The sequence below is a fragment of the Candoia aspera genome, chromosome 2 (genome assembly GCF_035149785.1).
Source record: "Candoia aspera isolate rCanAsp1 chromosome 2, rCanAsp1.hap2, whole genome shotgun sequence".
In the NCBI taxonomy this organism is placed as follows: Eukaryota; Metazoa; Chordata; class Lepidosauria; order Squamata; family Boidae; genus Candoia; species Candoia aspera.
The window spans coordinates 6,110,239-6,252,307 of NC_086154.1; the positions used below are offsets into that span (position 1 = coordinate 6,110,239).

The window sequence follows — 142,069 nt, forward strand, 5'->3', positions numbered from 1 at the left end:
ATGTCACTGTCAACATCTACAGTCAAGAGACGGCTTTATGAATGTAAATACAGAGGCTTCACAACAAGGTGCAAACCACTGGTAACGCTCAAGAACAGAAGGGCCAGATTAGACTTTGCCAGCGAACACCTAAAAAAGCCTGTCTGGTTCTGGAATAAGATTCTTTGGACTGATGAAACCAAAATTAACTTGCACCAGAATGATGTGAAGAGAAAAGTATGGAGAAGGAAAGGAACAGCTCATGATCCAAAGCATACCACATCATCTGTCAACGTGGTGGAGGCAGTGTTATGGCATGGGCATGTATGGCTGCCGATGGAACTGGGTCACTGGTGTTTATTGATGACCTGACTGCTGATAAAAGCAGCAGGACGAATTCTGAAGCATACAGGGCTATACTTTCTGCTCAGATTGAGCCACATGCTGCCAAACTGATAGGACGCCGCTTCATATTGCAGATGGATAATGACTCAAAACATACAGCAAAAGCTACCCAAGAGTTTCTCAAGGCAAAGAAGCAGGATGTTCTTCAATGGCCAAGTCAGTCACCTGATCTCAGCCCAACAGAGCATGCTTTTCACTTACTGAAGACAAGACTGAAGGCAGAAAGACCCACAAACACGCAGCAGCTGAAGGCAGCTGCAGTAAAGGCCTGGCAAAGCATCTCAAGGGAGAAAACTCAGCATTTGGTCACGTCCATGGGTTCCAGACTTCAGGCAGTCACTGACTGCAAAGGATTGCCATCCAGGTATTAAAGGCAATCCTTATGTCTGTAATGATGTTGGTTTGCTCCATTACTTATGAGCTGCCAATGGTGGGTGTGTGTGTATGCCACTGGCTGTACTTCCTGAATGGTTAGTGCCCCACTTTTGTCAAACCCCTTGAATGACAGCTGAAAGTCCCGACTTCGCTCCCATCTGGGTGTGTTTCCTTTCACCTTCATTGTGGTGGTGTACAGAGGCCAAACGCCAAAACCGTTATCCTTGTTCCAGTATTTCTGGTCCTGACTATTTATTTGCTAAACTGATCCCTCCCTTGGGGGTTGATGAACATGCTGGGTATTGTTTTCAGGCTAACTTACGGAGTCACATAGCATGTCTATTATCCAGGCCACACTGAACAAGATTGCAAATCAGAACATTATGTAGTTCTTTGTCAAAGGCTTTGCTAAGAGGAAGACATTGTATGTCCACATCATTCCATAATCTGCTAAAATGTTGTAGTACCCAGCCCTATGTTCCTCAGTTTCTTATGTTTCAAATCTGTGAGACTATTTTGTTGGAGTCCTATTTCCACTGAAAGTCTCAAAACAGTGTGTTGCTTCGAGGGATTCGTGCCAAGAAGTTGCTTCATAATACAATGGATCTACAATGCAGTGTCTTCTGCTTACTTGGATGAAGCCACAGAAGTATGGTGACCTGCCTCAATTAATCTCATCTCTCTATTCCCTGCTTGGTCTCCAAAACACACTGACCTACAGATTTCCATTCAGAGAAGGAAGGGGTAGTTATTAAGGAGCCTAATTAATGTTGCCATTTGGTCTACTTTTCTAATCCATGCACATTACATGCGCAAACCTGTTGAGTCTGAAGCGCAAAACGGGAAGCTATCAGAACCCTACAAGAACCGCAGTATGAAGGTTCAACCCTTGGTCCCTTGCATAAAATGTGGATTCTACTGAAATGGACATAGAAACATTTCCCTACTAACTACCCATCTGTATGACAATACAAGGCTCTCCTTGTTGAACTCAGAAGCTGGGAAGGGTCAGATCTATTAGATCCTGGATAAGAGACCTTTAGATAATCCCAGAGCTACAGGTCAGACTGGATTAAAAAAAAAAAGCTTTCTGGAGAAAGCAATGACAAACACTTCTACAATGCTGTCAAGAAAACAATACAGATGCATCCATGAAGCCACCAGGAGCTGAGCTCAATCTGAAAGAGATTTGATTTTTTTTATGCAATGCCACAATGTGCAGTTTTGTCAGCTTTAAAGTTGCCATCTGAGTGGGAAGCCTTTTCTATATCCCTGGTAGGGATTTAGTGATTCCTGATTGTTATCCTTTATCCTCTTTCCCCACTCTCAGCATGCACTAGGCCTCTCTTTTATGTGAGTTCTTTCATGCCTGCGAAGGTGTGTGTTTGAACTGAAGCACTTGCCACATTCCAAACATTTGTAAGGCTTCTCCCCTGTGTGAATCCTGTGGTGGGTCACAAGAGAACTGCTCACGCTGAAACTCTTTCCGCACACCAAGCATTTGTAAGGCCTCTCCCCTGTGTGAGTTCTTTGGTGGGTACTGAGGTGCGCATTCCAGTTGAAACACTTTCCACACTCAAGGCATTTGTAAGATTTCTCCCCCGTGTGATTTTTTTCATGGGTGCTAAGGTTTATCTTCGTGATGAAGCACTTTCCACACTCCAAGCATTTATACGGCTTCTCTCCCCGGTGAATTCTTTCGTGTATGATAAGGTGAGAGCTGCGGAGGAAGCACTTCCCACACTCTGAACATTTGTAGCGCCGCTCCCCTGTGTGAATCCTCTGATGAGAAGTGAGGTTGCTGCTCACATTGAAACTCTTCCCGCATTTCAAGCACTTGTATGGCCTCTCCCTTGTGTGAGTTCTCTCATGGCGGCAGAGGTGTGCATTGGAAGTGAAGCACTTTCCACATTCTGCGCATTTATAGGGTCTCTCCCCTGTATGTGTTCTCTGATGCCTGCGCAAGTGTGTGTTTGAATTGAAGGACTTTCCACATTCCAAACACTTATAGGGCTTCTCTCCTGTGTGAGTGATTTGATGGGTAATAAGAGAAGAACTCTGCGTGAAGCTTTTCCCGCATTCCAAGCATTTATACGGCTTCTTCCCGGTGTGAGTTCTCTGATGTCGACTTAGTTCCGCACGCTCGCTGTAGCACTTTCCACATTCCGAGCACTGATGTGGCCTCTCCCCCGTGTGCGTTCTTTCGTGCCTACGTAAGTGGGTGCTCGAGCTGAAGCACTTTTCACATTCCAAGCATTTATACGGTTTCTCCCCTGTGTGCGTTATCTGGTGTGTAGTAAGAGAAGAACTCTGTGTGAAACTTTGCCCACATTCTAAACATTTATACGGTCTCTCTCCTGTGTGAGTTCTTTGGTGCCTGTTTAGCTGGGCTACTTGAATAAAACACTTTCCACACTCCAGACATGGAAATGGTCTCTCCCCCGTGTGGTTTCTTTTGTGCAGGCTGAGTTTGGTCCTCGTGATGAAGCCCTTTCCACATTCCAAACATTTATGCGGCTTCTCTCCCGTGTGAATTTTTTTATGCTTTATCAGGTCAGAACTGCGAGCAAAGGCTATTCCACATTCAGGGCATTTATGTGGCTTCTCCCCGGTGTGAATTTTTTTGTGCTTCATGAGGTCAGAGCTGCAAGTGAAACATTTTTCACACTCGGAGCATTTATGTGGCTTCTCCCCCGTGTGAATTTTTTTATGTTTAATAAGATCAGAACTGCGAGCAAAGCATTTTCCGCACTCTGCACATTCATAGGGTTTCTCACCAGTATGAATTCGGTGATGGGAAGCAAGATTACTGCTCACGCTGAAACTCTTTCCACACTTCAGACATTTATAGGGTTTCTCGCCTGTGTGAGTTCTTTGATGGACGCTTAGATGTCTCTTTGAACTGAAGCACTTTCCGCATTCCAGGCATTTGGAGGGTTTCTCCCCAGTATGTGTTCTGCGGTGGGAAGTGAGATTACTGCTCTCACTGAAGCTCTTTCCACACTCCAAACATGTATATGGTTTCTCCCCTGTATGAGTTCTCTGATGCACACTCAGGTGTGTATTTGAAGTGAAGCACTTTCCACATTCCAAGCATTTGTACGGCTTCTCCTCCATATGAATGATTTGATGTGTAATCAGGGCTGAACTCTCAATGAACCTTTTCCCACATTCCAAGCATTTAAAGGGCTTCTCCCCCGTGTGAGTCCTCTGGTGCCTCTCTAAGTTTGTCTTCCAAATGAAGCTTTTTGCACATTCCAGGCATTTATATGGTTTTTCCCACGTGTGAGTGTTTTGATGCCTACTTAGTTGTGCACTTTGGGTGAAACACTTTCCACACTCCAAGCATTTATACAGGTTGTCAGCTGTGTGAGTTGTTTTATGTGTGCTAAGATTCATCTTCGTCATGAAGCCCTTTCCACACTCCAAGCACTTATATGGCTTCCCTTCTGTGTGAAATCTTTGGTTTGAACTTGGTTTTCTTTTACCCATGATTTTCCACTCATCACCTTAAGAGAAGAAGACAGAAAACTGGTAAGGGTCTGAATTTGAAAACTGCCCCCAAATCACTATTTTACATAAGAAGCTGCAGTAATGAGAGGGACTAAAAACATTTCTGCACAGATGGACAAAATTGCTCTATTTTAACTACAAGGTGACATTGATTAGAAGCAGCATCTATAAAATTCATCCTTCCCCAGCTGTATTGGCCAGAGGAAGATGGGACACCTGGATATCTCACAGCTAAACTGGAACAAAAGGAAATGCTCACATTAAACTCTGGAGGACATTTTGGTTCCTTCTATGTTCAGCTTGCCCGACTGCTGAGCTACCCCAGTGCAGTGGCTGAAGAATGCAGAACACACTGCAGGGCCTCTTCAGGAGTGGGTCCAGTACTGCACAACCCTCCCCACCCCTGGACTTAACTTCTTCTTTTCCGTATAACAGGCAGTGCAATGCACTGGCTGGTAGTTTCTCTGCTTTCACCACACTCTCAGGATCCCAAAGATAGGATCTGGGTCTTCCTTCAGGCAAGGTGTGTCCTCTATATCTGCACTGGGCAATCTTTTGACAGTCAAAGAAAAGACTTACTTAATATTGGGAAGGAAAAGGGCGGTCAGTTTTGACAGCCATGTTCAGAGATGGCTCTGAGGGCAAAGGCAGTCATTTGGGTCTACAAGTGGATTAGGAGTGCAGATAGAATGGGATAGTTGGAAGCAACATCAGAGGTCATCTACTACCACTCCTTGGTCAGCATAGGACATCCCCAAGCTATCACTTTTTCCAAACTGGTCTGGGCGGATGATATTGTTTCTAAAGACGTTTCGTTATACCGTATGAAAAGTAAAAACAGCGTAAGGCAGCCTAAGGATGAAATTGGACAACGTATCTTAATGCTTACACCACGTGAAAACTTAGACTAGGAAAAAAAACAATTTCTCAGCTACTGCTCCTGCCTCGGAAACGCTGGAAAACCTCAACAGATGCAGTGAAAAGGACACGACGACTTGAAATGTCTGCAAATGCATTTTAAAACAGAAATTAAATAAATAAATAAATAAATGCAATCCTACAATAGCGTACAGATATTTGTTTCTCAGAAAGAAGCTGCCTTACCAAGGGAGGCCAAAACCCCGCTGATCTCCTCCATGACCTCCCTGTGCAGAGCTTTCTGGTCAGGCTCCAGCAGCGCCCACTCCTCCTCGGAGAAATGCACAGCCACCTCCTCCAAGGTGAACAGCCTCTGAAAGAAGAAGAAAAAATTTCCTTGCTCACAGATCACTTTGAGGTTTCTCCTCTCTGCATGCAAAGCAAGGAGGGTCTTACCCTGCGTGACCATCAGCGCTTTGGTAGCAGGGAGTTTTGGCAAAAGCAAAGAGAAATGAGAGAGAGACTCATTCAGACACATGGATGCACATGAGAGGGTTCCTCTTGTCCTTCCCAGCCCAATCCCCTCTTCTTTCCCCTACCTGATCCCACTGAACAGCAGCAATTTTTCCTCCATCAAAAAGATCAGGAGGCTGAAGCTGTCTTTCCAAAATCACTCCATCCCCTGTGACAGAAAGAGGGCATCAAGATCCTTAACATTTGCTTCAGTAATGCTTATTTCATAGCTCACTTAGGCAAAAGCACATTTATTCATTCATTTACACAGATTCTTTTTTAAAACACCCTAGGCACCTCTCTCCCCACTGAGCCAGGAACAAAAGGGCTGATTCTCATGCATAAAATGTTGGGGGTGTTAAATACACATGTTTATGTTAATAATAATGAAGCTTTGGGACCACGGTCTTTCCCTCTTCATTAAAACCCTCTACATCTAAATATGCCCCATAGTTCCTTACCTAGTGAAACAGAGCCTCCTCCTTCCTCCTGCAAAAACCTCACCCTGTCGTCAGTTGAATCTTTCTGTGCTTCACAGAATTCAGGGCCTGCTTCTGTAACTCCTTCCTTTTCCTAAAAAAAGCAAGTTGGGGATGGAAGATTAGCAAAGGAAGGATGCAGGTTTTAACCTCATGGTTTTTACACAACACTGCTTGGATCATTTTTTGAAGAAAAAAAAAAGGCAAGCAGTAAAGAATTACTAGCATTCTTATTACAAGAATCAATGGTAATATAAAACTCAGCAGGTCTGGGCTGGATATCTGATTCTGACCATAATCATAATCATAATAAAACTTGTATGCCACCCGATTCCCAAAGACTCTGGGAGGCTCACCACAAACAAAGACATTACAATAAAACATAAAAGATGCCAAGTACGACAGCTTAACAACTGTCTTTTTGCTGTTAGGGTTGGGGGAAATGAGTGTGAATAATGTTTTTTAAAATAAGGGAAAACCTGGAGCTAAGAAAGAGGAACTATCAGTATTGCTATGAGGATAGAAATAGGAACAGTTTAGAAACTCCTACAAAGGAAGGCCTCATCCTTAGCAGCGGTGACAATAAAAGGGAAGCCTAATCTAAGAAAGGACACTGAGTTCCTGGTATGTGTTGAAATTATTATTATTATTATTATTATTATTATTATTATTATATAATCACCCCCAATTATCACCCCCAATCTCCCCCAAAAAAGGGGACTCTGGGCAGTTCACAATAAAATCCATAATTAAAACCATAAAAATATAATTACAATAACAACAGCCAGTATAAATAAAAATAAAATAAATACAGAATCCAAGAAGCAAAGACGTCATTCTTGGGGAGGGTTCTGTGATGCTAGCCAACCCCAGGGGGAACTATTGCCTCTCCCACCCCAAGAGAGGTGGCAGAACCAGGTCTTCAAGTCCTTCCGGAAGGCCGGGAGCAAAGGGGCCTGCCTCACCTCGGGGGCAGAATGTTCCAGAGGGTGGGCGCCACTGCAGAGAAGGCCCGCCTCCTGGACCCTGCCAAGTGGAATCCCCTCACCAGCGGGGTTTGTAGCATGCCCTCCCTGCATGACCGAGTGGGACGGGTCAATGTTATGGGGATGAGACAGTCCCTCAGGTAACCATAAATAACAGACAACCAATTAGAGTGAGAAGATTTGTGTGCACGTGAGGTAAATACTGCATGCCTGGAAGAAAATGTTCCATTGTGACATTTTGGGGAAACCTTCCATCATGGACACCTCCTGCCAGGGATTGGTCCTTGGGCCACATTCACTCACCCAGCTCTGCATTGGTGGTGGAAAGACATTCAGGAATGACTCCAGAAGCTCCACGTCCTGGATCGATGTATTTGTGTATTGCTCTGGCTTCTGTTCCTGATGATCCAGAGTGCAGGTTCGGTTGCAGAAACTTTGAAGGAAGCCATCTTGGAAGCACTGCTGTACATCTGTGCCAATCCTCTCTGTGCACGTCTGAACTCCACTTTCTGAGAATTCCCTGCTGCTTCCAGCCTGGATGGGGTCAAGATGTTGTCCTACTCGATGGCCTGCTAAGTTTTGTTGGTCCATGGCTGATGCCTCTCCGAGGAAGCTTCTGAGAAAAATGTTGGGGATTCTCCCTCTTTTGGCAAACTACCAAGAGCCAGATTTTTCTGCTTGGAGCTCTTCCCAGGCCATGCACAACTAAGGCATTTTCCTATTAAGGGTATGGATTGTCAGAAGAGAGGGCAAAACTGTGCCTTCAGTTTTGCTGCCCCTTAGGAGGCAAATGAAGAGCGCTAACCCACCCCACCGCTTTGGCCTGCTTTGCTACTTGAAGGACATAAACGACAGATTCAAACCATGGTTGCAGGGGGTGCATCCATGTTCGTGTGGAGAAGGACTTGTATGCGTGTACCCAGGACCCTTTCCACGTGCAAAGGCCTAACACGCGTGTGCCCTTGAGAGCCAGAAGAGTCCCGCCCTGCAGGGCTCCATCAGCGCCTGGAGAAGCCCCGGGAAGAAAGGCGGGGGAACCCGGAGGGTCCCCGGGGGTGGCGGCTGGGGAGGGTCCGGAAGCGGGGGGTCATCCCAGGGAGCTCCCTCCGCCTCTCCCGGCCTCTCCTCCGCCTCCCGGGACTCCACCCGCCGCCCAGACCCGCTGCCAGGAGGGCGCCCACCGGGTCCCCGCGGAGGCACCGAGGCAGCGACAGGAGTAAGAGCGGCCGTCCCCACGAGAAAAAAGCCCTGATGCCGGAGGACCTTGTCTTTCCGCTCTAGGAATTCCTTTCGGTGCTTTTAACCCTTTCCAGGTGTGCAGCGGCCCCGCACCCTGCCTGGTGCCGGCGGGTGGGAGTCCCTCGGCGGAATGCTGCGCGCTGTTCCTCCTGGCGTGCGTATGCAGGGAATCCTGCGGGGACGCCGGGAACTGACGGCGCGAGGGAATCCCCGGGGCGCGTCATGCCTGCCGAGGGGGATGGGAGCCGCTTATCGACCCTGGAAGGGCTCGAAGTCACGCCGAAGACGGCAGAGGCTGACGGCCACCCCACTGCGTGATGATGATGGTGATGATGGTGATGATGATCCATCAAGTCGTTTTTGACAGGTCATGGCCGTGATGCTATAAATTTTTATAGCCACTTGGATTCTATATTTATTTATATTATATTTTTCTATTTGTAACGTTCTAACTTGTTTTTACTTTTTAGGGGGATTTTAATGTTTATTGTTACAGTATTAATTTTACTGTAAACCGCCCAGAGTCCCTCTTCTGGGGGAGATGGGCGGTAACAAAATTTGAATAATAAAAATAAATAAATAAATACCCCCCACCCCGAACTCTTTAAGGAACCACATTCCTTCCACGCCACATTCCTTCCAGGGAGCCCAGGGCGGGGACAGAGCCTGGGTCTCCCCATTCCCGGTCCAGCCCTTCCCCACGACCTCACCCTGGCTCTGGGGCTGAGAGGGAGGGACTGGCCTAGTGTCCCCCAGGGAACCTCCGTGGCCGAAGGGAGACCAGAAGCTGGCTCTTCCTACTCCTAATTCAACACCTTTCCCACTATTATGGGAATCAAGCCTGTCAAATTCACTTGTCATGAAGAATGAGAGGACCTTGATGTGCAAAGATCCCAGAGTGCCACAGTGACCCAAGGGTTTTTTGGGGGGGGGGGGTCCTTCATTTTTAGATCTGTGTTCAACCTGTTTTTGGCTTATACTACATTTGTTACGCAGAAATTGTGGGAATTTGCTTCTCTGATTTTCAACAATTGTTGTAAAGGGCGTAGGAAAAAAAGAGAGGATTTGGGGGGGGGTTTACGTCACTGAACTGTAAGATAAATATCAGAAACCAAAGCTCAACTAAAAGACACACAGATTAAATTTAGACCAGCTCTTTGCTAGCTATGCTCTATTCCCTGAGAGCAAACATTTTCAGACAAGAATCTGTTAGAACGCTCTATATGGGGCTGCCCTTGAAGACCGCCCAGAAGTTACAACTGGTACAGAAAGTGGTGGTATGTGCACTGTTGGGCACCCCTCAATTTGCCCATGTCACACCACTGTTGTGCAAGCTACACTGGATCCCAGTTTCTTTCTGGCTGCGATCAAGGTACTGGTTAAAGTCCTACATGGCATGGGACCAGGTTATTGCAGAACTGCCTCTCCCTGAGGGTATCCGGCCACACCAGAAGGTTGGACAGGGTGGGGCATGCTTCAGGTCCTTTCCCTGAAATATTGCTGTCCAGTGGCAAAGAGCAGCGTCAGCAGTCTCAAATGAAAGCGATGAAAGAATTTTATTACAGGACAAAGATCTTTATTTAGCATGAAAGGAGAAAGTGTTAAAAGTGTCAAAATGACTCAGAGATACCAAGCTAAATGCTAAATAGTACATACATGCCTACCATTTCTTGTTGGGGTCAACATCATGCAAAGGACCCAAAAGGAGTAAAAACAGCCAAAGAAATTAGCCACGAGAGAAGAAAAGGAAAGCATGGTTAAAACTGCCTTACACAAATGCCTTCCTCTATTCCTTCCCTTACCTCTCTACCCTTCCACAGCATCCTTGCTTCTACCCCAAGCCACCGGCTGCTTCATGTAATGCCTCTTGTTCTGGCTTGGAAAACTTTGGAGGCAATAACCACACTTAATGATTTGGGGTGGGGAAGGCGCACTTGCTAGTGCGTAACCCGAATTGGCAGGACAATCAATCACATACAGTACATGGAAAGAGGACTTTTTAACAGTTAATTTTTACCTCGTGAAAGATCATCAGTCTTCCCTAGAACAACTCACAATATTCCCAACAGAAGTGGTGGGTGTGGTGGTAGCTAACCTTGGTGCAAAATGTGATCTAAGCAGAAAAGAAATGGTCCTGGAGAAGTTATTAATCAAATTCGTCTTCTGTACTCTTATATCTCCCACTGGCTAAAAAGACAAGGAAGGGATTTGGACAAAACATTCTGGAGAAATCGATCATATCATGGGCACAGCCTATGCAATACCAAGTAAAAAAACACATACTTTCATATGCTCCAAAAATACAAATAACTAAGCCTTTATGGCTCTGTAAACATTTGCAAATGTCATGCTTTACCAAACTATTAACTGATCAGATCAATTATTTGGGTACCTGTACAGTTTTTAAATTTAAAACAAAATGTACTACATTATCAATACAGAGAAACCAAGTTGTTTCAATTTCTTAGAGAACACAGTATAATTAACAGATCATTAGATCTGTTCGCTTTCAAATCCTCACGGTCCAGGGAACTTCTAATATTTTGGCAAAAACCTGCTAAGCAGAGGTATGATGAATTACTGAAAATGTACCTAATAAAATTGGTGGACTAACAATGAATTACTTCTCCTTCCTCACAAGAATCCGTTAAGTCCGTAGTGTAGTGTGGTGTAGTGATTCACATTCCTGCTGTACGCAACTGGATCCAACTGGGATATATTCCCATAACATCCAAATGCTCCTCTCCCCTCTTCACTTTCTCTTGATTTGCAAACGTCATGTTTAATCAATCTTGGAGAAAAAAAAATCTTGCATGTTATTTTGGAAACCTTTGGTAATTTAATGAAGGCAACAGTTTAATATGGATGCCATATTAATTTGTTCTGCTGAAATCTTAAAATCAAAACATTGATTCAAAGATTTTCATTTAATTCTTATCCCAACTATCAATTGAACTCCATGACAACAAAAACTTCTACCTTAACTGAGGATATGATTCATCTATAGGAATTTAGGTGCTAGAAATTCAAACACATTGAACTGCGCTTACTCTCTACCTTCCCCTACTATTATTCCATCTCCTGAGATCCACTCTGGTCTAGTGGTTAAGGTGCTGGGCTAGAAACCAGGAGTCTGTGAGTTCTAGTCCCGCCTGAGGCATGAAAGCCGGCTGGGTGACCTTGGGCCAGTCTCTCCCTCTCAGCCCAAGAGCCAATCAGGCGTGGTAGGAGAGTTCTAGTCCCGCCTGAGGCACGAAAGCCGGCTGGGTGACTGTGGGCCAGTCCCCCTCTCTCAGCCCAAGAGCCAATCAGGCGTGGTAAGAGAGTTCTAGTTCCGCCTTAGGCATGAAAGCCGGCTGGGTGCCCTTGGGCCAGTCCCCCTCTCTCAGCCCAAGAGCCAATCAGGCGTGGTAAGAGAGTTCTAGTTCCGCCTTAGGCATGAAAGCCGGCTGGGTGCCCTTGGGCCAGTCCCCCTCTCTCAGCCCAACTTTGTGCCGTGTAGACTAGCCTCCTCATGGTGCACCCCGGGCAACGTGGCTTGTCACGGCTAAATAGTCTACACATCTGGCTGCTGGACCTCACAAGGATTTCCCAGCACGGAAAAAAAAGGAGCATGAACACCGAACTGGTATGTCATAGGATTAAAAAAAAATTCCGTCTGCTCTATTCTAGGATGCAAGACAAGTTGTGACATTTTCCTGAGTGCTTTCGCTTTGAATAATGGAAGATTAATATATTCCCCCTTGGTCTTCCACTTCCAAAAGGTAATCAGCGACTTCCTTGGATCTCTCCTTGTAGAACTAAGTTCTCAATCAACTTTCCTCTCAATCTGTCAACCTAATTTGATACATCTTTTCAAAATACAACACAACTGGACCTAGGACTTAAGATGGTGTGGACCAACACAGAATCTAGTGGAACTAACCTATCTTTGATGTAGAAACCATACTTCTCCTGCCACAACATAGAATTACATCTGCCTTTTCCCCAGACAGTTGACGCTGCTGATTCACATTTAGACTGAGAATCTTAAAGCATGCTGCTGCAACTACAATTGAAGATCAATATCACCTTCAGTTTGGGGAAGATCTGTTGAGGAACACTCCAAATATACTTTTTAACCAGCCACAGATTCAGATCACAGTTCTGTCCTCCACCATCACTGAAGTCTTGCTGAACCAAACTGAAGCTTGATGTTCAAAGCTTTGCTCAGATCAAGATAGCTTATGGTTAACAGCATTCCAACTACCCACTAAACATACACTACTACTTTACACAAAGGTGTTAAAGCCTGTCCTAGACCTTCACTCTCTCATGGGATACAGCTATAGCTGCTTTCAGCAGTACCTCTTATCCTCACATGGAAGAATCATTGGGATCCATGCGGATAACTGGTAGATGTTCTTCTGTATTTCTAATGCATACGTACAGTGCACAGTTAACGAGTCAACTTGTCTAGCTTACACAGACGTGTTTCTGTTTCTTTAAGGAAATCGTCAACTACCACAAACTTTCCCCTTCCAAGAATTCAATGGCCGCATGAATAATTAAACTTCCTTTTCCTTGGGCAGGGCATGGATTCTAATCAAACACAGATGTGGATATTTGTCACGTTGCTAAATGTATGTTTTCTTCCAAACACTTTCTCAAAATAGCTTTCCAACTATGAGATTGTCAATACAGAAATACTTTATTCAGTCCTACACAAGAGACTCCATCTACAATTATGTATTATTAGGGTTACTTCATTTATTCAGGTTAAAAGTTAATACCTGACTCAGGAGCCTTTTCTGTACTCCTAGCATGCACATTTTCCCCTGCGTGAGTTTTCTGATGAGAAATGAGATTTATCCTCTGACTAAAACTCTTTCCACACTCCAAGCATTCGAACGGTCTTTCCCCTGTGTGGATTCTTTTATGGGTGCTAAGATTTGCCTTTGTGATGAAGCGTTTTCCACACTCCAAGCATTTAAATGGTCTCTCTCCTGTGTGAGTTCTTTTATGTATGCTAAGATTTGTTCCAGTAATGAAGCCCTTTCCACATTCCAAGCACTTATGTGGCTTCTCTCCTGTGTGAATTTTTTTATGGGTGATCAGGTCAGAACTGTGAGCAAAGCATTTCCCGCACGCTAAGCATTCGTAGGGTTTCTCCCCCGTGTGGATCCTGTAATGAGAAGTCAGGGAGCTGCTCACATTGAATCGCATTCCGCATTCTGAGCACTGGTAAGGTCTCTCCCCAGTGTGAGTTCTCTGATGTCTTCTGAGGTGCGTGTTAGAACTGAAGGACTTTCCACACTCCAAGCACTTATAGGGTCTCTCTCCTGTGTGAGTCCTTTCGTGTGTGTTGAGGTTCGCCTTTGAACTAAAGGACTTTCCACACTCCAGACATTTGTAGGGTCTCTCCCCTGTGTGAATTCGTTCATGTATGCTGAGTTGGGTATTACAAATGAAGCACTTCCCGCACTCTAAGCATTTGTAGGGTTTTTCCCCTGTGTGATTCCTTTTATGCACCATGAGGGCGGAATTGCAAAGGAAGCTTTTCCCACACTCTAGGCAGGCATGCGGCGCCCCTCTGACGTGAGCTCTTTGATGCCTACTTAGGTGTGGCTTTGAAGTGAAGTATTTCCCACATTCTGAGCATTCGTGTGGTCCATCCTGTGTGTGAGTTCTTTCGTGCCTGCCTAGGTGTGAGTTGGAACTGAAGCCTTTCCCACATTCCACGCATTTATACGGTCTCTCTCCTGTGTGACTTCGTTGATGGATCCCTAAATGTGAGTTGGAACTGAAGCACTTTCCACATTCCAAACACTTATATGGCCGCTCCCCTGTATGTGTTCTTTGATGGGTATTTAGGTGGGTCTTGGAGCTGAAGCACTTTCCACACTCCAAGCATTTATATGGCCGCTCCCCTGTGTGAATTCTTTGATGGATACCTAAGTTGGAATTTGAACTGAAGCCTTTTCCACATTCCGAACATTTGTAAGGTCTCTCCCCTCTGTGAATCTTTTGATGCATAGCTAGGTTTCCCTTCCGATTGAAGCATTTTCCGCAATCCAAGCATTTATACGGTCGCTCCCCTGTGTGAGTTATTTGATGTCTGTTTAGTTCTGCCCTCTGGCTGAAACTGTTTCCACATACTAAACACTTGTGTGCCTTTTTCCTTAAGTGAAATCTCTGATAAACATGTGGTTCTTTTTTATCCTTGGTTCTTCTTTCAGTGCCTTCTGAAATAAAGACAGAAAACTGGTAAGAGCTTCATTTTGAAGATGATCCCAAATCAGTGAATACAGGTAGTCCTTGTTTAATTATCATTTAACGATGGTCCAAAGTCACAACAGCCTTGGAAAAAGTGCTTTACAACCTGTACTCACACTTACGACTGTCGCAAAATGTCGCACCACCTCCACAGTCATGTGATCGCAATTTGTGACCTTTTGTGCCAGTTTCCGGCAAAAAAGTCTATTGGGGAAGCTGGATTCACTTAATGACATCATAAAAATGGTCATAAAATACAGTCTGGTCACATGGTGACTCACTTAACAACCAGTTTTCCAGTCCCTATAGTGGTCATTAGGTGAAGACTACATGTACTCAAAATTAATACTTGTAAAAACAAAAACAAAATTAATAGTTGTAGTAAGCAAATGAATTTAAAGTAGCAGCAGTCATGCTTTCAGAGACATTAACAGAAAGTTGGCATGAGGAGGAATAGTGTACTGGCACTGAAAGGAATTGGGCTGAACGGCTCTCAAACATGATTATAGGTATACTTAGCCATTCAGCACACCTGGAGGTTGCAGAAGGAAGGAAGCATCTGGTATAACCTCTATACTGGAACCGAATCCCCATGTAGAAACTTGAGATGATGTTCCTATTAAGCTCTGAATTCCCAAATAATCTGTGGTCCTACTATACAACAAATGCCACCATCTTCTTTGACCCTACTCATACAAATAAAGGAATTTTCAGAAGCCTGGTTCAATTAATCAGTAAGATATATTACAACTAAAAATCAGATTATCCATCCCAGCATTGATAGCATGTTAATTGTACCACTGATAACTACAGCAGTTAGAAAGATTTCCAATGCTAAAATGACTTGCTGCTGATTGTCTGCGAACTAGTCAGTTAATCAACACTGAAAAATCTCAATAAACGTGATGAAAGATTTGAAGGGTTGAAATGCTGCTTCTGGATAAACATTGTAGGAAGAGAGCCATGCTAGTCTATGGGGGCAAAAAATCCAAAGGATAGGACCTTTTCTGACTAAAAGAATAAATTAAAAGGCACAAGCTTTCATGAGCTTCAGATACCTTCTGATTTTTTGCTTAGGGGTAAGAAATCCTAAACAAATAAATCAACATTTGTTTCTAGCGAAAGAAGCTGCCTTACCAAGAGAGGCCAAAATCCCGCTGATCTCCTCCATGACCTCTCTGTGCAGAGCTTTCTGGTCAGGCTCCAGCAGCGCCCACTCTTCCTTGGTGAAATGCACAGCCACCTCCTCCAAGCTGAGGGACATCTAAACAAAGAAAAAACGATTCATTTTTTATAGGTAACACAGAGATTTCTACTACCCCGATGCAAGTTTGGCCAGAAGCAAAGACAAAGGAGACCCATTCAGGTTCAAGGAGTCAAGGCTCTTTCCACCCTATTTCCCAGGTGAGTCCTCCTTCATTACCCCTACCTGATCCAGGTGCACAGCAGCTGTTTTCCCTCCTTTGAAAAGAGCGGTTGGCTGAGTATGCACTTCCAGTTTCATTCTGCTGGCTACATGAGAAAGGATGGGTGCTAGTCAGTCACATTTGCTAGTTCATTTATTTTACAGTTCATTTGGGGAAAAGCAAATCTCTACCTGTTGATCACCATGTACGAAAATGTGCACAGTCTTCAGCAAGAATATAAATATCTTAAGTTATCTATATTCAATAGCTAAATCAAAAATGTTATTTGTACAGCTTGATATAACCCATTAGGAATCTCTGCAAATGTTAGGTTTTTAAATATAGCCATTTATATATTTTATATAGATATAGAAATATTTATAAGTATACCTGAAGACATGTTCCCCAATTCCCTCAAAGATCCAGCAGAACATAATGCTTCACAAAATCACTTGCAAACCAAAGAGAGGGAGACTAAACTCAAAGATGTCCTATTACTCCTCACCCTGTGAGCCGACAGCTCCTTCTTCCTCCCTGACAATTCTTCTTTGCAAAAGCTTCTGTCTGTCGTCTGTTGGATCTCTTCGTGCTTCAGGAAACTCAATCCCTGCTTCTGTAAATCTTTCAGTTTTCTACAAAGTAATGAGAACGCTAGACAGGGATGAAAGAACATCAAAACAGCCCTGCTGGATCAGTCCCAGGCTCATCTTTGCATTTTGTTTCTCATAGTGGCCAACTAGATACTTGTGGGTCTCACGAAAAAAGGAAACGGGAGGCCTGCCCCTTTCTTGGTATTATTCCCCTGCAACTGGTACTTGGAGGTCTGAGCCTCGACATGGAAGCAGCAAAGGCCTTTTGAAAATTGAAATATACAGTGTCAACTCATTCATCACCAGATATTCTCAAATAACTGTAGATGAAATTAAGAAGGAACAATAAAGACAAATGCTTCATGGTTTGGGCTCAATTGTCCATGGATCAATTTTTTTTAAAGAAGTTGGGAGGTCAATAAACAATTTATTCTTGATACACACACACACACAAACACACCTGATGCTATAAATCTCACAGAGTCCTGGGCATAATATCTGGTTCTGATCAAGACATTGTGGGAAAGAGTCTCCCTTTTGGGGGGGGAGATGGGCGGTGGCTAGATTTGATAAATAAATGACATTTTTTACTACGGCTTTGCCATTAGTTAAGAGTTAAGGCAAGCAAATGTCAAAGAAGGGTTTGAACTTGAGAAAGAGAAGCTGTCCACATTAAGATGAGAGACTGAACTAGTAAATCAGAAGCATCTGGAAACTCTGAAAAAGGAGAGCTTCTTCCTTGCAGGTGAGCCATGTCAATAAGCAGAGAACAACCATATTTCCAAGGAAGACATCAGAGACAACACAACATACCTCCCGCTCAATTTCCCCATTTCCAGGAGGTGAGGGGGGCCAAGCCCCAAAAGCATTAATTTTGCTGATGGGACCAAGCCTCTGGAATGACCTCCCATTGAAAATTTGTCTCTCTCCAATACTGTCCACTTCTGGAAAAAGTTAGACCTTTTCCAGATGGCTTTTGGATCCTGATGCTGTACCCTATGTTTGGGCTTTATTTGTCCCCCCCCCCTCTGTATGTGGATATATTTGCAGATTATTACTTTGTGAGCCACCAAGAGTCTTGTGATTGCAGCGGGATACAAATTTAATTAATAAATACATGAAAGAGACAATTCAAAGATGTATACCCACAATTTGAGCTTAAAAGAAGATCCTTCATGAAGCTGAGAGCTGTAATTCAGTGGCTTACAGAAAACCTCCATGGAGTGTGGGAGCTAAGATTACATCTGCAATATCCACCTAGGTGACACTGCTAGACCAGGCTCTTCTAACTCAACAGCCTCCCGCAGGCTTCAATATGTTACCTATAGATTGATCAATACGGATGCACTAGCAGAAAAGCAGGCAGATGCTAATAAATAATAACAACAATAACAATAATAATATAAATTTAATATGTTTTGTTTTCTTTCTTTTATTAACTAGCAACTAACAGAAGTTAGGTAAAACTGTGATTTAAACTCAAATTCAGTCTCCCGTGTCTCCCGGCATATAGAACCTACATCAAAATATTACGACAACTCTTCCACACTTTTAGACATTCTTTCAGTGCCAAAAGCCAACTTCTCACCTGCCAGGGTTTGGTCTCTGGCCCACCTTTGCTCACCCAGCTCTGCATCTGTGGTGGAAAGCCAGTCAGGAACGGCTGCAGGATCTCCATTCCTGGATTCGGCTTTTTGTGTGTTGCTCTGGCTTTAGTTCCTGATGCTCCAGAGTGCAGATTTGGCTGCTGAAACTTTGAGCAAAATAACGTTGTAAGTGTTGATGCTGTACTCCTGTGCTGATAATATCATTTCCCATGTGGTTCTGAACACCTCCTGAGAACTGACCTCTGCTCCCAGTCTGGATGGTCCCTGTGTCCCCTCCTGCTTCCAGGCTGGGTAAGCTTTGATTGCCCATGATCGATTTTCCTCCCAGTTAGCTTCCTAAGGAATTGGCAGATCTCTGCTTTCTTCAGCCAAATGTTATCTCAAAGCCAAGCCTTCCTTAATCGGAGTTGCTGGCCCCATCGCCTGTCAAAACAAGATTTTATTTATTTATTTAAATGTATTGGCTGCCCACCTCCAATGCACTCTGGGCGGCGTACAAAACTAGAAAAAAACATAAAAGCAGCTAAAAGCATTAAATCAGACAGACAGCCCAGTCCAAAGGGAACTGATAAACAAAAGTATCAACAAAACACAACACAACAGGGGCCTTAGGCAAATGCGAAGCATCAGCCCCAGGCCTGGGACACTAGATGAGACTAGAAATTGGCAATGCCATCCTTGCAGGTGCCCTGCCAGTGCACCTGTAAGAATCTTGCCCCCCCACTCCCTTGTCCCAGGCATCAGTCCTCCCTCTTCCAGCGGCTGTTCCCCCCACCCCCCGCCAGCCAAAAAGGAAGCCCTGAGCTTGTCAGGTGGTGGAGATGCACAAATGACGGGCACAACATTGCACATCTATCAGTGTGTGGAGTGAGGTTTGCATCCAGCCTCCTTTATACATGCACTTTTCTAAAAGCCTGAGATGAAACCCGAGTGCGCCTCTGAGAGCCAGAAGGGCTCCATCAGCGCCTGGAGGGAAGGCTGGGGAACCCTGAGAGTCCCCGGGGGCGGCGGCCGGGGAAGGTCCTGGGGCGGGGGGTCATCCCGGGGAGCCTCCCTCCGCCTCACCCGGTCTCTTCTCCGACTCCCGTGGCTCCCCGCGCTGCCCTCCGCCCAGGCACGCCGCCAGGAAGGGGGCCGCCGGGTCGCCGCGGAGACCCCGAACCGGCGGCAGGAACAAGACGGACCACGCATCCCGGAGGAGGAAGTAGGAAGGTAGGCCGGCCCAGGAGGACCTTTCTTCTTTCTCCTCTAGGAATCCACGTCAGTGCTCTTAACCCTTCGTAGTCCGAGCAGCTACTGCTCTCTCTCAACCCCGCCCCCCCCCGTCAAGCAAATAACGGCCCAGGAAAAACAACTGGGGATGAATTATATCATGAGGGCAGTATAGCCCGGTTTGTTTATTTCCCTCTGGAAATATACGTGCATATTCCTGCAACTAGACCACCAAAAGTGTTATATCTTCTCAGTGGATAGGCTTTTATTGTTCTTTTGACCTGACCCGTGTAAGCCACTTGTCCCCACAAGATTACTGGTGTGTGCCTGTGTGATCTTAGATATACTAAGAAGAAGCTGTTGAAAATATAGGTGGGAGAACTGAGACATCCCTGCCTTTCAGACCTGGGAACAACTGCTAGTGCATGTGTAATTTGTATTCTCCAATAGATCCTTTGCTTACAAAAAGAGACTCTCCTTCAAGTTGGGCTCAGCTCCTGGTGACTTCATAAACACAGATTTGTGCACTTTGCTTGGCAACAACATGAAAATGGTTTGGCATTGCTGCCTCCTGGGATGGCTTTTCAATCTGTCAGCCTGGGATTTCTTGGTGGGTTCTTAACCATTTACGTTTTACACAGAAGTCACGTAAAACCCCATATAGAGGAGCAAAACACAATATAACATCTGTATCTCTCTGTTCTAAGAGCTTTAGGGAAGGTGGATGGTAGATGCCATTCTGATGGTGCTTCTAGATATCCCTTCCTGCAACGACAGACAGGGTCTGGGTAGCTCCTAAAGCCAGTAGTTCCTAGCTATTCTTGCTGTATTGATTTCCTAGAAGTAGAAGCTTTTCACAACTATAAGTCGTTAATGCAGAACTGTGGCCAGTGGGGTGAATGGCCTGGTTGAGGAGATTTACCAGTCCTTGAACTGCAGCACAATTGTGTGTTCTTCCCTTGCCATAGATGAGTCTGTCGGCACAAGTGCTATTCCTCAACTCACAGTTCTGACTTGGGAGCTGCACCTCAGTTCAAAACAAGGGATTTTGCTGTCCTTGCAAGCAACGCGTGACCTGAGCAGAGGTGAGGATAATTTTAAGCATGGTCAATGTCAGCGGGAAAACCTCCCAAAAGAATTCCAATCCACAAGGTTCGATGATACAGAGAAAAGAGTTTATTTGTAACGCATTTGCAAAGGCGGGTTCCCTCCATGCAGGTGCAGGAAAGAACCAAGAACAAAGCTAGCTCAAAACTTTTATACCCTAACTGTCCTCCCCCTCTTTCGAGGGCTCAGCTCACAATCTTCCTTTTTCCTTCCAAACAGGCAACATTATCTCATACATTTTTGCCCTATCTTCTAACTTTTGGGTTCGTGGGATGATTCTGCAGATCCTCCCTCATCCTTGTTTTGAGGTTTCAAAGTCTATCTCTTTGTAGACGCCAGCTACTCTACACAATCAGCTATAAATTCCTAACCTAAATGGCTCTATCTGACACGCATATCCTCAGCCCCACGGGTTCAGGGTCCGGTCACCCACCTGTGGCTAACTCCCTTTTTCTTCTCTCATGAGTTTGAGGCACGTACAAGGGTTTTTCTTTACCTTGCCCCCCCCCACTCACAGTCAACAAAACAGTTTTGGCCCACCAGTGGAAAAGGTATCTTGCATCTGGTGCCCTGAATGAATCCTAGAAGAGGCTGCAATGTGACTGAAGGAAAGGAAGGTATTGATGTTGTATGTCAGAGTTGAGAGCAAGCCATTTCATGTGGGATAATCGTATTTGTGAACAGTACCTACTTTTAAGGGGAGGGAGGTGTACAGTGTGAAAACTTTATGCAAACGACTGCCTAATTACACATCTAAGAAATTTCTGGAAGAAGTGGATGTACCATTATGGTAACTGAATGTACTACTGTGTGCTATCGGGGCTGAGATCACATGCGGTAGCGTTTCTACGAACTGATAGCTGAAATACAGATTTTCACACAGAGAAAAAGAAGACAGCAACCAAGCTAAACAATCCAAATGAGTTTGTGATCTGGTTCACTTCATCAAGTACCTTACACAGCTTAGACTTCCAGCTGCAAGGCCCAAGACAGCTTCTCCGGCATCTGCATTCATGTCTGGCTTCTAAGGTAAAATGTAAATTGTGACAAAGAGTAGTAACTTGGACCACTTTCAAACCCGCAGGACTCATCAACCAGATTCAGCACCTGAGTATGTTGAGGGACGTGAAAAGTTGCCAGTGTTTCACTGAATGCTTTTGGGACTTCAGGTTTGTGCTTGGACCTTTCTGTCACCATCATTCAGTCTCATATCAGATGTTTTCCTCCTAAGGTTCAAACAGGAACTGATTAGATTAATGGGTAGAAGTACAGTTAGAGAACTTTTAGGAAGCTGGGTGGACTTCTACAAAGTGTACATCAAGGAAGCATTCTTTCCAGATGTGAGAAGGCACACTCTAAAAATCATATCCCTGTTCAGCACTGTCTGCTGATGCAATAAGTTTTTCCTTATACAATATGCCAATGTCAGCCTGGGAGATCAGCTGCGAGCTAGAACAACTTCTATCTCACCAGATATTCTGAAGAATAACAGACAGTATGTATGCATGCAAAGTAAGCATTATTAATTTATGTTATTCAATTTGCACACCACCTAACTCTCAATGACTCTGGGCAGTTCCCAAAAAACATGAGAACTATTATTTCAGTAATCTAATACCAAGAACATGGACTCAATAACAGCAGCAATAGGTGTGACATTAGGAGACCAGAAAGACCAGATCAAACACCTAAATCAAATGCCTTGTTTGATTATGTGCTATCAAGTCAGTGTGGATTCTTAGTGACCACATAGGTATCCTTCTCCAGGATGATCTGTCCACAATCTGGTCTTTCTGGTCTCCTAATGTCACACCTATTGCTGCTGTTATTGAGTCCATCTCTTTCCTGCTACCTTTCCTAGCATTGCCAGTTCTGAAGGGAGATGGGTCTGTATATACAGGTGGTTAATGACCACTAGTTCAGTGACTGTTCGGTTACAATGGTGATGAATGAGTGGTGGTCACAACCGATCCTCGAAGTACTGGCGGTTCCAGCACCCCCACGGTCACATGATCATGATCTGGGCACTTGGCAACTGGCTCGCACTTATGACGGTTGCAGTGTCCTGCAGTGACTGTGATTTGCGATCTTCCCTGTTGGCTTCCTACAAGCAAAGTCAATGGGGAAACCAGCAGGGAAGATTGCAAGTTGCTCAGGTAAGCCTTCCCCACCCGTGTGCCCTCCCTGAGTCTCGCTGTGCTTGTGCCATGCCTCCCCGGCCACTCGCACACCCTCATGCACCCACCCAGCAGCAGCTACCCCAGCCACCGTGCTTGTGCTGCACCTTCCCGGTCACCCATGCACCCCTTTGCTCCCTCTCCCACCTGGCAGCAGCCACTTACCCAGCTGCTGGCCTGCTTGCAAGCCACCTGGGTTCTTGCCGGCTTCCCCACTTGTTCTTTGGAAGCCAGCAGGAAGTTGAGAGGAGGTGCTCACTTAAGGACTCACAATCCTTGCTTAATGATGGCAAGGGGGGCCGCAGGATTGCCATTGATAAGCAATGTGGTCAGATTGTTACCTGGAATTGTTAGGCTCCATTATTAGCTTTTAAAGAAAGGTGATACTGGCATTTCTAACATGGCAGTCTAGGCCTCTTTTCTAACTTTAGGAAAACATTTTTTCTTCTGGGCAAGGCCATTTCTTCTGGTATGTGAGAACTTGCCTTTTCAGCAACTAAACAAGAGGGAGCGTACTCTGAAAGTCCTTGAATACACTTGCAAGTTTTAAAAGATGCAAACCCCGCTGGGAAGGGGGGTGGCATAACTCGTAAATTTGCCACTTGTGGACTGTTATCTAGAATCCATGTTTTCTACTGTTCAATTCTCACATGTAGTCTGTCTTTCATTGTTTGATTACTTGCTTTATGACGTATCACATGCACTGAATGTGTGTGTCATTTGTTTCTGCACCCTGTAAAAGGTCTTCACCCCCCTTAATAAATGCTTTTTGCTTTTGCTTGAATTGCTGTGGGATTCCTGTTTTCAGGTAGGCAGAAAGCCACCTTTGCAAAGGTTAAGTTGTTTCTCTCCCAAATTCAGGGAATAGGTCTTCAGCTCCACGCCAAACTTGGGGTGCCTGAGTTTACAGGCAACAACATGACATTGCAGTTTACAACTGCATCACTTAGCAACAGAAATTCCAGTCCGAACTGCTGTCGTAAGTCGAGGACTAGCTGTAATGTGTCCAAAATATGGTAATGTGGAGACAGAATTTCACCAGCATCCTTCTTATAAGGAATGTCTGTGTTCAGCTAACTGTGTAAGCTGTCATTGTCAAGGAAAATAATAGCTTCCTTGTCTCAAGAGCTCCAAGGCTCTCCTGGGGGATGAGGATGCCTAAGAATAAGGTGGAATATGAGGGAGGCTGGCAGGTACATGATAGGGGGAAGTTGGGAGATGGCACGAATGGAAGATAAGGGAAGGGAATACAAACCAGAACCAGCAGAAGATAATACAAGAATGCAAGCATGTGCATATGGGGGATATCTTGTCCGAAAGTAACTGGACAGGTAATTGTACTGTTAAAATCTCCTCCCATAATTAGATCATTCCACTCCCAAAGGAGGGGCCAAGGTGGAATTTTACACCTGAAGGAGGGGAGAAATCCCTAAATGGTGATGGGTGTAGATGTAGTGTATGGTTAACACAGAGAACGCAAATGTATGCATGGCTGTGTACCCTGTGACAGAAATTGCCCAATAATCATTTATGCTTGTAACTGTATCTTACGGATAATGGTATAAAAGATGCTGTCTACCAACACAAAGGGCTCTCCTTTTCAGAGGAGAGACCCCCTTGTTACTTGAGCGCTCAAATAAAAGGGTTATCCTATGTCTCACTTGGTGTGTTTATTGGGACCCATACCAGGTTTAAAGGACTCCGGTCCTACGTTGTGATTTGAGGCCCTTCAGTAACTTGAGCCTGGTCATTTTTGCCTTAAGCAAAAGCAGATGCTTTACACTTGTTTTATATCAAGATGTTCAGTAAAACAGATAAACAGATAAAAGCTTTACGTTTTAAGCTTTTTTCTCTGCTTAGTCTTTATTTTTCACATTATTTTCACACTAAAGCCACAGACGCGGATTGCTAGAGCGGAGTCCTGCTCGGGGGCCGGAGCCTCAGCGCCGGGAAAGGCCACCCCTTCCTGCCTCCGACCAAGCGCGGCCGCTCTTCCTCCCGCCGCCTCGAAGGCTCCGCGGAGCGGGAGCAGGGACGCCCTCTTCGGACCTTCCCTACCGCCGCAGATTTGAGGATTGGCCGCCTCCCCTTCCGGTCGGGGTTGGGGGGCCTCCGGGTTGCCCTGGGAAACGGTCGTGTCGCGAGAGAGGTGAGCATCCTTTGTGGGGATGAGCGGCTAGGACAGGCGTTCGTGCCGGAGAGCCCGTGCAAACGAGCGTGTGCTCACCCTCAGTCTCGCGCCAGCCCTGCAGCCACGCTCACCTTCGGGCGCACACAGATGCACGCAGACCGCCTCCTCCCACCACACCTGGCAGCCTTGGCCTGCCTCCATCAACTCCTGTACAAGCATCCACCCGCTGCCTCTTCGCCTCTTCCCTTCCATCTCTTTCTCCCCAAGGCAAGATGGAGGCCGATGGACACCCATAGCATGTGGACTTGGATGCAGTGCACCCCTTCACTGCTGCTGGCCCCTTATCGCCACCTCCTCCTAGACAGCCATCTATGTCTGTTTTCATAGTTTTCAGTGGCTGAAAGCTTGTGGGTTTTTCAGTCCAGTTAGTATTTCCCTAAATGCCAGCTTTTCCAATTCATTATTGCCTTAGATGTATCCTGGCTGTGGCTGTCGAGCAGCGCTGAAGGACACCAACTAGCAATTTTATTTTTGGATTGTTTGTGGGCCTTAACTGGTTTAGTGCCTCCTTTTTGTGAGATGGCTGGTGGGTAATGAATGAGTGGAAACAGGAAGACAGAAGCAACAATTTAATTTAATTTAATTAATTTAATGTATTGGATTTGTTATGGCCGCCCACTCCAGAAGACTCCAGGCAGTTTACAAAATTCAGAAAACAATAAAAAAAATTAAAACAGTTAATAAAAACAAGGGAGTGATGGAGATGGTCTCCTGAATGGATGGGCTAAAGGAAGAAAAGGAAGGAGACTACAGTGTGGATGTGCTGACAGGCTTCTGTAGGTACATTAATATTTTTGGTGCCAATATAATGATGCCAATCCTCAGTGTCCTCCTGCTTTAATGGACAACATGTTATCTTTGCAGGTTCTGATCCCAACTTCAAGAAGGAAAGGTTGTGCCTTGTGACAAAAAAATAGAGAAAAGGCAGACTTTCTACAGTAGTCTAAGAAGTTTTCTTTAAGAAAAGATCTCATATGGACAAGGAAGATCTAGGTGGCCTTGGAGCAGAAGCTACTCTGCTTCCATCCAGGAAGGAAGCACTGGGCATTTCTGGGAAAGGACCATTCAGACACACGAGGAAGACACGGTCTGCTCAGTTACATGAAACCAAGACTTTTAGAAATACTGCCCTTGAAAAGTTTGCAGCCCAGTTGAGTTTCTCTGCTGTCAGTGGCCAAAACTAGAGTAAGAATTAGATCCTACAAAACGTAATTATACTTACAGTTATGGAGAGTCAGGACAGAGAATGTGCCTCAGAGGCCGGTGACCAGGTGGTGTCCTTGGCAGAAACTTTTCTCCTGTCCCAGGCAGAAAACAAGAAGGAAAAACAGCAGGTGAGAACATTTCTTTTTGATAATTCAGTGCGTATTGAAGGTACGCTAAACATTGTTTCATGAACTCCCCAGAGATGTTTTTTCATGTGATCTACAGAAATTTGTGCCAAACAGAAGGCATTACCACGATCATTCCTTCTCTAATTTATTTATTTGTTAAATTTCTCTGCTGCCCATCTCGCACACAACAACCCTGGGCGGCAAGTCCTTAGTCCTTGCCCTGAATTCATATTTGTTTTTTTAGGAAAAGAAGGAATTGACAGATGCTGTTCTCAAATCTTCTGAAGCCGAGAAGGGTCCATCAGAAAACAGACCAGGGTCCTTGCCAAGAGGAATCCTGGAGGAGAGGGAAGGAGCAGTGCTCTTACTGGGTAAGGAATAAGGGCCAAAATTGTCTTAGACATAACTCAGGAAACCTCACTGATGGATTTATGGTCCACTGAACTATTTGGGGGAGGAGGAAAGACATCTGTCTCCGCTGTGACTTGCTGAAAGAGTTTCTCCATGGGCACCAGCTGTTTTTTAAGGGAAGCAAACGCAACTGACTTGTACCCTCTCTTTCTCTCCCAGGTGATGGAACGATGCTGGAAACCAATACGCAGCCAGTGGTTTGTTTTGATGGAGGAGAAGCAGCTGGCGTGCAACTGGATCAGGTAGTGAGAAAAGTCTCTGTGGAGACGGGCCGGCAAGGAGCTGGGTGCTAATGTCCAGCTAACATCCAGCATCATCTTTATCATCTGCATTATCTCTAAGGAGGAAACATTTCCTTCTTCTTTCAGAGCCCCTTGACCTTGGAGGAGGTGGCCGTGTATTTCACAGAGGAGGAGTGGGCGCTGCTGGGTCCTGAGCAGAAAGCTCTCCACCAAGAAATTATGGAGGAGCTTATGGCATTTTTTGGTAGAGCATTTTACTTTTACAGCCGTTTCCCCTCATTTATTAGGATACCTCGTTGTTAAGGAAAGTGTTTAGCAAATCTTTTTCTGTAATGAGCGAACCGTGGTTTGACGGTAGCAAAAAATATGTCAGATGCGGTGTAATCAGAACCATTTAAAATTTAGCAGGGAGTTGCTTTAGTATGAGGGTGCGCATTACAAGTCTCAGTTATGTGAACGGTAGCTCAGATGCCTTCACTTTGTAAACAGACAGAGGTTACCGATAGAGCAGACCCCCTGCATCCATGCTCCCGCCTTGACTGCGTGACGCCCAGAAAGAGCTAGAAAGGAATCTTTTTTACACCCTGAGTTCTGCTTTGTGGCGATACAGGATATAACAGAGAAGGAATAAGTTCTTAGGAAGAGTGTTGGACAGACCTAGAAGCCCTGATGAGAAAGTTCTGCTACACTTTCCTCTGGTAGAGCTTTAGTATGGGAATTTTCTTTCGGTTCTGGAAAGCATTTGGGATGCAGCATTGGCATTAATATGCCCTCCCCAATTGGGCAGATCGGCTTGCCTCTCATGGTTCTCTCAGAGTCACTGTTTTAAGATGGATAGCCATATAAATCATGCAATCAATAAATAAATTCTGTGCTGGACAGCCTTGGGTGCGCAACCAGGTGTTGGACAAATACGGCCTATATGCAGCACAGTGTTTAAAACAGATCTGAGCAATTTTATCCACAAATTCAGCAGGCCTTGTTTTGTCCCATTTGTATGGTAGATTTCCTAATATTTACTTTCTCTGGAACAGTAGACCACTTCAGACCTCCCATGAATATCCTAATCCCAATTCTCTCCTTCCTTTAAGAAGAAAATAGGCGAGTAAGTTTGCTCAAGCAGTGTCCCTGGATGGATTAACTGTCTCTTGCCCAAATGTACATTTTCCTCATTAATTCAGAATATTCACAGATTTGAGGATCACTTTCAGAACTCAATGTTTACAAGTTTCCTTTCTTTATTCCTCCAGGTGATGAATGGAAAACTAAGAATAAAGGTGACTTATGTACACCTCAAAGAACTTTTACAGGAAAAAAACCATATCACTGCTTGGAATGTGGAAAGTGCCTTGGCACGAAGACCAAGCTTACCATACATCAAAGAAGTCATACAGGGGAAAAACCGTATGCATGCTTGGAGTGTGGAAAGTGCTTCAGTTCAAATGCATATCTGGGTAGACATCAACGAATTCACACAGGGGAGAAAACATGTAGGTGCTTGGAGTGTGGAAAATGCTTCAGTTCGAACACGCACCTCCGCAGACATCACAGAAGTCATACTGGGGAGAGACCGTATCATTGCTTGAAGTGTGGAAAGAGTTTCAGTGTGAGCAGTAATCTTGCTTCCCATTATAGAGTTCACACTGGTGAGAAGCCATATAAATGTTTGGAGTGCGGAAAATGCTTCAGTTCGAACAGACACCTAAATGTACATCACAGAACTCATACTGGGGAGAGACCATATACGTGCTTGGAGTGTGGAAGGAGCTTCAGCGTGAGCAGTTCTCTCACTTCCCATTATAGAATCCATTCAGGTGAGAAGCCCTATGAATGTTTGCAGTGTAGTAAATGTTTTGCTCGCAGTTCGGACCTTATGAAGCATAAAAAAATTCACACAGGAGAGAAACCCTATAAATGCTCAGACTGTGGAAAGAGCTTCATGCGCACTTCAGACCTTATTACACACAAAAAAATTCATATGGGGGAAAAACCACATAAATGCTTGGACTGTGGAAAGGGTTTCAGTAGAAAAAATAGCCTTTGCACACATCAAAGGACTCATATAGGAGAAAGACCCTATAAATGTTTGGAATGCGGAAAGAGTTTCAGTCAGAGGATAAATCTCACCTGTCATGAAAGAACACACACAGGAGAGAAGCCCTTTAAATGTTTAGAATGTGGAAAATGCTTTAGCGTGAGCAGTTCTCTTACTTCCCATCAAAGAATTCATACAGGAGAGAAACCCTATAAATGCTTAGAGTGTGGAAAATCCTTCCCTTGCAATTCTCACCTTACTAAGCATCAAAGAAATCATACAGGGGAGAAACCCTATAAATGCTTGGTGTGTGGGAAATGTTTCTATTGGAATGCACATCTTAATACTCATCAAAGAACTCATACAGGGGTGAAGCCGTATAAATGTTCAGAATGTGATAAATGCTTTTCTCGCAGTTACGACCTTGTTACACACACACACACACATATGGGCAATAAACCACACAAATGTTTGGAATGTGGAAAGTGCTTCATTACGAAGAGAAACCTTAACACACACACAAGAATTCACACAGGGGAGAGACCATACAAATGCTTGAAATGTGGAAAAAGTTTTGCTCAGAGGATAAATCTGAGTTCTCATCAAAATTCACATAGGGTAGAAACTGTAAATAAGCAAAAAAAAAAAGGCTCCCTTCTCGGGTGGCAGTTTTAAAAGCTGTTGCTAATATGTGAAATCACCTCCCTATAAGCAAACAGCAGGAAAAGCAAGAATCCGCCTACATTGAACTGAGCTGTTTATTAAAAATCAGTTTGGTAGAAATTAACTTTTTAAAAGCAGAAATTGGTTTTGCAAAAGCAAGTAAGTGCAAGAGACTTGCAGTTTGCAGAATCAAGGTAAATACTTGTATGCCATTGACTGAAATCTCTGTCTCACCATGAATAAAATATTTAATGTTATGCTTGAATTCTTGCAGCAGGAGAAAGAGAAGGGCTGTGGTGTCGCGATTCCCTACTTCAGGGCATAAAAACAACTGCTGAAGGTAGCTTGAAAGGTTTTGATCTATGCGAGTTCAGCAGTTTCTCAATCGTGCTGTTAAAGGCTTTTTTCCAAAACAATTTGTGGTCCTCTATGGAGTGTCGTGGGAGCTTGAAATGCTCTGATTCTGCCCTTGCTTTGAGTCCAGATGTCAGACTTGTGTCCATTAATTATTCTATGCAAAGTTGTCCTACGTAGAACCCAAAGGGGCATTGCCGGCAGATGAGTGAGGGAAAGCATGTGAAGTTGCCTCTAATCTTGTGTGTGAGGTTATTGGGGCCTGTGATGTTGCTGTTGGGGTACAGGTGGGAGCAAAATAGACATCTGGGCTTGTGGCAGAGTCTAATTCCCACGGTAGCATCATTGTCCTGTTTCTTGTCGCTTGTAAGAATCTGCTTTGCAAAGCCCAGATTCTGTCCACAGTGATACTGCAGCCAAATGACAAAGCTCAACTCTTTCACGCGAGAGGATTCACGTTGAAGAGAAAAATCTGGTGGATGGAAAGACAGGCTTTGGCGTCACGTCGGGACTCTCCCTTCTGTGCTCAGCGTCTGGTCCCACGCAGTTCGCCCAGCCTCGAAGCGCGCCAGGTGGGGCTCGGCTGCGGGTGCGGCCGGCAAGGGTTAAGGCCACGGACGCCGATTGCTAGAGCGGAGTCCTGCTCGGGAGGCGGGGCCTCAGCGCCGGGAAAGGCCACCCCTTCCTGCCTCCGACCAAGCGCGGCCGCTCTTCCTCCCGCCGCCTCGAAGGCTCCGCGGAGCGGGAGCAGGGACGCCCTCTTCGGACCTTCCCTACCGCCGCGGATTTGAGGATTGGCCGCCTCCCCTTCCGGTCGGGGTTGGGGGGCCTCCGGGTTGCCCTGGGAAACGGTCGTGTCGCGAGAGAGGTGAGCATCCTTTGTGGGGATGAGCGGCTAGGACAGGCGTTCGTGCCGGAGAGCCCGTGCAAACGAGCGTGTGCTCACCCTCAGTCTCGCGCCAGCCCTGCAGCCACGCTCACCTTCGGGCGCACACAGATGCACGCAGACCGCCTCCTCCCACCACACCTGGCAGCCTTGGCCTGCCTCCATCAACTCCTGTACAAGCATCCACCCGCTGCCTCCCTCCTTTCCCATCCGAGCAAGAGGGAGAGGCCGATGGACACCCACGGCGTGCCCAGTGCTCTCCCCCAGCCGAGTGGGTCTTCCTTGGGTGCAGAGGCCTCCTCTAGCTGCATGGGGCCGCTTATCGCCACGTCCTGCTTGCCAGCAACCCGGGTCTGTGTAGTGATGGAGACGTGGCTAGAAGCTTGTGGTTTTTCAATCCAGTCGCTCTTCTCCTAAGCTCAGGCTTTTCCATGGAGCTTGAGACTTGGACTGATGCAGGTCCTGAGTGCCCTACAGCTCCAAAGTAGTATTGCTATTTTCAGATCGTTTGCACCAATCAGACAGCTCCTGAGCTGAGAGTCTCCTTTTTGTGAGATGGCTGGTGGGAAGTGGATGGGTGGAGGAGTGGCGGCAGGAAGACAGAGGTTGTATTTGTGCCAGGGAGGGGTGGAGGTGGTCCCTGGAATGTTTGGCCAAGGAAAGAGAGACAGGCAAGAACCGTATTTATGTGCTGACCGGCTTCTGCCGGAACATGAATGCTTGTAGGTGCAAGTACTCTGATGCCGACTGTCAGTGTCTTTTCTCTTTGAACAGGGGTACAGTTTTCCTAAGGGGGAAGATTGCACTTTTGACAGAAATGAGAAGATGTTGGGAGATTTCAAGTTTCCTTTAAGAAAAATTTGATTGAGGAAAAGAAATCAGAGCAGTGGGCATTTCTCAGAAAGGACATGGAAGAGGATGCTCTGTGTTTGGTTACAAAGCACCAGAACTTTCAGAGATACTGCTGCCCTTGAAGCGTTGGCAGACCAACCAACTTTCTCTGCTGTTAGGGGCCAAAACTAGAATAAGACTCAATAGCTCTGATCCTATATTCTAGAGGTGACGGACTCGTCCCTGGGGGAGCTGGGGATGTTGACGACCGACAGGAAGCTCTGGCGTGGGCTGGTCCATGAAGTCACGAAGAGTCGGAAGCGACTAAACGAATAAACAACAACAACAAGCTCTGATCCTGGACTAGGTAATTGTCCTTGTGCCAGATATGGAGAACCTGGAGAGAGAATGTGCCTCAGAGGCCAGTGACCAGGTGGTGTCCTTCGGAGAAAGATTTCTCCTGCCTCAGGCAGAGAACAAGAGTGGAGAAGAACAGCAGGTGAGAACATTTCCTTTGGAGAGCTCAGGGCATGTCAAACATATATCTGAAAACGGCTCTAACAAGTGTTTTCATTCCTTTTGTAATGCTTCGATTTTGCCTTTAATTTTTTTGTTTTTGTTTTAGGAAAGTAAAGCATTTCCAGAAGTTCTCCCTGAATTCCCTGAAGCTGTAAAGGGTCCGTTGGAAAACAGACCAGGGTCCCTGCCCAGAGGAATCCTGGAGGAGAGAGAAGGAGCAGTGCTCTCATGGGGTAAGGAGCAAGGGTTCATCACTGTCTTTGGCCTTTTCTCTCTCCAGCATTCAGGAAACCTCACTGACAGGTTTATGGTCTGCTGAACTGTTTGCAGGAGGATGAAAGGGATCTGTGAGTTCTTTATTCAGCACTTGAAGAATTTCTCTGCAGGCATCAGCTCTTCGGTTGGTGGCCAGCTGTTTTCTAAGGGAAGCAAGCGCAACTGACTTGTACCCTCTCTTTCTCTCCCAGGTGATGAAACGATGCTGGAAACCAATACGCAGCCAGCGGTTTGTTTTGATGGAGGAGAAGCAGCTGGCGTGCAACTGGATCAGGTAGTGAGAAAAGTCTCTGTGGAGACGGGCCGGCAAGGAGCTGGATGCTAATGTCCAGCTAACATCCAGCATCATCTTTATCATCTGCATTATCTCTAAGGAGGAAACATTTCCTTCTTCCTTCAGAGCCCCTTGACCTTGGAGGAGGTACTTGTACATTTCACTGAAGCAGAGTGGGCGCTGCTGGGTCCAGAACAGAAAGCTCTCCACCAAGAAATTATGGAAGAAATCAGTGGGATTTTATCTTCTCTTGGTAGGGCATTCTATGTGCCAAACCTTTTTTTTCTCATCTACTGTTTGTTACTGCTTATCTGTGTCACTGTTTGTTAAGTAAAATAGCTAGCAAGCATTTCTGTATAAGGAAGCAGGTATTAACTATCGCTTGATATTGGGTGAAATTATTTAAATCCCAGTGTCACTCAAAGGCAGAATTCTAAACTTATCTGCAAGTTATCTCAGCCTGGGATTACAAGCCACTATCACTGTCTGGGCTGTGACTCATATTTAGTCAGCTTTAATTCCCTAAAATGGACAGAAATGACTGATAAAAGACATCATCTGCTTACAAATTATCCCGGCTGGAATGTGTAATGTTCCAGAAAGAGCTATAAAGGAAACTTTTCTGAATACAAGGATGGTGCTAGGAGTAAATATGTCCCACAATCTAGATGACAAGAATAAAAAAGAAATAAGGTGTTAAAACGAGTGTTGGACAGGATTGGAAACCCTTTGACAGCCCTCTGCCATTCGTTCTGGTAGAGTACTTTGGGCAAATAGGAAGTCAAACAAGTTATTAACAAATGAGTAAGGTCACAAGGGACGCGGTGGCGTTGCGGGTTAAACCGCTGAGCTGCGAAGCTTGCCGATCAGAAGGTCGGCGGTTCGAATCCGCGTGACGGGGTGAGCTCCCGTTGCTAGTCCCAGCTCCTGCCAACCTAGCAGTTCGAAAACATGCAAATGTGAGTAGATTAATAGGTACCGCTTCGGCGGGCAGGTAATGGCGTTCCGTGTAGTCATGCTGGCCACATGACCACGGAAGTGTCTTCGGACAGACGCCGGCTCTTCGGCTTTGAAACGGAGATGAGCACCGCCCCCTAGAGTCGGACACGACTGGACTTAATGTCAAGGGAAACCTTTACCTTTACCTAAGGTCACAAGAAGAAAGGTTTGTTCTTGTGTTGGGAACACTGATAATCTGAAAAATCAAAGTTTAATATTACAATTTTCTTTCTGTCTTAGAAAGGATTTGGGACAACCCCCAGATGTATTGGCTTGCCTCTTCAATTTTAATTCAATTCCCAGTTATTCATTTCTTGAATTAGTTAACCTTGCAGAATGAAACAGCTAAGTGGGAATAACTAATTTCCAGAAGAAATCATGGTCAAAGTGGGATTTGAAACCCAGGTTCCCATAGGCTTACACTAGACACTCTCTGCACCAGCTTTATGTAATTCCTGTTACGTGAATGATAAGAGCTGCTCAGTGCCATATGAAGTGCTTCAGTTTTTCACAATCATTGATTTAGAATATTTGGTAATTTTGGGGTTAATTTCCTGTCTTTATTCCTGAAGGTGATAAATGGAAAAATAAGGATAAAGGAAAACCATGTCCACTTCAGAGAATCTGCATAGGGAAGAAACCATGTAAATGCTTGGAATGTGGAAAGTGCTTGAGTTCTAACACCAACCTACGTCGACATCAAAAAATTCACACTGGGGAGGGATCATGTACGTGCTTGGAATGTGGAAAGTGCTTCAGTACAAAAGACAAGCTGATTATTCACAGAAGAAGTCACACGGGGGAGAAGCCTTATAAATGCCTGGAGTGTGGAAAATGCTGGACTTCAAATACAAACCTACGCAGACATCAAAGAACTCATACTGGGGAGAAACCATACCAATGCTCGCAATGTGGAAAATGTTTTGCTGGCAGTCCAGACCTTATTAATCATAAAAGGATTCATACAGGGGAGAAACCCTATAAATGTTTAGCGTGTGATAAATGCTTTGCTCGCAGTTCAGACCTTATTAAACATAAAAATATTCACATGGGAGAGAAACCCTATCAGTGCTTGGAGTGCGGAAAATGCTTTGTACACAGTCCAGGCCTTACTGCGCATAAAAGAACCCACACAGGAGAGAAACCCTATCAATGCCTGGAGTGTGGGAAATGTTTTGCTGGCAGTCCAGACCTTGTTAAACATAAAAGGATTCATACAGGGGAGAAACCCTATCAGTGCCTGGAGTGTGGGAAATGCTTTGCTCGCAGTTCAGACCTTGTTAAACATATAAAAAATCATGCCGGTGAAAAGCCACATAAATGTGTAGAGTGTGGAAAATGCTTTGCTCGCAGTCCAGACCTTATCACACACAAAAGAATTCATACAGGGGAGAAACCCTATAGGTGTTTGGATTGTGGTAAATGCTTTGCTCGGAGTTCAGACCTTGTTAAACACACAAAAAGCCACACGGGGGAAAAGCCCCATCAGTGTTTAGAATGTGGAAAGTGTTTCATTACAAAGACAAACCTCAGCAAACATAAAAGAACTCACACTGGAGAGAGACCATACAAATGTTTGGAATGTGAAAAAAGTTTCAGTCAGAGGATTAATCTCACGGCCCATGAAAGAACCCACACGGGGGAGAAGCCCTATAAATGTTTGGAATGTGGAAAGAGCTTTGTTACAAAGACAAATCTTAACACGCACAAACGAACACACACTGGAGAGAGACCCTATAAATGCTTGGAATGTGAAAAGAGTTTTAATCAGAGGATTCATCTTGACTCCCATCAAAAAATTCATACAGGGGAGAAGCTACACAAATGTTTGGAATGTGGGAAGAGTTTCAGTCGGAGGATTAATCTCGCGGCCCATGAAAGAACTCACACGGGGGAGAAGCCCTATAAATGTGTGGAATGTGGAAAAAGCTTTGTTACAAAGACAAATCTTAACACACACAAACGAACACACACTGGAGAGAGGCCATATGGATGCTGGAAATGTGGAAAGAGTTTTAATCAGAGGATTCATCTCAGTTCCCATCAACGGACTCATACTGCTAGAAAAGAAAAATTATAGGTGGAAGTTTTTTATATTCTTTAATGTACGAAATAGCTGCCTCAAAGAGGGTAATAATACTAACAGCAGGTAAAGGAAGAGGCCTGCATTGGAATGAGTTCAATGTTCTTTGGTGGAAATTGATTCTGTTGATCTGGTGAAGCTGGTAGCTGATGGTCTCCTGCTGAGAACAATAGAAACATGTTCTGATGAGATAAGATGGCTTGTGAACTTTGCCTAGATTAGCAGGTGGGAAGGAGGCATAAAAATGATCTATAGTGTAGCATAGTAATATCAATATGCTCTTAATTTATATTTCTCCGGTCTTAAATCATTTACAAAGTGATGTTCATCGTAGCAAAATCAGGACTAGCAAAATCGGCACCAAGTCAAACAGGAGAGGAGAGAAAATCCTTTACTTTGTGAACCTGTGTTAGATCAGCCAATTTGAAACCTGATGTCCAAGAGGATGTTAGAACTATAATAAATTTAGCATTTAATCTGTTTCAAGTCAAGAAGAAATTTCCTCTTGAAGAGTGCTATTAAAGAACCACAACGATTGGAAAGAGTTGCAGATTGTAGTCGATATCTATTTGTCTGTATAGTTTTCCAGAACATCATGAGAACATCCTTCTTTTTACTAATTGGTTAAAAGACTGACCTTGAAATTTGAAGTAGATGATTTTTAAGTTCAGCTGGCAGATGGCCAAGGGAAAGTGATCTAAGATGTGCTAACGTTTCCTTTAAGAAAAGATACTTAGAGCTCTTGTGAGCTTAATAAGGTGTAATTTACAAAGCGTGAAATGCGGATTTTTCAAGACTACCTTACGAAACACTTCAGTGCAAGCTATGCATAGGAGCATCATTTCCAGAAGAGGTAATATCTTAATTGAGGCTTCCCATTTAAAATTCTAATAGATCTCAAAGGATGTCAAAATCTCAGAAGATTAAAGCACTGAATTAAAAGTTTTCAGACAATTAAAACTAACACTTGGCTGATTTACATGATGCTACAGATAAGGTTGACAGAGTTTTTGAATGTTTGCTGGAAAAAGACAACATGTGAACAGCAAAGCTAGAGGTGATTCAAAACTTTGTATGTTGGATATAGGAAACAGATAATTTTAATCTGTCCGTCCGACAAATTGAATAAGGCCTCGTTTGAATAAGAAAATGAGAATGTTGTGCGATATTTTTCCAATTATTTCCAATAATTATCAATTATCTGTAACATAGTTAATTATCAGATTCTGAATTGTCAGCTGTCATGTTAAAGACGGTAGCAATTAGTGGCTTATGTTTGTGCCGATTGCTGTATTTCATTATAAAATTGTTAAACTGTAGCCCTACACCCAAGAGATACTACAATAAAAGTGCACAATTTGGGTCAGCCTGTGGGCTGCTGTGGCTTTAATTAGGCACACAAAATGCCACAATTCCAAAAAGCTGAAGTGGGCCAGAAGCCAAAGACAGTAGGACCATTTAGCAAGCCTGACAATAAGGTAAAAAAATAAAAATTCAACAGAGAAAAGGGCTTTATGTTTTATCTGTTTTACTAAAGCTTTTAATAAAACTGAGTGTAAGGCATTTAATGAATTCCACATTCTTGATATTACTGAAATAATAGTTTGAAGTATGTACATGCCCTTCAGTATTCTTTAGGATGTCTGGTGAGATAGAAGCTGTTCCAACCCAAGCTGATCTTCCAAGCTGGCATTGTGCATGGTGATGGTTCTCTCTGGTCACAAACATTGCTCGCATCAGTGTCAAACTGATTTTTAGAGCATGCCTCCTTAGAGCTGGAAAGGATGTTTCCTTGATGTATACTTCGTAGAAGTCCACCCGGCTTCCTAGAAGATCTTCCAGTTTGAACCTTAGGAGAAAAACTTCTGATCCTACACTGAATGATGGTGTCAGAATTTCAGTCACTTTTCACCTCTCATCATGCTCAGTTGTTGAGTTGTTGGTAAGTCCTTAGCAATGGGAAATGGTCCAAGTTACTACTCTGCCACAATTTACATTTTACTGTACTATACAGGCAGTCCTTGGTTTACATCCATTAATTTATTGACCATTCAGCTACAGCGGCGCTGAAAAAATGGACTTACGACTGGTCAACATTCCATCCGTCACAGTGCCTCTGCGGTCATGTGATCAAAATTTGGGCACGTGGCAACTGGCAGGCATTTACAACTGCTCCTCCGCTGCTGCCACCCCGAACTGACCTTTGCTGTCCTCTTCACCTGTCTCCCCTCTGCTGGGTTTACCAATGCCAGCTAGCCTCAAGCCCTGTGGCGTGGAGGCTCTGTCAGCCATGCTGTTCAGGGTGCCCCTGCCCCTGACTGCCACCTCTCACTGCGGTTGCCTTTCTTCACAGAAAGCTCTTGGCTGAGCAGCCACCAGGAATTGCCACCAGGCATCCTGGCCATGTGCGGGGGAGGCACAGTGGAAGCATCCCTGCCTTGCTGCCCAGCAGGAGGATCACCCCAGCTGGCAGTGGAGGAAGGTGCTTCGATTGAAACGCAGAATTGTGCGCATTCCACAGAGAGGCTTGCGCAGGGCAAAGCCCTACACAGCACATGCTTGGGATGTGCATTCGCATTAAACCCCCCTTTCCCGAAGTATTGTTTTCATTGTTCATCTGCGTTCATTTTGGTGTTTGGATTTTTAGGGGAGGTGTCTACATTAAGATTACGCTAAAGGGAGCTGTGGTAGCAAAAACTTTAGGAACCCTAAACAAATACTCAGTTTAAGATTTAATTAATATTCAGTTTAATATTTAATCTTCAGTTTTAACTGAATATTTGTTGGTATTTTTATCTTTGAAGTCCAAACAAGTGCCAAAAGCCCAGACTGAAGAGGGTGCTTCTATACCCACTTGGTTAAATGGGAGTGAGAGTTCAGGAGAAACAGCAGTGAGCTGAACGCTGTGGGAATGGGGTCCTCTCATGCGCCAACCAATCTCATGAAGGACTAAAACAAAAAAGTCTCCCTAGATTCAGATTTCCAGTCTAGCCTACAATCCTGGGATTTCTTGGTGATCTCTCATCCAACCACTAACCAGGTCCAACCTTTCAGTGGAAGAGAATATCTGTAGCCCAGGGCTGACCTATAGAGTTCTTGATGATCTCTGAGTTGCAGACATTTTGTTACCCAGCTAGGTAACATCATGTGAGCGAAGGAAGATGGATGCTTTGGAACTGTGGTGTTGGAGGAAAACTCTGAGAGTGCCTTGGACTGCAAGAAGATCAAACCAGTCCATACTCCAGGAAGTAAAGCCAGACTGCTCACTTGAGAGAATGATATTAAAGGCCAAACTGAAATACTTTGGTCACATCATGAGAAGACAGGACACCCTGGAGAAGATGCTGATGCTGGGGAGAGTGGAGGGCAAAAGGAAGAGGGGCTGACCAAGGGCAAGGTGGATGGATGATATTCTGGAGGTGACGGACTCGTCCCTGGGGGAGCTGGGGGTGTTGACAACCGACAGGAAGCTCTGGCATGGGCTGGTCCATGAAGTCACGAAGAGTCGGAAGCGACTAAATGAATAAACAACAACAAGATTATCTAGGAGGTGATGCCTAGTGGGATGTCAGAGAAAAGATGGACTATAAAAGCAATAATAAAATAATCATACATTCAATTATCTATTTTAAGTCATCTCTTTGAGCTGTGATTTGTATCATTTGCTTGGGCACAGCTGCATCTGCAAACACAACCGCCCTGCTTCTGTCCTCAAAAAAAAAAAAAAAAAAATCAAGTTTGCTGTGGTGTTGAGGGGGGAAAATGCCGCCCTCTGAATTCTCATAAAAGCTCTCTTTAATGATGTGCAATCAAGTCGTTTTTGACTCCTAGCGCCCACATAGATAGATTTTCTCCAGCACACTAACCTGTTATTTCATAACTCCCTTGGTGCGCTCACTGCCACTGTAACTGAATCAAAGTAACAGACATTTAAGCATACATACAATAACGACATCTCATAAATATTATTAAAAATATTTGGTCTGCTGGATGGTAAACCTTTGTTTCCCATCTGCCTACCCAGCACCATGCCTGCTGCATCTTTTATGCAAGTGTCAGGCAAGAAAAAAATTCCACTTAAAAAAAGAGAAATAGTTGAAATAGTAATTATGAGAATAAACTAATTCAGGATTTTGAGGGTTGTCCTCACTCGTGGGCAAACACAGCTAATTTTTAGTGTGCTTGTTGGCTTACTTTTTGTACTGTTTTCCTGTCTTGTCTCCCCCTTCTCGTACCTATTTTCAGACTCCCATCGTTAGACCTTCAGAGCGTGCGGCGTGCTCAGGCGACTTGGCGCTCCAGTTCTGCAGGAAACAGCCACCAGGGGGCGCCCTGTGCACCGAGCGGCTTCCAGCTTGCAAAAAGAACATAATTCGATCAGCTCTTGCAGCCCTGGAAGTTTAGAGGAAGTAGGGGTTCTTGCCCGGAATCTTGCCTCTCTAGGAAACAACGCTCTCTCTCTTTAACCCTTACATAGGCAATGGAATAGTGTAGAGGTAGATCGTTCCTCATAAAGAGCAAAAGTAGCCATGGCTGCTATAACCAGTTATAACCATAAGAGAGGCAGCACTCTGTGTAATGCTGCTTATCCTGAAGGGGCGTAGCGTGATGGGTATATCTGCATGCAGGCCCTCCTAAAGCCGCAGACAATGGCATCACGTTATTCCCCCCTTGCCTGCAAGAGAGATCTCATGCCTGCAGTCCTGGGGAGAAAAAGGGGCTGATCTGGGGAAGCTGTTCCCTTCCTGTTGCTTGCGGGGGGGGGGTGTCTTGGGGGGCTCCGGAGAGAGGAGGAAGTTTGAGCTGCAAGAGAGACATCTCTGCACTGGAAAATTCCCACAGGTGAGCAAGGAAGCCTTAGGAGAGGGTGTCTGGTTGGTTCTGGAGAGCTGAAAAATGCTTCTATAGCGTCCTGCCCTAGGAAGATGGACCTTAGACCCTTTTTGCTCAAGGACCGCCTACCCTGCCTAAACCTTGCAGCTATGCTGAGAAAGATGGATAACTGATAGATCCTGATGACATCTGTCTTGGGAGAGGGAGGTAAATAGAATTTCCTTTTATCAGAGAGGGGCTCTGATGGTGATACTCCCAACTTTTCTTCCTGTCTGGTTCTTTCAGACAAAGCTGTTTTGGAGGTCCAAGAGCTCCCTTAAAACTGCTTTGAACTGTGCAGTAGCTCAGAGAGAAGATGGATGCAAAAGATCAAAAAGGGAAGGGAGCAGGAAAATGCCTTCCTACAGTTCAGGTTGAGAGCCATGGGGAACCTGGTGAAAGAACTGGGCAGATGATTCTGAAAGAAGATACCTTCACTTTGGATGTACAGCACCAGCTGTTCAGGGAAGTCTGCTACCAGGAGGCCAAGGGACCCCGAGAAGTTTGCAGCCGACTCCACCAGCTCTGCCATCAATGGCTGAAGCCAGAACGGAACACAAAAGCAGAGATGCTGGACCTGGTGATCCTGGAGCAGTTCCTGACCGTCCTGCCCCCAGAGATGGCGAGCTGGGTGCGGGAGTGCAGAGCAGAGACCTGTTCCCAGGCGGTGGCCCTGGCCGAGGGCTTCCTGCTGAGCCAGGCGGAGGACAAAGAGAAGCAGGTGAGAGTATTTCATCCTGGAATAAACATTATTCTTGATTTCTTAAATGCTTCTATACCAGGATTTTTTAAAATTCCTAGCATGAGCAGACATTACTACCTTTTTCCAGAAGAGATGGGAAGATGAAAACTTACTCCGTCCCCACTTATGGGATGGATTCTTGTAGTAGAAGACAAGAGTGTGTTCTTTGCTATGTGCTGTCCTGCTAATCCTCCTTGCTGGTCTTCACATGCAGGGAAGGCCTGTTGAGGTAGGCACAGAACGTCCAAAGCCAAGGAGGGTTTCCTGGGAGGATCCGCCTCAGGATGTCTTATCAGGTAAGACGAGGTCTCCTGTTCCCCAGACAAATCTCAACTTTGACTCCTCTCACCTTCAGGACCTGCTTCTGCAGTATGAATCTGAACCCGGATGGGTTTTTATACAGTATCTCCCCAATGATATTTTTTTGAAAGTCTCCTTCCACCCCCTTTGTCTCCCTCACAGGAGAAGATATGACATCCTTTGTACATCTTGAAATATCTCCTTTGCATGGTGGAGCAGAAACAGCAGCTGTGCCCCCAGCTCAGGTAGGGGGAATGCCAAGAAGTGATATGTGCTGAGATGATTGGTGGGCCTCGGGTTTATAAAAACACTCGGGGTATAATGGTTGTTAGGACAATAATAATCTATTGCAGGAATTGAACCTGGTCTTACATATGACTCTGTTGGACCTCCTCAGCTTGATCATGGACCTAATGGAATACAGTAGAGGTAGCCAAGATAGGACTCTCTTTGTATCCTGATGAGAAATGGGATTCAGGAGACCTCACCACCACTGCCCCAGAATGCCAACACACATTTTAAGAGAAATAAAGCCTCTTTCAGGTCAAGCTGGTAATTTCATGGACCCATCCTTGCCGTTTTCTTTGCAACTGTAGAAAGGGGTTTCCCATTGCCTACAAGCCCCCCCTCCCACATCCCTCCAACACTAACTAGGCCTAGTTCTGCTTAGCTTTGAAGCCCAGAGGAGGAGGCCAGATGTTGCTACCTGCTGAGATCGTGCCTTCTAAAGCAGGCTATACCCTACTGTGGCATTAAGCTCTCATCCAGCCAACTATTCATACGATAAACAGCTTCCTGGAATGCAAAAAAAAAAAAAAGAGAGAAAATTTTGGGCTATACATCATCTATTGATCCCACTCTGCTTGATCACGCTACGGTCCAAAAGCTTTGGATAATCTCAATTTTAGCCCTTCAGATGGCTACAAGTTGGCTTCTCTTAATTTGTACCAAGAATGGAGGTTGTTGTCCTTAAAACTTCCTGAAGTATGCACCAGAGCATACTTAGTGCTTTGGACATGACTTAACGACTGAACAACAGAAAGGTTTGGGCTAATCAAAGAAAACTTGTGGTCTCAAAAATAAATTCAAGATAAATTGTCACAGATTATGTTTAGCCTGTATTTTGAGAGGAGATAAGATCAAAATAAATGTCAGACTTGAAGTACTCAGTAGGGTATATTTTGGTCTTGCAGCTTATTCCTTGTTTTACAGACTATGGTGAGGTTTTGAAAATGAGAACAAAGAGGATATTTTTTTCCTGCTTTCCAGAGAAAAAGGAGAAGGTTTAGACATTTTCTGTACAGACTTTGATAGGTGTAGCTTTCTTCCACCATAAATGTTTGAGGCCAAACATTTATGATTTCTAGTTTCTCCTTGGACTGTAGAATTCTCTTTAGCTCCCTCTGTCCATCTAGAGAGTCCTTGCTTAAATTCTCCTCCAAGAGAAATGTTCATTCCTCCCTTAGTTGGAGATACTCAGGAAGGAGTCAGCATTCCCCATCTGGGCCTTGAGTTTAAGGTCCTAAGGAAAGAGTGAAACCTTCTCAGAGGGACATTATAGGAACTTGAGAAGGATGTCAAACAGGGTTTCCAGGAAAAAATTGAAATATGAGTTGGATGTTGCCTCCTAGACCTTCTTTGGCCAGGTGATCCATCAGATATTATGGATGCTGGCTCTGAAGCTCCAATATAAGAAAGCTAATAATCACAGGGAGCTCTACCTATTTTCTTCCAAAAAATTTGTTATCCCACAGAGAAAACAGCCATTGATACCATTGCAAACATCTGACATCCCGACTTCGTGTTCATATGCTTTATGGACTTCCAGACTGGTGGGATATGAGCTGCCTGCTAAGGGAATTTCTGGCTCAGAGATCCTAGCTTGCATAAAAGATTGTGCGCAAGCTTGGGGTAAACCTGGACTTTGGTTGAGCTTCAGTCATGTTGGCCAAGGTGTGCCAAAAACTGGGCAATGCTATCAGGGAGTGCCACAAGTGGTATGGGTATGTCTGATGCCAGTAACCTAGTCTACACCTTCCTGTGTTACTAAAACATCTTGACTTTTTTTGACTTCCCACTCTACCCCTGCAGACACCCCTGTGTGAGTTTATTGATGAATCAAGAATGCTTCCTCCTCCTTATAGGAAGCTGCAATAAACCAATGGCTGCAGAGGGCTCTAGCATTGTATTGATCGGTGATCACAGGCCGTTCTATTAGAGAAGTTAGCAAGCAGCCCTGCCTTTATCAGGTTGGCTGCAGATGTGGGATTACACCAGTTTCTTGCGTACCTTATTAGGAACAAACAGTGCTGATTTAGGAAAAGGACAAACCTGCCTTTGACCACCAATAGTCTTTTCTGACTTACTTCTTTTTCTGGAAATTGTACAGAGACAGCAAGTTGAACAAAGACAGCTTGTATAGCCTGTGCTGCTATTACTGATTCCATCCCCTATTAGCACTTGGTTTAGCACACCTCGTCTCCTATTGTCATGGCTTCTAGCTTGCTTCACTGCACACCCTAAATATGGTTTTGGGCACATCCGCTATTGTTTGCTGATTTCAGGGTCCTGCACCGAGTCTCATGTCCTTGAAGGAGGTGGCTGTGTATTTCACGGAGGAGGAGTGGGCGCTGCTGGATTCCGGCCAAAAAGCCTTGCACCGGGAAGTCATGCTGGAGAATTCCAGGAATGTAAACACGCTGGGTAAGGGCTGCTCTTTGCTCTGGGTTCAAATAGCTGGCAGAGGCTTTTTCTACTCTGAAGTTCCCAGTGTAGAATTCAGTGTTCAGGACATACAGGTAGTCTTCACTTAACGACTCCAACCGAGCCCAGGTTTTAAGTCATAAAGGTGGTTAAGTGAGCCAGACTCATTTTACAACCTTTTTTTACCGCAGCCGTTAAGCGAGTCACAGCAGTTGTTAAGTGATTCAAGATCGGGGCTTGTGGTTTCCTTCGGTTGTTAAGTGAACGGTGCAGTTGCTAAGTGAACCAGGAGTTACTTTGCAATATTGTGGGGGGCGGAGTGTGATAGTCATATGTTTTCAACCAAAACATGACTATGAGATGCTTCTGTGGCTACAGTAGTAGTATTTTCAGTTAATATTACTGTTACTTTCAACTAATAATACTGGTTGATTCTTAAAAACTTTTACTGGAAGGTTTTTATTGGAATCTTTGTTCTACAGCACAGTACTAAACAGGTTTAAAGGTACAGTATGGTACAGCACTGTAACTTTTTTGTCCTGCTGTAGCAAACTCTGCAGCTTTTATTACTGCACAGTACTGTATATAAATCTGATTTTTATAAAACAACTGTTTTAAAAACAGTAAGCCAGCATGCTGTATTGTTAAATATAATTAAAAATCGGACAGGCAGAGGATGGAACATGCATGCCACCATACAAATCTCTACTTAAGTTAAACAGAAACTGGGAGAAAATTAAAGGCAAGCATACAGTACTGCATGGAAAAAGTACTTACTTTTCCTGTACCGTAAGGCACACGAAAGGCTCCCTCTGCTGGCTGCTAAATCACAGGAAGTAGTGTGACCATGTGACCGGGCCTGTTGCCTCAGAAATCCAGCGTCGTAAGCCTGGGGGACTTCCTGGTTCCAAAGGGTGGTCACGTGACTGCTTCTGGAATGGCCAAATCTTGGTCACTTAATTGCAGAGGCCTTGTGAGGGCCAAAATTTCAGGCCCCAGTTGGAAATCTACTTTTGGGGTACCATCGTAACTTTGAATGGCCTTTAAGCAGCCAGTCAGTAAGTGAGGACTACCTGTATTAATACTTTACAGGTAGTCCTCACTTAACAACCACTCATTCAGTGACCATTCAAAATTATGACAGTGCTGAATGAGTGGGACTTAACACTAATCCTCAAAGTTCCGTCCTGCGGTCACATGATCACAATTTGGGCATTTGGTAACTGGCCTGCATTTCTGACCATCATAGTGTCCCATGGTCACATGATTGCCATTTATGACCTTCCCTGGCAGCTTCCTACCAGCAGAGTCAATGGGGAAGCTTGCAAGAAGTTGCAAGTCGCAGTCACATGAGGTCCTTGCTTAACTACGGCAATGAGGACTATGCAGGATTCGCTTAACGACAGCAACCAGAAGTGCCAGAACTGCTGTTGTAAGTTGGTGTGTTCATATGATTTTCTGCTTTATGACTGTGCCATTTAGTGATGGAGATTCTGGTCCCAATTACTGTTGTTAAGCGAGGACTACCTGTAATGCTGTTAAATGTGCAGTTTTTTTTTTTTTTTAAAACAATCACTTTCTTGCCCTTGAATTAGATAGATAGATAGATAGATAGAATATTTTATTGGCCAAGTATGATTAGACATATAAGGAATTTGACTTCAGTGCAAGAGCTCTCAATATATTTACATAACATCAAAAATAAAAAATAGTAAAGTAATAATGCTATTTACTGAAACTATACAATCAAGAAAGAAAAAAAATTGAAGGAAATAATACTGCGGCTATTAACTAACAGACACTCATATTTCAAGGGAGAATTAAGGGACAATGTACTGCATCTGTTCTCTAACGTATGTTCACATTTAACAGAGCATGACCGGTCACATCTTAGCAGTCATGTCTTAGCATACATTGTCAATCATTATATCAGGCTACATTAATTCGGAGTTCAACAGAGCAATGGTACAAGGAAAAAAACTCTTTCGATGTGTAGATGTTTTGACAGACGGTGCTCCGTAGCGCCGTCCTGATGGTAGAAGTTGAAACAGTTCATGTCCAGGATGCGAAGGGTCTGCAGATTATCTTCTCCACCCTCCTTTTGACCCTTGCAGTATACAGGTCTTCTATAGAAGGCAGGCAAATTGCAATAATTCTTTCCACAGACTTAACTATCCGTTGAAGTCTATATTTGTCCTGCTTGGTTGTGGAACCAAACCAGATAGTTATAGAAGAACAGATAACAGATTCAATAATTCCTCTCTAAAACTGTACCAAAAGCTTCTGAGATAGATTAAACCTCCTAAGTTGACGCAGAAAGAACATCCTTCGTGGTGCCTTTTTGATGATAGTTCTGATGTTAAACGTCCATTTCAGGTCTTGAGAAATTATGGAGCCCAAAAACTTAAAAGGACTCTACTACCAATACTGGGCTATCGAATATGGTAAGAAGAGGGGAGTTAGAAGGATTCTTTCTAAAATCTACAACCATCTCTACGGTTTTGAGCGTATTCAGTTTCAAGTTGTTATAACTACACCACAGGGCCAGTTCTTGTACCTCCCATCTATATGCTGACTCATCACCATTCCGAATGAGACCAATAACAGTCGTACCATCTGCAAATTTCAGAACTTTCACAGAAGAATCTTTTGAAATACAGTCATTGGTATAGAGGGAGAAAAGCAACGGGGAGAGCACACGTCCCTGAGGGGCACCTGTGCTAATTGACTGAATACTGGATATAGCTTTGCCTAACCTCACATGCTGTTTCCTACCTGTTAGAAAACTGATTATTCACCTACAGGTAAGGTCAGGCACAGTAAGCTATATATTTATATATATTTATATATTTATATCTTCACCACAAATAAAGCAGTTAAAGTTTATTTATGATCAAAGAACAAAATAAACACATTAAAAAAATCAATCCCAAAACACCAATGAAAGGTATTGAAATTTCTAAACAAAAGAGGAGAAAAAAAGCTAATCTGGGCCTTGCAAAATCCTTTGAGAAACATTCTAGCAAAATATCATCTCTGAGACGGTTAGATTATTCAACTGTAATATAACTTTCAAGGAAGTATACAGAAAGGACACAAGGAGTAACGGAGCAGCTGATCAATTTCTGTTAGAATTAACTAATTAACGAATGGGAATTTTGCTCGGTGTTCCCCTCAGATTCAGCTTTAAGGTTTATTTTTATTCTTTCTGTGTCAAGCAGGAGATGAGAAGGAAAATGAGAACTACCAGGAACCCGATCGGGTGATGTCACCAGCAATCCACCCTGAACCGAGAAAGGAGATGTTTGGGTTTCAGTGGAGATCACAAACACACCAGAAAAACCACTCCAAGCGTGGGGAGGAGAAATCTTCGGGTTCTGGATGTGCTGCAGTCCAGGAGTTCCTCCTGACCAAATGTGATCAGGAAAGAATGAGGAAGGGGGACTGCCTCGTATGCAGAAAAGTACTCAAAGGTAAATTGGATTTGCCCCCCCCCGCATGGCATTGTGACCAGAGGCAGCCAGTATGAGTGCAGAAAGCACGGAACCTATTTAACCAACATTTTCCTCCTACTTTAGGTCAACAAATCCACCCTGGAGAGAAGCCACGTAAATACAGGCAATGTGGAAAGGATTTTGGGGACAGCAGTCATCTTCCTTCCCATAAAAGGTTCCACACTGGGGGAAAAACATGTATGTGTGTGGAGTGTGGAAAGAACTTCAGTGAAAAGAGATCCTTTACTGGTCATAAAAAGAGCCACCCAGAGGAGAAACCACATAAATGCTTGGAGTGTGGAAAGAGGTTCAACCTTTGCTGTCAACTTACTTCTCACAAAAGGGTCCATACCAGGAAGAACACATATACGTGTACGGTGTGTGGAATGAGGTTCAGAATGAGGAGTTCCCTTACTTTCCATGGAAGGATTCATTCGGGGGAGAAACCCTATAAATGTATGGAGTGTGGAAAGAACTTCAGGTGGACCAGTGACCTGACTTCTCACATAAGGATCCATACAGGGGAGAAACCATATAAATGTACAGAGTGCGGAAAGAGCTTCAGCAGGAGCAGTTCTCTTACGTACCATAAAAGGATCCACACAGGAGAAAAGCCGTATAAATGCCTGGAGTGTGGGAAGAGTTTCAGTGACTGTAGTGCTCTGTGTTCTCATAAAAGGATCCATTCCTTGGAAAAACCCTACAAATGCACTGAGTGTGGAAAGAGCTTCAGCAAGAACAGCTTTCTTACTTCACATAAAAGGAGTCACACAGGGGAGAAACCCTATCAGTGCACAGACTGTGGGAAGAGCTTCAGCCAGAGTAGTCACCTGACTTCTCATAAAAGGCTCCACACAGGAGAGAAACCCTATAAATGCGCCGAGTGTGGAAAGAGCTTCAGCCAGAACAGTCATCTGACTTCCCATAAAAGGCTCCACACTGGAGAAAAACCCTATAAATGCGCCGAGTGTGGAAAGAGCTTCAGCAACAGCAGTTCCCTGACTTCCCATAAAAGGAGCCATACAGGGGAGAAACCCTATAAATGCACCGAGTGTGGAAAGATCTTCAGCCAGAGCAGTCACCTGACTTCCCATAAAAGGCTCCACACAGGAGAAAAACCCTATAAATGCACCGAGTGTGGAAAGAGCTTCAGGTTGAGTAGTGAGCTGACATCACATAAAAGGATCCACACAGGGGAAAAACCATATAAATGCTGGGAATGTGGAAAGAGTTTCAAACAGAGCAGTCAACTTACATCTCATAAAAGGATCCACACTAGGAAAAAAGATGTATAAATATATAGAGAATGGAATTACTTTAGAATTGGAATGTATTGTTGGCCTTGGGTCTGCTATATTGTGGTGTGTTTTATTATTGGTTCTCTTACGCCTTCAACCCCATGTGAGCCACCTGGAATTGCTATTTGCAAATTGAGTGGCTACATAAATCATTTTAATAATAATAATAATAATAATAATAATAATAATAATAATAATAAGCTTCAGAATGAGGATTTTCATGACTTCCCATAAAGGGAGAGAATCCGTATAAAAGTGACAAGTGAGGAAAAGCCGTCAGTAAGACGGCCACCTTAATTCCTATAAAAGGATTTGGTCATGAGACACCTACAAATGCATGGAATGTAAAGAGCTTCCTTGTTTCTAGTTCCCTTATGTCTAATAAAAGAATCCCTGCAAGAAATAAATTAAAGTTTTGCTACAAGAAGCCATCCTATTTTCCATAAAGCACTCCACAAAGGAGAAAAACTATTTAAATCCACGCAGTATGAAAAGTGCAGCTGAAAAGTCCAGAGTCCCCCATATGAGGGAGATGGGCGGCGATAAAAATATGATCAATCAATAAATAAAATAAATAAAAGCAATCTTACTTCACATATATCTTCACATAAGGAGGAAACTTATCAGTCTATAGAATGTGGAAAAAACCTAATTATTTTACTGTTTTTACTCTAAATCAAAGAACCCTCTTACCGGATATCATATAAAGGCACAGTGGTGCTGCGGGTTAAACCGCTGAGCTTGCCAATCAGAAGGTCGGCGGTTCAAAACCGCACGGCGGGGTGAGCTCCCGTTGCTAGTCCCAGCTCCTGCCAACCTAGCAGTTCGAAAACATGCAAATGTGAGTAGATTAATAGGTACCGCTTCGGCAGGCAGGTAATGGCATTCCGTGTAGTCATGCCGGCCACATGACCACGGAAGCGTCTACGGACAAACGCCGGCTCTTCGGCTTTGAAACGGAGATGAGCACCACCCCCTAGAGTCGGACACGACTGGACTTAATGTCAAGGGAAACCTTTACCTTTACCTATATGAAAAGAGGATGAACGCTTATTTTTACTCTCTTTAAAAGACATAAAACGGAGAAGAAGCTAGGTTTGTGCAAACATTCCATTTCTGGAGATGGAACATTTGGGGGGATTTTGGAATATTTCCATTTTGCTTCTGGACCATGTGGATCCAGCCATTCAAGGTCTAGTTCAGCAGTTTACAGGAAGTAAACCTTCTAAGGGTGCTTTGGGATTTTGGAAGACATCAGAGAGCCTGCAGAGGGGAGAAATAAAATCCTTTCTTTTAATTTAAAGAAAACGATCCACACAACCGAGTAATCAGAGCAGTGTTTTTCAAACTTGGCAACTTTCAGATGTATGGACTTCAACTCCCAGAGTTCCTCAGCCAGTTTTTGAAAAACACCGATTTAAATGGATGGAGTGTTGATAAAGCAGCAGTGGTAGAGAACTTGATCCACTGGAAAGAAACAAGGGAAGAAGTCCAATAAGTTTTGAAAATATAGTTGATAGGAGGAATAGCTTTTAAATCCTAGGAGAGCTTATTAAAAAGCAAAGGCCTCAGAGAAAAGCAAGCTCTATAAATGTCCATTATTTCTCTCTTAATTGTATACAACATATACAATTCATGTATCAAGTTTTTCTCTGATCCTCAACAATTTTATATAATTTAAATTTTATTTATGATCTGGCTGTTTTTCGGTCACTCTCTTAAAATCCAGTGGGATATTTTAGACTCAACCAAACCATGGTAAAAAGCCAAATTTACTTGATAGAATTCAAAGTAATTCTAACTTGTAATTACCTGTTTCATGCTGGGATTTGCCTTTCAAGCTGACTGCTTGATCGCCGGCATGCATTGAGTTCACCATCTGAAAAAAGGAGATTGAAGCATTTTGGAATACAAGGAGGTCTTGGTTAGTATGGTGAATGAATCTCACGAAATGGTCGCATTATTCAGATTCGCACTACTGTATTTGAAGTGATATTTCTATGGAAAATAGGGTAATTTATTCCAGCTCAATGGAAAACAATTTTTATATGTTTATTAATAAAATACTGTATGACAGTAAAAGAGGATAAACCCATATCCAAAGTGTAGCTGCTATCTCCTGTTTTCTGCTGCAGTTCTTCAAAATGAGCCCCTTCTTGTTTCAGCTTTCCTCAAGCAGAACCTTCCTTTCCTCCATTTTGCGCGCACAGTGATTAGCGTCTAAAACCATGTGCTAGCCTCAACTGCGTGGTTCCTAGCCTTGCACTAACTGAATGTTGGGTTCCATTAAACTCAACCTGGTATCAATTTATAAGTCACACTAAATTGAATTTTGCACTATTCGAACTCGTACTAATCACGACCTACCTGTATAACCATTTCCAACTTTAGGATCTTGTCTGTTTATTCTTTAGGTCATACCATAATACCCTGTAATTACGTATGTCTGATTTTGGGGGCTGATTGAGGGTAGGGCATTCCAGGTGTTCCTCAAATATTCCATTATTATTATTATTATTATATACACGACAACATGAAATCACAGCTGCCAGATCTTTAGCTGGCGTTGGCCTTCATTCACATCGAGTTCTTCCCAAGAACCTAGGATGTCATAACATATCAGCGTACTATATCCAAGCAGTGTGGCCTTTTGTAATTGACAGGTGGACGTTTATCAATGCGCAGATTTTCCAAGTGCCATCCAAGGCTTTTTGGTGTGGCACCCAGTGTGCCAATAACCACTGGGACCACCATGGCCGGTTTATGCCATAATCTTTCAATTTTGATTTTCAGATCTTGACACTTGGTGACCTTCTCCAACTCTTTGTCTTCTATTCTACTGTCCCCTGGTATTGCCACATCAATTATCCACATTTTCTTCTTTTCAATCACAGTCAAATCCGGTCTGTTATGCACCAAGACTTCATCAGTTTGCATTCAGAAATCCCACAATATTTTAACCTGCTCATTTTTGACTACTTTTTCAACTGTATGTTCCTACCAATTAGTGGAAAACGATAATTTTTACAGATGTTCCAGTGAATCATTTTGGTTACTGTGTTATGTCTTTGTTTACAGTCAGTTTGTGCGATCTCCTTGCACGAGCTGAATATATTACTATTGCTGCCATGTTATTTATTTCATCTGGAAAGCCAAAGTTCTGGGGAGTTCATAAGAAAACCCAAGTGGAAAATTGAGACATTAAAAACAGTTAAAACTGCCATCACAACCAACCCTTCGCCAACGGTGTTTCTCAGTGGTGGCCAGGGAATTCTGGGAGTTGAAGTCCACCCATCTTAAAGTTGCCAAGTTTGAAAAACGCTGAACTAGACTTCCCTCTTTTCAGCATCAATTGTCTCCCTTGAAATTGTCACTCCTCGTTCTGCCCACTCTCTATCTGGAAGTTGTACAACTTACAAGGAGAGGCTCCCTTTATAACTTTACACACAAACACACACACACACCCCGCGAATTGTTGTAGTCCCTGCTCAGATAACCATCAGTGTCCCCCTCCAAAGCCCTCTGGGCTTCTTGTTTTCCAGACTTGAATGAACCACTGGCATCCCCTCTTCCAATCCAGGACTTCCTATTGAGTTATTAAGTGCCCCCCTCACCTGTCCGTCTACCAGCTTCCAAGCAATGTGTAATGCTAGTTATAGCTAAAAGGGCCCAAGCGTGATGAACACCTACCCAAGTTTCCAACCAGACTCACACAAGAAGCTTATGGATATCTGATTTATTACTGGATAGTATGCAAGTTCAAGAGCAAAGCTGAGAATGGCAAAAACGCGGGTCTTTCAAACAATTAAAGCTTAAACAGTTCCAATCCCTCCACCCAGAGTCAGAAAGAGTCCACTCCCTGCAGCCTGCGGGTGTTCCTAACAGTTCCTGCCTGTCTTCGGGAAAGTGTCCTTGAACAGGCGAGATGACCCAGATAGACATTCCAAAGTCTCTACATCAGTGTCTGGTACAAAAGGACAAGAGCAGCCCCCTCCCAAACAGTAACACGTGTCAACACCAGCATGGCATGGGAACTAGTTACAATGTTCACAGGAACATTGAAACAGGAACCATGACACCAAGTCAGAACGCAGAAAAACCCATTCGCACAGCTATGTCAGTTGGCCTCTCTAGGTGACAGGACTTTAAGCAAGACGCCCAAGGATGATGAGCATTATGACAGTCCTATCATGAAAGATGCAATTGTTGTTTGGAAAAAATGAATGCAGCTCTCAAGGTATCAACTGAAGGAAGAATCCTACTGGACAGCTGCAGGTGCTGGGTGCAATGAAAGAGCTGCAGACAGAAGATCAGATAGGCACCGAGAAGATGCTTGTCTCCAGCTTCCTACCACACTTAGACCACCAGCTGTAGATAAATGCATGGCTATGCTATTCATGAGATCTAATATCCCTTCGACATAGGCCCAGAATACGTTGGTTAATTTGAAACAAAGGGTTTATACAGTACTGTTCATATACCACCTAGTAAACTGTACTGGGAGCTGTAACAATGTGCCTGTAACACAAATGAATTGAATGATGGACAAATAAGGCCCCCCATGTGGGGGAGATGGGCAGTGATAAAAATACGATTGATTGATTGATTGATTGATAGATAGATAGATAGATAAATAAATAAATAGTACAAAGGGTACCTGAGGGATTGTCTCATCCCCATTACATTGTCCCGTCCCACCTGGTCATGCAGAGAGGGCACGCTATGGACCCCATCAGCGAGGGAATTTCACCTGGCGGGGTCCAGGAGGCAGGCCTTCTCTGCAGTGGCGCCCGCCCTTTGGAATATCTTGCCCCCGGAGGTGAGGTGGGTACCTTCACTCCTGGCCTTCTGGAATAATTTGAAAACCTGGTTCTGCTGCCTTGCTTGGGATGGGAAGGGCAACAGCTCTTCCTGGGGGTGGTTGGCGCCGTAGTGCCTTCCCCATTGAATGAGAGCTTTTCGCCACAATGAATCTTATATTTATCTATTTATGATGATAGTTCGTGTTGTAAATTATGTTTTATGGTTTTATTTTGTTGTAAACTGCCCAGAGTCCCCCTTTGGGGGGAGATGGGCAGTGACAGAAATTTGAAATATAGATAGATAGATAGATAGATAGATAGATAGATAGATAGATAGATAGATAGATAGATAGATAGATAGAACCATCTGACCACACAACTCTTTCAGAGGAGAGGCAAAGAAGATGCCTCTCTCTCTTAGCCTGACAGTTTGCAGGCAGTGTTTGATGCAGTACATGGAACAGTGGTTTGTGATGTTGTCTGGAACTCCTTTCAGCCGGTGGACTCGGATGAAGCAGTCCGGGTGCTCTACAGTACGACCACCACCCTTGTGGGCTTGGTCATGCTCGTCTCAGCTTTTTCACAGGGCTGGGATGTGCGCCAAGTCGATTGTCAATAGCTTTTTTTTTAAAATTAAGATTACAATTGAAAAAGTAAAAACGAATACAAACTACATATAAAAAAGAAAAAGAAACATAGGGAATGCAGGAAAAAAGGAAGCAAAAAGTATAAAGAAGTGACTTCCCACTTCATCACAACAAGTACATACAATTTTAGTAAATTATCACCATTTCTTAAGATACAACCAACACGCTCTTCTTCCCAGAACCCATCTCTTGACTATCAACAAAATCGTAAAGCCTCATCATTCATTCGGCCTTCCTTCGAGGCTGGTGTGTCACCACCCCTCTCCCAACTAAGCACTGAGTTTCCTTGGGAAGGCTGTGAAGGTTGTGGTGAGGGAGTTGGCTACAGAATACATTTGAAGAAGCAAATTACTCAGATCAATTTCAGTCTGGATTCTGAGGCTGCCACGGAATGGAAATGGCATTGGCTGGTCAGGATCTGGATGGAGGAGGTGCAGCTTTCCTGACCCTTCTAGACCTGTCAGTAGCATGAGATACCATCAACCAGGGTGTTGCCCTGGACTGCCTGTAAGGGTTGGGTGTTGGGCCATGGCATTTCAGTGGTTCTGCTCCTGAGCGGGCAGCACCAATCAGTGGCAGTGGGGGAGGGGGAGGCCAGCCTAGTCAGCCCTCCGTTGCAGTATCCCACCAGGTTCAGTTCTCTCACCCCTGACGTTTAATATCTCTATCACCCTGGAGTGAGATGCCATCAGCACTCCAATAGCACTCGTACATTTCCACCTTTAGATGCCGTACAAGTCTCGAAACAGTCCTTGGAGACTGTTAAGGTCTGAACGGGGTGAAACAGGCTGAAGTTTAACCCAAGCAAGAGGGTGCTACTGTTAGTACAGAAGGGGCAGCTAGTGGCTCTGGTGATAAAGGGTGGCTCCCCCACTCCCCAAAAGAGCGGGTCTGTGACTCTGGGATCCTCCTGGACTCACGGCTACTGCTAGATAGGCAGATGTCAGAGGGCCTTTGTCCAACATTGACTTGTGCACCAATGGTGGCCCTACCACGAGTGGAAGGCCCTAAGCAAGGGGATACCTGCACTTGTAACCTCTCGCCTGGATTATTTCATGGGAATGCCTTGCAAGACCACTTGGAAACTGCACGTAGTATGGAAGGCTGCAGTGGGTCTATTGACAAACCAGAATTACCACACCTTCTTTAGGGTTGCTCCATTGGTTACTGGGTGCTTCTGGAAGGAAAGACCCAGGCTGCTGATGCGGGTTTTCCTTCCTTATGGATTGTGCCCCTGGGACTTTCAGACAGCAAAGGACCACACTTGCTGTAGGGAGATAAAAGAGAAATGATGAAGGCACAGGGTGTGGGGTGTCAGTGGGAAAGAGAGAGTGCCTTGGAGAGCTAAAGTAGAAAGTTGTGCATGGAGGAGGTAAAACCAAAACAGTTGGTGGAGTGAGTAAAGGGACTCAGAAGCTACTACAGCTGAGAAAGCAGTAGCAGAACCTTACAGTCTCACAAACCTTCCCAAGGTGAAGACCAGCTACAGCCAGCCAGCAACAAGTACAGGTAGCTCTTGTTTAGTGACTGCCTTGTTTTGTGACCATTTGTGGTTACAACAGTGATGAACAAGTCACTTTGTGACCAATCCTCACATTTATGACCTTCACAGGTCTGTAAAGGAAAACTGAAGATCATAAGCACAGTCATGATTTCACTTAGCAACTGCTTCGCTTAACGACTGAGTTGCAGATCCCAACTGTGGCCGCTAACGAGGATTCCTTGTGAGGACTCCCTGTATTTGTTTTCTCCCTCCTACGAACTGATAAGGACTGAGAGCCAGAGAAGCAACTCAATTTTACACTATTTTTAAATAATGTATTTTAGCTATTTTTCTTTCTCTCATGTATGTGTGTATATATATATATATATATATATAAATCAACTTCATCTGAATATACACAGACACACACACACAAATATATAGACACTGTGTGTGTGTATAATGTATATAGTAAAGGTAAAGGTTCCCATTTAGTCGTGTCCAACACTGGGGGGTGGCGCTCATCTCTGTTTCATGGCCAAAGAGCCAGTGTTGTCCGAAGACACTTCCGTGGTCATGAGGCCAGCATGAGTCACGGAACGCTGTTACCTTCCTGCTAAAGTGGTACCTATTTATCTACTCGCATTTGCATGCTTTTGAATTGCTAGGTTGGCAAGAGCATTGTGTGTGTGTGTCTGTGTGTATGATTTTATATATATATGTGTGTGTGTGTGTGTTTGGAACATCTTGCCCCCAGAGTTGAGACGGGTCTCCTTGCTCTTGGACTTCCGGAAGAAATTGAAGACCTGGTTCTGCCGCCTTGCTTGGGAGGGGGAGAGTGACAGCTCCACCTGGGGGTGGCTGGCGCCATAGCACCCCTTAGTGATTGTGTTCCATCTCCACTTGGATTCTATGTTTATTCTCTATTTATATTTCTAATGGTAAATTAGGTGGTTATGTTTTTAGTATCGTTTTATTGTAAACTGCCGAGTCCCCCATTGGGGGAGATGAGTGGTGACATAAATTTAATTAATTAAATGTATACAGACACATACATACATACACACATACATACATTTAAAGGCTGGGAGGTAGAGGATCAAACGGGGCTGAGTGTAAAGTAAAAGAATATTAAGCCCTGAGTAAAAGGAACAGAAGTCCCAGTCTCCATTGCATCCCTCTACACAATCCCCAGGCTCCAACCTCACCCCATCCCATGTTTTTTGATCAAAGATACTACATCCTGATCACTTTTTGAATTTCCACTTCATATATGTATTTGACTAACCCATCTTTTAGGTAAAAGATCTTTCTCTCTTGCAGAAATTACATTTTAAGTTATGCAGTTTAGTAAGCATCTCTTTTCTCTTTGAAAGATATATTGTTACAAAGTCTGTACTGGTAACAGAAGCTACCTGATGTAGAAAGGGAATAATTGAGAAGATAATTGGATTAATAAGCCAACACATCTGGAATTGTCACACTGAGAGCAAGGACTTAATACCAAGACTGGGTTCCAAATTCTTTCTAGGACCAAAAGAAAAAATTGGGATTAAAGTTAAATTTTCCAAGCTGTCAATGTCCCCACTATCACAACAACATCTTTGACCTGACTCACTTAAGAAGTTCATTGCCTACTTTCTAAGGCACTCTAATGGAAGGACACATGGCCGAACATTATCATCAGAGCTTCTAACCCTATCACTCTTCCTAAATATTTTCTTCTTCTAGACTGTTCGATATAATGATCTGCAGCACCTCCCTAGTGTTCAGAAGAGATTCCTTTCTAGCTCTTTCCGGGATATAACACTGAAGGGTGACAGAAGCCCCCAGACCACCTTCCTCAGAGGTCAGCCAAAGAGCAAAAAGATGGCTCATCATTTCAATCAGGCCTCCTGGCAAGGAAGATCCTGTCTTTCTAGGTTCAAGATCTTTAACCATTTCAAAGGTTTGCCCATTTCTGAACTTCAACTACGTGGTCCAGAGTTTTCCCACAAGAAGGAAAAAGACTTATAGTGAAGAGTGGAAGAAACTTAATTCTTGTTCTTTTGGTGGTCCTTTCTCTCTAGGGAACCCCTTGTTTTTTTTCTTGGGCAAGGTGGCCTTGTCCACATACTGCCTTATCCTTGTGTTGGCAGGACACAACCCCAGGTGAAGTGGGCTATCCTGCCAGGATCCAAGATACCTTCCCCACTGGCAGAAAGGGGCTTGAGAGTCTGTCACTTCCTGAGGGGACACCACCCCGCATCACATTCATGATGGGCCAACAGTGATCACCACTTTGGACCGGATCTGAAAGGGGGTTCAGTAAACTCAACTCTTGGCAAAGACTAAAGGAGTCGATTTGTGGGGCTTCTGTTCTGGAAGGGTGACAGTTACAATCTGGCAGATATCTGCACATTTTACCTAATTATTACATTCAACATGAACAAATGAAACTTTTTTGGTCAACTTTTTTTCAGAAATAAATATTTTTATCAAGTTATGCAATTCCGCAAAACTTTTAATTAGACATATTGCTTCACTCTTTTATTGTTCTTCTTTTCCCTGACAACAAATTGACGTTCTTTTATTGTAGAGGCTGGTCAAAGACTGTAATAAAGATATTCATTCATTCATTCATTCGAGTAAAACAATCAGGTATGTGACTTTCCTTTGAAGCCCAGTTGTCCAGGCCTCTTATTCTTGAAGAACATCTTCTCCCAAGTGTCTGAGCAAAATCCCAGGAAGAGAGATAATTAAGTTATTCTTATCATTATGCATGATAAGCCACAGAAAATTGGCTCACGATGGGTGAACATTTCGACATCTCAGCTTTAACTCACATTTCCCAAACTGCTGGGTCAATCAGGAATAGCTTCTTTCTTCCGATTAAAATTCAGGGGAGTTTTCAATGCAATCTAACACCACTGCCTTCTCAAGAGCATTCTCAATTTTCCTCCACCATCATCACTCAGCTTTTCTCCATTATTTTCAGCCACCTTGTCTGATGAAGTCTTCTATGAGAATTGAAAATGCTGGTAGACAATTTTTAAAACCTTCTAGCAGTTGAATAAATACATTTTTAATATGGATATTTTCTCTGTTTTACTATTAGTAAAAGTGAAGGATCAATTCAAAGCTTTTCACTTGACTGTTCTGAGTAGAAACTATGTATTAACTTCAATAAATCAATTCTTACACATTTAGCTGACCAAATGAACCTGCTACAGGAATTTAGATGCTATTCAAAGCAGTCTAGAAACTATGTAGTACCGAGTCATTTAAGCTGCTGTTACTTATAAAAAGGCTTTTTTAAATATTCAACCAGACTCTGCATTCCCACCCCATGTCCTAAACTCTAGGATAATGGATAATCCATGACAATTTTCTTACGATACCATTTGAGGGAGGAGCTTTCTTTAAGCCAACTCTGCATCTGCATGCCTTCCAAAGACATTTTAAAATTTGCTGGCCATGATGAGAAGTACGAGCAGAATATTATTGGTCTTATTTTATTAATAGTATTTCTATGCTTACATATTTTTCTTCTGTTATCTCAAATTAATTTTTTCCACCTATGACATTTCCAACTTAGATATGCCTCACTTAGTACAACAGAGAAGTTTTTGCTTCTACTTAGAGGATCATGTATCATTTGAGGGGGAGTTTAGTTTTATAACAGTGTTCAACAATCTACTGAAAAACTACAAAACTACTGCGGCCCCCAAGTTATTACATGTGCAACCAAGAGGTTTAAAGTTTGCAGTGATATACTCAAGGCTGCTTTAGACTGTCATGATGCACAGATGTTGGAATATGTTCTCCATTTCTAATCTGTACATGGCTTACAAGCCAATTTATCTGTTGACGTGCATTTGTCAACACGCGTCCCCCATGTGGGGGAGATGGGCGGTGATAAAAATATGATAAATAAATGAATTTGTTTCTAAACAGGAAATCATCTCCAATTCCAGGAAGAATGGGACTTTTTTCCTTGCACAACATACAGAATATGGTCAAACATACAGTATATATGGCCATTTTTCTGGATTTTGCTACTCCCTCCCCCATATTAATGCATTCTCAGAATAACTTCCCATGCATGAGAAAAGTGTTTTTCTTTTTTTGCTTCTGATAGAATCAGGCATCACTTGAGGGTGGATGGAGTTTGGCTAATGTGGCTTTGGAAGTTCTGCCTTTAAAAAAAGTCTTTTTAGCATTTTAGCATTTCTACGATTTGTCCTGTGTGAGTTTTCTGATGAGAAATGAGATTTATCCTCTGACTGAAACTCTTCCCACATTCCACGCATTCAAACGGTCTTTCCCCTGTGTGGATTCTTTTATGGGTCCTGAGATTTGCCTTTGTGATGAAGCACTTTCCACACTCCAAGCATTTGAAAGGTCTCTCTCCTGTGTGAGTTCGTTTGTGCGTGTTCAGGTTTGTCCGTGTGATGAAGCCCTTCCCACATTCTGAGCACTTGTGTGGCTTCTCTCCCCTGTGAATCTTTGTGTGTGTGAGAAGTTCAGAACTGTGAGCAAAGCATTTCCCACACTCTAAGCATTCGTAGGGTTTCTCCCCCGTGTGGATCCTGTAATGAGAAGTCAGGGAGCTGCTCACAGTGAAGCTCCTTCCACACTCGGAGCACTGGTAGGGTCTCTCCCCCGTGTGAGTCCTCCGATGTATTCTGAGGTGCGTGTTGGAATTGAAAGACTTTCCACACTCCAAGCACTTATAGGGTTTCTCCCCTGTGTGAATCCTTTCATGGGAATTTAAGTTTGCCTTTGAGCTGAAAGACTTTCCGCACTCCAAGCATTTATAGGGTCTCTCTCCTGTGTGAGTTCTCTCGTGGATGCTCAGTTCTGTATTGCAAGCAAAGCACTTCCCGCACTCTAAGCATTTATGGGGTTTCTCCCGCGTGTGATTCCTTTTATGCACCATGAGGGCGGAATTGCAAAGGAAGCTTTTCCCACACTCTAGGCAGGCATGCGGCGCCCCTCCGGCACGAGCTCTTTGATGCCTCCTTAGGTGTGGCTTTGAACTGAAATACTTCCCACATTCCAGGCACTGATGTGGTCCATCCTGTACGTGAGTTCTCTGATGCCTTGTTAGCTGCGAGTTTGAAATGAAGGACTTCACACACTCCAAGCATTTGTACGGTTTCTCCCCTGTATGAGTTCTTTGATGGGTAGTCAGATGTGATTTCGAACTGAAACATTTCCCGCACTCTATGCATTTATACGGCCTCTCCCCCGTGTGAGTCCTTTGATGGGTGTTTAGGTGAGTTTTGGAGCTGAAGCACTTTCCACATTCCACACATTTATATGGTCTCTCTCCTGTGTGAGTTCTTTGATGTATAGCAAGGTTTCCGTTCCGATTGAAGCACTTTCCACATTCCAAGCATTTGTATGGTCTCTTCCCTATGTGGGTTATTTGATGTCTGTTCAGTTCTGCCTTCTGACTGAAGCTGTTTCCACATATTAAGCATTTAAAGGTTTGATTGGTGGGTGGCTCCCCGTCATCCTTGATTTCTCTTCCATCACCTTCTGAAATAAAGACAGGAAATTGATAAAAAGCTCAGACTCCCCAAATCACTAAACTGCCTAGATGTATAGCTGTGATTCAAGGAAGAACAAAACATGGTTTAGGCTTAGATGCAGAGGCCTTACCACACATTTCAAAAGCATTAACGAAAAACTGACTGGTAAGAACTGGACTGGCAGGACTGAACTCTCAGCGTAACTAACTCCCCATAACTGTGGGAAATCTGAGGAACCCAATGTCTTTAATCAACGAGGCATTTTATAGCTAAACATGGGGCTACCTACACCTGGTTAATTATACTGTAGAATCCCATTCTGTATTATACTGCTTCAGATGCTGCTGGTTTGTTACGCTGGTTACATTTCAGTTTTATAATCCTGAAACCAACGGTGAACCAACACTAATTGCTAAAGGTATTTGGTAGTTGAAAACTTTTGCTTCACTCTTTCCATGAATAACTAAATAAGATGAAAGATCTGAAGGGGTGAAACTTATTTATTTATTTATTTTCTATCCCATGCTGCTAATGGGTAATATATACATATATACATACATACATACATACATACATACATACATATATTTAAATGAATCGAGTGGCATGTGTTTCTAGGGAAAGAAGCTGCCTTACCAAGAGAGGCCAAAATTTCACTGATCTCCTCCATGACTTCTCTGTGAAGACCTTTCTGGTCAGGATCCAGCAGTGCCCACTCTTCCTCGGTGAAATGCACAGCCACCTCCCCCAACGTGAACAGCCTCTGGAGGGAGAGGGAGAGGGAGAAAGGGAAGGAGAAGAGGAGTACCTTCCTTGCTCACGGATAACACAGAGATTTCTACTCTTCAGATGCAAAGCAAAGTGGATTTTAATTTCAGGATTTCCACATCCCTAGTGACCATCACAGCCTCGCTGGCAGAAGCTTTGGCAGAGGCAAAGAGAGAGAAAAGATTCATTCAGACTCAACAAGACCAGCAGGACAAAGGCCAGGTCACAGAAAGTCAGAGGTCTGGGGGTCCTTATTCACTTTCTTTCTCGAAAAGGAATCCCCTTAAGCAAGGGATATCTTTAAAGGATCTACTGGTTTGGCCAGCACCACCAACCCTTCTCCCAGTTTGGAAATTCATGTTTTTCTCCTTTATTTCTTTACATATATGGGAGGTAACGTGATGCAGGGAGGAAAATTTAGAACACCATAGTCATATCGTTAACACTGAAACAAGGAATCAAATTAACTTTGATTTAAAAAGTCAAATATATTGTCAACAAATCTCCCTAATATTTCAACCTATCTATAGAATCTTTGTTACCCTGGCATTAAATATATACTTACAAACCTGCCATTGCGACAGAGGGAGGTTTTCCTAGGGCTTGGAATCTGAAATTCCCCCAGACCCTCCTCTCCCCAGTTCCCCTCTCCCTGCTGGATATAAACTGGAGGAGGTGCCTTGTATTGCCATGCTCTGAGTGACAGTTCTAATCCCCAATCATCACAGGTTGTCACCAGCGTGCTTCTCTCCTTCATTCCTCTTACCCAATCCAGTTGCACAACAGCTGTTTTCCCTCCATTGAAAAGGACAGGTGGCTGAGTAGGCATTTCCAGCATCACTCTATTGCCTATGAGAGAAAGAATGGGTCCGAGTCAGTAATACCTGCTTGTCTTAGAAAATACTCAATATATTAGTTCACGTGAATCAAAACACATCACTCCTTATTTGACCACTAACCAGCGTGCTGATTGCCAAGTCCAAAATTTAAAGGGTGTTGGAGACCGCGGCTCTCCTTGCACCTCTGAGCTGTTTTGACACCCAGTGCTTGAACCTGGGGCTCCTCTCTATGCTGAGGGCTTTTTATGATTCTCTGGCAGCTTTGGGTTTTATTTCTGGTTTATTTTTTAGCAAATGTATGTATTGTTATTTATTTTAAAGTTGTGGGCCCCCCCCAGTCATGTATGTGAGATGGACAGCCATATACATTGAAAATGTAAATAAATAAATGGCGGGAAACAGATGAGGGGAAATCTTTACAGGACTTTGTATGTCTGTCACCTGGAACTCTTCTTAGTTAAATTAGTCTCTTTGTTTAAGAGACAAAAATGAACTTGCCCTCTTTCTCTCTCTTGCTTCCCTCTCTTCAAGATGTAATTTAGATAGTAATGAGCTTTTCTGCCCTCTTTATAAATCTAACTTACTTCAGAGATAATGAACATTTGCCAGCACTCACTGATACCTGTGTCCAATACCGCTATATTATGAGCATGTTATTCTTTTCAATAACATGCTTTTTTATTCTTCTGCAACTTCAATTACTTGGCATTCTTCTAGCACTCTGCATATACACAGGACACCCTCTAACTATGGCTCCTGCTGAATTCAGATTTCTAACAAACACATACATTTTCATCTATACCAAATGAAATTACAGAACTTAAACAAGAACAAAGCAAGAAATACTAATACAGTTACAAAGATGTGAAAGGAAAAAAAAAGAAAGAAGTTTAATTACATATACTATGAATATGCATATGTCTTTCTGCTTTCTTCAGAAGAAATAGAAATATTCCGGTTGCTTATGTGCGACTAAACTAACTAACTTAATTCGTCCAGGTGACAGATTAGGAAACTCTTCATAAAACCTGGTAGTGTTAAAATGCATTGATATATCTGATTTTATTACAACTCTGAAGACAAGCGTGTCTCTCCCCTATCCCTACAGGGCCCAGGAAGCCATAAAGCAGCTTTTTTCAAACTTGACAACTTTAAGATATGTGGACTTCAACTCCCAGAATTGCCCAGCCAGCATGGGCAATTCTGGGAGTTGAAGTCCACATATCTTAAAGTTGCCACATTTGAAAAACACTGCCATAAAGCTTCATTAGGATCACCTGTAGACTGAAGAGAGGGAGACCAAACTCCTCACCCTGTGGGAAGGCAGATCTTTCTTCCTCTTTGAGCTTCTGTCTGTTATCTGCTGGATCCCTTTTTTTGCTTCAGGATAAATCAGTCCCTGTTCCCAGTAAATCCTCCTTTTCTTCCTAAAAAGCAATGGGAAATGAAAACTGGGATGAAGTGTTATAGGAGGGACAGAGGTATTGGCTTCATGATTTTGCCACAACACTCCCTGGATCATTGTAACAAGAGCTGGAAACTCATTAGAGAATAAGATCCAAAGAATAAGATCCAAAGAATAAGATCCAAAGAATCTTGAATCAAAGAATGTGCCTCATTTTACAAAAACCATACCGGCCTTGGCATGATATTTGGTGCAAACCAACATATTCTGCTTGGCACCTTCTGCTTGGATCTTGTAATTAGTTGGCATTACAGGGAATGTAGATCGTTTTATTAGATTTACATCCCTCCTTTTCTGCAGGAGATGGAAGCAGCGTACCCACCATGGCTCCCTCAATATTTCCACAGCAGAAAGCCGGCGAGGGAGGCGGGACTGAGAAAGCGTTACGGGCCCGGAGGCACCGCGGTCCTAGTCCAATCCCTTCCCCACTGAAAGGAGGGGAGCCGCGGGCCTGAGGAAGAGCAACTCCCACGAGTGCTTCGAGGAACCTTAGCAGGACGTGAGAGGTCTCCCGCAGGAGATGTCTGCAACCTTCCCACAAGGAAAGGTTCTTCCTTGGCAAAAAAACAAAACCACCACCTCAAAACGAGCATCAGAACTCGAGGCTCCTGATCATGAGCTAAGCCAGCAACAGAGCCAATCGGGAAAAGGAGGTCAGTATCCACGCAGCACGTGGGAAAGGACTCGTATGCGTGTACCCAGGACCCTTTCCACGTGCAGAAGCCTAACACGCGTGTGCCCTTGAGAGCCAGAAGAGTCCCGCCTCCGCATCAGCGCCTGGGGAGACAGGCTGGGGAACCCCAAGGGTGCCCGGGGGCGGCGGCTGGGGAAGGCCCGGAGACGGGGGTCATACCGGGGAGCCTCCTTCCGCCTCCCGGGGCTCCGCGCGCCGCCCGGAGGGCGCTCACCGGGTCCCCGCGGAGGCACCGCAGCAGCGGCAAGAGCAAGAGCGGCCGCCCCAACCCGGAAGGGCAGCAGGCGGACAGAAAGGGGCGTGGCTCTTCAAGGCCGCCCGCCCCTTCCGCTCTAGCCGTTCACGTCCGTGCGCTTAACCCTTTCCCAGCCGAACAGTTAAAGCCCCGCCGAGCAAAGCCAGAGAAGGGCACCATCAAAGCAAGGTCTCGGATCACGAACGGAGGGCAGGTGCGCCACGCAAGTTTTGGCGGGCGGGGAACAGCTTTCAATGCGTTACTCTCAGATTGATCGGTTACTTGCCATCAAGTCGTTGTCGACTCTCAGAGACCACAAAGAGATTTACACCTCTGGAGCAGCGTTTCTCAACGCTGGTAACTTTTTGAAGATATGTGGACTTCAATTCCCAGAATTCCCCAGCAAGTTGCCATGTGTGAAAAAAGCTGCTTTATGGCTTGCTGGGCCTTTTAGGGAAAAGGGAGAGACACGCTTGTCTTCAGAGTTGTAATAAAATCAAATATATAAATTGCATTTTAACATTTTAACACTACCAGGTTTTATGAAGTTTCCAAAATTCCCAGAATTCCCCAGCAAGTCCACACATCTTAAGGCTGAGAAACGCTGCTCTAAAGGCAATAGGTTGGGGGAATCTGACTTGGTGCTAGGCAGGAACCTAAGCAGAAAAGGCTGATGTCTTCCAACAGCCACCCTTGACAAGAGTTGGGCACACCATTTGGATGGAATATCCATCCAACCTCACTGGCCAGAACATACAGATCCTTAAACCTTTACAGCACTGCAGAGATTTGCAAATTAAATTTATTGTATTATCAACCTCCTACACAAAACCTTCAGGCAATACATATATGTGTCTACAAACACCAACGCACACAGTGGGGGAAAAAAAGAACGGCGTTTTGGCTACAATATTTTAGTTTTTATTTTTTCAGAAGGGAAAGAATTGGAGATGCAAATCCTCTTTAAAGGCTTCGTTGTCCAGGGCATTATTCTCAAGGAACTACTACTCCCAAGTACTGTTCAAATGTCCAGCAAAACAGAATATTGAGTAATAATGCCTAAAATGTACTCCAGCTGTATTTCCTATTTCCAGAACTGAATCAATCACTGTTTCTTTCCAGCAAGGTTTGGAAAAGTCCTTATTGTCACGTAATACAACGTCAGCACCCAAATGAGCTCAGCTGGTGTCTGCAAACTGAACTCATCTAAGATTGTAACCACATATTTTGTCTGATGATGATGTGAACATTTGCACGTGATTTTGCAACTCTTCAGACCTTGTTTCATAGAACATGGAACAGATGTCGTGTTTTACGTCGGACTGAACTATTCATAAAAATCAGACATCTCAAAGATTTTAACTTAATACTTGTTAGAGTAAATGCTCAACAAAACAATGCTACGTTCTACTTTGCTGGGTGTATAAATCATTACAAGGGAGTTAACTGCTAGCCAAGGCAATCCTGAAATCTAAACAACACACAGAAACACAGAATTACAGTTACAAAAAGAATTCCTCCCTCCAGTTTTAAGAACAATTGGCTGTGCTTGCACAAGATGCTTAACCTGGTTACTGAGTATGTTGTCCTGTAAACTAATCAAAAGGCCTGGGTCTGCAGATCATGTTAAGCCATCCATATGCTAAGTTGGTAGCTAACCTAATTAAATGAGTTCGGCAAATGCAATCTTCAAATACACTTTCCAGGGAATCCTTTTGCCAGACAGCCCTCATTCAACAAGCTTGCTAATCAGAATGTTATGAAGCCATTTGTGAAATGCTTTTCTGGGCTCAAGAAATTTTACATCAACAGCATTCCAACTCTTGGCTCAAGTTGTTACAACTTCACCTCAGTCCCAACGTTCTGAAGACTCCTTCATAAAGCTTCAAAAATTTAAGATGATACAGTCAATGCCACATTAACAATCGGAGATATGCAGATGATACCACTTTGATGGCTGAAAGCAAAGAGGAACTGAGGAGCCTTATGATGAAGGTGAAAGAAGAAAGTGCAAAAGCTGGCTTGCAGCTAAACCTCAAAAAAACCAAGATTATGGCAACCAGCTTGATGGATAACTGGCAAATAGAGGGGGAAAATGTAGAAGCAGTGAAAGACTTTGTATTTCTAGGTGCAAAGATTACTGCAGATGCTGACTGCAGTCAGGAAATCAGAAGACGCTTAATCCTTGGGAGAAGAGCAATGACCAATCTCGATAAAATAGTTAAGAGCAGAGACATCACACTGACAACAAAGGCCCGCATAGTTAAAGCAATGGTGTTCCCTGTAGTAACATATGGCTGTGAGAGCTGGACCATAAGGAAGGCTGAGTGAAGGAAGATAGATGCTTTGGAACTGTGGTGTTCAAGGAAAATTCTGAGAGTGCCTTGGATCGCAAGATCGAACCAGTCCATCCTCCAGGAAATAAAGCCAGACTGCTCACTTGAGGGAATGATATTAAAGGCAAAACTGAAGTACTTTGGCCACATAATGAGAAGACAGGACAGCCTGGAGAAGATGCTGATGCTGGGGAGAGTGGAGGGCAAAAGGAAGAGGGGCCGACCAAGGGCAAGGTGGATGGATGATATTCTAGAGGTGACGGACTTGTCCCTGGGGGTGCTGGCAACCGACAGGAAGCTCTGGTGTGGGTTGGTCCATGAAGTCACGAAGAGTCGGAAGCGACTGAACGAATAAACAACAACAGTCAATGCCTGTTCTTGCCAATGTCTCTTCCCCCCATGTAGAAAGCAGGAAGGAGCAACTGTTGATGAATCATGGCAAATAAGGAATGGCTTGCTTTCATGTTTCAATTTCAGACATGATTTCACAAGCCAAATAATCTGACTGATACACACCGGTTTCTGTTCCTCTAAGTAGGGAAGTGCTAACTACCACAACTTTGTACTTTTCTAGGACCTTAACTACAATAATAATGCAATTCTCTCTCTCTTGCATATACAGTATACTGGTTTCAGTTTTCCCAATGCCACAAATATATACACTACTACAATGGATATTTTTATAATTCAACATTTCAAATAACTTTTTATCAAACTGATACAATGGACCGAGTTCAACATAAAAGTGCTTCTCCTTCTATCATTAAGAGCCATCGTGGTTTGTTTATTTTAACGAACTTCAAAAGCTTTTCCTGTATTTCTCGCTTTTATTCTAAGAGGTTTTCCCTGTATCAAAAGTTCATCCTCTCCCCATGTTCCAAGCATTGACCAAGAATGTCGCATTTCAGTATTTTTATATGCTCTAGTTTGTCCCTGTAGTGAATCTCAGTCCACATTCCACAAGCATTAATACAGTCTCCCAGTAGAACTCTGTTGGCTCTACTTGGGTATGTCTCACTAAAAAATTTCTGCTTGGTTTCTAAAGGCTGACTTTATCAGATTACCACTTAACCTGAATCACTTTGCGCACCCCAAACATTTATATATGTTCTCTGTGTGATTTCTTTAAAGTATGCAAAGATGTATCCTTGTAATATAGCACTTTCCCTTTCCTAATCAATTCTGTGGCTTCTCCCCCAAGTGAAGATTATTTGATGCCTAACTCAGAATCAAACAAAGCTTTTGTTGCATTTATATGTTTATCTCATTCGTATGGGCTCGGTAATGGGAAGTGAGGGAACTAACCATAGTGAAACTCTTTCCATGCTCCGAACATGTATATGGTTTCACCCCCGTGTGATTCCTTTCATGGATACTAAGTTGAGACCGGAGAGAGAAACATTTCCCACATTTCAAGCACTTATGTGGTTTCTCGTCAGTATGAATTCTATGATGGGAAAGCAGATGACTGTGTAAACTGAAGTTCATTCCACACTCCAAGCATTTATACGGTCTCTCGCTTGTGTGAGTTCTCTGATGTCTGCTTAGGTGTGTGTTCGAACTGAAGCATTTCCCACACTCCAAACATTTGTAGGGCCTCTCTCCGGTATGAATTCTGTGATGGGTGACGAGGGAGCTCTTGACACTGAAGCTCTTTCCACACTCCAAACACGTGTAAGGTCTCTCCCCCGTATGAATCCGTTGATGGGTTCTCAGGTGTGCATTCCAATTGAAACACTTTCCACACTCCAAGCATTTATAGGATTTCTCTCCGGTATGATTTTTCTCATGCGTGCCAAGGCTAGCCTTTGTGATGAAGCATTTTCCACATTCCAGGCATTTGTAGGGCTTCCCTCGTGTGTGGTTTTTCACATGGATAATAAGGTGGGAACTGCGGAGGAAGCACTTCCCACATTCTGGACATTTATATGGTCTCTCCCCTGTATGAATCCTTTGATGAGATGCCAGGTTACTGCTCACATTGAAACTCTTTCCACACTTCATGCACTTATATGGCCTCTCCCCTGTATGGGTTCTTTGATGTCGGCAGAGGTGCGTGTTTGAACTAAAGCACTTTCCACATTCTGCACATTTATAAGGTCTCTCCCCCGTGTGAGTTCTCTGATGCCTGCGCAAGTGTGTGTTTGAACTGAAGCACTTTCCACATTCTGAACACTTATAGGGTTTCTCTCCTGTGTGAGTGATTTGATGGGTAATAAGAGAAGAACTTTGAGTGAAGCTTTTCCCACATTCCAAACATTTATAGGGTTTCTTTCCTGTGTGGGTTCTTTGATGCCTGTTGAGTTCAGCTCTCTGGCTATAGCACTTCCCACATTCCAAGCATGTATAGGGTCTCTCCCCCGTGTGAGTTCTCCGATGCCTGCGCAAATGTGTGTTTGAACTGAAGCACTTTCCGCATTCCAAACATTTAAAGGGCTTCTCCCCCGTATGAATTATTTGATGCGTAATAAGAGCTGAACTCTGAGTGAAACTTTTCCCGCATTCCAAGCATTTATAGGGTTTCTCCCCCGTGTGAGTGCTCTGGTGTCTACTTAACTGTGCCTTTTGAGTGAAGCACTTCCCACACTCCAAGCAGTTATGTGGTTTTTCCCCCGTGTGAATTTTTTTATGTTTAATAAGATCAGAACTGCGAGCAAAGCACTTCCCACACTCCAAGCATTTGTGCGGTTTCTCCCCTGTGTGAATCTTCTTATGCTTCACCAGGTCTGAACTGCCCACAAAACATTTCCCACATTCCAAGCACTGATAGGGTTTCTCCCCCGTGTGAATTTTCTTATGCTTAACAAGGTCTGAACTGCGAGCAAAGCATTTTCCACACTCTGCACATTTATAGGGTTTCTCGCCTGTGTGAATCCTGTGATGAGAAGCAAGATTACTGCTCACGCTGAAACTTTTTCCACACTTCAGACATTTATAGGGTTTCTCCCCGGTGTGAATTCTTTGGTGTCTACTCAAGTGCCGGTTTGAACTGAAGCACTTTCCGCATTCCGAGCATTTGGAGGGTTTCTCCCCCGTGTGAATCCTGCGATGTGAAGCGAGATTGCTGCTCACACTGAAGCTCTTTCCGCACACCAAGCACTGATACGGCTTTTCGCCTGTATGAATTCTTTGATGAATACTCAGGTGTGTGTTTGAAGTGAAGCACTTCCCACATTCCAAGCATCTGTACGGCTTCTCCTCCATATGAATGATTTGATGCATAATAAGAGCTGAACTCTCAGTGAATCTTTTTCCGCATTCCAAGCATTTATAGGGTTTCTCCCCTGTGTGACCTCGCTGATGCCTCTCTAGGTTTGTCTTCCACGTGAAGCACTTCCCACATTCCAAGCACTGGTACGGCTTCTCCTTAGCGTGAGTTCTCTTATGTGTGCTAAGCAATACCTTTGTAAAGAAGGATTTTTCACACTGCAAGCATTTATATGGCTTCTCCTCTATGTAAAATCTTCCACGGGTACTTTGTTCTTTCTTAAGGGTTTTCCATTCCTCACCTTGAGAAATAAAGACAGGAAAATGGTAAAATCAATGAATATTCTTAATAAATAGTTGCAATGATTGAAGTAACTAAAAGCACTTCACATGGCTCACATCTACCTCACCTCAAATGTTACTCTGTTTATAACCAGCATCTATTTAAGGCGTAAATCAGATACTTGGTGTTGCAACCTGCTATATCCTTTTTAAAATCAAAAAGAAATTCAAATATTAAGCTTTGAATTCTCAAATCATGCAAGTTCCTAATACTTGAAAGATGTGTTTGTTCTCCTATGACTCCTTGCTTATGTTAAGGTCTTCCTTTACTGCCCACTTCTCTTAAGATACGTTCTCCAAGGTATGCATGACAGCACCTCAGCAGTGGTTCTGGCACTGTATAATACTCCTCCTAGGAATGCTCTGATGCCAAGGCGATTTGTGCTGATTGCTAAATCCATACTTCAATGCAGCTATAGCTTTCAATTTAATTTAATTGATTTATTTAATTTCTATAGCCACCCATCTCAACAAGTGACTCTGGGTGGCTGTCCTGTCCCAACTGATGCACTTTAACCAGGAATAAACGTCGGTGAATTTTATTTAACAACCATAAAACTGAAACACTTTACCTCACAATACTTCTCAATTTCACCAGCGCAAGAAACTGAATGTTCTGAAATGGTCTGGCTAGAAGTAATACCAACTCCTTTGTTTCCCTTTTAAAAATATTTCACTACCCAAGGACGGTTTAAGGCCGTTAGTGTTTTTCTTCAGTTTCCAAGCCAGGTGGCGTTGCATCAACGGATCGGTTGTCCCTGACAACCTCTTCACAATCAGGGCTCTCCTTATATACAGTAAACTCTCCCCCTTATGTGTGCATGTGCGTTCTTTTTGACGTTTCTCTTGGCGCGCGAGGATTTCCCTCTTTCTCTGCTGCTCCGTGCATCTTTCTGCTCTTCTTTTGTGTGCACTGGGAGGTGGAGGCAATTCGGGACTTTTCTCTTCTTCCTTTGGCTGCTTCTGTCCCTGCTGTTCCTCCCTTCCTTCCGACTGACTCTTAACACTTTCAGCGTTTGGAGGCAAAGCCGATTCAGCGTTTGAATACGAAGCGTTGTAAGCTTTGTTCCTGACAGTGGCAGAGTTTTGCACTCAACATCGCTCTATATCAATCTGTTTATTAAACTGAAATTAACACTGATAAATACCAATACACATGAGGAAAAGGATCTGAGGGGTTGAAATATTATACCTGTGAATAAAACCCTAAAATAATCCATTTGCAATAGATTCCAGGGAAATATGGAACTTACTTAGAGAGGCCACAATCCCACTGATCTCCTCCATGACTTCCCTGTGCAGAGCTTTCTGGGCAGGACCCAGCAGGACCCACTCTTCCTCGGTGAAATGCACAGCTACTTCCTCCAAGGTGAACAGCCCCTGGGGGGGAAAAAAAACCCTCCTCATAGAGAACATGGAGATTGTTCATTACCTAGATCAGTGTTTCTCAACCCTGGCCCAAGCATGCCTAGCTGGGAATTCTGGGAATTGAAGTCCACAGATCTTAAAGTTGCCAAGGTTGAGAAACACCGACCTAGATGAAAAAGCCAAAATAAGAGCTGGGTATTGACTACAGGAATTTCACCACCACCCCAAGTGGATTTCAGTCTCCTTATGGGAAAAGTTGCAAACAGAGGGGAAACCTTTGTTCAGAAATACCAAGTTGGCACTGCCTTGGATTCCCAGGAATCCTGTCTTCATCCTCTTACCGCATCCAGCAGAGCAGCTGTTTTCCTTCCTTGAAAAAGCACAGGTGTTTGAGTCTGCATTTCCAGCATTATTCCATCACCTGCAAGAGAAGGGTGGATTTATTTATTCATTGAGACAAGTTCAATAGCCACCCATCTCGCCTGCAGTAACACTATGTGGCCAGCAGAGGGTTAAAAATAAAAAGGAACACAGTATGAGCAAGGCCCTCTCCCTGTTCGCACTGAAGATGTGGCCTAGTCTGGCCATGAAATGTATGCAAGAAACTACAAGGCTCAGAGAGCACCAAGGGCTCCATGGAACACAATACAAAACAAACATCCAGAACACGCAGTAGAACATATGCACAAAGACTAAAATCCTCTCACTTTTAGAGCAAAGACTGGAGCTAAATAAATCAACCAGTCAACCCACAGGCTCATTTAATCTTCTGGCCCCAAAGCCAGAGGGAAGTCCACAATATTTGCTTATCTAAAGAATGTTTATTTGATCCTTTCTCCTATAAGCAGCACATTTCGTCCCATTTGAGCTCTTGGCCCAGCAGACTCCTGCATTTGTACTAATTTATTAAAAATAAGTTCACGTTTGAATTGCAGGCTGAAGAACGATATTTTTCTGCCTTCCCTAAACAAGAAAAACCCAAGACAATAATTAAAAAACGCAAAGAGAGCAATAACAAGCTGTAATAAGTGACATCAAGCCTTACCTTTTAAAGGAGTAGTGCTCCCTCCCCCCAACTGAATTCCATTTCCAAAGGCTTTTGGCTTGATCGTTGCTGAAGCTTTGTCAGCTTCTAGGAAATTTGGGACCGTTTCTGCAAATCCTCTCAAGTCCTGAAAAAAAAATGATGGGGATAAAAGAATAGAATTAAAAATTAGAGGAGGAATAAATGTTTTATGGTCTTGGAACAATTCTCCTTGGATGATTAAAACAAGGCCAAGCGGGCAACAGAGGATTTCAGGATTTAGGTGTCAGCACCTGCTCATTCAAGCATTCACACACACAGTCAAGAAACTGGAGTTCTTTGAACGGTTTTTTTGAAGCGTAATGAACGGCACAGAAGGCAAGCTGCGAATAAAGACTTCCCGCCAAAACCTACTTTAAACTACATCCCCTTAGCTAGTCCCCTTTCCCACGAAGCGTGTCACTCCCCCTCCCAACCAGATGGCATTCCTACCGTATCTCAGCCTCGCGTCCTTGATGTGCTTATAGCCAAAACAACCCCTTACAATCCAACTTCACACACTCCTTCCCATCCTGCAACTTGTGAGAATGACACGACGGGAGATGCCCGGATAAGGGCTTCTGTGAAACCCTTGATCAGGGAATCTGACATTAGGCCACTTTGGAGGCCAACTGAATTGCCAAAAGGAAACTTCCCCACCTGCTGTTTGTCCTGCTTCTTCTCCTCTGCCGGACTCAAGATGAACTCTCCAGCTGGAGCCACTGCCTGGGAACTCGGATCCAGCCCATTCTCCATATCTGGTGGAAGAACAGTCCTGAAATTCACCTTCTGAGTCCTTGTGTGCTGCTCCTGCTTCGGCCTCTCATTGCACAGAAGGTACATTTGGCAACAAGTGCTTGGAGGGCAGTAATTCCGACAATGTTGGTGCTGAACATCAGGGCTAACTGCATTCTCCTCCATGTTCTTCTGAACTGATTTGGAAAACTGCCCACTGTTCTCAGGTGGATAGTATCAGTGTCTTCCTGATCCTCTAGGAACAGTGGAGTCTTAGATCTTTCTTTGAAGGATGCTTCCAGCAGAGTTAAAAGAAGCCCTTTGAGTACCTGTGCCTGAAGGCCAGGACTTACTTATTTGGAGCTGTTACCAAATTTTACACAGCTAAAACATTCTCCAGTGAAAGAGTATGAAACTGGACTGGGCAGTATAGCGACCGTAAACATGTGTTCACACAATCCTGCCAGTAGATTCACAAAGCTCTTGTCCTTTTGACATCTCTGCTTTCTCCCAGGCAATTTGGACCCAAGAACTGTAATTCTTGCTTTCCTTTTGCAGCCTCTGCTTCCTCCTTCCTCCTATCCTTTATCTGTCAACCCATTTCCAGTCAGTCAGCACAGAAGAAGGAAGCCGTGAGCTACCTGAGATGCTTAAATAACTAGAAGACAAAGTTGCTGCTTTGGGATCTTTTGCCGCTCCAGAGCACTCAGTGGTGGCATGTCTCTGAAGCAACAGCTAATTGGGTCAGTTGCACCTAGGGAAACATGAACTGCATACAAAAATGGCATACGCACAGCTAGTATCCGCAGGGTGGCTACTGGGTGGCAGTTACACGTCAAAGAGGAGATAGAAATAAGGATTCCCAAATAGTAGAGAGATTACCAGTACGATCGGTAATAGCATCTCCAGCCTTTCCCTCTTGTAAATCATCCAGGGTGCTTTAGCTATGAGGCAGTTTAATTTTTTAAAAAAAACTAAATAAATACGTTTTTACTGGGCAAACTAGGTAAGAAGTGCACAAAAACGCAACAGAGGAGAGTTTCCGGCTAAGAAGCAGCAAGGCAGAGTGTATGCAAATAATGCTGGTGGGGAGATGTGGTGTACATGTGAAGCTACATGTGTGTACAGCAAGACGATAGGGTGTGTGCAAGCTGTCTGTGTGCACATGTGTATTTTCATCTGGGTGCACAGTCATTTGCACATGCCCACCATATGTTCCGAGTGGGGTCTGAGGACCCAAAATTATCTCACTATTGCAAGCAGCAGACCCAATCAACTTCGATCTCGAGAAGAATAAGCAGAGTGGGGCTGGGTTAATGCTCGGAGGGGAGACCAACAGGAGATCCCAGGGCGGCAGACCATACTAGGAAAATGCAGAAACATCCCCAGAAAAAGGCAAACCACTTTTCTACCGTTGCCAAGAAAACTCCATCGACGCGTCCATGAAGTCGCCAGCTCGATTCGAAGACGACTTCTGGAGGAAAAGGCTGGGGACTCCTGAGATTTCACCGGAAGTGGCGGCTGGGGAAGGGCCGGAGACGGCGCTGTCCCCGCATCTGTTCCCCTCCTCGGGCTCCTGGCGGTCGAGGTCCACCTCCCGGGGCTCCCTGCGCCGCGCGCCGCCAGGAGGGCGCTCACCGGGTGCCCCGGAAACACCGAGGCGGCGGCGGCGGCAAGAGCGGACAGGAAATGGAACTAGGCTGCGGGAAGAGGGGCTGACATTGGAGGACCCTCCTTCTGCCACTCTAGGAACCCGCTTGCCTCCCTTTAACCCTTCCGAAGGCTAGCAGACGCAAGCAGTCTACCCCAGAGCCTTCATTCTAGGGCTGGCTTTATTTTTTTATTTAATAACTTATCACGATTTTTTAAAAAGATGCTCCCGTATCTGTAAAAGCAAGGGTAGGGGGACATACTCCAGGGAAAGGAGCCTTAGATGGAAAGCTGGATGGACTGATTGATCGGATTTATATGCCACCTTTCTTTTAGGAGCTTAAGGTAGCATATTTAAGTCCTTCCTCCTCTTTCCCCCCCCCCCCCAACAACCCTGCAAGGTAGGTTGGGGCTGAAAGAGAATGAGTGGTGGAATGTCCTCCGGGGAGCTTCTGTGGCTGAGGGGGGACCAGAACCTGGGTCTCCCCACTCCTAGTCCAGCCCTTTCCCAACTGCCCAAGGAAACCTGCAGACTCACCTGAAGGCCTGCAGGTGTTTTATCTCACCCTTCCTTCCCTGAAAGGATAGAGACTCTCTCTGGGCGGGAGTGGGACTCTGCTGATGGAGTAAATTCAGAGAAGAACTGATGCTTAATTGCTGTTGTCATTACCGTGTATGTGTTGGTTGTGATGGCTGTTTTAACTGTTTTTAATGTCTCAGTTTTCCACTTGGGTTTTCTTATGAACTCCCCAGAACTTTGGCTTTCCAGATGAAATAAATAACATGGCAGCAGCAGCAGCAGCAGCAGCAGCAGCAGCAGCAGCAGCAGCAAATCATATGTTCAGCTCGTACAAGGAGATCACACAAACTGACTGTAAACAATGACATAACACAGTCATCAAAATGATTCACTGGAACATCTGTAAAAATTATCATTTGCCAGTAATGAAAAATTGGTGGGAACATACAGTTGAAAGAGTAGTCGAAAATGAGCAGGTTATAATATTGTGGGATTTCTGAATGCAAACTGATGAAGTCTTGGTGCATAACAGACCGGATTTGACTGTGATTGAAAAGAAGAAAATGTGGATAATTGATGTGGCAATACCAGGGGACAGTAGAATAGAAGACAAAGAGTTGGAGAAGTGCCAAGATCTGAAAATCGAAACTGAAAGATTATGGCATAAACCGGCCATGGTGGTCCCAGTGGTTATTGGCAGACTGGGTGCCACACCAAAAAACCATGGATGGCACTTGGAAAATTTGCGCATTGATAAACGTCCACCTGTCAATTACAAAAGGCCACACTGCTTGGATCCGCGCATATACTACGCTGATAAGTTATGACATCCTAGGTTCTTGGGAAGAACTTGCTGCGAATGAAGGCCACCTCTAGCTAAATAACTGGCAGCTGTGGTTTCATGTTGTGTATAATAATAATAGTAATAACTGCAAATTTTGTATGTTTTTTAGTTTGATCTTTATTATAGTAGACAGAAATGTATAGAATAGTAGTAGGAAGGAAATAATTAAATAAAGGTTATCTTTGAGGGGGGAGTTGATTAGGAGGTTTATATACATTTTTCATTCCCTTGATTTGGTGAGAGGTTGGAGCCTTGAATGTTCCAAGGTCATAAAATGAAGGACTCATCTCTTGGTCTGCCATGTTGCAGCCAACTCTGGTGTAGGTAAAAGCAGACCACACCCCACTGCTTTGGTTGCACGGATCTCCAGACGGTACTAGGTGACCAGTTTCATCCCTTTTGGGACTCATCAAATACAATATTTTCTTGGAAGAAATGAAGGACAAACCTGAAAAAGGGGCAAATCTGAAAGTGGTTCATAAGGATAAAAAAATCAATTGTTCATAACTGCTTTACAAAGCAAAATTCAAGAGCAAAGCCAGGAAAATAGATAATTAAATTCAAAAAATCTAAAGGGCAGCTTTCTGAAATAAAGGACTGTCTTTTATAAAAAAGGACGTATAGTCAATGTACTTATGACCATTATTATGAGCCCCACCATATCGATTATTTGGGCAATGATACAATTATTTTCAAATTAGAGATGTATAAAACATGATCAATAATGTACCTTCTGTATTACAAAATGTCATTTCTGTTTTTATTTGGCATGCAAAACCCTGAGACTTAACGACTTCCTTTTGAAGCCCTCATGGTCCAGGGTACAGCTATTCAACAGGACTTTTTCATACAAATGACATAATAACATTCAAACAATGAGATAACCCTGAATATAACATCTTCAGCATAACGACAATAATTATGTATTAATGATAAAGCATCTACAATATTTTTAGTAAAGATGGAAAGAGCCCTGACAATGATAGATGGACTGAAAATTGGAAATGAACAAGTATTTACTTTCTTCTTCCCAGCAAGCTCCAGGGCAGTTGTAAGCGCTCCTTTAACACACAATTTCAGTTCCCAATTGGACTTAGTTTGACCATTTTAACTCTCCATCTAATACCGTAATCTGCTGCAAACACAAACACTAGTTATCTTTTTTCCCTTGATTTTCAATCATCTTGCCTAATTTTGAGTTCTTAGGCAAATATTTTTTGGTAAACCTGTAGCTGGCTTACTAAAGGTATTGCCTTTATAAGATTATTCATGTCTATGTTCCATGGAAATGTTGATTAATAAAACCAAACAACGCATTCTAAAACGCTCACTTAATAATCCATGTGAATAAAACACAAAAGAATTTTATTGGTACATGCTGCTATTCACATTAAATAGCAAGATTTAATAGTTTTGATCATGTTCAAAATATCAGTTAAAACTCAGGTTAAGAACACACAATTTATTTTATTTATTTTCTATCCCGCCTTTATAATTTTTTTATAAATAACTCAAGGCGGCGAACATACCAAATACTCCTTCTTCCTCCTATTTTCCCAACAACAACAGCCCTGTGAGGTGAGTTGAGCTGAGAGGGAGGGACTGGCCCAAGGTCACCCAGCCGGCTTTCATGCCTAAGGCAGGACTAGAACTCTCGTCTCCTGGTTTCTATCCCATTGCCTTCACCACTAGACCAAACTGGCTCTCAGCTGCTCTGTTCACATAAGACAGACAGACAGACTTATTTATTTATTTATAGTATAATTTCACACAATGGCTGATATTCCCATAATGAGTTATATATGATGACTAGATAAACAGCAGTGTCCATGGGAATGGGGGTGTCAGAACAGCTAATATTGTGGGCCCAGCACCCCAATGCATGCCCTGCCCCTTTTCTAGCGTGTGCAACATTGATGCACGTACAAAAGGGGTGAAGCTTGCATTGGGATGGTGCATCCACTATCTTGGCTGATACGACCCCTCCACAGATGCCACTATAGATAAGCCATCTCACAAGCTTGTTTTCGTGCCTAACCAAAAAGGTTCAAATCAGTTGTGAGAGATTGTGCTGAAAACAGAAGTTGAAAGCTTGAGAGAGACCCCCACCTTAATGAAGCCAAAATAAAGGTCCTATCTCAGTTCTCAAGTTCTGTCCTCCAACCTCTAATTCTTGACATTAAAACTCATTGAAGAAAATCCATGTGAATCTTGCTTCCTTGATCATGCTCTGCAGTCCTCAACATCTCCTGCCACACAACATCTCCTGCCACCTAACAAGTTGATGAGAATTCTCTGAATACCGTTTTCGAGCCTGCTATGGAACCATCTGTGACCTCCAACATGTACTACAGGATTGTTCTTCAGATGATTAGGGTACCATCAAATAATTTGCTGAGATTCCAAATATGTCACTAGAATCTGTAGAATCAGCTAAGTTATGTACAGAACCAGCCCAGTCTGTAAGTCCTGGACAATCTCTTCAAAGCTTGTTAGTATCAAGTGATATCAATGTGTTTGCTGGGGCAGTATCATTTATTTCAGTTTGAATAAGCAGAAAAGGAGAACTGCTTGTGGTCTGGATGAATCATCTCTTGAATCTTCATGCTCTTGTCCAACATATCTGGCAGGCTTATGTTTGTCTGTATTCCTTGCTGAAGAAGGGTGCAGCTTCTTTTAGTTATCTTGCAGGTTCTCGGTAGCAATATGAAAAACCTAAGACACATTATTTTGCTTTAAATAGGATGCTGCTCAAGCTTATGAAGAGACAGTGATCTTAGTCTGATAAATTGCACAGATGTTTTCAGTACAGGTAGTCCTTGCTTACAGACGGTAATTAGGATCGGTAACTCTGTCGCTAAGTGATGTGGTTGTAAGGCGTGATGTCACGTGACTGCACAACTTACGATGGCAGTTGCAGCAGTCCCAGTCAGGGCCGCAACTGGGGGGGGTAACCGGGGCATGTGCCCCTGGCGCCACGCTGGTGGGGTGCCAAAATGAGCGCTGTGGGGGCGCCAAAATGGGCATGGAATCCATGTTTGCCCCGGGTGACACAGACCCTAGTTGCGGCCCTGGTCCCAGTTGCTGTTGTTAGGTGAACTCTGCACCATCACAGCATCCTGTGGTCAAATGAATGCCATTTGTGTCCCCCTGCTGGCTTTGCCCATTGACTCTGCTTGTTGGAAGCCGGCAGCAAGTCACAAAGGGTGATCACGTGGCTGCGGGATGCTGTGACGTCTTAATTGTAAGCCGGTTGCCGAGTGTCTGAATCCTGATCATGTGACCATGGGAACACTGCAACAGCCACAACTACGAGGACCTGTCATAAGCCACCCTCTGTCAGGGCCAGCCCAAGAACAATGACTAGTCAGTGTATTCCAAACTCCAGTTCTTTATTTGCTCTCGCCGTACAGATAGAATCTTGCCAGACTAAAGCTACCCTAACTAACCTAAGGGGAAATAACTGGGAAGACTCTAGGGTGGGGCCACCCTGAACTTCTTTACTTTCCCACCAACGCTGCCCAGACTGTGAGTCCTCTTATCTCCATGGGATGCGCTCCCTCCTTCCTGAGAACCAGCGGCAGCGCCGAAATCCACATCACACACACCCCTTCAGGGACACATTCCATTACACCCTCATTCAGCGCCATCGTAACTTTGAACAGTAGTTGAATGAGTAGTTGTTCAACGAGGACTCCCTGTACAACAATGTCAGTTTTACCCTCATGGCCTTTCCTTTTACTGTATCCTTTTATAAAATAAATCTTCAACAAAGTGCTTTGCAAGAATTAACATGGAAAATTCATCCAGTCCTTAATTTGCCTTATGTTTTTTCGCAGTCAAGTCCCAAAACATCTCCCCCTAATATACCAATCTAATATAGAGAGTTGAGGAGAAACAGAGACTTACTTATTTCTCCAAAAATCTTCAGCAGGTAAAGCAGTTGGTTTCTTTGGGGAGATGGAAGACCTCTAGGAAATCCCTTGACTTGAAAGAGGCTTGACTTAAGAACAAGAATTCAGTATGGACTCATACCTTCAGGTGAAAAAGTAGAGGGCCATCTTGACTTTTTTGACCTCCTGCCCATGGACACCCACAAATTCATGGCTTAGAGTGATGTCAACCTGTTGGCCCACCCAACTCTGAATCTGTTCACCTGGCGTGATGAGGCAATGAATCAAGCAGAGTCGAGGAAAGTGGAATTCAAACACTTTATTTCTGTGCAGAAGCAAAGAGGTACGCTCGGGACCCAGGTCCAAATCAAGCGCCCCGGCTGAAATTCAGCACGCTCTTTTTATGCCATAAAACCACAGACACATGGCACAATTTCCTGATTTAATATCCCTTGTTCCTGGTTTATTGAAGACATGTGCAGCTTAGGTTGGCATCCCATAATAAGCATGGGGGGTGCACTAAATTAGCTTAGCTCTCTGCCACTGGGTGTGTTTTCTAACTAATGCTACTGATGAACTTGAACATCTCCGGACCTTTGCGTGGACATTCTTGACCACAGCTAAGCAAAATATCTCGTTACTTTCCGGCAACGGGCACACTTGCAGTTTTCAGCCAGACTTTCTGCCCACAAGAAGATTCTCTAGCCACAACCCGTCAGTTTTGATAACCCACAGAGTGTCTGCGGTTAGTTGGTTGACAGGTGCAAGCTATGGCCTCCAACAGGCTCAAGCAACAAGCAAGGGAGAGATAATTCCAATGAAAGCTAGTTCATGGCTTGCTTGCAAAAATCGCTAGCAGCTTGCTATCATATTAGGAATTCATCAGGCTAGGCCCTCAAACCTCTCCCCTCCCCTCCCTCCCCCCTGTTTCTAAGAAGTCCCTTGGGACTGTGATTGCTTTCTCTCTGTGGTACAGTTGGCTGTATGAAAAACTTGGGTTCACCATGGTTCCTTTGAATTTCTGCGCTTAAAGCCAATCAGAGTGACAGGCTATTGAGGCTAAAGGTGGTGTGTACCAGAGTTAGAGGTGGTCAGGGCTTCTAGATGACCACTACAAAATTTCAGACCTGATGGCTGGACTGGAAAATCAAAACAACACCCTGGAAAACAGCAATGGGAATCCGTACTGTAGCTAAGGAAGCTTGATTTCCTTGGTCGAAGTGGACTCAAAGAAGCCCTTTTCTACTCCAACACCTCTCAAGGAGACTGCGTTAGTTGAGGGTGCGCCTTTCCTTCTCCTTCTTCAACCGAGCGCCCTCCAAAAATGCTGGATTATAGCTCCATCATTGCAGCCAGGTGAATCATCAGCTCTGTCCCGCAAGGGAGACACAAACTGCTGCAGAAAGGGAGGAGGAGGAGGAGATATTAATGCATTAAAGCAGCGTTTCTTAAAGTATGGTCCAAGGACCCCTGGAGTCCCCCAAAAGCCTCTCAAAGGTCCACAAAATCAAAATTATTTGCCAGGTATTAAAGATATTTGCAAAAATTTAAAACAAAGCCACTCTTTTCATTTATTTTTATTTTTTTAAAAAATAGGGTTTTTTCATGAAAAATATTTATGTTAATATAATGGGCTTAATATTGTTAGTTTTACATGATCCAGTAAATAAATATTCTATGAATGTGTCAATTTTAAAGTTTAAAGACCAAAGTTACGATGGCACTGAATGAGGGGGACTTACTACTGGTCCTTGTAGTTTTTTATTTATATTTCGAATTTCATCACCGCCCGTCTCACTCAAAGAGCACCTCTGGGCAGCTGTGGCCGTCACAGCATCCCTGCAGTCACGATTGCTATTTGGCTCTTGGTGACCAGCTTGCAATTACAGTAGCATCCCATGGTCACATGATCGCCATTTGCAACTTACCCTGCAGGCTTCCAACAAGCAGAGTCAATGGGGAAGCTGGCAGGAAGTCATGAGTCAAAGTCACGTGACATCCTCACTCAACGACCATACAGGATTGGCTTAACAACGGCAACAGGAAGTGCCAGAACTGCTGTACCTAAGCAGCACGGTCATGTGACATCATGCTTTATAACTGCGTTGATTAGCAACAGGGTTTCCAGTCCCAATTACCATTAAGTGAGGACTACCTGTATGGTCAATATTGATAAGTATAATCCATACAAGTAAAAGTTCTTTTGGTGTCCTCCACGGTTTTTCAAAGTGGGAAGGAGTCCTGAAAGGAAAAAGTTTAAGAAACTGCATTAAAGTAACAAGATCCACCAGAGAAGAGCTGCTAGCCCTGGGCCGCTTGGCTTCGGAAGGGTTAAGTGCACCAAAGGGGATTCCTAGAGAGGAAGGGAACAGGAGCAAAGGGGGAGTCCTCCAAAGCGAAGGCCCCTCCCTCCGTGGCTCGTTCCTGACTCGTACTCTCCGTCCCTTCCGCCTCACCGAAAGCGTCTTTTCTGCGGGGGGTGGGCGGGCAAGCGCTGCCGCACATTTCTCACTCTTTGCAACCTGGTGAGCATCCCCCCCCCCATGCATTTGCTGGAAGGACGGCGGGGAGGCGGGAGGGCAACGATTGCAGTGCAAGGAGGGCAGGAAGGAGCCTGGGATTTAACTCCCAACGAATGCATGCAGCGCTGTTGCAGAGGGTCGAGGTGGACGGGCGGGAAGCTGCCCCCACCCCTCGGTCTTCCTTCTTTTCCCCCTCTTTCTGAGTTGTCGCATTTAAGTTGCAGAAATAAGTCGATTGGAACCAGGCTAGCATCATGCTAGAGCCAGTTTGGTCTAGTGATTAAGGCACCAGGCTAGGAACCAGGAGACGGAGAGTTCTAGTCCCGCCTGAGTCCTGAAAGCCGGCTGGGTGACCTTGGGCCAGTCCCTCTCTCTCAGCCCAACCCACCTCACAGGGTTGTTGTTGTGGGGGAAATAGGAGGAAGGAGTGTTAGGTACGTTTTCTGCCTTGAGTTATTTCTAAAAATAATAAAGGCGGGATAGAAAATAAATAAAATAAAAATAAATATTTGGGCTGCAAAACCAAGAGAAGCCCCAATTAAAAGGGGTCTTCCTCAGTTAAACTTCTATGCCCTGGTTAGAAATAGCGACCCCTCCCCTTTAATTGGGCACTAGCCTTCTTCCTCTTTTTCAATGGTGCAGTTTTGCATTCAGGGAATATGGAAGCATCAGCTGACTTTGGCTAATAGGAAAAGCTAAGCAGGGTGAGACGGGATGTATGCTTGGATGGGTGACCACGAGGAATCCCATGCCTGTAGGCTGGACTGAGAAGTTAAAAACAAATACAAAATGAACCTGGAAGAAGGCAGTGACAAATGATTTCTGTATTTTTGCCAAGAAAAGAACAGGGACGTGACTGCGGAATCTCTGGGTTTCAAAAAGAGGCTTTAGGCTTTGCCTGTGTAGCTAAAAGTGGGAGAGAGAAAAAAAGGAGGAGTAACTATATTCATAATAAAAGCAGCAACAACGATGATGAAGGTAATGATTGAACGGATTAAAAAAAGATATTGGTTGAACTCTGTTTCTACCTCAGATCCAGCAAACATACACCTATCTGAATTTAGTGGGTTAATCAGCTATCTACAAGTCAAGCTATCAAACTAAGATTGCTTTAATTGAATGACATGTTTATTTAAAAAAAAGTTCGGATAATTTGGTGTTCAGTGAGGCTTATGGAGAAATTGACGAATGGAATAGAAGTGTATGTGCACGTGTGTGTGTTTTAAGGACTCTGGGAAAGGAGATTGAAGGAAGGACAATAATGAAAGGTAAAGGGCATTTGTTTGCAGAAATGGAGGTTTTTAAGAAGAAGTGGGCAAAATGTTGCATTTTCTAATCTAGTGGGAGGCTCTTGTCAAAGGGACCTCATCTCAGGCATGGCAATAAACCTTACAGTATTTCTGCAGACTCTCAGTTATGTATTCCCAAGATCTTGCTTACTGCAGAAGCTCGCAGACCCAGCATGGCTCAGTTGGATTATTTATTGCAGACAAAAATGGAGCCGTATTAACCCAGGAAATCTGTTGAATTCAGAACTCTGAAGTCTAGTCTATCTCACGGTCTGGGCTCCAGTGCTTAAATCTGAGTTCTTTTCCTCACTTTTCTATGTCAAAGGGTATTTGGTGATTCGTTTCAAAACTATAGAAGCAAATGAGATCTGCTATAGAACAGTTCTCCCCAGCATGAGAAATGCTGGTTTCCACATCAGTTCTAAGGTGAAGGGCCTCCTTCTAGTCCTTTGTTCTTTGGGGCTGTGTTCTTAGAATACACAAAATCCCAAGCCAGGTTCCCAAAACACTCTTGCTATGTTCACATAATGTGCTATGTTGCCACCTCCCCCCCCCAAATAAACCCTATTTTAGCTTAATGTAATGCCCTTTTGTGCAGCATGCTAAGACAAAGAATGGATTCCGACAACAGGCAGAACTGCCAACACTCTGTTTTAGCCTAGCTAAAACTCAGCCACTGAGTCTTGAAATTTCCTGACCCTGAGAAGATTTGAAATTTGCTAGAGAAAATATTTTTGTGTCTGAGGGTGTCCAACCAAAGAATATTTTGACTTTTAGATTGTGGTATCCACACTGAGACCAAAGTTGGTAGAAAAAGGAGGCTGATCTGGTGAGCCTTTGGGAGGGTTCCTTAACAGAAAAAAGAAAAAATTGGATATTGGTTTGGAAACAGGTTGGGAGCAGTGGAGAAATCTGGGGAAGAACCATATGGATGATCTAGGGTGAAATTTCAATCCACTCAGTTGCTCCAAGCCAGATTCCATTGCAGTTGGGCAGCTATTAAATTTAAATAAATAATATTAATAATAAAAATGTTGACTGCTTTGTGGCCAGGAACCTGAGGAGAACATTCCAACCCACTTCCTCAATTTTTTTCTTGAAGCCAGAGTAACCCAGAAGAAATTTCCAGCTCTGGTGCTCCATTTCTGTCCTCATCTTGGAGATGGAGAACTGGGACAATAAATGCTGGCCAGTGCCCACTTCCCAGCTGGTGCTCCTGACCCAAGGCTTTATTTGGAATCAAGCACAGGGTGAGGAACTGGAAGAGCTACAGGTAAGAGCATTTTCTAGGAGCATGCAAAGTGTTTTGAATGTGTGCCATTTCAATTCAAGTGAGAAAAGTTCTGGGCAAGATGTCAGCTTAAAAGATAGAAAACACCCCCCCCCCCCTACAGCTGTTTTGAATTTGAAGTGTTAGGTTTTGAGCTTGAAGCCCTTCCAAGGTGCTTGGGGTGGTCCTTTCGCCCTAGCCACGGCTGTCTCACACTCAGAGTGGAGCTTTGATCTCCAAATGAGGATTTTGAACTCAAAACCATTTGCATTTGAACAGCATTTTCTGTGGATGGTGGCAAAGCGTTAGGAATATGGGAAGATATTGGGAAGATCTGCATGGAGGGGCTGCTTGCTGACTGCCGATGAAAAGCAATCCAAGGCGGTGTCATCAAGTAGGTGCTTCACTGGAATCCAAGAAAGGAAATGAGAAGGATTAGGGGAAAAATAATAGAAATAAAAGCCTTGGGGGACTGAGGCAGCCTTCTGGGGATGATTTCCAGAAAATACTGGGCAATGTGAAGGGTTTTTTTTAAAGAATCTCTTCCAGGAGCATCTTGGGGGGGTGTCACAATGTCAACATGGCAGCTGCTCCGATGTAATCAAAGCTCCACTGACTTTTTTTTACATGCATCACCTATAGAATGCAAATGCCACCTAGGATGGCATCCACATTATTTAATTTAATTTATTTATCAAATTTGTCATTGCCCATCTCCTCCCATCAGAGGGACTTATTTAGCTTCCACCCTAGCTGGTAGCCGGTAAGGTCCGGCATCTATTAAGACATGATACTTTTTTCTCCTTTCAGGGTCGTGTGACATTGGAGGAGGTGGCTCTGTATTTCTCCAAGGAAGAGTGGGCGCTGCTGGATCCAGACCAGAAAGCTCTGCACAGAGAAGTCATGGAGGAGATTAGTGGGATTGTGGCCTCTCTTGGTAAAGCTCCTTTTCTTGAGATACTGATGGATTGATTTTTATTATGAGTATGTCTATATGGCCCAGTTCAAAAGTGACCTTTGGCCATTTACACAGAATGGATATGTCAAAGCAAGGTAGACAATACAGATAGAGTTTGGCAGCCAAAATCAGCTCCCCTGAGCTTGTTCAGAAAAAGATAGTCTTCACTAGCTTGTAGAAGGCTAATGCAAAGAGTGCCAGGTGTTCCACCTGCAGGGGAGTCCACCTAAAGAACTTCAACAGAGAAGGTCCGTCTGCAAACGCCTCTCCCTTTGTATCCACCTAGGATGGGATCCAAAAGACTCCTTCTCTCTGTCAATGGATGGAGTGGGACAGATTTCACCTTGAGGAGATGGTTCCTAAGGTGTCCTGGCCAGGTTCCAGATGACATGCAATGGCATTCATACTACGGAGAACCCTATCCATTACCTTAGTATCCACAGGATGAAAGGAATTCCAGATGACATTGTAAGATGAGATACCACTCATCCCATCCCCTTCTGCTCATTATGGGGGAAATCCAGCCAATTGGTCCCCAAGCAGCTGTCCTGGTCTGCTCATAATTAATAAATTCCAACAACATTACACAAAAGTCAAATCACAGGGTTGGAGGGAGTGGCTCTCTGCAAGAACTCCAACAGACATCCCCCATGACCATAATACCCACCTTCAACCCCTGATCCTCTCAATCCACCATAATAATATCAAGAAGTTCTCTCACAAAATAATCAGTTATGAAAAGAGCTCCCTTCTGTTCGGTCCCCAACTCTCTCATCTTCAGACCAAGATAATACCCAAGGTGGAATTTAAATCTTCCTAAGAGTCACTTTTTTTTAGCAAGGTAAGAGATAATCACGTCTTCAGATTCTCCTTAATTTTATAAAGAACACGCTGCCAACCAAGATAGATAGATATACATTATATTTCTATATAATTATCCCAAAGTAATCAGAGGCGTCCACAGGGAATGGGTGGGGGGATCAGAATCTGCCAGATGGTGAGTGTGGTGCCATGATCAAAGTCCTGCCTCTTTTGTAGATGTGTGCATATCACACACATGTACAAATAGGATGGAGCTTTGAGCATGATGACATGCTTGCCACGTTACGGATTTTTATCCCTGCCACAGACACCCTGGCAGAGTACCAGGAATATCTCAATTCTTCCTTCTAAGAATCTCCTTCTGTGGTCAGATTTCTGCTTTTTCAGGATTTGCAACTAAGTCTCTCATACGTTACCTAACTTTCTTCCAGCGGGTGACGAGAACAAGGGAGGAACGCAAGAGGTGGCGTCCCAGAGAAACAGATCAAAAAAGGCCAAAATGGAGAAAAAGAAAATTGAAGTTAATGAGGAGAGGAAGAATTCCTCCTCTGCTTCTCAAGGCAATAATGATCACAGAGTCCCAGCTCCAGAAAAAATAGAGGCGAGAAACGAAACCAACAAATGCCCTGTGTGTAAGAAGAGTTTCCATTCTAAATCATATCTTAAAGTGCACTGCAAAATCCACACAGGAGAGAAACCCTTCAAATGCTCAGCGTGTGGAAAAACCTTTAATCAGAGTTCTAATCTAACTTCCCATTTAAGAATCCACACTGGGGAGAAACCCTATATATGCTTGGAGTGTGGGAAGAGTTTTGGTCTGAGAAAAGACCTCACATCTCATCAAAGGATCCACACAGGGGAGAGGCCGTTTGAATGCCTGGAGTGTGGCAAGAGTTTCCGCGTGAGCACGCATCTCACTTCCCATCAGCGAACGCACACAGGAGAGAAACCCTATAAATGCTTGGAGTGTGGCAAGGGTTTTAGCCTCAGTGCAAACCTTACCTCTCATCAAATAATCCACACAGGAGAGAAACCATTCAAATGCCTGGAATGTGGAAAAACCTTCAGTCAGAGCACGAACCTCACTCGGCATCAAAAAACTCACACAGGGGAGCGGCCGTACAAATGCTTAGAGTGTGGAAAAAGCTTTAGTAGGAATACGAGCCTCACTTCTCATCAACGGATCCACACTGGCGAGAAACCATATAAATGCACCCACTGTGGGAAGAGCTTCAGTTTGGGCACAAGCCTGACTTCTCATCAAAGAATCCACACCGGAGAAAAACCCTATCAGTGTTTGGAGTGTGGAAAGAGTTTTTGTGTGAGCACAAGCCTCACTTTTCACCAAAGAATCCACACCGGAGAAAAGCCCTATAAATGTACAGTGTGTGGAAAGAGCTTCAGGCTGAGCACCAACTTTGCTTCTCATCAAAGAATTCACACTGGGGAGAAGCCCTATAAATGCCTCGAGTGTGGGAAGTGCTTTGGTGTAAGCACACAGCTCATCAATCATCAGATCATGCACACCGGGGAGAAACCATATCAGTGCTTAGAGTGCGGGAAGAGTTTCAGCGTCAGAACCAGATTTACGATCCACCAAAGGATCCACAAAGGGGAGAAACCGTATCAGTGCTTGGAATGTGGAAAAAGCTTCAGTAGAAACACAAACCTAACTTCTCACAAAAGACGGCATGCAGGAGAGAAACCATAGACTTGCTTGTAAGAAAATTCACATTTCATCCCTACTTCCTGCTGGAAATCTCACTCTATGTGCAACCCTGCAAATACATCTGCGGTTGCTAAAGCAAGGGCAACGGTGAAATTTAACACTTTCCCTTTCTTTTACAGGAGCAGCTATGGAGCTATTTCAAGACCATAGAAAAAAATAGAACATTTCAGGTTCCCTGATCTATTTTTTCAAGGGGGGGTTGTTTTAATGTGCTCCAGTTCAGCACAGGGAACTCTGATGTGGGTGTGTGTGTGTCAAAAAAAGTCAGGATGGTGTCTGCAACCATGCAACTGAAATTCTGCCCTTTTTTATGGGTATAGACCTATGCCCCTGCAATTCAGTATCATTTTCTCTGCATTTTGAGCTCTTAGATCATATCCTGGGCCTCCACAGGAAATGGAACAGCAGTCAAAGACAACACAGGTGTGATGACATCATCACGCAAATGCTGTGACTTCATGCACTTGCATCAGATATCAGGATGCAAGTGCGGAATGATGGCATATGCGTAATGACGCCGCTGCATGTGTGTCGCTCCTGGGATAAAGCTGTTTCAGAGATTAGACATTCCTCTTCCTAGCATTTTCCTGCTATTGTGGGGTTTGCTTTTCAAATCCTGAAACGCCACTTTGCCCAATCCGCATCCTCAGGGCGCAGACCCTCAATTTGTGTGTCCTTATTGATGGTGTCTTGCCATCTCTGTTTTGGTCGCCCATGTGGCCGCCAGCCATCAATTTTAAGATGGTAAACTGTTTTGGCAACAGTGGAAGGTTCCGTTCTAAGGACATGTCCATACCAATGAAATCGACTTTCTTTCATCATCTCTGTAATTACTGACACGCCTAGTTGTTGTTGGATGGCATCATTTGTGACGTGATCGAGCAGGGAGATGCCCGATATCCAACGGAACATACGCATTTCCATAACATGGAGGCGGCTCTCTATACCTTTTGTTGCTGCCCAACACTCGGTTCCATACAGTGCCACAGGGTGAACGATTGTCTTATAGATCTTAGATTTGAGACGGGTTGGTATTTGTTTGTCACAAAGCACCAGTGAGTTCTTGCCAGCACAACCAGGCTGCATTCACCCTCACTTGCACATCACCGCTGATGCCACCGTCACCTTGGAGATGGGAGCCAAGGTACCAAAAGATATCCACCTTTAAGTTTTCTCCATTTATTTGGAGCGTCCTCCAAATAAATGGAGAATTTATTTGGAGGCTGGAACCACCCTCTAGGTACTCAGTTTTCTTTATGTTCAGATGGAGTCCAAAATGGCTGAGGCAGTCATTCCATGCCTGTACTTGCCACTGCAGTTCATTCCTAGTAGTAGAAGCCAGCTTGACATCATCAGTGTAGAGTATGGTCCAGGGTGCATTTCGCTGCAGGTCTCGTGTAATGGTATCCATGACTAATATAAATAGCGGCAACAGTGTGGAGCCTTGGTGTTCTCCAACCATCACTGGAAAACTGTCAGGCCAGCTGAGCATCGCACATGGCTACTAGTGTTCTTGTATAGCATTTTGACCCAGTCGATGAGTAAATCAGGCACCCTGTGATCACAAAGGGTATACCAAATCGGTGTGGAACACGGTCAAAAGCCTTTTCCAAGCCCAGGAATGCCATGTGCAATGGTTGGGTCTTCTCCTGGTGTTTCTCTATAAGCTGGCAAGCTGCAAAAATGGCATTGGTAGTCCTGCATCCTTTGACGAAGTCACATTGATTGACGGTGAGTTGGACGATGTTGCAAATGCACTGGTCCAAATTTTTTTCCAAGATCTTCATAGGGGACAAGAGGCAAATTGGGTGGTAATTGGCACAGTCAACTGGGTCGCCATGTTTTTAAATATGGGGAGGGGACTGTTACACTCATTGACCAATCAGTTGGTACACAGCCATTACTCATGGCATTAAAGAACTCGGTCAGCCAAGGTATCCCTGTATCGTGGAATTCCTGCAATTTTCAGAAATCCGCAGGTAGAACATCAAGTCCTGGGGCCTTCATGTTTTTCATACTATCTACTGCGTTAACGACTTCCGTAGTAATAATGGGCAAAATTGGTCCATAGGTTGGCGTGCCCACTGGAATTGGTGGTTGCGGGAATTCAGTAGGAGATCTTGTTAAAATGATCTTGCCAATGTTGCAGAATTTCCTGCTTGCCCTGAAGTCTTTTGCCATCCTTGTCCTTTATGCACATAAAGTGCTTGATGTCTTGGGTGGCCTTCTTTTGTGCTTTGGCCAGGCGGTAGATGCCCTTCTCCCCTTCTCTTGTTTCTAGATGGTCATATAGGTCTTGGTAGTGTTCCACCTTGGCTTTGGCAACAGCCCTCTTTGTTGCTCCTTTGGCAGCCACATTATACTGCCAATTTTCCTTGGTCTTATCTGTCTGCCATTTCTTAAAAGCTCTCCTGTTGCACTTTCTCCTGTGCTTGTTTGGTCCACGGCCACGCTTGCTTATCAATATGTCGGCAGCCCGGTTGTGTGATGCCGAGGATTTCTCTGGTGATGGTGGTAACAGAGTCACAGAATGCCGTCCATGTGGTGTCACTTGAGGCGGTATTAATAGGTGGAAGTGTGATTTTCCTGATCATTGCTTCTTTAAGGTTCCTTAACTTCCACCATTTGATCTTCTGAGAACCCATGGTGCTGCTCATTCGCTTTATGACGTGTTATTTTTAAATCTGTGACGAGTAACCTATGTTGTGGGGCAAGAAGGTCAGAGGGAATAACCTTCGTGTTGGATACAACAGGAAAATCATGCCTTCTCATAATATAATTAATCTGACTGCTATTTCTGCCTCTGGTATAGGTGATAAGATGGTTTCAACGTTTCTTAAAAAACGTATTGCAGATTACAAAATCATTTGCTTCGGTGTAGTCAAGGATTCGTAATCTGTCTTCATTGTGGCTTCCATAGCCTTGATTCCCATGACTCTGGTATCCGTTCTGGGCGCTTCCCACATGTCCATTTAAGTCACCACAAAGAAGTATCATCTTCAGGGTGGGCAGAGATTCTGTAATTCATTCCAGAATTGATCCTTGGTATCTTCATCAAGTCCTGTTTGTGGAGGGTAGGCAGAAAACACCTGGAGTCGGCGGGTGGGGGTGTCAATAATGATGGACATGAGGCAATTAGAGTACCTCAGGCACGCAGGTGCGTAGGTCCTTACAACGACAGCAACACAGTTGTTTTTGGATGTGCCCTGATAAATCAGCTTGTAACCCTCTCCCATGTCCTTGGATTTCTGACCTTTCCATCTGGTCTCTTGAAGGCATGCTATGTCAATATGACGGCACTTCAAAACTTCGGCTAGTTCGTGGCTGCGTCCAGTCAGAGTTCCAATGTTAATTGTAGCAATTCACAATGGTGTCTGTTTCCTTTGAACCAGTAGCCCTTGTCCACTTTTTGCATTGGTCGGGCAGGACCAGTGTGCATCGCCTGCGCGGAATGCCCTAGTAGTTTTTTCGGTCTGTTTGTTGCGACTAAAATACTGATCGACCTGTCGCTACGGCCTGACGTCGGGGTCCATGTTCAGCTTGGCCCTCCCCAAATGGGGGGCAGCTTCCAGCGGCACTGCATGGGGGAATGGGCCATCAGTGCTTTTCAGAAATTAGACATTAACAAGTAATAAATCTGTTTTCCCTCTCAATTTCTTTCCTTTTCCCAACCAGTCCTAATGAGGTAGATTTGCATCATGGTAATTGCAGCAACGGTAAGACTTTGTGTCTAACTAAATTATTTGACAGAAGGTGATTTCTGATAAGATGTTATGCTGATCATTGTATTTCCTATTTCCTCCTCCTCTAAACATACGTTTTCCGTTGCAAATATCCTTCCTCTTCCCAAACACAAAATCAAACAGAATTTGAGCTGAAAATTGGAGGAGGTGGATAACTTTAGCCATGGCAGACTGTTTGACCAGGATATAAATGCATTAAATAAATAGAATTATCACTCTGATAACATCTCTAATTCCACTGTGGCCTGGTTGCCCACAGCTTACCTAACCAGCTTCTTTCTTTTTGTGCCTTCAAGTCAGTTTTGACTCCTGGCAACTTCCTGGAATAGTCCCTGCTGTTTTCTTGGCAACCTTTTCAGATGTGGTCTGGCCTTGCCACCTTCTTTGTAGGGCTGAACAAGAAGGACTGGCCCCAAATGACCTATTTGGCTTCATGCCAAAGGCAGTACTAAAATCCACCGTTCCCCAGTTTCTAGCTTGGTGCCTTTAAGCACAACACCAAAGTGATCCTTAATCAAGCTACTAATCCATTTTTGGGGTTGCAAACAGGTAAGAAGTAAAATCCTTGCTTCTTACTGACTCCTACACGGTTCTGCAGGTTTGCTGGCAGCAATATGGAAGCAGTTTGCTGTTACTTTCTTCCAGAATATTTGTTTGGTAACTTGGCTCATGTATACCTCTAGAATTCTCCTGGTGGTCTCCCATCCAAATTCTAACCAATCCATCAGCCAGGAGCCAAAGACCATGGGAAGCTGCAATCCCCTACTTCTTCAGAAGAACATCAAGGGAAGGGGGAGAATAATCTGAACACTTGCGCCCCTCAGGGAAGGAGCAGCTGATGAGGGTCCATACCCCTCCTTGCCAGCTCAGACACTCCTCTCCAACCAGGAAGGGGAGCATCGCAGACCGCATCCAGTGACTGCTCCAAAGGCAAGAGAGGGTCTGCCTGCTTATCCACAAGCCGGGCCCCGACCTTCTCTTCCGCCTTGGCTCATAGGCACCCCTGCCTTGGTTCACCATCCGAAGGAGCCTGGCCCCCCAGGGAGAGATACAAGGCTGCAGCTGCCTCCCCCTCCTCTGACAGAGCCTGCAGCAAGAGATGCATGCTTCGTCAGGGTGTGTGTCCCAGGGGAGGGACCAAAGTGATGAGATCTCTAGGACTGAGCCTCCATCTCTCCCAGGGGAGACTGGCTGCTACAGAGAACAAGGAATGGCTCCATGCGCTCCCTTCTAAGCCCTCATGGGGCCCCACCCAAAGTTGGAGTTATCGTGAGAGGAAGATAGATGTAGAATTAAAACTACGGGGAGTATTCCAAGTGGCAGCTTTTCAGAAGCACCCAAGCTAACATTCTGGGGATAACTTGGTTTGGAGTTGGAACTAGCGTAGATCAGTTGCTCACTCTTGCAACTCCACCCCTTTCATCAATCTTGTTAAAGAAGGCTCGGTCAGGATGTCGGCTGCCCTCGGCCCCAGCTAGCCTCAGACCTCTCTTTTGGACCTTGGAATAATCCCCGTGAGTTCAGGGCAACCCTGGGTGGCACGATGCCATGTTTCCACCTGCTGTTCCCATGCCTTGGTGTCTTGTTGCACCTTCAGATATTCCTCCGCCAGGGACACCGCGTGGGAGCAGCTCTTGGGGCCCCGCTCCCTCACCCACCTCTGGAGCTCTGGGGGCAGGAGGGTCAGCAGCTGCTCCAGCACCAGGGTCTCCAGGACCTGCTCCTTGGAGAGCTTCTCTGCCTTCAGCCACTGGTGGCAAAGTGCCTACAGCTGGCTGTACGCCCCCCACGGGCCCTCGGCCGCCTGGTATCGGAAATGCTGGCGCCGCTTCTCCCGGCTCAGGGAGTCTCTGTGCAAGATGGCTGCCTTCACTTTCCCATAATCCTCTTGGTCTGGACTTGCCAGCCCGTGATAAGCTTGCTTGGCTTCTCCTCGGAGGGCAGGCAGCAGCCAGGATGTCCACTCCTCCCTGGGCCACTGGCAGGCCTGGGCCGCCTGCTCAAAGGAGCCCAGGAAGGCCTTAGTGTCATCCCACAGCCAGGGCTCCTTGGGCATGGGGGGGACCCCCCAGGAACACGGAGGGGACCCTGCCATCTTGAGGAAGTCCTGCCACTGGGCCTCCCAACAGGTAAGGAGGCCTTTGCCTGGTTCCTCTTTCACCTGAGGGTGGGCTGTTGCCCAGGGCTGCAATGGGGGGGGGCGGGCAAGCAGGGCATGTGCCCCAGGCGCCGTGCTGTGGGGGTGCCAAAATGAGCGCTGGGGGGCACCAAAATGGGTGTGGAATCCAAGTTCGCCCTGGGTGACAGAGACCCTAGTTGCGGCCCTGCTGTTGCCCTTCACAGACCTTTCCTGATGCGCTCTGCCTGGACGACGCAAGGGGCCCTTCCCACCACCTGCGACCTTTCAGCTGTCATGGCCGTTTTCTGCTTCCATCTTCATCCCTGCCTGGTCCCGCTAAGATGACGCCCCTGTATCAAAGTCTGCCAGATCGTGCTGGTGGTGGTGGAAGTTACCTCAAAATGCTGGAAGTTTCCTAGTGTGACGTGATGAGCATCTCCTTGCAAAAAAGGATGCAAAAAATGCAGCATTAAGCCACAACGTGGTCACTTTGGGGTTTAGCATGCTTCGCCTGAGTCCACTGTGGTTTACTCACTATAACATGGTTGCATGACCTCATATTTAATCAAATATGTCAAGTGGCCTATAAATAATTAAGCAAAATAATTTTGTTTTGCTGTATGCTTCCTCTCCATCAAATATTATGAAGTGTCACTAACTGTTAACTGAAACAAAAGCAGTTCTTTTTCTGTTATTTAATCTTTACCTTCTACTTCCTATTCTTCTCCCCATTGGGTTACATGTTATGACTCAGGCATAACAACAATTGGCTAATGGAACCTCCATGTAAAAAGTAGTCTACCTTGGATACCTATCTCTGGAGGGCAAGTGGAGGGGTTATCTGCTTTCTTTGCGTTCCAGCTGTTGGAAACTGGGCTACAGAGAGCTTTACAGTTGTACTACAGCTCTACTCCTACAGCTTTGCAGATCCACTTAAAAGTAAGTCGTTTCATTCCGTGAGAATTATTTTTAGCCAGGGCTACGTGGTCCAATATACTGTAGTACCTGACTGCTAGAAAGGATAGCGACAATACAAATCTGGTGATTTCCCCCAACTCTATCCACTGGCCATGCTGGGTGGGGACACTCAAGCTATTCCACTTTGGCCAATCTCAAAAAGCTAAGCAGGGTTGGCTTTGGTTAATGTTTGGACAGGAGACCACCAGGAAACCAGGAACTGGGCAAATTGGAATGATAGTACAGGTTTGCACCTGATTCATCCAGTCTTATTTCCTCTCTCCCAGTGGGGTCATCCAAATTCTATACCCCCCCCCCCCATAAGTTCCCCCCAACAAATTAACCTCAGGGAATGGACTCCCCTTTAGTGTAACCAGGCAGAACATTTTCAGCACACTTGGGCTGAACAGATACCCATTACCTTCCAAAACATTTCCATGCAAGCAAAATACATGGATATTCAAAGTTCAAAACTACCCCCATCTTCTTTAAAACAGCCCTATGGGTGAGGCTTCTGTGAAAGTGACCTAGAGATCAAACCAGTGTTTCTCAACCTTGGCAACTTTAAGATGGACTTCAACGCCCAGAATTCCCCAGACAGCATGCTGGCTGGGCAATTCTGCGAGCTGAAGTTCACTCATCTTAAAAGTTGTTGAGGTTGAGAAACTCTGGATTAAATGGATGAATGGGTGAATAGATGGAGGGAGAGATGTTGGTGTTGGAAATGCAAGACACACAACCTCTAAAATGCCTTGCACACAGCCCCCCTTTCAGGGGTCCTCATCTGGCCAGCCAGCTCCCCCCCCAACCTAGCCAGAAAAAAAAGTTGCAGTGCTACCTTGGAAAAGAGGAAGAAGGTTGGGAATATTTGGTAAAATGTCCTCCTCCTTCCAGGGTCTAAGAAGAGACTCGGCTGAAACACTGCCACTGCAGCAGGGACCCCCTCAACTTTGCTCAAGAGAAGGGGGTCTCTCGCGCCTTACTCTGCCCTAGTGGTGCGGAAAGATCCCTCTGTGCAGTTCAGGGTCACCATTTCCAATATTGGGAAGGCTACCTAGCAGAAGATTTTTTAGAAACGTGTTTTCTGCTGCGCTGGAAGGCAAGACGTGAAGCAGAGGAGCAGACCTTCCCTAAATCTGTGGAGAAACCTTACTAATGGAAGAGTGGATGGGTGGACAGAGAGTAAAATTTGTGCCCGTTAGGGAGGCTTTAGCTGCAAGAATCTGGAAGGGGCAGAGGGTTGGACTCTAGGATCCTTTTGATAGCTCTAATATCCCTTTCTTCTCTACAATTCTGCTTTATCATCCCTTTTCTTCTTTCTGACCTAACAGAATGTTGAAAAGAAATTACAATAACGGGGCTGGACATTTCCAGCCCAAATTTATTTATTTATTTGATTATGCGTGCCTTTTAGGGTTTAGGCATTTTTCTTTTAAAATCAGCTAAGTGCATTATAAAAAGAAGTGCGTTACTGGAGGCTTCAGGCTTATTTTTCTCTTTCTTGCCTTCATTAAAAAGGGTAACAAATGCATCTGCCCCCAGATTTCAGCTGTCTGATCTGGAGGGAAGGCTCCATACACCCTTACAGTCCCATCATGCTTTTTGCTTTCAGCATAAGCAGCATTGATGCAGCAAGCAGAAAAGGGATAACAAAGAGTAGAAGGGAATGAGAGGCAAGGGATATGGAAAAGGAAGCACAGCTAAAATTAGTTTACACCCACTCTGTTCAATATATTTTTCTGAGCCTTCCTATCCTTGTAAACCATCTCTGCTTCCCCCGCTGTTCCATTTATCATATACAGCCTTTTGTTCTTTAAGTTCCCCCCCCTCTCATTTTCAGGATCTCATCTCCACCCATAATCTTCTTTCTCAGCCTTCTCCTTCCCCTCAGCCCATTTCTCTTCACATTCTAATGCAGCGTTTTTCAGCCTCAGCAACTTGAAGATGTGTGGACTTCAACTCCCAGAATTGCCCAGCCCACGTGTGGGCTGGGGAATTCTGGGAGTTGAAGTCCACACATCTTCAAGTTGCTGAGGTTGAGAAACACTGTTCTAATGTAATAAAGTTTAGTTTTACTTGGAGTTATCTGTGCTCAGAACTCACTAAAAGATCCCAGCTGCTTCTCTGATTACTGCCTAGGAATGCTAAAGGCAAAATTAGGGAAAGAAGACCCATTGAGTGTTGTGTCTACAATTTTCCCAAATAAATCCCCCCCATTTTCCCAAAGCTGTGCAGAATAGCCTCCTTAAGGACCTGCAATTGCAGCCTCTTGTGAGCTGCTGATCAAAGCAAGCTGGGCAACCATCTTTCTGGAATGCTTGGAATTTGGATTTCTGCCCTGAGCAGGGGGTTGGATTGGATGGCCGCAGGGACCCCTTCCAATTCTATGATTCTGTGGTATCTGGGTGCTTTCTCTGTATTGTATTTGACAACTGAAGAACAGACACCCAAGACACCCCCCCCCCCAAACATGAACTGTGGTCAGTGAAGATCAAGCAATATTTATAAACAAAAAGGTAGAAAAAGCAACTAAAATAGCCCAGATGTGGTGGGCTTTTACTCCCATAATTCCCCACCAGCCCAGGAATTAGCATTCCCCATGCCCGGAGGACTGCAAACGGCTGAATTAGTGTGCCAGTGGCTGGGTGTGAGTCCTCTGGTGCCTGAGAAGGTGTTTACTCTGATAAAAGCTTTCCTCGCACTCAGAGCACTTAAAAGGTTTTTTCCCAGTGTGACTCCTTTGGTGTCTAACCAGGGTGGATTTATCGCAAAAGCTTTTGCTACACTGCAAGCACGCGAAGGGCTTCTCTCCCGTGTGGTTCCGCTGGTGAGTAATAAGGTGCTGGCTCTGGTTGAAGCTCTTCCCACACCTGGGGCAAGAGAAGGGCCTTTCCCCCGTGTGGTTGCGCTGGTGCGTGATCAGGTGCTGTCTCTGGCTGAAGCTCTTCCCACACTCCAAACACGCGTACGGTTTCTCTCCCGTGTGGGTTCTCTGATGCCTTATGAGGCCGGATTTGTGTGAGAAGGTTTTGCCGCAGTCTGCGCACTGGTAGGGTTTCTCCCCTGTGTGAATTCTCTGATGGGAAATCAAGTTTGTGCTCCGGTTGAAGCGCTTCCCGCAATTCACACACATGTAGGGCTTCTCTCCCGTGTGGGTCCGCTGGTGGCTGTTGAGATCTGAGCGTCGTCGGAATATTTTCCCACACACTGAACACTCGTGTGGCTTCTCTCCCGAGTGAGTCCTTGTAAGGATGGAACCATCTTTGAAAAGCTTTTCACTGCCCCCAACTTTGCCCCCTCTCTTCCTTCTGAGCATTCCTCGTTGGACTGAAACCCCCAAAACTTCACCATCCTGGCAAGAGACATAACTGCTCCTCCATGTCTCCATTTCGTAGTTTTGATCCTTCACTGGCTCACTTTGAGTTTCAGGTTGGACTTCTGGCTCTGAACCTGTTCCTCTTCCTGATGACATTGAGAAAGACTCTCCATCCCTCCTCCATTGCTCCCCATCACCTGCCAGAACAGGAGAAGATGATGTTTTTTAAAAATTGGGAAAATACTATTCTTGGATATTGAGATCTTTGCTAGCTTCTCTAACATCTGCCTATGCTGAAAGCAATTCTCTTCCAAGCACAATTTTCATGGAGATTCCTGAGCCAGGTTTATTGAGAAGAAAGGGATGGGGTGAGTAGAATTCCAGCAATTGAACATTTTCCTACAAGGAAATATATCCCAAAGTATGTTAGGGTTGAGAGCTCTGATTTTCTAATTGCCTTCCTGTGAACAGAAAACTCAGCATTCTCATCATGGATAACAGGGGCGCAATCAAATTTATTTATTTATTTATTTATTAAATTTCTCTGCCGCCCATCTCGTGTACAATGACTCTCTGAGTCTAGGAACAGGAATGGCAGTTTGCAAAATCCAATGGAAGAGAATATCCTTGCTTGATACCTCTGAGCTTGATTGTTGCTGGCAGACATTTCATTACCTGCCTAGGTAACAGCATCAGTGTGAGGGAGGGTGGGGTTTGCTGCCTGCTTCTCTATAGTAGCTTCCCTGCCAGTCTTGGTGGTTCCTTGATTAGAGTCTTGTTTTCTGCCTGATTGTTTGTCTGGTGTTGATCCCTGCTTATCTGAGTGTTGGCTGCTGGAGGGGGTGTGTTCTAGTCCTGTTTCCTTCCTAGGTTTTTTTATTGCCTCTTTTGAATGGTATACAACTGTGGTTTATCTCTATTGGGTAATGCAATGCCTGCAAGCAAACAACCAAGCTCAGAGAGCACCAAGAACTTCATAGTTTGCAAAGCCAAACCATCAGTACATTCCTTCCATATCTAGAAAGCTAGTATTTTTCCCCATTCCTAGTCCAACCCCTTCTCCACTACCACCCCCTGGCTCTGGGGCTGGGAAGGAGAGACTGGTGCAGAGTCCCCCAAGGAACTTCCATGGCTAAGTGGGGACAAGAACCTGGGTTCCTCCCTCCTAATCCAGCACTTTCACCCCTAGACCACCCTGGCTCTTGTGCTGAGAGGGGCTTGCTTCTGCGGCTGATGGGGGACTAGACCCTGGGTGTGCCTGCTGCTAGCCTGACAATTCACCCACTGGCTCCGCCTTTAACCCTAACCCTGGTGCTTTGCAGCAAGCCAGGATCCTGTTCAATTTGCAATAAAAAGAATCTCCAGACATTAAAAGCCAGGCACACGTTGGGAACCCAAGTAATACGCCAACCTAACTGAAGTATATCAGGTGAGATGAAGCTGAGTTTGGGCGTTATTCCCCCTTCCAACCAAGGAGTAATTTCTTTCTTACCCAGTGGATTGCTGGCTTCTTCATTCTCTTGTTTGAATTGCTGTTGAGCACTTTCCAGCAATACCCCTTCTTTCCCTGGGAAATTCATAGGATCCTGGAACATTCCTGGCTCCTTAAATGCAGATTATCGTTTTAGTCAAATTATCATTGTGAGCAAGGAATAGGGAGATGAGGACACTTCCTTGAATCTTAAAGCTCAAAGGATCCTAAGAGGCTGTCTAGTCCAACCCCCATGCATGATGCTGGAACTCTAGAGGTCTGCAACAGGGGCTGCCTGAAAATAAAACTCCATCAGTGGAAAAATGCTTTCTGTACTTCTGGCTGCCCTGATCAACTTCTTTTAAAGTAAAGGTGCTTACTGTAATGTTCCACTAAAACCTAAATTTAAGTCCAAAATAGCAAAAAGACATTTTTTGGTTTTTCTGGCAGAAAGTAACAATCCTCATAGCCTTCCTTCCATTTTCTTTCTTTCCAACATAAACACACCCAATTTTTGAAACTTTCTGGAGCTCATTTTCTTGCCTGTGCTCCTGCCTTAGTTGCCATTCTGCAAACCTTTTCCAAATTCTCTGTATCAGCCCTGTGCTGCCAAGCTTGATGGCCTTCAATTGCCCCAATTCCTAGCCTGCACGTGATGGGCTGAAATCTAAGCCGTTTAGAGCAAATGCTGGGGAAGGCTGACCAATATGCTTTCCAAGATGGATCTCATAAAAGCCATGATTCTTACCTCCCATCTTGGTTTCTCAGCCTCTTGGTGCCTCAAAAGGAAATCCTCTGCAAGGGTCACAGCATCAGAGCAGTTTCTGGAAGCATGCGCCTTCACCCAGTTCTGCATCTCTGAAGGCAGGATAGCCAGGAACTGCTCCAATATCACCAAGTCCAGGATCTGCTCCTTCGAATGCCTCTCCGGCTTTAGCCACTGGATGCAAAGCTCTCGCAGTTGGTTGTACACTTCTTGAGGGCCCCAGGCCTCTTGGTAGCAGAGCTGCCTGAAATGCTGGCACTGGATGTCAGAGCTGATGACATCCTCCATCTTGATTTCCTGGACTTGGCTGGGATCGTCCCTTCCAACAGTATGCCTGTTTTCAATCAGAGGAGCTGCTTCATTAAAAGCAGCAGGTAATGCCATTCCTCTTTCAAGTGCAGTTCCATGGCTGAGGGGCGCTTCGCCCTCGAAGGAAGCTTTAGCGGCCCCCCTGCATGGTGGCAAAAGTGGGATTTCCTCTCCTGACCCAGGGCACTGAGCTGCCTTCAGGAATTTCTGCCACTGAGCTTCCCAATGGCGGGATGACAGGCCATCTTCTGGCTCCTGCTTTATGAATGAAATCTCTCTCCGGCTCAGAGGCTGCCCCACTGTCCCCACCTGAGTGGCTGGCAAGGCCTCTTCTGTCTTGATCATCTCCTCCTCCTCTTCCACTTTCATTCCCATCTCCCCCTTTTCCTCAAGCAAAGTCTGGCACTGGAGACCCAACACGGGGGGGGATGCCTTGCTCTGTTCTTCAGCCATTTTTATTTGCAAGGAGCATTCCTTCGTCAGCCTGGGTGCCTTTGTAGAAAGCTGTGGCCCTTCTTATCAGCAAAGGTGGGTGGTAAGCGCTTGCTGGCTCTGTGCCTGCAGTTTAATCAATTCAAAACAGAGGCTGCTCAGCACAGGTGATGCTTAAGGGCCTTGCAACATTGCTTGGTCTATAGGGACTGTTGGGAAGGCAGTCTTTGAACATCCAATTCTTCTGGAACAAAAAGGAAAAAGTGATAATGGGAAGACACACAGGGCAGTGCAGTTATGAGCATGTAAAGGAATGCAGAGATGACCTTGGGAGGGACGGGAAGGCAGGAAGGAAGGAACGGTTAAGGGAGGAGAAATGGCAATTCAGTCCTGGGGAAGTGGAAAGTGTAAGAAAGAAAATCAAGATGACCCCATCTTGATTCTCTTTGGTATAAGGTGGGGCAGAGGGAACTCTGACAGGTTTTCAAAATTCTGTTATTCTACCTGACAACAAGAACTTAGCTTTCCTGGAATCCTTGCAGTGCCTGTTTCCTGGCCTGGCCAACCTTGAAGGACTGACCGTCACCTTTTCAAGGCTATACTGTAGCAAAGGGTTGCAATTCATTTGTCAATGTTTGCTTATCTATGTACAGAAACATGTAAGGCCCTTGAAGCCACCAAGGACAAGCTCCTACTCAGTGAGGGAATCCAAATTAAAGCATCTGTGACAAATGTTTATCCAAACTCTGCTTGAAGAGACCCAGAGAAGGAAAAGCCACCGCCATCAGATTCAACTGCTCTTATCATTAGGATATTTTTCCAGACATTCAGCCAGAATCCGTCTTCCAATCCACGGGTCCACGTCTGATGCTCTGGGAAGACAGAAAACACGTTGTGGCCTTCTTCTGTATGATGCCCCTTGGGGTTTGATAATGCTAAGTGTACATTTCCTCCATCTGTGTTGGCAGTACTTTAAAGGTGTGTCTTCAGAACGTCGTTGCTGCTCTTCTACGGACCCATTATAGTAAATCTGAATTTTTCTTAATAGGTGGTATCCGAACTGGACATAGTATTCAAAGCAGAATACAACTAACAGATTTTTTTTCTGTGATGATACGATGATGACTTCGATGTACACCATACCTTTTTAACTTAGTGCTCAAAGCTAAGAATGGTCTGAGGCTCCTCCTTTATTCCAGATGGAGGAGAGGATTTTTTTTTCCCCCAACTATCTGAAGGGCTGTCAGATAGAAAAGGGAGGGGACTCCTTCTCTTCTGGGGGTTAAAGCTACAAGAAAGGAGATTCAGTTTAGCTATCAGGAGGAACTTCCTGACTGTAGATGTCCGCCTATAGAACAGGCAGCCACATGAAGGGGTTAGTCCTTCACTGAAGGTCTTCCAAGAGAGGCTGGGTGGCTGTTTGTCAGAGATCCTCCTGAGAATCCTGCACTAAGCAAGAGGGTTATTTATTAGATTTATACCCCACCTTTATTTTGTACAACTTGTGGCATAACTAGTGCTCCTGCCTTTTCCCCACAACAACCCTGTGAGGTGGGTTGGACTGAGAGAGAGCGACTGGCCCAAAGTCACTCAGCCAGCTTCCATGCTTAAGAGAGGACCAGATCTCGTTGTCTCCTGGTTTCTTTTCTTTTTTAAGTTATTATTATTGTTATTAATTTATTTTCCCCCTTTCCCCCCCGTTTATATTATTTTACTGTGTTATTATAAAAGACAAATAGTACATTATATTATTTGGGTACAGTGGTATTTATACAAGGTTGACCAGAGATTATTAACACTCTGATATTTAGCTAACTTAAGCCTTTAAAGATAAAAAGAAAGTTTATATCAGTCTTGACTATGATTTCTAACATGTTAATGTTGATCAGCGTTCAGACTGTTTAAATTGTACACCTAAAGCTGGAGGTGGCATAGATGAACAACTGCAAAATGCATTCAATTATTTATCGTATAATAACGGTTTCTACTCTAAGCTTAATACTTAGGACTCCAACTGCTGTCTCCTGGTTCATAGACCAACCCCTTAGCCACTACCCTACACTGGCTCTCTGAACTGGGTTGGACTAGATGACCTTTAAGATCCCGTCCAACTCTAAAGATTCTGTGGGGAAAAGCGGGGGCTGCCATCCTTACACACCGTTTTGGGGCACCTACAGAATCCACTGTTGCCTTTGACCTCTGCTGCGATGGCCTTTTGGCCGGAAGCTTGGTCATCACCAGAAGCAAGCGTGCGTGCGTGCGTGGCGGTGGACTTGCCTCTTGTTTTTCTGTGGGGTGGGATAACTGTCCTCTCTTGCTCGTCCCCAGGCAGAAAACCAGCCCTGGCCAGCCAGAGCCGCCGCCTCTTGCCAGAAGAGCCCCTTCTCCGCCTCTCCCCAGCCAAGCCCTTCTCCCTTCTCCGTCCCCTTCCCACGCACCTTTTACTCACTGCCTGCCGCTGGGACAGCCAGCGGGCCGGCTTCCCCCCGTCAAAAGCCCATTTTGCAGAGAGAGTTGGAGGGAGGAAGAAGGGAAAGCAGGGCGAGGAAGCGTGACAGGAAGGCGCAACCAGGAGTGCCGTCCTCCCCCGTGTCCCCCCTTTTGCTCCCCCTTCTTCCTCCCAAGCATCCTCGGCCTTGCTGGTTTAACCCTTGAAGCACCGAAAGCGTGAAACTGGGAGCGTTGCCCCTTTTTGCTGCCTAGCAGATGCAAATTTAAGTATTTGTTGTTAGTGTTCGTTTGGAATGCTTGTTATTGTTGTTATTATTTCCACCATCATTATCATTTGCACATAGCTTCTGGTGCTTTGGGAGGACTCAGTACCAAGGCTGTAAATGTGAATGTTTGCCGGAGAAATCGATACTGGGGGAACTGAATCCGGGCGGCGGCGGCGGCGGCGGCGGGACGGGGGGCGCGGTCGGATATGCCCCAACCGAGCTCAGAAAATGAGGCCGAGCGTTTTTATTGCAGCCTTCGCATCACCAGCAGCTCTCTAAAGGATCATTTGGAGGAGCTGAACGGCCCTTTGAGGACAGCAATTCCCAAGCATCATCATCATGTCTATTTAGGTAGTACCGTTACAATGTATGATAGTATAGAAAGTACAAGAAGGAAAGTCTAAATTTTGACCCAGGGAGACAACAGAGGAAACTATAAGCAGAGGAAGATGTACTTTAATGCCACTTTCACGTATTTTCATTTAATTGGCTTGAAAGCTGGAGCAAAAGTTCGCTATATTCCCCTCTCTCAGTTTTATTGTAAGTATTTTGATTTCCTATTTACAGACATACCTGTAGGTCTGCTCTGCCCTGTACCAAGGAAATAGATAAAAATTGAGGAAACCAAGATTAAATCCACCTTCAGCCAACAGTGAGATCATGCAAGCATGTTGTTGTTGTTTATTCGTTTAGTCGCTTCCGACTCTTCGTGACTTCATGGACCAGCCCACGCCAGAGCTTCCTGTCGGTCGTCAACACCCCCAGCTCCCCCAGGGACGAGTCCGTCACCTCTAGAATATCATCCATCCATCTTGCCCTTGGTCGGCCCCTCTTCCTTTTGCCTTCCACTCTCCCTAGCATCAGCATCTTCTCCAGGGTGTCCTGTCTTCTCATTATGTGGCCAAAGTATTTCAGTTTTGCCTTTAATATCATTCCCTCAAGTGAGCAGTCTGGCTTTATTTCCTGGAGGATGGACTGGTTTGATCTTCTTGCAGTCCAAGGCACTCTCAGAATTTTCCTCCAACACCACAGTTCAAAAGCATCGATCTTCCTTCACTCAGCCTTCCTTATGGTCCAGCTCTCGCAGCCATATGTTACTACGGGGAACACCATTGCTTTAACTATGCGGACCTTTGTTGTCAGTGTGATGTCTCTGCTCTTCACTATTTTATCGACATTGGTCCTTGCTCTTCTCCCAAGGATTAAGCGTCTTCTGATTTCCTGACTGCAGTCAGCATCTGCAGTAATCTTTGCACCTAGGAATACAAAGTCTTTCACTGCTTCTACGTTTTCTCCCTCTATTTGCCAGTTATCAATCAAGCTGGTTGCCATAATCTTGGTTTTTTTGAGGTTTAGCTGCAAACCAGCTTTTGCACTTTCTTCTTTCACCTTCATCATAAGGCTCCTCAGTTCCTCTTCACTTTCAGCCATCAAAGTGGTATCATCTGCATATCTGAGATTGTTAATGTTTCTTCCAGAGATTTTAACTCCAGCCTTGGATTCCTCAAGGCCAGCTTGTCGCATGATGTGTTCTGCATACAAGTTGAATAGATAGGGTGAGAGTATACAGCCCTGCCGTACTCCTTTCCCAATCTTAAACCAGTCCGTTGTTCCGTGGTCTGTTCTTACTGTTGCTACTTGGTCGTTATACAGATTCTTCAGGAGGCAGACAAGATGACTTGGTATCCCCATACGACTAAGAACTTGCCACAATTTGTTATGGTCCACACAGTCAAAGGCTTTAGAATAGTCAATAAAACAGAAATAGATGTTTTTCTGAAACTCCCTGGCTTTTTCCATTATCCAGCGGATATTGGCAATTTGGTCTCTAGTTCCTCTGCCTTTTCTAAACCCAGCTTGTACATCTGGCAATTTTCGCTCCATGAACTGCTGAAGTCTACCTTGCAGGATCTTGAGCATTACCTTACTGGCATGCGAAATGAGTGCCACTGTTCGATAGTTTGAACATTCTTTAGTGTTTCCCTTTTTTGGTATGGGGATATAAGTTGATTTTTTCCAATCTGATGGCCATTCTTGTGTTTTCCAAATTTGCTGGCATATAGCATGCATTACCTTGACAGCATCATCTTGCAAGATTTTGAACAGTTCAGCTGGGATGCCGTCGTCTCCTGCTGCCTTGTTATTAGCAATGCTTCTTAAGGCCCATTCAACCTCACTCTTCAGGATGTCTGGCTCTAGCTCACTGACCACACCGTCAAAGCTATCCCCGATATTGTTATCCTTCCTATACAGGTCTTCTGTATATTCTTGCCACCTTTTCTTGATCTCTTCTTCTTCTGTTAGGTCCTTGCCATCTTTGTTTTTGATCATACCCATTTTTGCCTGGAATTTACCTCCAATGTTTCTAATTTTCTGGAAGAGGTCTCTTGTCCTTCCTATTCTATTGTCTTCTTCCACTTCCGTGCATTGCTTGTTTAAAAATAATTCCTTATCTCTTCTGGCTAACCTCTGGAATTTTGCATTTAATTGGGCATATCTCCCCCTATCACTGTTGCCTTTTGCTTTCCTTCTTTCTTGGGCTACTTCTAGTGTCTCAGCAGACAGCCATTTTGCCTTCTTGGTTTTCCCTGTCTTTGGGATGTATTTTGTTGCCACCTCCTGAACAATGCTGCCAACTTCTGTCCAGAGTTCTTCCGGGACCCTATCTACTAAGTCCAGTCCCTTAAATCTATTCTTCACCTCCACTGCATATTCCTTAGGAATATTAGTGAGCTCATATCTAGCTGATCTGTGGGTCTTCCCTAATCTCTTTAGTCTGATCCTAAATTGTGCAAGAAGAAGTTCATGATCGGAACTACAGTCAGCTCCAGGCCTTGTTTTTACCGACTGTACAGATGTCCGCCACCTTTGGCTGCAAAGGATGTAGTCAATCTGATTTCGGTGTTGTCCATCTGGTGAAGTCCATGTATAAAGCCGTCTCTTAGGTTGTTGGAAGAGAGTGTTTGTTATGCAGAGTGAATTGTCTTGGCAAAATTCTATCAGCCTGTGTCCTGCTTCGTTTTGTTCTCCCAGGCCATACTTACCTGTAATTCGAGGTGTCATTTGACTGCCCACCTTAGCATTCCAGTCTCCTGTGATGAAAATAACATCTCTTTTAGGCGTGTTGTCCAGTAGGTGCTGCAGATCCTCATAGAACTGCTCTACTTCAGCTTCTTCAGCATTTGTGGTTGGGGCGTATATTTGGATCACTGTGATGTTAGATGGCTTGCCCTGAATTCGAATTGAGATCATTCTGTCATTTTTTGGGTTGTATCCAAGCACTGCTTTAGCCACTTGACTATTAATTATGAAGGCTACTCCATTTCTTCTGTGGTCCTCTTGTCCACAGTAGTAGATCTGGTGGTCATTTGATGTGAAGTGGCCCATTCCAGTCCATTTCAGTTCACTGACGCCCAGAATGTCTATCTTTAATCTTGTCATCTCACCAATAACCACATCCAATTTCCCCTGGCTCATAGATCTTACATTCCAGGTTCCAATGGTGTGTTGATCCTTAGAACATCGGATTCGCCGTTCACCACCAGCACCGTCGGCCGCTAGCCGTCCTTTCGGCTTTGAGCTAGCTGCGTCATCACGTCTGGGGCTAGTTGAGCTCATCCTCTGTTCCTCCCCAGTAGCATTTTGACCATCTTCCGACCTGGGGGTCTCATCTTCCGATGGTATACCGACATATCTCTGGTTGTACTGATCCATTTAGTTTTCACGGCAAGAATACTGGGGTGGGTTGCCATTACCTTCCCCAGGGATCGCATTTTGTCTGACCTCTCTGTCATGACCTTCCCGTCTTGGGTGGCCCTTCACGGTTTAGCTCATGGCAACATTGAGGTGCTCAAGCTCCAGCACCACAACAAGGTAACGATCCTTTGCTGAAGGCAAGCATGTTAGAGTGAATAAACCATGATGGAGACAGCTGAAACATACTAAGCCCCAAAGTGATCACATTGTGGCTTAATGCAGTATTTTTTGCATCCTTATTTAGTTAGTTAGTTAGTTAGTCAGTCATATTTATATGGCCACCCATCTCACAGACAAGTGACTCTGGGCGCCATACCACAAGGCTAAAAACAATATATACATTATATATATACAATATAATATTGATATTGGTTTGTATATATTGTTTTAAAACTTTTTGCTTGTATATATTGTTTTAAAACTTTAAAATGATAAAAGGCATAAAACTAAAAAAAATAAAAAGTAGGCAAAGATCAGGTGTTAATTACATTGGAGCCATCCCAATATTTTGCCAGAGGCCTGGGGACCCCAGGCCTGATGACACAACCAGGTCTTGAAGGACTTCCAGAAAGTTAAAAGGGATGAGGCCAGCCTCACTTCAGGGGGAGCGGGGAAGGATGTTCGGTAAAGAAAAGGCCCGCCACCTAGGACCTGCCAAGTGAAGCTCCCTAGCTGATGGGACACGCAGCATGCCCTCTCTGCTGGACCTGGTGGGACAGGCAGTTGTAACTGGGGAGAGGTGGTCCCTCAAATAACGTGGTCCCATGCCATGTAGGGCTTTACCATTGCAGCTTGCGGAGCAGAGATGTAACATGTATTACCCCTAACTGCCTGTGCCACTGCATTCTGTACCAGCTGAAGCTTCCGGATTCTCTTCAAGGGTCAGCCCCATGTAGAGTGCATTGAAATCGAATTATCCATTCAGTCGTATCCGACCCTTGATGATTCCATAAGCCAGCTCTCTCCATGATTTCCAACCTTGTACAGCTTCTTTCGGTTGCTTTATATTTTGGCCTGTGTCCGCTTTGATTACATCCAACCAGCGCGTTCTTTGGCGTCCTCGTCGTCTTTTGCCACCGACCGTTCCAAGCATAATGTCTTTCTCCAACGATGTTGATCTCATGACATGACCGAAGTAACTAAGTCTAAGTTTTGTTATTTTTCCTTCTAGTGACATGACCGGTTTTATGCGCTTCAACACTTATTTGTTATCTTCTTATTTTTATATCTAGTTTATTCCCGTGTATGTATTTATTATTTGCTATATCAGCCTGGCAACTTGTTTGCAAATAATTGTAATGCTCCAAGACAGCTGTCACAGACAGAATTCTCAACATTTTCCTTATTTTAATGAGTATAACATCTATTAATTTGAAGTAAATAATCTTTTGCATTTTATTTAAAGGAACGTAAGTCCTGATAACCATACTTTTCAGTTCATCACAGGTTAGTATGGACTAGTGGGCTATGTGCTACAATTTAATTGGGGTGGCATGGGCTCAGATCCCCTTCAGCCACTAAACTCACTGAAAAACTTTGGATGAGTCACAGTCTTTCTGCTTTTAGTAATTTTACAAGATGATTCTGTGAATAAAATTGAATCCAGAGCATTGTTTACGTTATTCTGAATTGCATGGGACATATACCTGGGTCTGCAGTACTTTTTCCAAGAAACATTGGCATTAAGTGAGATGGCTGCAGGTACCATGTCATTGAATGTAGTTAATACACATTGTTTGGTTCAATTGTTCCTTTTAGGATGCCCTTCTTTTAAAAAGCAAGCAGAGTTTATCCTTGAAAAATTACATGGTACATGTGGAAAGGATCATGTGTTATGATGGATGTGCAAGAGCTTCCTCCAACACCGTAGTTCAAACGAATCAATTTTCCTTCTATCCAACTTTTTCATCGTCCAGCTTTCACAGCCATATGTAGTTATGGGGAACACAATAGTGTGGACTAGTCGTCAAGCCGACATCCTTGTTTTTCCAAATTTGATTCATACTCATCATTGCTGTGCAATCCAGCATGATTCGGTATTTAATTTCTTGGTTGCATTTGCCATTTTGATTGACCAGTGATCCTAAAAAGGTGAATTCTTCAATGCATTCCACCTCCTCTCCATCAATTACTATTCTGATGTTTCCATTCCTTGCAGTTGTCATGAGTTTGGTCTTTCTGATATTCAGAAAGAGGCCAAACTTCTCACTTTCTTCTTTGAGTCTCATGATTAGGTGCTTTAGGCCTTCCTGGGTTTCTGAGAGGAGGGTTGTATCATCCGCATATCGAAGGTTATTGATGTTTCTTCCACCAATTTTTACCCCAGGAGTGCATTACAGTAGTCCAATCTGGAGGTGACTAGGGCATGAGTGACTGTGAGTAGAGATGAAAGGAGATGCTCACCATGTCACACTAGGAAACTTCTGTCAGAGTACGCTGGAAGCAGTTGGCCCAGGAGATCAGAATCACACACAACAGCATTTCTATAAAAATAAATGTATTTACAGAAAGCACAAAAATATATTTACAGGCTTGTGCATTCACACATGCTCAGAGCTGAGGAAAAAGGCTTCTGCTAAAGTGGAACAGAAACTAGTCACAAGCAAGCTGCCCTCAAGGCAATGCAGCTATTAACTCTTAAACTGAGGACAATTAACTTCGACCTTTTCACCCGGCCAGAGTGCTTAAGGAAGTACTTAGTTACCATGGTAGCCAAGAGCAGAAAAAAATGTCAACAACTTCTAGCATCTTCAAGTACCTTCCACCACCACCAGTCCCTCTAATGAGCTGAGACAATTTGTTCTGTCAGGAAAGCCACTAGCTTAAAAGTTTCTGGATACATTTAGATTTGTTTAAAGTTCACTTTCTAATTACCTTGAGTGGAGGCTTAATTAACATTTAAATAGTCCTCTGGGATGAAGATTTTTTTAAAACCACAAATATTGTATAGGCTCAACACAGCACAATGTTCTCACCATCAGTATCCAAGTATCAGGTCATTAATTTACAATCAGATCAATAAGTATCAGGTCAATAACTTAATGCATTTTAAAAAGAATAATATCAGAGCATTTGATTGGAAAGGACTGTATTAAGATTTTATCAGCAGCTTGATCTGAAAAAAGAATTGCTGCCTTTTTAAAATGAAGCTTTATTAATTTTTCAAAATATAATTAAAACACAAAATACAGAATATAGAACAGAAGTAATACAAGTCTAAAAAAGAAACAAGAAAAACTAAAACAGTGTAAGAATAGATAGAAAAATAGAAAAGACAGGTGATTTCCGACCTTCTCCAACACAGATATAAAAGCATATAAAAGTTAATCTCTTGCTATTAATTAAACATTTAGTAACATTATTTCTCTAAAATCAAACCATGTAATCATCAAAACCCAAAATCATTTTTTCCCCTTACAAGCGAATAGTCCAAAAGCAGCTTCCAAATCCAGTTACAGTATTTTCTCTTATCAGTGCTGTCAGTTTAGCCATTTATGCCAGTTAGAAAGGGAACAATCAATCAAGTTAATTAAGTGTCCCTCCCTGTGGGGGGAGATGCGTGGTGATAAAAATTTGATAAATGAATAAAATAAAGTTAATGGATTGTTGACACTCAGAAAGGCAAGTACTTGAGGATGTCAGATACCTGGCATAAATTCATGATTTGGAATAATAATGATGTGAGAAACAACTGAATATATAAATTCCTATCTTAGACTTTTTCCTATAATCAGTGATTATGGTGCAGGTTAGATTGTGAAGGCATCTTATCTACAGGACAACATGCAGCCTTGTTTCCATGTTGACCTGGAGAATCCCGATCAGCTGGAGGGTTCTGTCCCTTTATGGACATCCTGTCTCCTCCATCCACAGACTAGCTCTGCTTGGATGACGACAAAGAAGTTGGGTGTCTATTCGGCAAATTCAAGGAAGACAAAAGGTCTTCCTTGAACTCACTCTCCTTGTCTGTTCCAAAATGCTTCATCAGCTACAGTATCTGAAATGGATCTCTGAAGAGGAAAATGAACAGGACGATAGCAAAACCAGTAGATCAAGGTGACAATCCCTGGTAAGATAGGAGGCCTGCAAGTTTTGAAATCAGAAATGTGATGGAATGGTGATTTTAGGGTTAATTTGAAGAAGGCAGCAGAAACATTATGGCCCCAGAACAGACCTTCACTAACTGCTGGGAACAGAGCAGATAATAAAGTTGCAAATTGGGTTCAAATTGCTTTCCCTTTGTGTATTGTTGAGGTGGGAAGCGCTTGTAACCTAATAGATAAGGCATCAGCTTAGCTCATATTTCCATAGCAATAGCAAGTGCCCACCCTTGGGCATTAGTGCCCACCTTTTGGGAGTGTTTTGCCCACCCAAGGGTGTGAATAATTATTGTATACCAATGAAATTTTGTTTGCCTATGATGTAATGATTTTCTGATAGTAGCTGTTTAAAACCTGATGCCTTAGAATTTCTTTTTTGGCACTTGCTTTGAAAGCCAATTTCCAAGTGCCATTATCCTGTACAGAATAAAGCTATAAAAGAGATTTCTGCCTTGCATGTTAATTGTCAAAGCGTGCCAGGTTTAAAGAACTCAGAATTCCTGGGACAATAAATGGAGTGGCTATAATGCGGAGTAAAAAGAGGGACTTACAAGGAAAACTGAGTTGAAGGACTCGTATTGAAGCTTAATGGTAGAAACCTAGCATTTGTTACAGAGACTAGGGTGCCAATGAAAAGCTCCCCTGGCTTGTAATGATCCTCTAGTTCAACATCATCCCCCTCTAGAGTTAGGAGGCATTTGGCTTTCAGCATTCCACAGGTAGTACAGCAGACTTGCGGATAGGGTGGGGGACTATCGATGAATAACCATAAATTATCCAATGCTTTTTTTTTTTTTTAGCAAATTCAGGGTGAGAGTGATGAGTTATATCTGGGGCAAAGTTTTCAGCAGGGAGTGGCAAGTGAACTGACATTCAGTCTTGTCCCCATAGAGGCAGTTTGGGTCTCTGTGTGCCCATGTGTGTGCGCAAATAGAATTAACTCTTCAAATAAAGTCACAGAACTGGAAGGGGCTGTTTAGGCCATCAAGTCCAACCCCTTACCCCCAGTCCCAAAAAACAAATTAAAACGACAGATCACTGACCTCCCTGCGACAATGTGTCAGCACAGTAGGATTTGGGGGGACATTGCCATATTTAAGGCCTAATTGTCTCATGGTCCTCACTAGATATTAATGTTTTATATCCAATCAAATACTTGCTGTTGTCCTTACCCAATCAAATAACTTGATCCAATCACCTCCATGCTCCAATTTACATATGATTGTAAGGAGGGACTCCCCCCACTATTTGGGCCTACCCCTTTCTCCAGCACTGTCAATAAACTAATTTGTGCTTCAAGGTTTTTGGTTCAAATGTACTTTTGGGAAAATTCTCCTACACTCACCCAAAGCATTCATACACACCTGCACATGTTTCTATACACTCAATAGTAAACCAAAAAGGGGAAATCATATTTATTAAGAAGTGGAAGTCTATTTCTATCACTTGAAGTGCTGAAAGAGTTGAAATGATAGAGTTGAAAAAACAGGACTTGGCGTTTTGTTTTTTAATTTTTAAAAGAATATTAAAGTGTCAGATATTCTTGGTTAGAAGCATTAATTGACATTTTTGGGAACCCTGTACAAAAAACTCACTTCACTCTTTTGTTTTGACATCAAATGTTCTTTTGTATTCAGATCAGCTCTGAGGAAAATTATGTAGCATTTAGGGGCGAAGATACCACCCAGCAGGCCAGCATTGGAAGTCAAGATGGAGAAGACCTGCACAGCCACCAGGTACTTCCCTTTGGTGCTCAGGTAGGTGGGCACAAAGGACACCCAGACACTGCAGAAGATCAACATGCTGAAGGTGATCAGCTTGGCTTCATTGAAGGCCCCAGGCAGATTCCTGGCCAGGAAAGCCACTGTGAAGCAGATAGCGGCAAGGAAGCCCATGTATCCCAGGGCCCCATAAAACATGGTGACTGATCCTTCATTGCACTGCAGGATGATCTCTCCAGACTGTGAGTGCATGTCAGACTCAGGGAAGGGGGGGAAAGTGCTCAACCAGATGCTGCAGAGGACAATTTGGAGACCAGAGCAAGAAAGGATGATGGAGTTGGCCAGGCTCTTCCCCAGCCATCTTTGCACTTTGTTCCCTGGTTGTGTGGACCAGAAGGCTAAGACCACTGTGACTGTTTTGGCCAAGACTGAAGAGATAGCTAGTGAGAAGATGATGCTGAAGGCTGTTTGCCGGAGAAGACAAGTGACTCTACTTGGCTGGCCAATGAAGAGGCAGGAAGTCAAGAAGGAAAGCAGGAGTGAGACTAGGAGGATGTAGGAGAGATCCCGATTGTTGGCTTTGACAATTGGAGTGTCTTGGAATTTAATGAAGATTCCCAAGACAAAGGCTGTGATGAAAGAAAGGAACAAGGCAATGGAAGCCAGGATGATCCCCAGATTTTCTTTATAGGATAGGAAGGTTTCAATCTTGGGGATACAGTGATCTCGGTTGTTGTTTGGATGCTGATCTGCTGGACATTGGCTGCATTCTTCTGCATCTGAAAAAGAGCAAGAATAAGATCTCCCATTAAGCATATATTTGATAAAATGCATAATCTGGGTGCAATTCATGATGCTGTCTGTGTGGAGGAAGTCAGTATGCAATTGGGGCTGGGCATGGGTTGAGGACATCTTCATGCATTCCTCTTCTCAGTAAACAGTTAGTGAGCCATCGTCTCACCAGGGCAAGAGGGAAGTATGGTTCAGCCCCAACTCATGATTTCTCTCTCTCCTCTCCCCCCATCCCCTGCCCTTTAGAGCAAATCCAGGAGTTTGAACAGCCATTTAGGCTTTTGGCTCTACCATGTCTTTTCAGTACAGGGACCCATTTTAGAAATGCTGTGTTCTGGATTTTGTGAACACAGCTAGTAAAATAAAATGGAGGAGGCACAGAGAGAGTCACTGGGCTCATCGTAGACAGCGGCCTGCCTCTTTCCTCAAAAATCTGAAGCCGTGAACCTTGGCTGCCTATAGAAAATGGTTCTACCCAGATACAGACACTTCCAGGAAGATCTGATCAATCCTCTTCCGAAGACACAGCAAATGTCATTCTGCCCTGGAACCCTGGAAATCCTTGCTGTTCTGAGAAATGGGGTGAGGAGGAAATAGGAAAGTGTTTCTACAAGAAAAAGAAAGGAGCTGCAATCTCCCTGGATATGCTCGGCCCTCCTTGGTTCAGTATTTTTTACCCTCCTACTCCAGTTTAGCTTTCATGGTCACTTGCAATGGAGTAAATATGTAAAGGAAGCTAACAGGAAAGGAGTCAAGCTGAGAAATGCCTTTCAAAAAACACTTTCATGGAAAATGACCTTCCTGGGTGGAGATGGTTCCTTTTGCACAGGGAAGACAGTCGTAGCAGCAGATGGGCTGCCCTTCCCGAGCCACCTTCCTGAATCCGGGATGGCAGCTTTCTGCACACTTGGACGGAGACAGGGGCTGTGCAGAGAGAGGAAAAACATCCAGAAAATGAATTGATTTCCAGAAAGCAGAGAAAGGAGGAAGAGGTTGATTATCTCCACTTCAAGGTTAGCTTTACTCAATTTGAAGCCGATTTTTTCCCACACTACAATTTTTAGATGTAGATTCTACATTATTTATACATTAAATAATTCAAGGGAAGGTTGGACAGATTTCTTGAAATGAACTACTCTGCTGCCATGTCTCAAAACCTACCTCTCTTTGCACAGAATTGATCTATTTCTTTCTTAGGACTTTTTTTTTTATGGCCGGTCACCTTAAACTAGTAAGTCTGGGTGCCTCACAATGTAAAACAATAGAATCCACATGAATGGTGTGAGAAGAAAAGACCTCTCCCTGCCCGCCATGTTGTCTCCCCCCAGAACACTGTCTTCCTGCCATTGCCTCTCCACCTTCAGCAAGGTAAAAGGTTAAAGATCACTAAGTAGAATGGGACCAGTGCAAAGAGGATGCAAGAGATTAAAAATGTGTCAGGAAGCCTGTTTAGACAAAAGAGTCCCTTCAGATTTAATCAGAGACCTTGTAAGACAAAAGGTTGCCCCTTCTTAGCAGAGCCCATCTAGGTAGACCTTCTTCCCCAGCCAAACAGATCTCCATAATCAGACAGCAAAAGATCCCTCCCAAGGTGAGCAGTCCAGGCTAGTAGACAAGGCCACAGCCCTGCAAGGAACCTGGACTGTCAGAACAGGAGACACTAACAGCAGGGGGCCTGGCCACAGAGCGCCTCCTATCTGAACTCAGGTAAACTGCACTTTCCTAGAATTCCTAGAGAGCGCCCCCTTCCAAGAAACCGGCTAAGTGCACCTTCTCAGAAGTTCCTAGACAGCAGGAACCCTTTTGCATAACAATAGCCAAGCTCTCCTATATAAAGGGCTTGTGGGGGAAATACAGGTGTGGCCACCTCCAAGCAGCAGACTCTGTACCTGCTCTTGGGGAAAAAAATTGTCTCTGTTCAAGCAATCGCCTATGAACTTTCATTCCTGGCTCAAAATGAACCTGGTAAGATTTCCTTCCAACAATAGAAATACAAATGAAACAATAAATATCAAAAATATCAAAGCTGAGGGTCTACATACATAACTTTCAGTCTCAAATAAAAAGTTATTTTAATAGTTAAGGCTACATTTCTCATAGACATCTGGATACCTAACAAAAGAATATGTTGCCTCGTTTGGAGAACTCAGATGACATTCAAAACCAGTCCCTGCCCAAGGAAAGCAAATCTGTCAGAGAGAGTGAAATAAAGATATTTTCCCACCTTGTTCAGCATTTCCATCTCTGCAATCCCCTTCTGGTTGATCCTAAATTTGAAATCCAAGGATCCCTGTATTTCTAGACTCCCAAACTTCACTTTGATAATTGACCCATTGGGGAAAAACATCCAGTTCACAATATCCAGGTCTGCTGTCAGGTCTCCCTTCTCATCCAAATACACCCCACCGATGGAATGATTGTAAAACTGAGAATTTTGAAGGATGGAATGAAGCTGGAATGGAAGAGAAAATGGGTCTGTTTAGACAGCGAATTCTCATAGAGGATTAACTGATCTCTATCTGATTGCCATATACCCCAGTCTCAAATATTCTTTGCGATAAACTTCTCAAAACTTCCGATTGTGTTATAATTTGATTGCCCTCTATATCATTCGCTTCAAATATTTGTGAGTAAATACAGTAGCACTGATTAGTTATTAATTATTATTTTGATCTTCTGCAAAGGACAACCACATTTAATAATTTAGAGAATTAATTTCCAAACTTAATTGGTATTGGAACCTCCAGTTATAATAACCGCCATAAAAAACAGTCTCAAAAACGTTTCAGCTGAGTTCTGTTGTTGAACAAGAAAGTGTTGGAGAATCTCTCTGATTGCATCCAATTTGTAATTTATGAACAATAATCTTTTTCTAGGTGGTCTTGATGGCCTTCCTTTATATACCTCTATAAAGAAGTACACAATTGTGCACGCATGCACACACACACACACACACACACACGCAGATGGATGTGGTGGAGTGACCCCTCTGGCTTTCTGATGGGAGAATCCCTCAGCCATCCCCACAGTCCCTCTTTTTGATCCCTCCCCCAGTCCAGTGCACAGCCTCCTTGATCACATCCATCCTCCTCTCTTTTTCAGAGAAAGATCATCCTTCGCTCAGGAGGAAGGGAGTGCAAACACGTCTTACTTTCCACTTGTCTTGCCTCTTCTATAGCTAGAAGGTGTGATAGTATAAATTTCCTCTCCTAATGAAACTACTGTTTTCAGAAGAGGGTCATATCATTTATTGTGCAGGATAAACTTCAAGAGCTGAGAGTTGAAGATGGTGGAGAAAGGGGGAAAGGAAAGATCATGGCATGTGCATAATCTGTCTCAGCTGATACACACTCAAGCAGGAAGACAGATTCACACAGACATAATAAAGTAGAAGAAACATTGTACTGAGTTTGTAAAGAAACAACTGAGTTCTACCCTTAAAGTGCAGAAATCTAACTTCAGCATGTGCTACCAAGTTCCTTCTCAACCTTCACCAAGGTGGTGTAGTGGTTATGTATAGGACTAGGACTGGGGAGACCAAGGATTAATAGCTTCCTTCAGCCTTGGAAGCTCCCTCGTGGAGTCCAGGCCGATTGCTTACTCTGAGTCAGACCAATTTATCAGCAGGGTTGTTCTGGGAAAAAAATTGGAGGAATTAGTGCTATGGATACCACCTTGAGCCTGGTTAAAAGGTGAAGGTCAAAACTTAAGAACCTGAAGAAAAAGTATGTTTTGCGGAACTACCCTGGAAGGATTCTGCCCATTGATGCAAAATTGAAACTCAGAGCTCCTCACAGAGACACGACACTATTCTATCTCTCTAGAGAGGTTTACAGGTTTTCACTAAGAGAAAAATCTTTGCTCACCCTGAAGATTAAAATGGGTGCCTTTCCTCAGTAATTCTGCCTCAAGCTGATAGGTGAGTCATTTGACAAGGAAAGGAACCCAAACCTCCATCATGAAAATCTGCCACCAGTTAGGTGCAACTCCCAGAGTCTTTGTTGGGGCACCCATGTATTTCCCCCCCTCTTGTCTTTTTCCAGATTTTTTCCATGTTGCAGTCTAGCCATCCAAGTCCTAACTTGCCTGTAGCTTTCGTAGTTTATCAGTCCAGAAAGAGTTTGCTACATTCTGCCACTGGGTGTGACCCTTTATCTTTTCATTTCTCCAATCCTACTGAAAATTTAAAACAGTGGCAGAGGAATAGAACCTTTTTGAACCAAGAAATGGGGGTTGTGTCTGGGCCAAAGCAGTCCTTGAGCAGAGGGGTAGCCTAGCAGATGAGGGTCAGAAGTGTTACACTGTCTAATGCACCCCACAGGTGAGTAGAATAAAGGGGACAGGTGGGAGATGGTCCTACTCCTGTTTGAAAAGAAAAATGTCAAAGAAGAGAGACTTGCAAGCAAAGCAATAGATTATTGGCAGATAATGAATTGATATTTGATTGCCTGAGGGAAAGAAGGACTAAACTATGAAGACATCCAAATATTTTCCTAGGAAGGAAATTTAAAAAGAGAATCTATTGCGAAGGAGGAGGAGGAGGAAGAGGAGGAGGAGAGTTAAGGAAATGCAAAAGAGATTCCATGTTTGTGTTTGAATGAGTTAATTTTTCAGATAGAAGCCCAGTTCTTACATTTGCAGAATTGATTCTCAGCTGGAGGAGAGAGCTGTGCAACAGAAAAAAAATACCTGCCAAGCCTTCAGCCTTGGAGTTTCCAAGTTCTTCCCACCTTTGATCCTTGTCCTCTTAGATCTGGATAAATAGGCTGCATGTACGGCCCGGGCCACAGCCCAGATGGTGTTGTAAATGAAGTATCTGTCCAGAGACAGGATCCGATCCATCTCATCCTGGGACAGAACCTCCAGTTCTCTTTGTCTGCACCGTCTCCAGACTTTCAGAGAAAAAGCATCCTTGGTATATGAACACATAAAGGATTTCTGTGCAAAGCGTCTCATGGAAGTAGAATAAAGCCAGTATGTGCTATCCTTTGTCATCTGATTTGTTTTCAAAAGAAAGGAAAAAATACTATGGAGCAATATAGTGGGAAATCTCTTGTTTGCTAAATAAACGTTGAAGTCCCAGGGGATTGATGTGATCAGGACTTTTCCTGAAACAGGTTCATGGAAGCGTTTAAATACTTGTTGTATAATGAATATCCCAGATCCAACTGAATCACGCTCTGCAGTACAAAGAAAGACATTCACTTGTCTCCATTTATGATATAGGTGATAATCTATGATGTAATCAGAGTTAGTTATGGAAATGGTTTGGGATATAACAGCACAAATGCCATTCCTTATCAGCATGGAAGTCAACGTTGCCATGAATTTCTGCCCCTGGTCAGTGTCTGGAGCAAGCAGACCAAGCAAGGTCCACCTGAAATGGAGGAGCAGCTTGACCATCCCTGAATACTGGAAACCTTCAGCAGGGAGCATTGAGTAGAAGAAAGGAAACCGAGTTTTATCTCTCAGAATCTGGGAAACAAAATTGTAATTGATCTGAAAAGGAGTGAAATACAGTATTTTATTTCATGTCCATAACTTCTAAAATTTAAGATAACAATTCTGTTCCTAATGAAGGGATAGCTCCACTCTTTGCAATGAAGGCTTCTCTACTCATCCATTGTTTCATGCATTACTTCCTTTCTCCTTTGCTTCTTCAGATTTCCAAACTCCAAGGACTAGAAGGTTCCCCCAATCAGGATTGGGGCCATGGTGAAAGGGAATATGTCTGTTCTAATCCTTCCCTCCCATTGGATAACCTGAAACTTCATGTTTAATACCTATTATTTCCATAATAAAATTCTGCTCTTCTTTTGAAAGCTGCAACATTGTCTTCCCACCAAGACACACCTGTGGGATTTTGTAGGTGCCCAACATGGTCGAAATCTGGATGGAGATGTCAGTCTCAGACCCTTCAAGAACAGCCACTGGGTTTCTCTGCCTTCCACAGCTGTAGTTGGGGACATTGGCCTCCCCGGCTGAAAGCAGGTCCAGCAGAGCATCCATGGTCATTCTTGGACTCAAATAGTTGTTGTAGATATTGTAACCCAGGGTGATGTTGGGTAATCCTGGTTGACCTCCTGGATGGCAAAAACAAAGGATAGCAGTTTCCAGTGATCTGTGGTTACACTCCTGTAAATGATCAGTGAGAAGAATGTTTTAGTTAACCCCTTTTTCAAAAATACTTCTGATCCACTTAAGACCAGAGGTTCCATTGAATGGATTTCAGTATTCCAAAGAATATTAAGATAAAAACAATAAAAACCATAAAAGATATGAGATTGCATTTCAAAATCACTATTCCAGTTTGTGACAGGAACAAAAACGCTGAGCAGGTTTTGAGCATTTGATGACATATTTATTTATTTATTTTTCAAATTTTTATCTCTGCCCATCTCCCCCACATGGGGGACCCTGGGGGATGGATTGGGATGGATTGTTTCATCTCTCCTAAGAAGGGCAGTAGATCTCCCTAGATCTCTGACATATTACAATGGAACTCTGGGGTTCTGTCAATTTATATTTCATTTTTACATATTGAATCCACCTTATGTCTAAAGGACCCTATTTATAATTAGCTTTGGCTTATTCTTGGTTTTGTCAATCTTCTTACAGTTGGATTAAGATTTCAGACTGGCTTTAAATATTCTCTCTCTCCCTTTCTCTCTCCCTACTTATCTTCTCCAATACTTAATGCTGGAGTTGAACATGTGACTAATTCTTCCATATTGAATATAGAATCATTAAATCATAAAGAGAATGGGCATTTAGGTTATCGACTCAACATGCAGACATACTCATGCACACACATATACATACACAAAATGAGTAGCTGTGACTGTTAACAAAGCCAGTAACTTATCAAAATATAATGCTTCTCTGCTTCTATGTCCATATTGCCACTTTTATGGGACAAGGGAGAGTTGGAAGGCAGGAACCATCCTATCCCTTCTATCCAGCCTAGCTGTGCTTGGAAATTGTGTGGGGATGCTTATTCTGCCCATTCAAGTAAAATAAGCGTTCTCCACTTGGTCGCCCTACTTGACACAACCAAAGGGGTCTCACTGGCTGAAGGATATAAAATAGAACCCCAAAGAAAAAGATGGAAGGAAGATAGAAAAGCAGATCATGGAGAGAGTGCAGTACAGGGATGATGGACATACATAGATACTTGAATCAAAGGAGACTTGTGGAAGCTGAATGGTCGAAACTTAGCATTGGATGTGGAGGCTATGCCACCAATTAGAAGGGCTCCTGGCCTGTAATAATTTTCTGGTTCCACCTCATCCCTCTTCAGAGTCAGGAGGCACTTGGCTTTGAGCATCCCATGGGCTCCCTGGGGCCACAAAAGCAACGCAAGCAGCAACATGACTCGAATTCCTGATTGAGCCTCCAGCACTGTCTCTGCTTTGAAGAAAGATCAGGAAGATGTTGTAGAATCCAAAGCCCTCTTCCAAGACAGAAGCTTCAGGGGCTTTCTTAATTTAGAGAGAATACAGCCAAGGCCTCATGTTTGAAGGGAAGGGAAGGAAACACAGCTCCTGCCTGCCCTGAAGTCCTCCCCAGGCTCTCTCTTTCTCCAGATCCATTTATGCACCCAAGACTTTCCATTGCCATGACATCATCCAACCAGGCTTTCATGCGCTATGGAGGTGAAAACGTACTATTTCCTCGTTTGTGTGAAATTCTCTGAGGATTTGCAGAAACCTCTAGAGATCTAGCACCAAGACAACAAATAGATCACTATTATTTTGATAATGGCAAGAAGGAGAGGCATCCCTTCTCTGAACTCTGAATGATACACAAAGGGAAAAGTTCCAGATGGGATCCAAACTTCAAAGAAGAAGGTGAGACAGGGGAATTTGTCCCCAAACTTGTTTTTTTTAAATATATGTTTATACAATCCAATATCAAGAAAGATTGATAGCATGGGTGTCAGCAGTCAAACTCAATATAGATTTAGTTAATCTTTTCTTTTAAAGAACTTTATTAATTTTCAGACTATAGTTAAAATACAAAACGTAGAATATAGAAAAGATAGAGTACAGAACTAAATAAAAAAGAAAAACCATTAGGGTGCAAAATTAGGTAGAAAACAGAAAAAGAGAGTGACTTCCAACCTTCTCCAATACAGATATAAATGCATGTTATACAGATAAAATCTCTTACCATTAATTGAACCTTAGAAACATAAATCTATAAAATCAAACCATTTAATCACCAAAATCCACAATCAAAACTTCACTTTTTTCAGACACAAGCAAATAATCCAAAAGTGGTTGCCAAGTAAGGACAAATCCAGACATGGTATTTTCTCTTATCAACGCTGTTAACTTCTCCATTTGACCAATTCCATTCACCTGACCACCTGTTCTTCCACGGTGGGGATTTGTGGATCTTTCCGTCTTTGTGCATATCAAAGTCCTGCTGCTGTTATCATGTATAAAAGCAAAGTCCCAGGTTGTTTCTCAAGCTGCTTCTCCAGCAGTCCCAAGAGAAACAGCTGGCTTTTTTTTGTAAGTCCACTTTAAGGATCTTTTGAATATTGACACATATTTGATCCCAGAATTTTTTGGCCTTCTCACAAGTCCATCAAAGATGATAAGAAGTTCCTTCACCAAGAGAACATTTCCAGACAAACATTCGTTACTTCATTGTACATTTTTGACAGCTTATCAGGAGTTAAATACCAATGATACATCATTTTATAAAAAATTTCTTTTAAATTATAATTCAAAGTAAATTTCAGACCTTTGTTCCACACGTTCTCCCATTGCTCCAACATTTGTACAGAGTTCCGTTTCAGACTGAGTTGTTTTATTAACAAATTTAAAATTCTTTTTGTCCACTTTAAAACGTTCAGACAATTGCGCATATGTAAACCAATGACATGTAAAACCTTCGAACTCTAACTTCCCTTGTTTTAAGTTTAGGTTCACCCTCTTCAAAGTTTAACAAACCTTTGTAATTTAACCAGCTTGTTTCCTGGATTGCAGGATGATCTACCAAAGCTGGGGGTGAATATCGGAGTCAGGGAAGGGTGGAGAATTACCCAACCAAATGGTACTGATGATAGCTTGGACACTGGAACAAAAAACAGTGATGGAGTTATTCAAGTTCTTTTCTAGCCATCTCCTCACTCTGTCCCTGACTTTATAGCCAATAATGCAGGACCACTGTAATCATTTTGGCCAAGACACAAAAGACAGCAACCAAGAAGATGATACTGAAGACTGATTGTCGGAGAAGGAAAAGTTACTTTCCTTGGAGGACCAGTGAACAGGAAGGACATTCAGAAGGAAAGGAGGGACAGGAGGAGAAAATAGAAGAGATCTTGGTTATTGGTCTTAACTATTGGATTTCCTTGAAGTTTAATGAAGATTTCTAACACAACATTAGTAGTTAAGAATAAGAAGTAAAGGAAACCACAATGACCCCAACATTTCTTCACTGAGCAGGAGAGTGATGATTTTGGAAATACATTGAGTTTGGATGCTGATCTTCTGGACATTTGGTGCATTTTTCCACATTTGAAAAAGCAAGAATATACCTTTTATTATTTGTTGTTTTCAAACCTTTTAAAAGTCTTGTTTGGATTAGGGTTGATACCCTCAAAATAATAAAATCAAAATAAACTTTGGAAATGGTTTAGGCGATGGTGGATAACACTCTCAAGCACCTTGAATCCAAGGAAGTCCGACTGATAAAATCTATTTGACAGGGTTCCTTTTATGGGCTGTTCCAGCAAGCCCTATGGGCTCTCCTTGTGGGTATGGGTGTGTGTGTGTGTGTGTGTGTTGCAAACAGGGAATGGAATCTGAAGATGGTTCAAAAAGACCTGGGCTGATTCAGCCTCATGCATTGCAACTGCCTTTAATCAAGTTTGAGAAGAAGAGTGGAAGAAACCAAAGCCATCATCCAGATCAAAGCTTCAGGGCTATTCCTCATCCAGACAGAGTACAGCCAAGGTTTCCTATGTGAAGGGGGGGGGGGAGTAAATGCAGCCCCTGCCTGCCTCAAAAGCCTCCACAGGATCTCTCTTTCTCCAGATCCATTGGTGCACCCGGGCTGTCTGACCTGCAACATTGCCCAACAGTGCTCTTGAGTCTGCTCTTGATTAAGATAATTGCAAGGTGGAGAAACATCACATCCATGACCTCTGAGTGAATTTGTAGATGACCAGAGAGAGAGACCTTACAGATATGGCTTCCAGCTTTGTAGATCAGCTGGACAGGAGAATTTAGCTCCCAACATTTCCAATCAAACAGCTTTATACAGTGCTAAATCATTTCACTAAATTATGAATTTATAAGTAAGACTGAAATTCAATCTAAAATTCCCTCCCAATTCTTCTTACACACTTCACTGGAGATGAATCTGCAGATTATAGGAGGGAGCAGCTGACATGTTCCTCTACCCAAGACCTATCGAAAAAGACAGGTTTTGATGGCCTTGCTGAAACCCAGTCCAAGAGGGGTCATCTGGACCTCAGGGAAGAAGGGGGCAGGAATTGAAAAGGGTCACCTCCTAAGCATTTGAAAGTGGCAATCTGGATTGTCTGTGAATTTGGATGGCTCTCTCACTGTAAACCTTTCTATCTTGCTACAAATGAGCTCAAGTTATGCTTCCCCGTCCAGACCCTAAGAGCCTCCAGGCAACAGGAGACCACCTTGTCCACATCAGGGTTAAGATATAAACTGGGTATCACCTGAGCCCATGTCAACAGATGATCTTCCCCAGGGGTTTCAGGTGACACTGAAGAAAGTAGAAAGGGTGCTGAGCCCTGTGGCATCTCATACTTGAGGAGCCTTGGATATGACCTCTCCCTCCTCACAACCAACCACTGGAACCATCCCCTCAAGAAGGAGGAGAACCACTGTATTTCACTCCCAGCCCTCAGAGTCAGTCCAGGAAGATGCCATGATGGTGGCATCAAAAGGTGCTGAGAGAGAAAGCAACAACAAGACGGTCTCACTCCTGGTCAGAGTGTGACTGTGGGTTCTTTTACAACTGGGTGTGCTTGTGCCTTTAAGGAGGGCAATTGCTTTACAGAGACAGAAACAGTGAAGGCTTTAATGTTTCTTTTACTGTATAGAAAACTATTTGCAGCAATTAAGACCTCTTTGTATGAGGCTGTCCTAACTTTCCTGATGTCAGCTTTTTTCCAGTCTTTAGCCCAGGACTCTTCAGCAAAGGATCGTTACCTTGTCGTGGTGCTGGAGCTCGAGCACCTCAATGATGCCATGAGCTAAACCGTGAAGGGCCACCCAAGACGGGAAGGTCATGACAGAGAGGTCAGACTAAATGCGATCCCTGGGGAAGGTAATGGCAAGCCACCCCAGTATTCTTGCCGTGAAAACTAAATGGATCAGTACAACCAGAGATATGTCGGTATACCATCGGAAGATGAGACCCCCAGGTCGGAAGATGGTCAAAATGCTACTGGGGAGGAACAGAGGATGAGTTCAACTAGCCCCAGACGTGATGACGCAGCTAGCTCAAAGCCGAAAGGACGGCTAGCGGCCGACGGTGCTGGTGGTGAACGGCGAATCCGATGTTCTAAGGATCAACACACCACTGGAACCTGGAATGTAAGATCTATGAGCCAGGGCAAATTGGATGTGGTTACTGGTGAGATGTCAAGATTAAAGATAGACATTTTGGGCGTCAGTGAACTGAAATGGACTGGAATGGGCCACTTCACATCAAATGACCACCAGATCTACTACTGTGGACAAGAGGACCACAGAAGAAATGGAGTAGCCTTCATAATTAATAGTCAAGTGGCTAAAGCAGTACTTGGATACAATCCAAAAAATGACAGAATGATCTCAATTTGAATTCAGGGCAAGCCATCTAACATCACAGTGATCCAAATATACGCCCCAACCACAGATGCTGAAGAAGCTGAAGTAGAGCAGTTCTATGAGGATCTGCAGCACCTACTGGACAACATGCCTAAAAGAGATGTCATTTTCATCACAGGAGACTGGAATGCTAAGGTGGGCAGTCAAATGACACCTGGAATTACAGGTAAGCATGGCCTGGGAGAACAAAATGAAGCAGGACATAGGCTGATAGAATTTTGCCAAGACAACTCACTCTGCATAACAAACACTCTCTTCCAACAACCTAAGAGACGGCTTTATACATGGACTTCACCAGATGGACAACACCGAAATCAGATTGACTACATCCTTTGCAGCCAAAGGTGGCGGACATCTATACAGTTGGTAAAAACAAGACCTGGAGCTGACTGTAGTTCCGATCACGAACTTCTTCTTGCACGATTTAGGATCAGACTAAAGAGATTAGGGAAGAGCCACAGATCAGCTAGATATGAGCTCACTAATATTCCTAAGGAATATGCAGTGGAGGTGAAGAATAGATTTAAGGGACTGGACTTAGTAGATAGGGTCCCGGAAGAACTCTGGACAGAAGTTTGCAACATTGTTCAGGAGGCAGCAACAAAATACATCCCAAAGAAAGAGAAAACCAAGAAGGCAAAGTGGCTGTCTGCTGAGACACTAGAAGTAGCCCAAGAAAGAAGGAAAGCAAAAGGCAACAGTGATAGGGGGAGATATGCCCAATTAAATGCAAAATTCCAGAGGTTAGCCAGAAGAGAGAAGGAATTATTTTTAAACAAGCAATGCGTGGAAGTGGAAGAAGACAATAGAATAGGAAGGACAAGAGACCTCTTCCAGAAAATTAGAAACATCAGAGGTGAATTCTAGGCAAAAATGGGCATGATCAAAAACAAAGATGGCAAGGACCTAACAGAAGAAGAAGAGATCAAGAAAAGGTGGCAAGAATATACGGAAGATCTGTATAGGAAGGATAACAATATTGGGGATAGCTTTGACGGTGTGGTCAGTGAGCTAGAGCCAGACATCCTGAAGAGTGAGGTTGAATGGGCCTTAAGAAGCATTGCTAATAACAAGGCAGCAGGAGATGACGGCATCCCAGCTGAACTGTTCAAAATCTTGCAAGATGATGCTGTCAAGGTAATGCATGCTATATGCCAGCAAATTTGGAAAACACAAGAATGGCCATCAGATTGGAAAAAATCAACTTATATCCCCATACCAAAAAAGGGGAACACTAAAGAATGTTCAAACTATCGAACAGTGGCACTCATTTCACATGCCAGTAAGGTAATGCTCAAGATCCTGCAAGGTAGACTTCAGCAATTCATGGAGCAAGAATTGCCAGATGTACAAGCTGGGTTTAGAAAAGGCAGAGGAACTAGAGACCAAATTGCCAATATCCGATGGATAATGGAAAAAGCCAGGGAGTTTCAGAAAAACATCTATTTCTGTTTTATTGACTATTCTAAAGCCTTTGACTGTGTGGAGCATAACAAATTGTGGGAAGTTCTTAGTCGTATGGGGATACCAAGTCATCTTGTCTGCCTCCTGAAGAATCTGTATAACGACCAAGTAGCAACAGTAAGAACAGACCACGGAACAACGGACTGGTTTAAGATTGGGAAAGGAGTACGGCAGGGCTGTATACTCTCACCCTACCTATTCAACTTGTATGCAGAACACATCATGCGACAAGCTGGGCTTGAGGAATCCAAGGCGGGAGTTATAATCTCTGGAGGAAACATTAACAATCTCAGATATGCAGATGATACCACTTTGATGGCTGAAAGTGAAGAGGAACTGAGGAGCCTTATGATGAAGGTGAAAGAAGAAAGTGCAAAAGCTGGTTTGTAGCTAAACCTCAAAAAAACCAAGATTATGGCAACCAGCTTGATTGATCACTGGCAAACAGAGGGAGAAAATGTAGAAGCAGTGAAAGACTTTGTATTTCTAGGTGCAAAGATTACTGCAGATGCTGACTGCAGTCAGAAAATCAGAAGACGCTTAATCCTTGGGAGAAGAGCAATGACAAATCTCGATAAAATAGTTAAGAGCAGAGACATCACACTGACAACAAAGGTCCTCATAGTTAAAGCAATGGTGTTCCCCGTAGTAACATATGGCTGCGAGAGCTGGACCATAAGGAAGGGTGAGCGAAGTAAGATAGATGCTTTTGAACTGTGGTGTTGGAGGAAAATTCTGAGAGTGCCTTGGACTGCAAGAAGATCAAACCAGTCCATCCTCCAGGAAATAAAGCCAGACTGCTCACTTGAGGGAATGATATTAAAGGCAAAACTGAAATACTTTGGCCACATAATGAGAAGACAGGACACCCTGGAGAAGATGCTGATGCTAGGTAGAGTGGAGGGCAAAAGGAAGAGGGGCCGACCAAGGGCAAGGTATCCACCTCCATCCATGATATTCTAGAGGTGACGAACTCATCCCTGGGGGAGCTGGGGGTGTTGACGACCAACAGGAAGCTCTGGTGTGGGCTGGTCCATGAAGTCATGAAGAGTCGGAAGCGACTAAACAAATAAACAACAAAGCCCAGGACTAGTCCAATTTCTACCTAAAAGTCTCTTTACTATTTTATTTTGACCTGAGATGTTCTTTTGCATTCAGATCAGGTCTTAGTAAAATAATGCAGCATTTGGGTATAAAGATGAAGCCCAGCAGGCCAGCATTAGAAGCCAAGATGGAGAAGATCTGCACGGCCACCACGTACTTCCCTTTGGTGCTCAGGTAGGCGGGCACAAAGGACACCCAGACACTGCAGAAGATCAACATGCTGAAAGTGATCAGCTTGGCTTCATTGAAGGCCCCAGGCAGATTCCTGGCCAGGAAAGCCACTGTGAAGCAGGTGCCGGCAAGGAAGCCCATGTAGCCAAGGACCCCATAAAACATGGTGACCGATCCTTCATTGCACTGCAGGATGATCTCTCCAGACTGTGAGTGCATGTCAGACTCAAGGAAGGGAGGGAAAGTGCTCAACCAGATGCTGCAGAGGACAATTTGGAGACCAGAGCAAGAAAGGATGATGGAGTTGGCCAGGCTCTTCCCCAGCCATCTTTGCACTTTGTTCCCTGGTTGTGTGGACCAGAAGGCTAAGACCACTGTGACTGTTTTGGCCAAGACTGAAGAGATAGCTAGTGAGAAAATGATGCTGAAGGCTGTTTGCCGGAGAAGACAAGTGACTCTACTTGGCTGGCCAATGAAGAGGCAGGAAGTCAAGAAGGAAAGCAGGAGCGAGACTAGGAGGATGTAGGAGAGATCCCGATTGTTGGCTTTGACAATTGGAGTGTCTTGGAATTTAATGAAGATTCCCAAGACAAAGGCTGTGATGAAAGAAAGGAACAAGGCAATGGAAGCCAGGATGATCCCCAGATTTTCTTTATAGGATAGGAAAGTCTTGATCTTGGAGATACAGTGATCTCGGTTGTTGTTTGGATGCTGATCTGCTGGACATTTGCTGCATTCTTCTGCATCTGAAAAAGAGCAAGAATAAGATCTTCCATAAACATGTATAGTTTGGGTGAAATTTGGAATTTTGTAGCTGATTTTGAATGGAAGAAGTCAACACGCAGTAAGAAGGAGGACACTGAGAAATCGGGGCTCCTGTCCAAGGAGAGGCTGCGCTACCTTCTGTTGAGGATGCTTCAGTTTGTGTTCCTGAAATTAGCAGATGATTTGACTCTCAATGTTAATCGTCTCTGCTAGGTCTGATTCTTCTGAATGGGCATCTGTTTCTTTGATGAGCTCAGCTTCCTATCTCCCAAGTATTTGAAGGATATTATTGGAGCCAGTTTTAAAAAAGGCATTCCCAGATTTCATCCTGGAGATGGGCAGTTTTTCTGTCTGGTCAGTGGTTACCCTGATTGGTAGATTCCTTTGCTTCTTTGCCCCTCTCATCCATGCCTGGACAGCAAGGACCAATCATTTCTCTTTCCTTGCGCAGGTCCTTTGAGGACTGATGAGAAAAATCCACTTCGTCTATTCAATCCAGCTTGAAAGGGAAACTGGCAGGACTGTTCTTCATTTCACTGTTCTTATTTTAAATGTCATTCTTTGATCAGGGAAGGAAGGAAGGAAGGAAGGAAGGAAGGAAGGAAGGAAGGAAGGAAGGAAGGAAGGAAGGAAGGAAGGAAGGACAACCATTTTACATTCCAATGTGGAACCTGTTAAAAAAACACTTCAACTTTTACCAGTGGATCAGTGGACCAAGGAAACAAAGAGAAAAAATAAAGGAGCCAGATGTTTACCGGTCAACCACAGCACGGGCAAGGAGTGCATTCCTGTGTCCATGAAGCAGTGGACTCTCTTCCAAAATATGCCTATAACTGCTGTAAAGAAGATTGGAAGTTTCTTCTTTAAGTATATATTTTTTCTTTTTCTTTGCTTTCTATAGTTTTCAACACTTCTTTTATTTTTATTTCTCACTTTTCTTCTATATTTTTTCATGTTGGTCTTTTGACTTTGTAAACAATTTCTTTAATAAAAATTAGATATATATAAAAAAAGAAATAGAGGACCATCTTCCACCAGTGTAAGAAGGAAGTGTGGCTCAACTCTGATCCATGATTTCTTTCTTCCCGCTATCTCTTAGAGAGAGAATCCAGGAATTGGAAGAGTCATTTAGGCCACTGGGACTACCATTTCTGTTCAGTGTGTTTGTGTGTGTGTGTGAGTGTGTGTCTGTGTGTGTACAGGTAGTCCTCACTTAACGACCACAATTGGGACCAGAATTTTGGTTGCTAAGTGAAGCAGTCATTAAGCGAATCCGACCCAATTTTACAACCTTTTTTGTGGTGGGTGTTAAGCAAATCACTGCAAACATTAAGCAAACCACATGGTTGTTAAGCAAATCAAGCAGTCCTCCATTATTTTGCTTGCGAGAAGCCAGCTGGGAAGGTTGAAAATGTTGATCACATGACCATGGGATGTTGCAACGATCATAAATATGAACCGGTTGCCAAATGCCCAAATTGTGAGCATGGGGATGCTGCAATGGTCATAAGTGTGAGGACTGGGCATAAGTCAGTTTTCTCCAGCACTGTCATAAATCTGAACTGTCACTAAACGAATGGCTGTTAAGCAAGGACTACCTGTGTGTGTGTGTGTGTGTGTGTGTGTGTGTGTGTGTGTGCGCGTACAGGGAGTTTTATAATCTGGCTTTTGTGAACATAGCAAAGAAGGATTGAAGCACAGTTCGAAGCAACCTTAGACAGTTGCGTGCCTCTTGCTTTCTCCCGAAATCTAAAACCATGACCTTTGGCTTCTCATTGAAATAATTGCTGCAGAGAGGGATAATTGTAAGAAGACCTGATCAATCTTCTTCCAAAGATCCAACCAATTTCATTATGCCCAGGAATCCTGGAAATTCTCACTGTTCAGGGAAATGGGTGAATAGCAATAAGGAACATGCATTGTGTATGCAGAAGATGAAGAGCAGGTGATGTCATTTCCTTGGTAATGCTGAGCTCTTATTGGTCCAGTATCTTTTAATATCCTACTCCCAGTTTAAAGGTAAATGATGATGAAAAAAATTATAAATGATGATGAAATAAATCTTACACATTAAAAAGAAACATTTTTTTAAAGCCAAGCTTATACAGTCCATGAAAACACCCTCTCATGTAAAATGTTGGGATAGATGGTATCCCCAGAAGTCTGTCCCTTTTTGTTTTGGTCTCACCCACCTTCCGTGGTGGAGATGGTTCCTTCTGCACAAGGAAGACAGTCGTAGCAGCAGATGGGCTGCTCTTCCTGAGCCACCTTCCTGAATCCAGGACGACAGCTTTCCACACACCGGGAAGAAGGCAGGGGCTGAGCAGAGAGAGGAAGAACATCCAGAAAATGAATTTACTTCCAGAAAGGAGCCAATGGAGAAAGGAATTGGTTCAAGGTTTAGCTTTGACTAATTTGAAGCCAATAAGAAATGTGGAGCTCACCAAATAGTTTGAATTGTATTCCTTCTCTGTTCCTCTTCTGATGTCTCATACACACTACCATTTTTAGACTTTTCTTTTAAATTTAGATATTGAATTCCTCAAGAGAAGGTTGGATGGATTCTTTGCTTTGGCTAAGTAAGTCACATTATTTGCATGACTGGCTCAACTCTACCTCCCTTTCCATAGACTCAATGAATAGTTTGAATGAAAATTGATTTTTCATGGGCTTCTGAGTATCTGATAGAGAATAAGCTCACCCTCTTGAAAACTGATGAGCAGACATGAAACTCAGAGGCATTCAAAGCACCCCCCAACCTCACCCCAGCATCCCTGTCGTTGCCACCTTTAATGGAGTGAACTAAATACCATTCGCACCTTGTTCAGCATTTCCACCTGTGCGATACTCTTCTGGTCAATGGTAAATCTGAAATCCTGGAATGCTGGTCTCTTGATACTTCCAGATTTCACTCCCTTGATAGATTTGTTGGAGAAAACTATCCAGTTCACAATGTCCAGGTCAGCTGTCAGATCTCCTTTTTCATCCAAATATATTCCATCAATGGAATTATTGTAAAACGGAGAGTTCTGAAGGAAGGAGTGAAGCTGGAAAGGAAAAGAGGAGAGGAAAGTTTAGAAAAGTGTAGTGGTATGTGGGAAAGACCTTGGGAGACGGGGCATAAAGACACTGCCAGGGACTGGTCAGACAGCACAGACTGCAGCTGGATAGTGGGAAGGGCAAGAAGCTCAGAAGAGACCCTCCCTAGTTTCTTGGGCTGTAAAGGAGATGGGGGGGGGAATTGTGCTTTCAGACTTGCAAGATTCTGTCAATGTAGCTTTACAATAAAGTAGAATTAGCTCATCTGGTTGTTATGCCTATCTGGTTTACCCCGCGAGGCCAACAAAAAAACATCAAACCTTCTGTGACAAGATCCCTTGGTCTATGTTGGGAATGACCTTCTCAGCCCCAGTAGGTAGACCAGCTCAAGAAATTAACTCCACAAGAAGGCTAAAATTACTTTTATTGAGATTAGCTATAATAACAGAGTCTTGTAAGTCTGATGGTGCTGTGCCGCCCTCCCCCCCATAGTTCGGTGAATTAGAGAGGTGTCTGTCATGTTCTCCGTTTCAATGTCCTGTATACATCGTAATGTTTCACATGTCACTCTTCTAATCCGTGTTTCCCTGTTGGTTGCCTACTCCAATATACTCAGTCTCACAAGCCCGAGCTTTAAGATAACTGATTTATTAAAGGAATAGTGTGCAGATACAGACAAAGCTGAGAATAAACCAAAAGCACGCAAAATACAAATCAAATACTGTTGCTTCAGTCCAACTCCGCCCCGTGCCTCATCATAGCAACCACCCCATCCCAGATGTCAACCATCGTCATACACCGGCCTGGGAAAGTAACCTTGAATAGAGTCACCAACCCAAACATGCATTCCAGAGATTACAGCCTCGCAGGGCTGGAAATTTCCAACAGGGAAACACGGATCAGAAGAGTGACATGTGAAACGTTACGATGTATACAGGACATTGAAATGGAGAACATGACAGTGTCTGCCTGAGCTGCTTCTGAATGTTATCTCTTTCTTTGCACTTAAAAATCCTTCACACCTGTTGCCCAGGTAGTGGTTTTTGCATTTCTCCCTCAAGGTTTCTACTCTCTAGAGATCTCAACATTTCTCTCTATTCAAAGACCAGGTTCCACATTCAGTTTCTGACTTCGTCAGGAGAAAATCAATAAACACAGGAAAAATACCACCCGCTAACTAATGTTTAAATATCTAAATCAGAACAAAGACTGTAAAGGACAGAAGTTTCAACACTTAGTCATGTTCCTGGTCTCCCTGCTTCATCATAGCAATGCTAATAAACCACTCCTCTAAAGGCAACCAATTCTTTTTTCATTGGTGTTTTATCGTCTTAAAAAGCAGTATTTCAGCCATTCAGATTTTCCTTTAACTTGAGAGTTGCTGTGCAATTTTTCTTTTTATCATTACTTACCCAACTGAAGTAGGTTCCTCCAGGTTTCCTACCTTCCTGTGTTGTTCTCCTGGGTGGGGGTCCTGAGGAATGCCGGTGACGTATCACGGCAAGCATCGCTGATGGCCAAAACATTGTGATCCACAATGTCTCTCGTCTTGCTAACAGTTCATTCCTGTCTGTGATTGGAGAGTATTAACTAATTGTCTCCCCAAGTCTACATTGTCACCCCAAATTGTAATTGGGGTCTCTTCTCCAGTCCTGCTGACACCCTTATGCACTAAAAGGGGTGTGACATGTATGTGTTGTGTTTGAATGCTACTTCTTGTAATTTGCTTTCCTTCTTCGCTTTGATAGGAAGCCTCCAAAATTTTAGCTGCCGTTCCTGGGGCACAAGTCTAATTTTTTCCTCTTCCTGCCCTCTCCTCCTGGGGCACTGTGGAAAGTGAGCCACTTCTTCAGACTGCCCCCATTTCCTATGAACTTTTTTGCCTTCTTCTTGTGGAACTGAACAAACGAGTTAATTTTCATAGCAATTAACTGATTTTTTTAAATTGTTGGGAATGCCATAACAAAAAGGAACTAAAAAGACACTTTGAATTGAAACTACAAATATTTTTATTAGGTATCATTCCAGAAAACTTCAATGAAAAATAGCACAGTTTGCTGAGATATATGCTCACAGCTGCAAGAACAAATCTGACGTAACATTGGGAAAAAGAAACCCTGCCAATGATATTTGCAGCAAAGACAAAATTGACAATGTATCCATAATAGAGGTTTAACCAAACTGAAAAAGGAATGGCTGTATTGTATACCACACGTTGCACAGCAAGGCAGATTTAGACAATTGGAATATGGTTCTAGGAAAAAACTTATGAGACCAATTAAAAACAGCCGTAATCTTTACAACTGTAAAGATGAAAAGCATAAATATCTAGGTTGTGGCCAGTGGACGGGGAAAGAAATGGAAGGGGAGGGGAAAATGTGTCACTTGAATGCTTTCCCACAGTGTTCTTATTTAGACTTAGTAGTTGTTCATCTTTTTTTTAATTGTCCGATCACTATCTAATGTACAATTTTCTTCCTTTGCATTTTACTATTCTAACAATATATATATATATATATATATATATATATATATATATATATATATATTAAAAAAAGGGTGTGGGGGGGGAGAAGGTGGGCTACATGCTGCCACTTCCTGAGATTCTTCACCATCCAGTGTGTCTCCAGTTGAAATCAGTTTTTAGAGCAGTGGCAAAGGAATTGAACTGGTTGAAGCCAAGGAATGGGGTCTGGCTGTGGGGAAAGGAAGACCTTGAGAAGAGGGCAGCCCAGCAGTTGAGGGGTCAGAGGTGTTACAAAAGGAAAGAAGTACCTGCCACATCTTCAGCCTTGGAGTTTCCTTGTTCTTATCCCCTCTGATCCTTGACCTCCTGGATCTGGATAAATAGAACGCATGTAAGGCCCGCGCCACTGCCCAAGTTGTATTGTAAATGAAATAGCTGTCCAGAGACAGGATCCGATCAATCATCTCATTGGGCAGAGCCTCCAGTTCTTCTTTCTCTCTGCACCGTCTCCAGACTTTCACAGAAAAGGCATCCTTGGTGTAGGAGCACAGAAAGGATTTCTCTGCACAGCGTTCAATAAAAAAATAAAAATGCCTATACCCACCATAGTCTACCAGTTTATGTGTCTTAATAAGAAAGGAAAAAATGCTGTGGATAAATTGAATGGGAAAATCATCATCCATCAGATCAATGATCAAGTCCCAGCACCCTGTTGTCACCAGGATTTTTCCTTTAACAGATGCCTTAAGCATTTGAAACACAATCTCCATGAAGTTAATCCCAAACCTGAATGAATTAGCCTCTGCACCATAAAGAAAGACATTCACTTGTCTCCAATTAAGGTATGGTTTGAAATTGAAAAAAATATCATTAGCAATTATGGGAAAGCTTTGATATATAACCCCACAGATGCCATTCCTTGTCAGCATGGAAGTCAAGGTCCTCATAAAGCTGTTCCCCTGATCAGTGTCTGGAGCCAGCAGACCAACCAAGGTCCACCTGAAATGGAGTAGAATCTTGACCATCCCTGAATACTGGAATCCTTCAGCAGGGAGCATTGGGTAGAAGAAAGGAAACCGAGTTTTATCTCTCAGTATCTGGGAAGTAAAACTGTAACTGATCTGAAAAGGAAAGGAGGAAGATGCTATTTTATCCGATTCCCATAAATTCCAAAATTCAAGCTCTCTGTTCTGGCCCTAAGGACTGGAATGAAATCTTGCAATGAAACCTTCTCTGCTCCTTTCATTCCTTCCAATGAAGGCTCCTCTACTCACTGATTGCTTCATGCATTGTTTTTCTCCCCATTTGCTTCTTGAGTGAAGAATTTTCCTATTCCCAGGAAATAGAACATCTTCTAATCAGGATTGGGAGCATGATGGGAGAGAATATGTCTGCTCTAATCCTTCTCTCCCATTGAATAACCTGAACAATCATACATAATTCATACAATTTCTATAATAAAACTCTGCTATTCATTTACATCTGGGGGCCTCTGATTGAAAGCTGCATAACTACAAATTGTCACCCCAGCGAAGACACACCTGTGGGATTTTGTAGGTGCCCAACATGGTCGAAATCTGGATGGAGATGCCAGTTCCAGCCCCTTCGAGAACGGCCACTGTGTTTCTCTGCCTTCCACAGCTGTAGTTGGGAACATTGGCCTCCCCATCTGAAAGCAGGTCTAACAAACCATCTGAAGTTATCCGTTCACTGAAATAATTTTCGTAAGTATTGTAACCCAGTGTGATATTTGCTAGGAGATGGGAATCCTGGTTGATCTTCTGGATGGCAAAAAGGAAGGAGAGCATTTTCCAGTATTCTGGTGATGATATCCTGCAAGTATAAATATATGAGGGGATAATAAATGAAAAGGACATTTTATTTAACTGCTTTTTACAATAATGCCTGTAATCCACCCAAGCCTAAGAGATCCTTTGAATACATTACAGAATTCTTAACATGATTAACATAAAACTAATATAACAATGAACTACATTAATAAAAGACATTAGAATAGGGTTGGTTCTTTTTGTGACAGTTGAGCAGGTTTTGAGCATTCGATGACATATTTGGCTTGACTGTTCCCCAATAGTTAATGTTGGAATTGGATGCGTACTCTTCCGTATTAAACACAGAGTAATTAAATAATAAGTTGGGAAGAACCATTTAGGCCATCAGGTCCACACTTAGAAACTCTCAGACACAAACACACACACAGAGAACATGAGCCTTGGTGACCGTTAACATAGCCAGCAACTGATCTATTTTGGATATATCTAAATCTTTCAGTCTATTGTGAAAAGTCCTTGATTGACACTTAGCTGCATATGTATCTGGCATCAGTTCAAAATGGGACGTACAGACATTTGGAAACTCAATGATGAATATATTCCAATCTGAAATTCTTTCATGCTATTAGTTAATTTTGGACCAGAAAAATGCTTGTGGAGGTTTATCTTCTCTCCAATGCAGGGGAAAATAATACAGAAGTCCAGCATATTTTCCATGTTGACCCTTTTTGGGGGCAAGGGAGGGATAGAAGGAAGGTAAAATCCTATCCTTTTAATGCTGTTCAGAGGATGTCAAGAAAGTGAATTGTATTCTTCAGAGTCAAGCAGAACAGATGATTATTTGATTAAACTTGATTATTGTACTTGAGAATTTCAAAGGTGGCTCATCAGCTGTGGGGTATAAAATGGATCCTCAAGGACAAAATGGGCAGAAAGGCAAAACTAGCAGATCAAGGGGACAACATCTGGTAAGATACGAGGGCTGGAACTGGAGAAATCAGTCAAATATGGAGGGGCTACAATAAAGTACAAAAAGATGGACTTACATTATTAATTGAGTTGAAGGAATTGTTTTGAAGCGGAATGGTTGAAACTTCACCTGGCGTGCAGAGACGATGCCACCAATAAAAATCTCTCCTGGCCTGTAATGATTCTTTGGGTCCACCTCATCCCTCTTCAGAGTCAGGAGGCATTTGGCTTTACGCAGCCCATGGACTCTCTGGGGCCACAGAAGCAGCCCGAGAAGCAGCACAAGCAACAACATGACTTGTGTTCCTGGGTGAGGCTCCAGCACTACCTCTGCTTCGAACAGAGAACGAGAAGAGGTACGGTAGAAGAAAGCAAAGTCTTTTTCCAAGATAGAAGCAAATCTTCCCCAAGCTCTCTTTTTTCTCCAGACCCATTTATGCAACCAAGATCTTCTGGTGCTATAACATCAGCCATCAAGGCTTCGGTATGATCTGGGGGGGAAAGCATGATATAAGCGTGTTTTGACAAATCTTCCAACGTTTTCAGAAAGGTGTCTGGAGATTTAGCCCCAGGACAACAACGAAATGACTATTTATTTTAATGTTATTTATTCATTAAATTTATATCACCACCCATCTCCCCCAATGGGGGACTCTGATTTGGATAATGGCAGAGAGGAGAAACATTGTCTCTCTGAACTCTGAATGAGTCAATAGGCAGATACACAAAGGGAGAGGTCACAGATGGAGTCACAACTCTGAAGATGAGCCAATGGGTCAGGCATGAGAATTTGATCCCAAACATCTCCAAGAAAATGTCTTTATACAACCCATTAGCAAGGCAGGATTTTTGAATAGTCAAAGCAATATACTGTAGATTTCTTTCTTTTTTAATTCATTCTATCATGTCTAATTCTTGGAGACTGCCTGCACAAGCCCCTGCAGTTTTCCTGGCAAAGTTTTTCAGAAGCGGTTTGTTATTGCCTTCTTGCTATGGCTGAGAGAGAGTGACTGGCCCAAGGTCACCCAGCTAGCTTTGTGGCTAAGACTGGACTAGAACTCATGGTCAACAAGTTGTTAGCCTGATGCTTTAACCACTACACCAAACCGGCTCTCAGTATAGATTAGTTAGTCTTAAGTTTTGGTTGACTTTGTCTATATTTGTCAAGTTAACCAAGGATCTACTGAGAGGGGTCATGGCTCTTCTTTTGAATATGAGCAAATCTGGGAAGCAGAAAAAGTGTTCCGGTTTATTTAACTACTTCTTGTTTCTTATAGCTTTTGAAACCAGAGCAGGAGTCCCGAGAAAGAGAACTTTTGTGTGACATTATATCTAACATTTTGGCTTCTGGTTCTACTATTAGGCTATTTCTTTAAAAAATTAAGTTACCTTTTTTTTTTGTGGGGAAAATTTGCTTTTTGTTTGTAAAAGTGGAACAGACCAGAACTTTATTACAGTCAGTGATGAGTGCAAAAGAAAGAGAGAGAAAAAACACAGCAAAATATCCATATCCAGTCAGAGGAATGAATAAGTAGGTGTATTTAAGATAGCATACACTATGATAGATGTCAGACCTATAAAACATATTTGAGCTGGTTGACTACCCCTCTGAAGTCCTGCTGTGCTGCCTCATCATGGCAGGGGGGTGGGGAGGTTCACCCAAGCTGTGAAGGTCATCCCAGCTGCCCAGCTAAAGCAAGCAAACACCTATATTGGGCAGCAGCGATATAGCAGATGCCAGAGGCAGACGATCACTTTAGTGACAATGGCCAAGGCATCAATTCATACTACACAGGAGAAGGCAATGGTAAACTACTCCTGTATTTTTACCAAGAAAACCACTTGGATAGAAAATGTAAAATGATGGGCTAGTGCTGGATGATGGGCCCCTCAGGTTGGATGGCACTTAACATGCTACTGAGGAAAAGCTGAGGATCTTTTGGAATACTAATGGTGTTTATGACCTGGCTAGATTATTTTTGTTTAAATAACTTTATTAAAGATGACAATTAGAAAAAATAAA

The 142,069-nt window shown here is 43.8% G+C and overlaps 7 protein-coding genes across 11 annotated transcripts; 4 read left to right on the forward strand and 3 right to left on the reverse strand.

Annotated features, from left to right (window-relative positions):
- Positions 1–1,836: 1,836 nt before the first annotated feature.
- LOC134489776 (zinc finger protein 91-like) lies at positions 1,837–74,981 on the reverse strand. Its single transcript, XM_063292639.1, has 11 exons — positions 74,637–74,981; positions 73,959–74,085; positions 73,255–73,334; positions 72,799–72,925; positions 13,115–14,571; positions 8,093–8,356; positions 7,412–7,762; positions 6,105–6,216; positions 5,730–5,812; positions 5,377–5,503; positions 1,837–4,268 (listed from the first exon to the last, which is right to left on the reverse strand). The coding sequence occupies exons 1-11, from the start codon at positions 74,895–74,897 to the stop codon at positions 2,086–2,088; spliced, it is 5,172 nt and encodes a 1,723-aa protein (XP_063148709.1). The 5' UTR covers positions 74,898–74,981; the 3' UTR covers positions 1,837–2,085.
- LOC134491950 (zinc finger protein 883-like) lies at positions 25,259–29,842 on the forward strand. 2 transcript variants are annotated; one of them, XM_063296042.1, is made up of 5 exons: positions 25,259–26,226; positions 26,477–26,597; positions 26,797–26,879; positions 27,006–27,123; positions 28,130–29,842. In XM_063296042.1, exons 1-5 carry the CDS (start codon positions 26,119–26,121, stop codon positions 29,587–29,589), a joined length of 1,890 nt encoding a protein of 629 aa, XP_063152112.1. In that variant the 5' UTR covers positions 25,259–26,118; the 3' UTR covers positions 29,590–29,842. The 2 variants fall into 2 exon arrangements, with proteins under 2 accessions (XP_063152112.1, XP_063152113.1); XM_063296043.1 differs by having other exon boundaries at positions 26,480–26,597.
- On the forward strand, positions 32,005–37,367 carry LOC134491958 (zinc finger protein 883-like). 3 transcript variants are annotated; one of them, XM_063296054.1, is made up of 4 exons: positions 32,005–32,470; positions 32,635–32,717; positions 32,844–32,970; positions 34,289–37,367. In XM_063296054.1, exons 2-4 carry the CDS (start codon positions 32,646–32,648, stop codon positions 35,794–35,796), a joined length of 1,707 nt encoding a protein of 568 aa, XP_063152124.1. In that variant the 5' UTR covers positions 32,005–32,470; positions 32,635–32,645; the 3' UTR covers positions 35,797–37,367. The 3 variants fall into 3 exon arrangements, with proteins under 3 accessions (XP_063152124.1, XP_063152122.1, XP_063152123.1); XM_063296052.1 differs by having other exon boundaries at positions 32,844–32,968; positions 34,284–37,367; XM_063296053.1 differs by having other exon boundaries at positions 32,005–32,400; positions 32,844–32,968; positions 34,284–37,367.
- LOC134491986 (zinc finger protein 678-like) lies at positions 48,047–49,205 on the forward strand. Its single transcript, XM_063296098.1, has one exon. The coding sequence runs from the start codon at positions 48,111–48,113 to the stop codon at positions 49,203–49,205; it is 1,095 nt and encodes a 364-aa protein (XP_063152168.1). The 5' UTR covers positions 48,047–48,110.
- On the reverse strand, positions 59,070–64,683 carry LOC134491968 (zinc finger protein 709-like). Of its 2 annotated transcripts, none has more exons than XM_063296072.1 (4): positions 64,579–64,683; positions 63,194–63,276; positions 62,296–62,422; positions 59,070–61,663 (listed from the first exon to the last, which is right to left on the reverse strand). In XM_063296072.1, the coding sequence occupies exons 2-4, from the start codon at positions 63,263–63,265 to the stop codon at positions 60,336–60,338; spliced, it is 1,527 nt and encodes a 508-aa protein (XP_063152142.1). In that variant the 5' UTR covers positions 63,266–63,276; positions 64,579–64,683; the 3' UTR covers positions 59,070–60,335. The 2 variants fall into 2 exon arrangements, with proteins under 2 accessions (XP_063152142.1, XP_063152141.1); XM_063296071.1 differs by having other exon boundaries at positions 59,070–61,666; positions 64,579–64,682.
- An 11,034-nt stretch (positions 74,982–86,015) lies between the features above and the next one.
- LOC134491969 (zinc finger protein 501-like) lies at positions 86,016–90,735 on the forward strand. Its single transcript, XM_063296074.1, has 4 exons — positions 86,016–86,258; positions 86,483–86,702; positions 87,510–87,636; positions 88,911–90,735. The coding sequence occupies exons 2-4, from the start codon at positions 86,592–86,594 to the stop codon at positions 90,188–90,190; spliced, it is 1,518 nt and encodes a 505-aa protein (XP_063152144.1). The 5' UTR covers positions 86,016–86,258; positions 86,483–86,591; the 3' UTR covers positions 90,191–90,735.
- Positions 90,736–99,512: 8,777 nt separating this feature from the next.
- Positions 99,513–103,516, reverse strand: LOC134491955 (zinc finger and SCAN domain-containing protein 30-like). The gene is made up of 3 exons (XM_063296047.1): positions 102,563–103,516; positions 101,836–101,947; positions 99,513–100,540 (listed from the first exon to the last, which is right to left on the reverse strand). The coding sequence occupies exons 1-3, from the start codon at positions 103,340–103,342 to the stop codon at positions 99,654–99,656; spliced, it is 1,779 nt and encodes a 592-aa protein (XP_063152117.1). The 5' UTR covers positions 103,343–103,516; the 3' UTR covers positions 99,513–99,653.
- Positions 103,517–142,069: the final 38,553 nt, after the last annotated feature.

Bases quoted from the DNA above. Each gene is read 5' to 3' on its own strand.
- LOC134491950 (XM_063296042.1), top strand. From the start codon at position 26,119: ATGGAGAGTCAGGACAGAGAATGTGCCTCAGAGGCCGGTGACCAGGTG. The intron at 26,598-26,796 runs GTAAGGAATAAG...TTTCTCTCCCAG, and splicing joins AGGAGCAGTGCTCTTACTGG to GTGATGGAACGATGCTGGAA. The intron at 27,124-28,129 runs GTAGAGCATTTT...TTATTCCTCCAG, and splicing joins GGAGCTTATGGCATTTTTTG to GTGATGAATGGAAAACTAAG.
- LOC134491958 (XM_063296052.1), top strand. From the start codon at position 32,646: ATGCTGGAAACCAATACGCAGCCAGCGGTTTGTTTTGATGGAGGAGAA. The intron at 32,718-32,843 runs GTAGTGAGAAAA...TTCTTCCTTCAG, and splicing joins CTGGCGTGCAACTGGATCAG to AGCCCCTTGACCTTGGAGGA. The intron at 32,969-34,283 runs TGGTAGGGCATT...TGTCTTTATTCC, and splicing joins AGTGGGATTTTATCTTCTCT to TGAAGGTGATAAATGGAAAA.
- LOC134491986 (XM_063296098.1), top strand. From the start codon at position 48,111: ATGTGTGTGGAGTGTGGAAAGAACTTCAGTGAAAAGAGATCCTTTACT.
- LOC134491968 (XM_063296071.1), bottom strand. From the start codon at position 63,265: ATGCTGGAAATGCCTACTCAGCCACCTGTCCTTTTCAATGGAGGGAAA. The intron at 62,423-63,193 runs GTAAGAGGAATG...CTCTCCCTCCAG, and splicing joins CTGTTGTGCAACTGGATTGG to AGGCTGTTCACGTTGGGGGA. The intron at 61,667-62,295 runs GTAAGGCAGCTT...TCTTTATTTCAG, and splicing joins TGAAATTTTGGCCTCTCTTG to AAGGTGATGGAAGAGAAATC.
- LOC134489776 (XM_063292639.1), bottom strand. From the start codon at position 74,897: ATGGAGGAGAATGCAGTTAGCCCTGATGTTCAGCACCAACATTGTCGG. The intron at 74,086-74,636 runs GTGGGGAAGTTT...TTTTTTTTTCAG, and splicing joins AGAAGCAGGACAAACAGCAG to GACTTGAGAGGATTTGCAGA. The intron at 72,926-73,254 runs GTAAGAGGATGA...TTTCCCCCCCAG, and splicing joins CAGCTGCTCTGCTGGATGCG to GGGCTGTTCACCTTGGAGGA.
- LOC134491969 (XM_063296074.1), top strand. From the start codon at position 86,592: ATGGAGAACTGGGACAATAAATGCTGGCCAGTGCCCACTTCCCAGCTG. The intron at 86,703-87,509 runs GTAAGAGCATTT...TTCTCCTTTCAG, and splicing joins AGGAACTGGAAGAGCTACAG to GGTCGTGTGACATTGGAGGA. The intron at 87,637-88,910 runs GTAAAGCTCCTT...ACTTTCTTCCAG, and splicing joins TGGGATTGTGGCCTCTCTTG to CGGGTGACGAGAACAAGGGA.
- LOC134491955 (XM_063296047.1), bottom strand. From the start codon at position 103,342: ATGGCTGAAGAACAGAGCAAGGCATCCCCCCCCGTGTTGGGTCTCCAG. The intron at 101,948-102,562 runs GTAAGAATCATG...TCTGCATTTAAG, and splicing joins CTGAGAAACCAAGATGGGAG to GAGCCAGGAATGTTCCAGGA. The intron at 100,541-101,835 runs GTAAGAAAGAAA...CTGTTCTGGCAG, and splicing joins AGAAGCCAGCAATCCACTGG to GTGATGGGGAGCAATGGAGG.